The sequence below is a fragment of the Oryctolagus cuniculus genome, chromosome 13 (genome assembly GCF_051225735.1).
Source record: "Oryctolagus cuniculus isolate XC-2025 breed Fujian yellow rabbit chromosome 13, ASM5122573v1, whole genome shotgun sequence".
Lineage (NCBI taxonomy): Eukaryota > Metazoa > Chordata > Mammalia > Lagomorpha > Leporidae > Oryctolagus > Oryctolagus cuniculus.
Window position 1 is genome coordinate 9,666,790 of NC_142879.1, and position 121,896 is coordinate 9,788,685.

The 121,896-nt window shown below is 43.0% G+C and overlaps 3 protein-coding genes and 1 non-coding gene across 18 annotated transcripts; 1 reads left to right on the top strand and 3 right to left on the bottom strand.

Annotated features, from left to right (window-relative positions):
- Positions 1–40,564: 40,564 nt before the first annotated feature.
- Positions 40,565–79,771, bottom strand: UCHL5 (ubiquitin C-terminal hydrolase L5). Of its 13 annotated transcripts, none has more exons than XR_016219478.1 (12): positions 79,625–79,771; positions 70,623–70,686; positions 67,945–68,050; positions 60,484–60,609; positions 60,339–60,400; positions 60,129–60,259; positions 58,394–58,457; positions 51,615–51,717; positions 50,423–50,533; positions 47,708–47,806; positions 46,967–47,116; positions 40,565–42,724 (listed from the first exon to the last, which is right to left on the bottom strand). XR_016219478.1 is itself a non-coding variant. In XM_089312019.1 (11 exons), exons 5-11 carry the CDS (start codon positions 60,398–60,400, stop codon positions 42,680–42,682), a joined length of 615 nt encoding a protein of 204 aa, XP_089168145.1. In that variant the 5' UTR covers positions 60,484–60,609; positions 67,945–68,050; positions 70,623–70,686; positions 79,625–79,768; the 3' UTR covers positions 40,565–42,679. The 13 variants fall into 13 exon arrangements, 6 of the variants coding, with proteins under 6 accessions (XP_089168145.1, XP_089168143.1, XP_008266951.1 ...); XR_016219477.1 differs by having other exon boundaries at positions 50,423–50,536; positions 79,625–79,770; XR_011381239.2 differs by lacking the exon at positions 79,625–79,771 and adding an exon at positions 78,444–78,610.
- Positions 76,589–76,722, bottom strand: LOC127483633 (small nucleolar RNA U109). The gene has a single exon (XR_007910071.2). It is a non-coding gene; the product is annotated as a small nucleolar RNA U109 (small nucleolar RNA).
- RO60 (Ro60, Y RNA binding protein) lies at positions 78,687–104,456 on the top strand. 3 transcript variants are annotated; one of them, XM_070054910.2, is made up of 10 exons: positions 78,836–78,977; positions 85,559–86,155; positions 86,534–86,630; positions 90,766–90,986; positions 91,409–91,555; positions 91,818–91,955; positions 94,692–94,808; positions 96,129–96,242; positions 96,491–96,637; positions 97,925–104,456. In XM_070054910.2, the coding sequence occupies exons 3-10, from the start codon at positions 86,594–86,596 to the stop codon at positions 98,075–98,077; spliced, it is 1,074 nt and encodes a 357-aa protein (XP_069911011.1). In that variant the 5' UTR covers positions 78,836–78,977; positions 85,559–86,155; positions 86,534–86,593; the 3' UTR covers positions 98,078–104,456. The 3 variants fall into 3 exon arrangements, with proteins under 3 accessions (XP_002717736.2, XP_069911011.1, XP_089168142.1); XM_002717690.6 differs by lacking the exon at positions 86,534–86,630 and having other exon boundaries at positions 78,687–78,977; XM_089312016.1 differs by lacking the exons at positions 78,836–78,977; positions 86,534–86,630 and adding an exon at positions 82,847–82,950.
- A 5,765-nt stretch (positions 104,457–110,221) lies between these two features.
- Positions 110,222–117,360, bottom strand: GLRX2 (glutaredoxin 2). The gene is made up of 4 exons (XM_008268724.5): positions 117,218–117,360; positions 114,481–114,544; positions 111,202–111,378; positions 110,222–110,503 (listed from the first exon to the last, which is right to left on the bottom strand). The coding sequence occupies exons 1-4, from the start codon at positions 117,307–117,309 to the stop codon at positions 110,387–110,389; spliced, it is 450 nt and encodes a 149-aa protein (XP_008266946.1). The 5' UTR covers positions 117,310–117,360; the 3' UTR covers positions 110,222–110,386.
- Between the last annotated feature and the right edge of the window lie 4,536 nt (positions 117,361–121,896).

Consider the following 121,896-nt stretch of genomic DNA (forward strand, 5'->3'; position numbering starts at 1 on the left):
TTTCCCTAGTTGGCTTGCCGTCGCAGTGTTAGGGTGAACAGCCAGGTTGGAAAAGAGCAAGGTATAAATAATAAGGGTACATTTAATGGAGAAAATGAATTTCCAAGATTCCAGAAAGAAGAATAACAGTGACTTGGAAGAGCAAAGAAAACAATTATCTGAGAGAGAAAAGAAATGACACCAGATGGAACTTAGGATAACACAGATAATGTGGCTGAAACATTAGGAAGGTAAAGCAAAAAAAAAAAAAAAAAAAAAAAGTGGAGGCAGTGTGAAGGAATGAAACTGCTAGGCTGGTAGGAAAGAACAACTGGAGAACGAAAGACATTGACAATCAAAGCACTGGTAAGTAAACTGCACCAGAAACACACGTGAGAGCCAGATTAGCTCCGTGGGCTGCCAGTCTGCGACTGTAACAGAGGAGTGGAGGAAGATCATGCGAAGACGCCTCGTTTCTGATATCCAAATGTAGCACCAACTGCAGAAACCCAAAGTTAAATCGTTATCCTGAAACACTTCCGCCCTGGATTTTAAAAAAAGAAAATTAAATTTTCTCTACATTCAAAACAAATTCTATCTGGTTGTATTTCAATTGCATGGATTATTTCATAAAATATCATACAGAAGAAGGGGCATGGTTGTGGCATAGTTGGTAAAGCTCCCGCCTATGGTGCTGACATCCCATACGGGCACCTGTTCGAGTCGCAGCTGCTCCAATTCTGATCCAGCTCCCTGTTAATCACCTGGGAAAAGCAAAGGAAGTGGCCCAAGCACTCAGGATCCTGCCACCCACATGAGAGACGTGCATGAAGCTCCTGGCCCCTGGCTTTGGCCTGAGTAAGCTCTGGCCATTGAGGCCACTTGGGGAGTGAACCAGCGGATGGATGATGTCTCTCTCTCTCTCTCTCTCTCTCTGTAACTCTGATTTTCAAATAAATAAATAAATTTTTAAAAAATATATCAAACAGAAGAAGCTCTCTAAATTATTATCCACAAAAGCTTTATGTTTTCAAGACTGATTTTCAACAGAAATGAAACAGCTCATGTTCCCGAGTGCTGAGTTTCAAGCTCCCAGGATATTCCACCACATTTTTTATTTCTACTCAAGTGGCATTGACTCTAACAGGAATTTAACAATTTTTTTTTTTCAGCCAAGTGTCAAAGATGGCTATTCCGCATCTGAAGCACTTTGAACTGCATGTGCCCTCCACATTCAAACAGAGGTATGAGTTATTTCCTGCACTGCTTTAAAGAGATTTTGTTTTGTAGCCCTGTTGTTAACGGTCATCCTGCCATTCAGCTATATAATTACCTGTTTTCTACCCATTCTTACCCTAACTTGAATGACTAAAAATGACAAGTGAAGTCACTTTCTCAACCATGCCAGTAGACCAGAGAGACGATTGCATAACTGTCAAAGTAACTAAGCATCCACAAATGTATTAGGACACAGGTACCTGGATCTATTTTTGGCTGATGAAAACTCTTACCATTTTTGGTGGTGTGAACAGTTCTCTTGTGTGCAATCTCAGCTCAAAGCAAACATGGGCAGTAGCTCTGATGTGTTTCTATGGTTTCAGATCACTGCAGTTGGCACCCACAATGCAGCTTAGCATAATGCTAGCCTTGCTAGCAACATCCTTCTAGTTCAGCATGCTTTAAGGGATGCTACCACAAAACCAGCAATTCTGGAATTGGAGGGTTTTTTTTTTTAATCAGTACTTTAAGAAGATAATCCCATTAAGTGCTTGATATATCTTTGATAATGACCTATAGAGAAAGTTTGGGTTGGGATGATGAAATATCTAAATACCAAAGAGGAGAATTATGAATTGTAAGAATGAAGCACTAGGCCTTCTCTTATATTATGTGGCTAATTTTCCTTTTTAAACATTGTTTTATTCATCTGAAGGACAGAGAGAGAGAGAGTGCTCCTAACCACTCATTTATTTCCCAAATGACTGCAATGGCTGGGGATGGGGCACATGGAAACTAGGAGTCAGGAACTTAATCCAGGTCTCCCACATGGGTAGCAGGGACCCAAATACTTGGTCCATCTTCTGCTGCCCCCCAGGGTGCACATTAGCAGGAATCTGGAATCCACAGCAGTGCTGGGATTCAAATCCAGGCACTCCTAGGTGACATGAGGGCATCCCAACTGGTATCTTAACCTCTACCAAATGCTCATCCCAGGCTAATTCTCTTGACTCAATACATTATAACCACTGATATTTGGTGAATTCTTGGTGGAGCTTGCTACAGGCTATTGTTAGGATGGTATTCCACTATGTAAACATTCATTCTGGTCAGCTGAGAAAATAAATGGACTAGAAATAGGGTAAATAAAATTAGTCTTCCTATCAACTTTAAGGAGCCACAACCAAGGTTAAATGTAAAATTATAGTGATGATAGCTAGAAAAAAAGTGGACGTCTGAATTCTAAGCTCACTACTTCCTGCCTTAGTAGGCTTGTGAGAGACATCTACAGAATTAATACTCTGCAAAAAATATATACTTTATTCTATAGGGCTTTGGCTACAACTCTTTTATGAGACATCCACTCATGTGTAGTGGGTTGAATAGTATCTCACCAAAATACAAGTGTACCCAGAACCTCAGAATACGACCTTATTCAGATATAAGGTCTTTGCAGAGGTAAATAGTTAAGATGAACTGAATGAGGCCAGGGTTGTGACGTGTGTAAAACAACCACCTGCAGCACTGGCATTCTATATCAGAGTACTAGTTTGAGTCTCAGCTGTTCTCCCTATCCAGTTTCCTGCTAATGTGCCTGGGAAAGCAGCAGATGATGGCCAAGGGAGGCCCAGATGGAGTTCTGGGCTCCTGGCTTCATCCTCGTCCAGCCCCATCCAATGGTGGCCATTTGGGGAGTAAACCAGTGGATGGAAGAACTCTCTCTGTCTCTCTGTGTCACTCTGCCTTTCAAATAAATTTTAAAATCTTTTAAAAAGATGGTTTAGATAACTAATTATATCTGCAAAGATCTTACTTCCAAATAAAGACTTTATTTCCAAATATATGGAAGAATGTCATATATTCAAATAAGCCTTCATTTGAAAAATAAAATGGAATAGGGTATTAGGGCCCTAAATCCAATCACTGATATCCTTATAAGAGGACTTGTCACACACAGAGAGACACACAGGGAAGCAGGCCATGTGATAGCAAAGGCAGAGATGGGAATGAAGCAGATACAAACCAAAGAGCACCAATAATGAACAGCAGCCCACCCGAAACTCGTAGAGACATGAAACAGAAGGAACTAACCCTGCTTACACCTTGGTTTCAGACTTTGCACGCCTCATGCCTATAAGAAAATAAGTTCTTAATGTTTCAAATCACCCACTTTGTGGTCCTTTGTTACAACAGCCCTAGAAAACTGTAAGATCCCATAGGGGGCTGGCTAGGTACATGCCTTAAAGGCTCCTTTGCTCATCTTGCTAAGGCCTGCAATAAAAATTAGCACTTATGGCTTTCTTAGTCCTCCGTTCCACTCTCACAGAAAAATGATCAACCAATCAAAGAAGTAACTTCGTAAAGACCAGACTAACAGCCCTTCCATGCCACCCTTCCCACTGAAGTCCACCTTAACCCCGATAGAGAGAGAGAAGATACATCCCAAGTCAGATGCTCCACCTATCCCAAGGCACAAGAATTCAAAGAAAGGAGCAATGAAAAGAGGAATCCAAACAGAAGAGAGTTTTCATTTTGCTCTCTCTCTCCACACTAAAATATCTGAATCCCAGTAGTTGTCCAGAAGCCTGTTCCTCTCAAGTGGTGTGGGAGATCTGAGCTCTCTTACAGGTTAGAGCTGGCCAAAGCGGTCTTTCTTCTTGTGTGCAACTCTGCTAGAGACCATTTTGAGATCATGGAGAATGAAAATCAGACTGTAAAGGCAGCAGAAATGCTAACAGAACTGGGTCCCTGATGGTGTGGTGTAGACAAAGAATCTAACCTGGATTGTCTACTCTCAGGTTTTTGTTGTGTGAGTGAATAAGGATTAGTCACTGCATGACATTATCTTGACTCATTTGGATGCAATTCTGACTGCTACATTCTGCATATCTGTGGCCTTATCTCTTCCGGTCTTTCCCTTCTCACTTTTTCCTGTCGGTGAGTGGCACTACCATTAATGCAGGATCCCAAATGATAATTACAAAATGAAACTCAAGTCTGCCATCTCTCCCATGACCCTGTCCTGAATAACGTCTCTGTCTTTCACATTGTACCAGCCCAGCTCTTCAGCCCCACTGCCAATTGGAATTTGCATGGGCTATTGTAGCAGACATTAGAACTGGTCTCTTGGGGCGGCTGTGTAGCACAGTGGTTAAACTCGCACTTGGCATCCTCTACCAGAGTGCCTGTTCAAATCCAGCTACTCTGCTTCTGACCCACTCCCTGCTATCACACATCCTGGGAGGCAGCAGGTGATGGCTCAGGCACTGGGGTTCTCAGCCGCACGTGAGATCCGGGTTGAATTCCAGGCTCCTGGCTTCACCTGAAGTGACTTCTGACCACTTCAGCCATCTGGGGGTGGGGAACCAGAGGATGGGAGATTCTCTCTCTCTCTCTCTCTCTGTCACTCTGCCTTTCAAATAAATAAAAATAAACTGGTCTGTCTATATTTAATCTTGTTACACTTCAGGATATTCTTAGTCCTGGCAGTAAACGTTATTCTGTAATGAAAATCTCATTTTATCTCCTTCTTAAAAAATAAGGGACTGCTTTTTCCCTACGTCCCAAGAAGAGTGCTCAGATTCCCCACGGACAGCACTTAGCGTCTAACTGTTCTGACTGTCCTAAGCCACACTGAACTATCTATAGCTTTCCAAAGCACCTGCTTGCTGCTTCTCACCTCAGGAGCCCCGCTGCTGCCTTTACAGTCTGATTTCATTCTCCAGGATCCCAAAATGGCCTCTGTAGCTCCAGAGTTGCACAGAGGAAAAAAGTCAAAAAAGAGGTGGCAACCACAGACTCCCAGACACATCACATTTGTAGAATGTTTAACATAGCCACCCTTAACTCTAAAGGTGAGATGGGTAATTTTCTGTATCAACTCAGCTGGGCTAAGGATGCCAAGGCAGCTGGGAAAACATTACTTCTGAGCGGGTTATACACTGAATATGGAAGATCTGTCCTCACCAAAGTGACTGGGCCTCACTTTGTTCACAGCACACAGAGGCAGAGGAAGAGCACACTACTTGTGAGCCTACAGCTTCAGGCCGAGAACCACAGTGCCGGCTTCCCCAGCGCTCAGGCCACTAGAGATGCCATCAGCTTTCTGGTTCTGTCCAGCTTGTGAATGACACACTGTGGGACTGCTTGGCTTCTGCAATTGTGTAAGCCAATTCCTGAAGCAAATCTCCTCTTGTACATCTATATCTACGTGCACAAATACACACACATGGACTTCCAAAAGTTCATGGAAAATGAAATTAAAAGATGAAATTTATTTGAGTGCAAATAAATTCTGAAATCCACTCATACATATTATCTTCCATTATTATATAATCATACAACTGCATATTCCTGGGGTAGCAAAGCCAAACCAAAGGTTGAAAACGTTATCTTAACAAGTCAGGAGAAACCTGAACATGGCCTGTGTTTGTTCTGCTCAACTAAAGTGACCTAAATATCATAAGGTTTATTTATGTTGATTGACATTACTTAAACATTGGAGAAAAAAGTCAAGATAGACTGCTTGGCCTTAGTCCAAAAACAAAGCTATCTATCCAATTTACAGAAAAGTAAAGTTTCCCTTCTAAATATTATAAAGCAAATGTCAACTTGAGATAATGCATTATGCTCAAGACTTCTCTAAATGCACGCTTCATAATTAACCCTCCACTGGAAATGATCCCAGTTACTGCATGTTGGAGGAGATACAGCTCTGTTGAAGCAATAGATTAAATGTGAGGCTTAAAATCGCTCCTGAAATTTGTAAAACAACTTCAAGTGCTTCCTAATCACTTTTAGCTAATTGGGTTCGTTCCATTCAATTCAATTTAATGAAAGCTCTTGGTAAATCCAGTGGACACTATACATGGCAAAACCTAAAGAGTCACAAAGATGAGTAATACACTGACTCTGTCCTCATCTTATAATCAGGAAGCTAAATGTGGTTTTTTAAAGATTTATTTATTTTTACTTGAAAGTCAGAGTTACACAGAGAGAGAAGAAGAGGCAGAGAGAGTAAGAGAGGCAGGGGGTCTTCCATTCACTGGTTCACTCCCCAAATGGCTACATTGGCTGGAGCTGTGCTAATCCAAAACCAGGAGCCAGGAGCTTCTTCCAGGTCTCCCACATGGGTACAGGGGCCCAAGGACTTGGGCCATCTTCTATTGTTTCCCAGGCCATAGCGGAGAGCTGGATTGGAAGTGGAGCAGCCAGGACTCAAACCAGTGCCCATATGGGATGCCAGCACTGCAGGCAGCAGCTTTACCCGCTACGCCACAGTGCTGGCTCCAAATGTGGTTTTAAATGAAAGAACATTTATTGAGTGCCTTCTGTGTATCTTTCATGCACCTCAATGAAACTCCATCATATTCCTGTGACAGACAAATTTGAAGGAAGGAAACGAAACCCAGGGAGCCGAAATAGCCACCCAGGGGCACAGGAGATAGGGATGGGCCTGACAAGTGAAGCCAATTCTTCTCTTCCTAGGCCTGGCCACTCTTCATCACATCGCATGAGTCAGCACTAGAGACCAAGAAGAAGCAGAACTATGGATTTGGCCCAGAGGTGAAAAGTGTTAACTGGAACTTCTTTCCGGCAAAGCTCTCGTGGGAAACAGGCAGAAAGAACAGCACCTGAAACATAACCACAGCCAGGGACCCAGGAGGGAGGGGGAGGGTGTGCAGGGTGTGGAGGAGAACCAGCCCAGGCCTCCATGTGAGGACTGGCAGGAGAGGGGAATGGAGAAAGATCAACTTCAGCAGGTGAAGAAGGAAGAGAGAGCTGTAGATGGATCGCAGGAATCTGCGTTTTTAACACTCTCCCCAGTACTTCTGGCGTATATAAAACGTGAGAACCATTGGAGCCAATATTTAGCAAACATGCCAGTGTAATAAATTACTACCTCCAACTTGATGAGGAAAGCACATCCGATTTGACAGCAAGAGCTTAGATTCTCACTCAGGCCAAGCATTAAACATTTCAGAGGTCTGCCTCCTATGTGCAAAGCATGTGCACATTAAGTGGGACTGGGATTTTGCTAAAAGTACTTTTAACTGGGATTAATGGGTCAGTGAGACGGCAAAACAGGGGTTTCCAGCATTCTCACCACAGAAACATCAAGTTCAACAGCCATCCACACACAAATATGCTTGCACAGAAGCTGAGGAATTCAGGTGAGAAATCACGGCGTGTGGGAGGACCACAGAAGTGAGACCAGATGCACAAGAAGGCAGAAAGGACAGTGTCACATCACCTGAGCCTCCCCTCCCCAACCCACACAGCAGGGCTGCAGAGAGCCAGCCTTCCGCAAGGGGAAAGAGTGGGAAGTAAGCACCTGACTCACCACAGGCCCCAGCACTAGACCCACCTCAGGGGTGGATCTCAAATAATCAACTACGGTTCCACTTCCAGGAACTAGCAACAACAACAGGTAAACACAAGTACAGCAGATGGAACGAAATAAAAAGGCTTAGGGAAGAAATAAATAAATTACAGACTAGAAAAGCAATAGAAAAGATAGGTGAAATCAAGAGGCATATTTTTGTAAAGATAAATTGACAAACCTTTAGCTATACTAAGAAAAAAAAGAACTCAATACAATTACAAATGAAAAGGAGATGTTACAAATGATACTACAGAAATATAAAGGATCGCAAAAGATTGCTATGAAGTTACACACCAAACAAATAAGATAACCTAGAAATGGATAAATTCCTATAAACATACCAACTGTCAAAACTGAATCATGAGGCTAGCACTGTGGCGCAGTGGGCTAAGCCTCCACCTGCAGCATTGGCATCCCATATGGGCACCGGTTCAAGTCCCAACTACTCCACTTCCAATCCAGCTCTCTGCTGTGGCCTGGGAAAGCAGTAGAAGATGAACCAAGTGCTTGGGCCCCTACACCAGTGTGGGAGACCTGGAAGAGGCTCCTGGCTCCTGGCTTCGGACAGGCTCAGCTCCAGCCATTGTGGCCATATGGGGAGTGAACTAGCAGATGGAAGACTTCTCTCTGCCTCTGCCTCTCTGCAATTCTGCCTTTCAAATACATACATATGTACATACATACATAAATCTTTTTTAAAAAAAAAAACAAAAGGCTATGCTACAAAAAAATAAAAAAATCTGAACATACCACTAAGGAGACTGAATAATACAAAAATTCCCAAAAAATAAAAGTTCAGGACCTGATGACATCACTAGTGAATTCTACCAAACATTTACAGAAAAATAACACCAATTCTTCTCACTCTATTCCAAACAAACAAAAAATTAAAGAAGAGGGAACATATCCAAATTCACTTTACAAGGCCAACGGCAGCTTTTTGATGAGGGGTTTAGGGCTTACTACACACAAAATGATGTCCTAAAGGAAAAACTTGGGACTAAATAAAATTTAGTAGACTTTATTTGAGCAAAAAGCATTTCATGAATCAGGAAGCATCCAACCAAAGGAGTTTATGGGCTTCACTCATGGAGAAAAACCTTCTTGTCATTCTTCAGGGCAATGATTTTTGGGCTAGGATCCAAAAGCCAAAGCAGACAAGTGGGATCGTATCAAAGTAAGAAGATTATGCACCACAAAGCACACAATCAACAGGCTGAAGATACAACCTGTAGAACAGGAGAAGATATTTGCGAACCATGCATCTAAGATGGAGTTAATATCCAAAATATTTAAGGAATGCAAACAACTCAATACAAGAAAATAGAAGGCCCAATTAAAAATGGGCAGAGAAACTGAAGACATTTCTTAAAAAAATACAACTAACAAGCATAAGAAAAAAATGTTTAACATGACTAACCAGGGAATTACAAATTAAAACCACAAGGAAATATTACCTTTCCTGTGGGGAGCAACTCGGACTAGACTAAGTTACTGGAATTAAGACTTATTCTATGCATCTGCTCTCCCACAATATGGCGCTGGGAGAGGAGAAAACAGCTTCTACACAGCTGCCTCCAGTTCAACCAATAACCTGCAGGAGCTGATCCTGCTCCTGATTGGAGGAGAGCAGTGTACTCGCGTGTGGGTAGCAGAGATGGGATTGGTGGAAGAGGACTATAAAGGAGGAGAGAGATAACATGCACCAGGAACATCTAAAGGGAACATCCAGATAACATCTGAGCAGCCCCCGAGAGAGCCGGCCGGCGGTGTGCCGCTCCCCCATGGAAGTGGGGAAAGTGGCAGGGGGAACCGCCCCTCCACGGAGATGGAGGGGTTGGCAGCCAACCCGGGAAGGACCAGCAGCAAACCGGGGAAGGGCCAAGCAGATGAAAGAACAGCGCAGGGTCTAGTGTCGTTCCTCCGTGAAGAGGGGGAGCGACACTTTCCCCTGTTAGAATGGCTACTAGAGGTCTTCCACCTGATGATTCACTTCCCAGTTGGCTGCACTGGCTGGAGCTGAGCTTATCTGAAGCCAAGAGCCAGGAACTTCTTCCATGTCTCCCATGCAGGTGCAGGGGCCCAAGGACTTGGGCCATCTCATACTGCTTTCCCAGGCCATAGCAGAGAGCTGGATTGGAAGTGGAGCAGCCAGGACTCAAACTGGCACCCATATGGGATGCCAGCACCGTAGGTGGAGGCTTTACCTGCTACACCACAGTGCCAGCCCCAGTCTACTTCTGACATATGAAGGTGTGGGGAGCAACCCAGACTGGACTGAGTTACTGGAATTAAGACTTATTCTATGCATCTGCTCTCCCACAATATGGCGCTGGGAGAGGAGAAAACAGCTTCTACGCAGCTGCCTCTTGCCAACTTGAGTGATGACCTCCAGGAGCTGATCCTGCTCCTGATTGGAGGAGAGCAGCGTACTCGGCGTGTGGGCAGCCGAGTTAGGATTGGCGGAGGAGGACTATAAAGGAGGAGAGAGACGGCATGCACCAGGAACATCTAAGGGGAACATCTATCTGAAGGAACACCTGTGCAGCCCCCGAGAGAGCCGGCAGGCGGTGTGCCGCTCCCCTGCGGAAGTGGGGAATGCGGCCAGGGGGAACTGCCCTTCCACGGAGGTGGAAGGGATAGTAGCCAACCCGGGAAGAACCAGCAGCAAACCCGGGGAGGGCCGAGCAGACAAAAGAACAGCGCAGGGTCCTGTGTCATTCCTCCACGAAGACGGGGAGCGACATAATGGTGCCGTGACTCGGATATGAAGCCTAGGCAGGGTTCAGTGTCGTTCCTCCACGAAGAGGGGGAGCGACAGAAGGTACTTCAAAAAGTTCTCGAAAAAGGTACATTATGAAAAAACTGTGCATGGATTGCAAAAGTTTTTGTACCAAAATAAGCTTATACTTTAATTTTACCTTTTCAGGAATGTTTTTAAGTACTCTTGTATATTCAAAGTAAATAAGTATCTTGAAGTGATAACTGCACTCCTATATTCATTGAAATGTTATTCACATAAACTAACATATGATCCCAGCATATAGGATCTAACCTATTTATTATTAATCAAATTATTCAACCTAATTATTAATGAACTCAAATATTGATTATAGAATTAACCTAATCATTCATCATGGATAGACGGATGAAGAAAATGAAGACCTCACGACCTTGTCACCTCCCAAAGATACTCCTCCCCCACTGTCCTCGTCAGGATTCTGACATAAGAACTTTAGGAGGACACTAACATTCAGACCATGGCACTTCCTTAAGCCAAACGGTGGCAAGAAAATAAAGACAAAGATGTAACAAACAGAAAAATCAAACTAAAATGGTAGATTTAGAATCAAACATATCAGAAAATCACATTAAATGTAAACATAAAAATGTTCCAAGTGGGGCTGGTGCTGTGGCGCAGCAGGTTAACACCCTGGCCTGAAGCACTGACATTCCATATGGGCCAGTTCTAGTCCCGGAGGCTCCACTTCCGATCCAGCTCTCTGCTATGGCCTGGGAAACCAGTGGAAGATGGCCCAAGTACTTGGGCCCCTGTACCCATGTGGGAGACCCAGAGGAAGCTCCTGGCTCCTGGCTTCGGATCAGCACAGCTCCGGCCGTTGCAGCCAATTGGGGAGTGAACCAGCGAATGGAAGACCTCTCTCTCTGCCCCTCCTCTCTCTGTGTAACTCTGACTTTCAAATAAATAAATAAATCTTAAAAAAATATTCCAGGTAAGTCAAATATTGAGAGTGTAGTTGTAAATCCTGTCATGGGTTGTTTATAAGAAACATCCAAAACTTCGGAAGAGATGATTGAAAATAAAAGGGTACATAAAAAAAATTTTTTTTTGACAGGCAGAATGGATAGTGAGAGAGAGAGAGAAAGGTCTTCCTTTTTGCCATTGGTTCACCCTCCAATGGCCGCCACGGCCAGCGCGCTGTGGCCAGCGCATCACGCTGATCCGAAGGCAGGAGCCAGGTGCTTCTCCTGGTCTCCCATAGGGTGCAGGGCCCAAGCACTTGCGCCATCCTCCACTGGCTTCCTGGGCCACAGCAGAGAGCTGGCCTGGAAGAGGGGCACTGGATTCTGTCTAGAACTAGAACCCAGTGTGCCGGCGCTGCTAGGTGGAGGATTACCCTATTGAGCCACGGCGCCGGCCAGAAAATATTTCTAATAACTAAAATAATGTTGTCATGACTGTTAAAAACAAGATAAATACATCTCTAAATTCAAATGTTCTTATTAGTAATATGTATTCAAAAGAATACGGTATAATTCCATCTACATGGAGTTTTTTTTTTTTAAGATTTATTTATTTATTTGCAAGTCAGAGTTACACAGAGAGAGGAGAGGCGAGAGAGAGAGAGAGAGAGAGAGAGAGGTCTGCCATCCGATGGTTCACTCCCCTTTTGGCTGCAACGGCTGGAGCTGCGCCGATCTGAAGCCAGGAGCCAGGAGCTTCTTCCAGGTCTCCCACGTGGGTGCAGGGGCCCAAGCACTTGGGCCATCTTCTACTGGTTTCCCAGGCCATAGCAGAGAGCTGGATCGGGAGTGGAGCAGCCGAGACTAGAACCGCCACCCATATGGAATGCCGGCGCTTCAGGCCAGGGCACTAACCCACTGCGCCACAGCGTCAGCCCCTACCTGGAGTTTTTAAAAAATACTTATTTATTTGAAATGCAGAGAGACAGAGATCTTCCACCTGTTGGTTCATACCTCAAATGCCAGCAATAGCCAGGGCTGGGCCAGGGCTGAAACCAGCAGCCTGGAACCCCATCCAAGTCTTCATGTGGGCAGCAGGAACTCATACTTGAGCTCCTACCTGCTGCTGCCTCGGATGCTCACCAGCAGGAAGCTGGGGCTGAACTAGCATAGCTAGACTCAAACCAGGCAGTCTGATAGGAGATGCAGGCATCCCATACAGCATCTCAACCCACTGTGTCTCACCACTAACCCTACGTGGAATTTTAAAACAGGAAAAAATTGGGGCCAGCATTGTGGTACAGAACGTTAAAGCACCACCTGCCACCCTAGCGCCTGGTAAGAGCACCAGGTCAAGTTCTGGCTGCTCCACTTCTGATCCAAGTCCTGCTAAAGTGCCTGGAAAGGCAGTGGAAGATGGCCTGAGTTCTTGGGTCCCTGCCACCAGTATGGGAGACCCAGTTCCAGGCTCCTGGCTTTGGCGTGGCCCATTGCAGCCATTTGGGGAGTGAACCAGCAGATGGAAGGTCTCTCTCTCTCCCCCTGCCCCAACTATGCTTTTCAAATAAATAAATAAATATTTTTTAAAAATAAGAAAAATTATATCATTTAGAGAAGTATGCATAGGTGGTAAACCCCCCCCCCTTTTTTTTGGACAGGCAGAGTGGACAGTGAGAGAGAGAGAGAGAGAAAGGTCTTCCTTTGCTGTTAGTTCACCCTCCAATGGCCGCCGCAGCTGGTGCACTGCGGCCGGTGCACCGCGCTGATCCGATGGCAGGAGCCAGGTACTTATCCTGGTCTCCCATGGGGTGCAGGGCCCAAGCACTTGGGCCATCCTCCACTGCACTCCCTGGCCACAGCAGAGAGCTGGCCTGGAAGAGGGGCAACCGGGACAGAATCAGGCGCCCTGACCAGGACTAGAACCCGGTGTGCCGGCGCTGCAGGCGGAGGATTAGCCTAGTGAGCCGCGGCACCAGCCAATAAACCCCATTTTTAAAAAGCAAGAAAGGCATCACCCCAAATACCACAATAATGGTTACTTGTAGGGGACACCAGGGGGGTGTAGTCAGGAAGGGACAGACTGGAGTCTTCCAGGGGGCTGTGACACTACCTTTGATGGGGTGCATTTCCTTAGGTGTTTGCTCTTTGAGCATTTGGACTGTACATTTAGGCTTGTGCACTTTTCCAGCAAGTCATACTTCATAATTTTCTAAATTAAAAAAATAATAAAGGCAAAAAACTGTCCCATAGGTATTTGCTCATATAGAAAAGAGCTTCAGGAGGAGGAGTAGATCTAGGAGCTGTCCTGGGCAGTAAGTGAGACTGTGGGGGGAATCCATGGCGTCCAAGTGTGTTCTCCTGACAGACGCCTCGGCAACACAAACACTGAAAGAACAGAAACAGAAGAGAAGCAGTGCTGGCGAGGAGCAATCTCAGAAGCTGTAAAAGAGCCAAGCGAGAGCTAATGTTTCAGGAACCAAAGGAATAGAACGTTTACGGGGAGGAAATCCAAATTCACTAACAAGCTGAGGCAAAACAATAAACGATAAGTCATCATGGATGCAGCAACTGAAAAGTCAATTAATTCAGTAAGAATAGCTCTAGTTTCTACCAAAACCATAACATAGAAATCGATTGAGTTTCGGGTATTATTGACAGACTTTCCAAGTTATAGAGTCACAGGTTTTACTCTGTCATGTGAGTTATTTTACCTTGAATATAAACAGTTGACAATAGTGATTCATAGCTTCAAAAACCCAGCCCTTAATTATTTGAGATATAGTTAAATAAAGTGTTTAGTATTAGTAACCCAGCAATTTAATCACAGGATGTGATAGAGACTAACAACTTCCTCTCAATATTTACTTTCCCTTTCTTTCTTAATAAAAGCATTCTATCTTATTATTTTATTTTATTTGAAAGGCAGAGAGACAGAAAGACACAGAGATCTCCATCTTCTGGTTCCAGTCCCCAATGCTCACAATAGCTGTGACCGGGTCAGGCTAAAATGAGAAGCTCAGAATTCAGTCCGGGTCTCCCACACAGGTAGCAGTGACTCAAGTACTGGAATCAGCACCTGCTGTCTTCCAGGGTGTTCATTATGTGGAAGCTGGAATCAGGAGTGGGGAGGGCACTCAAACCTAGACACTGCGTTCTGTACGGGAAGCAGGTGTGCAAACACTCACCCTAAATGTACTCCAATTCTTTAAGTCTTCCATGGCCATGGGACTAAAAATGGCTTGATACATCACCTCCTAAAGGCGAGTGCTCTGGTCCCACTCCTTTTTGTTTTTGGTGACTGCAGATGACAACTGACAACAACGACAACCTTGCAGCCCTAATGCTGAAGGCTGCAGAACCACCCTGCTAGCCTGGAGTACTTCATGGACCAGAATGCTGCCTTCTTGATGCTGTATTTTGAGTTGTCTTTATTAAGCAGATTAATTAGTTTCCTATATAATATGGCATCTAAGTAAACGTGCGTGACATTTCTGGAAAATACTTTTAAAGAGAGGGGCACCTCCTAACACTTCCTTCTTTTTCCTTCCTGGAATATAGCTGTTCTAAGTGGCGCTCCAAGTGCCCATCAGGAATGTTCAAGGAAGAGATCTTGAGAATTAAAGCTATGCTTGTAGAACAAGAAGATGGGATGGGGCCAGCGCTGTGGTGCAGTGGGTTAATGCCCTAGCCTGAAGCACCGGCATCTCATATGGGCGCTGGTTCGAGACCCGGCTGCTACACTTCCTATCCAGCTCTCTGCTATGGCCTGGGAAAGCAGTAGAAGATGGCCCAAGTGCTTGGGCCCCTGCACCCACGTGGGAGACCTGGAAGAAGCTCCTGGCTCCTGGCTTCAGATCAGTGCAGCTCCAGTCGTTGCGGCCAACTGGGGAGTGAACCATCAGATGGAAGACCTCTCTCTCTTTCTCGCCTCTCCTCTCTCTGTGTAACTCTGACTTTCAAATAAATCTTAAAAAAAAAAAAAAAAAAAAAAAAAGAAGAAGAAGAAGAAGAAGAAGAACAAGGAGATGGGAACGACCTCAGATCCTGGTTCCATGGAAACACCATGCCTGCCTGGCCTGCCAGCCTCTGGAGCTGTTCTTCCTAAGACACCACCCTTCGTGTCTTGTCATTTCCAGCGTGACCTAATCATGACTGGCATACGTAGTGATAGCATCATCCCTAGCATAGAAACGATGGACCAAATGGCCTAGCACTGCTTCCCATGGCCAAGACACACAGCAAAGCAGGCAACATTGAGTCCATTTGGCATGGAAATGAGACACAGAAACATTTTTAAACACATTCGTTTATCACATGAACAGAGAGTATAATCCTCACAGACCCTACAAGATAAGCAACCTCATCACTGCCTTACAGATATTGAGATCTAGAGAGAAAGAGCAAGTGGCCTGGCATTTGCCAGTGGTAAACAGCAGAATACTGTCTTCACGAACAACACCCATGTTCCATCTGGTTTTTTTATTTTCAGAAAGAAAACAATAGAAACAAAAGACAAACTAGAGCAAAAACTGCTTCTGCACAAATACACTCCAATGTGATCAGAATAAGATTTTCTGACTTACTCCAGATTTATTGAACCTGTGGTCTCTGTTTTAGGGTTTTCTTAAACTTCAAGTTACCAAGCTTTCAAGAAACAAGTTATTTTGCAAGTGTGTAAGATGGAATCACGTTTTCCCAGAACTTGCTATTTCCCTGATCCAAGGTGAAAAAAAACAAACACCAGATTACATATTTTCACCTTGGAACAGAAGTGCTTTATCAAATCTTGAAGGTGGGAATGGGAACAACCACTTGGCCCACCCAAGTGTCATTGTTTCTGTTCTTTCAGTTCCCGTTTAGAATTTCTCATTTTTCAGAATTCTTAGAACTCAAATGCTATGTGCTTTTTGGTACTTAAATAAGAAAAGGCTTAAGAGTGTTCTCTGTAAGTTCTATACCTTGTCTGAATATCAAAACAGAGCAATAAAATTATTAATGGTAATAAAGTACATCCTAATCTCTGCAGTGAAGTCATCAACTGAGCATATGGTTATTAACTGATGTAATACGTCCTGGCCTTAAGTGAGCTCCTGAACATTAAAGACCTCTAAAATCCATGACTCTTCCATTGTCACTGAAACACTTCCCCTTTCACTCTTTCATTCCTTCAACAAATACTCATCGAGAACTTAGAGGAAGACCTGGCTCCTTTTCCTCCTGGCTACTTGACCATTCTAACCCTCCACTTTCTCCTTTGTGAAACTGGAATAATGATAGTACTACACCTCTGGGGCCAGTGTGTGGTGCAGCAGGTAAGCTGCTGCTTGCAAAGCCAGTGTCAGCAGCCCGTATCAGAACACCAGTTCATGTCCCAGCTGCTCTGCTTCCGATCCAGCTCCCTGCTAATGCACCTGGGAAAGCAGTGAAAGATGGCCCAAGTACTTGGATCCCTGCACCCATGTAGGAGATATGGGTGGGGAACTAGGTTCCTGGTTGTGGTCTGACCCAACCCCTGCCGTGGCAGCCATTTTAGGGAGTGAACCAGCAGTCAGAGGATCTCTCCTCTCTCTCAGCCACTCTGCCCGCCAATAAAATAAATAAATCTCTTTAAAAAATAAAACAAATAATAGCACTATAATTCAAAGGCCTATTGTGGCATTTAATGAATTGATATGAGGATTAAATATATGTATAATATCTAATAAATATTTATGAAAAATATATACCTGCATACATATATACATACACTATACCAGAAATTTTGTGAGGGGGCGGGTGGTTCGATAATGACCTAGTCATTTTTGTTCCCTTGCAGCTTATATTCTAATGACAGAGAGAGATGGATAATCCTATGTCATACGTGATACATTTTCTACAAAAGAACAAAGCAGACAGGTGGACAGACAATGATGATGGGGTGTTGTTTTCTACAGAATGGTTTGGGGAGGCTGCTCTAGGACAAGGTATATTGTAAGTCATGATCTATTTAAGAAGTAAGGATGCCAGCCACGCTGACAGATACAAGACCAGGCTTCCAGGCAGAAGAAGCGAGTGCAGAGGCTCTCAGAAGGCAGAGGCAAGCTTGTCGCATTTGAGAGGATAAGGAGGCCAATGTGTCTGGGGCAAAGTGAGCAAAATGGAGACTTGAAGGAGAGAAAAGGGACAGGAATAGCAGAGTATCAAGGCCATAAAGGACTTCACAGCCTGTGATACACATTTTGGCTTTTGGGGCTGGCACTGTGCCGTAGAAGGTTAAGCTTCCACCTGCAGCACCGGCATCCCACATGGGCACCAGTTTGAGTCCTGGCTGCTCCACTTCTGGTCCAGCTTCCTGCTAATGGCCTGGGAAATCAGTGGGGGATGGCCCAAGTGCTTGGTCCCCTGCACCCACATGGGAGACCCAGAGGAAGCTCCTGGATCCTGGCTTCAGAACGGCCCAGGTCTGGCCATTGTGGCCATCTGGGGAGAGAACCAGGGGATGGAAGACTCTCTGTCTGTTACTCTGCCTCTCAAATAATCTTAAAAAGAAAAAAAAAAGACTTTGGCCTTTACCAAAATTTGAGAGAAAGATCTAGTAGAGGGTTAAGCAGAGGAAGGATATTATTAATGTAGGTGTTTAAAGGTTCCCCCCAGCTGTTCTGGGAGGAACATAAGTGGGGGAGGAAGGAGCAAGAGTAGCTCAAAGAAGACAATCCAGACAGTTAGTGAAATATCCAGGGTGCTGGACCCTAGACAAACGCTGGCCTATTATGTGCACAAAAAGGTATGAACTTGGATGTTCACTGTAGTACTGTAATAAGGAAAATTTAGAAACAAGTATCTGTCAATAAGGAAGTAGCTAAATACTTCACATTATATAGTAATAGCACAGAAATACAATTAAGTACCATGGCTTAGCTAAGAACATGGAGTAAGGTAATTAAAATTGACTTGATTCTAGATAATATGTTTAAAACGTAGACAACAAAATTTGCTGATGGGTTGATCATGAAGGCCGAGCCAAACAAGGGGTGAGGATGGTGAGGATGGTGAGGATGACGCAGTGATTTCCTGTTCCGAGTCGATGCAAGACTGCACCTGCTCTACTGAGTGCTCTGCGTGGTGAGCACCCAGGGAGGAGCAAAGGGTTGCTCCGAATGGAAGGACACGCGGTGCAAGGCTCAGGTTCGGACATACTCAATCTCACAAGAGAGAAACTTCTTATTTTATTCACTTGAAAGGCAGAGTCACAGAGAGAGGGAGAGATAGATCTTCCAGCTACTGATTCACTCCCCAGAAGTGACCATCATCTACTGCTTTCCCAGGTGCATTAGCAGGGACTGGAAGTGTTGCAGCCAGGACTTGAATTGGTGCCCATCTGGGATGCTGACGTCACAGGTGGCAGCTTAACTGGGTGCACCTCAACACCCGCACCGAAGGAAATCCTGAGTAGACAAATGGATGTAGGAGTCTGGAATTCAACAGAGTGGTCTTGGCAAGACATAAACATTTGGGAGCCATCGTGTATTCATGACACTGAAGGCCATAGTTCTGCCTAAGATAAACCTGTGCAGAGGTCCTCAAATCCATCAGCATACTAGATTTTTTTTGACCAATTAAGTTAGCATCAAGGAGTGGCACCCATGCATTAATATATGCATTAAAAACACCCTGTAGGTTGAGTACCAACCAATGTCTTAGGGAAATAACATAAAAAGAAAAAAGATGAAAAAATGACAGAGAAAACATTCAAATTACAAAATATTCTGGGCCACCAAATTTGAACAGCAAGTTGACAACAATAAAGACACACCTCTCCTTTACCCAGAAATTCATTTCAGGCTTATCACTGTAGAGAAATGTTGGCATGATACATGAACAAAAAGATATGGATCAGATGCTCACTGTAGTATTCTAACAAGGAAAATTCATTTATTTTTGAAAATGTATTTATTTCTTTGAAAGTAAGAGCTACACACACACACAGAGAGAAAGAGAGACATCTCGCACCTGTTGGTTCACTCTTCAGACAGACACAACAGGCAGAGCTGGGCCGGGCTGAACCCAGGAGCTTCATCCAGCCAGGTCTCCCACGTGGGTGCAGGGGCCCAAGCACTAGGGCCATATTCTACTGCTTTCCCAGGCAATTAGCAGGGAGCTGGATCAGAAGGCGAACAGCAGGCACACTAACTGGTCCCCATATGGGATGCCAGCGTCACCAGTGGTGGCTTTACCAGCTAAGCCACAACGCCGATCCACTAACAAGAAAAATTTAGAAACCCATCCATCTGTTTGTAGGAAGGAACTTAATATCTCACATTATATATTAATACAATCGAATGCTATGTATCAAAACTGATTAAATTTCATCTACATAAATCAAAACAGATTAAATATTAAAATTAGAGTGAAGACATCAAAATTTCAAAAAAGCAAGACTATCTGGAAACATTAATAACTTATGGTTTATGAACTCCAAGAGGAATATTAACATGCAGTAATTTCCACACTTTCCAAGTTTATTTCACAATGGCAGCTCTATTTTTTAATACAGAGGATCTATCATATTCCACAGAATTCTTTAGGAATGAGTTAGTGTCCTAACTCCTGACTGGTAATCACATAGCCCAGAAGGGACCTCTCAATAAATTAAAATGGATTTTGAATACCAAATAGGTATTATCCATAAACTAAATATACAACATGTTTGAACTAAATATACATCTTTGAATTAAATATGTGTATGTTACATAAACTTATTACTATTTCAAATATATGCAGAATCTTCAAAAAATTCATGGAAAATACATAGAATGAAAAAACTATGCATGGATTTCAAAAATTTTTGCACGAAGATAAGCTTAAATTTTAACTCCATTCTCACAAAACTTTTAAAAATTTTGTTATTTTATTTACTTGAAAGTCAAAAAGACAAGTGCCAGCACTGTGGCATTATGGATGAAGCTGCTGCCTTTAGTGCCAGCATCCCATATGAGTGCCGGTTCGAGTCCTGCCTGCTCCACTTCTGATCCAGCTCTCTGCTAATGGCCTGGGAAAGCAGTGGAGGAGGGCCCAAGTCCTTGCATCTGTGTGGGAGACCCGGAGGAGGCTCCTGGCTCCAGATTGGCGCAGCTCTGGCTGTTGCTGCTGTCTGGGGAGTGAACCAGCGGATGGAAGACCTCTCTCTCTCTCTTTTCTCTCTCTTTTCTCTCTCTCTCTCTCGCTCTCTCTGCCTCTGCCTCTGCCTCTCTGTAACTCTGCCTTTCAAATAGAGGTGAATCTTAAAAAAAAAAAAAAGAAGAAAGAAAAAGGAAAGGAAAGAAAAGAAAGTCAGACAGAGACAGACCCAGCGAAATCTCCTGTCCCCTGGTTCACCCCTCAAATACCTGCAGCAGCCAGGCCTTGACCAGGCTGAAGCTGGGAGCCCAGAATACAATTCAGGTCTCTCACATGGATGACAAGGGCCCAAGCACTTGAGCCATTACATGCTATCTCCCAGGGTGCACACTAATTGGAAGCTGGAATCAGAAAAACAGCTGGGACCTAAACCTAGGTACTCTTTAATTTCCTTGAACTTTCTGAAGTCCCATTTGAACATTACGTTGAACTAAAATGTGTATTTCAAAGCATTAATAATTTCAGGGAAATGTTGTCATTAAGCATTTACTTAATCAGTAGATATTATCTGAGGCCAGGAACTTTTTGTTTACTTTATTAATATACAAACAAGACAGAACACTGTCTAGAGCAGGCCCTGGTTGCTTCCGAATCACCCTAGGCAATAGCTCTCAGTCTCTCCCCTCAATCTCCTGAATCAGAATCTAATGTCAAGCAATTGTACTAATACCTCCCTTCTCTTGGACACTTAAATATATCCAGCATTGTACTAATTACTTTATATAATACGCCTCAATAACATGGTGAGTCAGGTCTGTCATTACTCTGTTGTTTCAGATAAGGACATTGACTCCTCTGGACTCAAGGTTAAGTCATTTACTCATGGTTGCACAGTTTATAATATATGCCTGCTTTTAGTTGTTAATCTATGCTTTTCAAATTATTAGGAGTACAATCCTTACAATGATACAGAATTGTGCATAGAGCTAAGCAAATAGCAATATATCCTTCCAATCACTGTTTCCAAAATAAACTCAAAAGTGAAACTAGAAAGACGCAGCGGATATTGAGTCCCAGGGCGAAAAGAAGCTACACAACTGTATCCAGCAGGGGAGGCTACCCATCAACGGGGAACAGGCACCAACCCTACAGCACGGCGGTGGCTGTTCTCATCCCCACGGAAGACACCACTGGGAGCCTGGAGTGAAAAAGGAAGGAAGACAGAGCAGTGGGTCAGGAAAGGGAAGCAAGAGATGAGTGACTCTCAGGCACCATTTCTCAGATTCCGCTGTATGGCCCAGAAGATCCGCGTGGGTGATCTACTGTAGCACCATGTTACCAGCGGCACCAAGGCACCCACTCTCCACTCCTTCATAAGCTCCCCCACCCCAAACTGGACTTATCAGCAAACCCACTTACTCTGATCACTAGAGAAAAGGGACCCTTTTGGTCACACAAGCAGAGAAGAAGCACATTAGGTTTTGCTTAAGGTGGTTCTATTTTTGTAAGTTATGTCACCAGTCAAGCCTTACCTAATAATTTTTTTTTTTTTTTTTTTTTTTTATTCAGGCAGAGTGAACAGTGAGAGAGAGAGAGAGAGAGAGAGAAAGGTCTTCCTTTGCCGTTGGTTCACCCTCCAATGGCTGGCGCACCGCACTGATCCGAAGCCAGGAGCCAGGTGCTTCTCCTGGTCTCCCATGGGGTGCAGGGCCCAAGCACTTGGGCCATCCTCCACTGCACTCCCGGGCCACAGCAGAGAGCTGGCCTGGAAGAGGGGCAACCGGGACAGAATCCGGCGCCCCGACTGGGACTAGAACCCGGTGTGCCGACGCCGCTAGGCAGAGGATTAGCCTATTGAGCCGCGGCGCCGGCAATTACCTAATAAATTTTAAAATATGAATTCATGTACCATAAAATAAGCTATTCCAAGTGTTATTCACAAGGATAACTAACAATTTACATGTGAACACTACAGATGAAACAAACAACTTGAGATGTTTAGATGGGAGTAATTGAAACAAAAGTGCCTCATCTTGACTAAAGTGAATACCAGTTTTCAGTCATTAGTACCCCTTGGTAAGACACATAAAATTTCTCAACCCTTAGTTCTCTGACCTTAGAAATTAGTATAGCTAATCTCTTTAAAATTCTTTAATTTTTAAATGTATGAAGTAACCAAAATATTAACAATGGTCTATAAGAGCTGGCACAGGGGTTGGTGTTGTATAGTACTGGGTTGTTGCCACCTGCCATGCTGGCCTCCCATATAGGTGCTGGTTCAAGTCTCAGCTGCTCCACTTCTGATCCAACTCCCTGCTAATGTGCTTGGGAAAGGAGTAGCAGATGACTCAAGTCCTTGGACCCCTACACCAACATGGGAGACCTACAAGAAGCTGCTGGCCCCTGGTTTTGGCCTGGTCCAGCCCTGGTCATTATGGCCATTTGGAGAGTGACCCAGTAGATGGAAGACCAACTGATATCTCTCTTTCTCCCTCTCTTCTTCTTTCTCTGCTTCTAAAATAAATAATTTTTTTTAAAAGCGCTGGGACAATAGGAAACATTTTTTGTGTCTTCTAGATTCTTAAACTTTTTCTAAAGGGTAAATATTATTTTTTGGAAGAGGGAGAGATTTATTTTTATCTGAATCCATGGTAGAAATTCCATGGTCAGAAAAATTTCTCCCCAAAGATGAAACTTGATATCACCAATTATTTTCCTAAACACTCCAAATTACTTATACTTCTTAAAAAGCTGTAAAATAACTAAATCTTTGGTGCTTGTCTGGACCTTTCATTTCTTAGTTCATTTCATTGAGGTTTATTTGGTCAATAGCATCCTTTGTCAGATTTCAAAGCCTCTCCCTTGGAACAAAGTCATGGTCAGTGTGGACCACCTGTCACACCCACTATCCCACTATTCTCATCCTTATGCACATGTCTGTGGAGTTTCTTTTTTTTTTAAGATTTATTTATTTTAAAGTCATAATTACACAGAGAGAGAAGGAGAGGCAGAGAGGGAGGGAGGTCTTCCATCCACTGGTTCACTCCCCAAATGGCTGCAATGCCCAGAGCTGCGCCAATCCGAAGCCAGGAGCCAGGAGCCAGGAGCCAGGAGCTTCATCCGGGTCTCCCACATGGGTGCAGGGGCCCAAGGACTTGGGTCATTTTCTACTGCTTTTCCAGGCCATGCAGAGAACTGGATCAGAAGTGGAGCAGCCAGGGTTCGAACCAGCACCCATATGGGATGCTGGCACTGCAGGCAGCAGCTTTATCCACTACACCACAGCACTGGCCCCAGCTGTGGAATTTCTGAAACTCACATACTACATCCAGACAACTTGGTCTTCCATGAGTACCAAAAATGGTAGACGTTTTGGAGTTAGATTGGCCTGGGTAAAATTCTGGTTCTGTCCCTTTCTAACTGCATGACTTAGGTAATCTGCTAAACAAGCTTAGCTTCATTTCCTCCTGCTTTAAAATGAGAATTGCAGTAGTGACCTTATATGCTGCTGTAAGGAATAAAACAAGATAAATTACATAAAACATCTACACTGTGTCTGGGACGTAAGCCTTTACTACATAAATGGGAGTTCCTCCCGCACGGTTCTTACCATGAAATCTTTCACCTTCCTGTTAGAAAACAGCGAGAAGAGCTGGTTGGGCTACACCTAGATAGTGTCAAAGACAGATGAAAACCGATAAACTCGTACAATTCTTCAAGCTTTCTGAACATTTTTGCTATACACAAAGTGTCAAAATACTTGATTTGGATGAGTTGGGAGAGTTAAGGGTTCAGTGCTTTGTTTTCTGCAGTAGCAAGTAGGAGTTACTGACTCCACTGAAATCATCTAAGAACAAAAATTATTTGAGAAGTAATAGAATGCACTCTGCCAAAATCTTCTCTGCAAACCTCAGGAGCCAGTTTGCTTTTCTGTTTTCCCCATTCATAATGTATGTTTAAAAACTATTATTCTGCCTCTCAAAAAAACAAAAAAGAATAAACTTTAAAAAAACTATTATTCTCCTATCTCACAAGTGAAATAGAGACTTAAATATTTTAAATAACAAAAATGAGATAATTATGGAGAACTGATTTATTCCTCACTGATAGATACACTATGCCTGCAAACACTGATGCTACAGGCCACCTGATGACCACCAGGAGACTCGGGAAGTACTTAATGGCTGGTCTGCTGCAGAAACACCTCCACTCTCCAAAAAATGTCTTTTCCCTCTCCAGCAGGGAAGGAAATAAGCTTTAGGAAGACTGTCTAGCAGAGGAAGGCTAGAGACTGTCTTTACATAAACAGCATTGCAAGTGGGAAAATACTGTATGTATCCATTGTTATCACAACATAAAATGAGTTGAGAATCTGGCCCATGCCTTTTTTTTAGTCATATACGAATACTAATATGATGCAAAATAAATCAAGTGTTACAGGAGACACTGAAAGTACACTATGGGACCTGAGGAGGGCATTAGCTCTTCTAATTCTCTTTGTTCACTTGTCTTTGAGGTGGAAGGAAATATTGATAAAGAAGAAAATGTGCTAAGTGGACCCTGGAAAGTAAATAGAACTTTGTTAAGAAAAACTGAGAAAAACTAGAGAAGAGATTTTAATCAGAGACAAGTAGGCATAAACAATCCTAGAGGAAGAATAAAAAAGGGGTGCAGTGGGGAACCCAAATAATTCAACTTACTGGAATGGGAGGCACAAGAAGTAGAGGGAGAAACGGCTGAGAAGGTAGTACGCATGCAGACTGCTGCGAGGTGTGGCCTCAGGAACAGTGTGTGCAGTGTACTTGGTAGGTCAGAGAACTTCAAACAGCCAGGAAGGACAGAGTTATGACTGGGAAAGATTAATTTACAGAAGACAACAAAGCAGATCAAAGCAAAGAGACACAGTAATGGAATGGAAAATCAAAATATTTTGGTTTTTTTTTTTGGCTAAGGCCAAAGTTGCTGACCTATTTTTACAAACAATGGATTTAGGGTCACAGGAAAGGTGAAGCACAAAGAAAATGGGAAAAAGTCCGTTTTGGAGGCTGTGTACAGTATCGTTCTAACTTTTAATAATGTGCAGGTGCAGCAAGGCCCTGTCAGTGGTCAGGGTGGTGGTCATGGGAAGGGGAAGGTGAGGATGAGTCATCACAAAGGTGAAGAAACTCCTAATGACAGCCACAGCACGCGGGAGGAGCAGGCACAGGACGGCTCGGAGATGACTACCACACTCAACTTTTGGTGACGAGTCACCAGTAAGGGAACAGGTTAAGTCGGGAGGAAAACGTGAGTGTGTTTTGGTCTATGACAGATTTGAGATTACAGAAGAACATCTAGATACAGAAGTTCAGTATGTTGTTGGACAGGAAGCTAGGAGAGAAATCAGACCTTGGGAGTCATCTAAACACATGTGAGCTAAACCCAACAGCATGGAAGAGTCTAACAAAGAAAACAGAACATTAGATGAGAAGCAATGTTTCTAAAAGGTGAAAATTTTTTCCATATCTCACCCTAACAGAATTAAAGCCATGCTACCTGCTTATTATGTGTGTGGGAGAGAACTGAATGCAGATGATAATTCAGTAGGGCTGTGTGAATAGAAGCTTGGGAAGACAGTGTGCAAGTGGGCCAAACATTTCAATCTTCATTTGCTCAATGGCTTCTATGAGAACCTGAACGCTTCCTGCATGTGATTATGGGCAGCCTGTCACTGACAGGGCAGCTGGCTTCCAGACTCCATGGGAAATAGGCTAACCTGTTTCTGAAGATGTCTCATCCTTGTGTGGGGGATAACTTGGTGGTCAGAAGGACACTGTGGGAAGAACAGGTAGGCTGAGAGTCATGAGTCAGGAGCCAACTGAGTCACCACTCAACTACAATAGGAAGCTGTCACCAAAAAGTCACTGATGGAGACATACGTGGACCAGAGTTGCTTCCAGTTGAGGGAAGAACTCAGAAGGGAAGAAAAGAATGCAGAAAATGGTATGGGAGTATGTAAATAGTCACGCTACCTGTTTCACAACCCCACTGTGTGGCATTACATGAGAACCTTTCAAAAACAAGTTTGGAGAGGCTGCATTTGGAGCTGTTAGTCTCATGATCAAACGCAGTCTCTTCCAGTTTCTCTTACGATATTCAGAAGGTGCAGCATAAGTGAAACCTGTTCTATAAGAATTAAGAGTAAACTAATGCTGGCCTCTTGGAAGATTTGATTCCAATCATAAGTCTGATGAAGCTGGGTTGAATGACAACTATTCCAGTCATAGCTCTGAACACACCCTGGTCACTTTCGGGAAATGGAGATAACTCAAAAAAAGAAATATTTATATTCTTCAATGTGTTGTCCATGATCCTGACACCCAGGGTTAATCTCAACAGAAGAGGCTAAAGCGATAGATCTGGACCCCACCAGGCCAAACACTAATTGCTCCATTCAGCTCCTTCTACTACCTCAGCCCACTAACCAACAACTGTATTTCCTCATCGCCCCATCTTTCTACAACCAGACAATTCAGAAAGTTAATCCAGAAATTAAATTGGCAGGGAGTTATCTCTCTGCTGACTTTTTAAGACACTTACATTACAGATTATCCTTGTGTTTCCCACATCTTCAATATCATCCTGTGTGCTGAATCCTTAGTATCAGCATTTAAACATGCCATGATCTTGCTCCCTGCTCACTTAAACACGAGAGAGGGAGAGGAGACAGAAGATGAGCGGAAGTGGGAAAAGAGAGAACAGAAAGAGAAGGAGAGGAGGAGGATGAGCAGAAGTGGGAAGAGAGAGAGAGAATGAAGAGAAGCGGAGAGATCCAGTAAGGTTTCATTGCCTCCTCCAGCAAATCCCACAACCTCCATCACAACTCTTCTCTTGAAACAGTTGCGTTCATTCACTTCTACCCTTCCCACTCCTCATCACATTTATTCAAATCTCTCCTTTAATTTCAGACCTCATGAAATGGTTAGCTTATAAGTAAAGAATAAGTGGAAATATAACTCTAATTTCCCCCTCCCAAAGGATAATCAGGCACTATTTATTAAACAGTCCCATTCCCTAGTGACCGAGATACTTCCTTTATTACCTGGTCAGGTCCCAGGTTCTTAACTGTTTTTACTCCCTTCAACAAACATTTAATGACTTACTAGTATGTGCCAAACTGTTTCAAAATCCCTGTCCTCATTCAAGGTTAAACTCTAGCAAGAAAGACAGAGAACAACATAATAAATTCATTACTTTATAACTTAGAAAGTGGTTACGTATCATTTAGAAAGGAAAAGATAATGACAGCAAAGGAAAACTAAAAGTGATGGGGGAAAGGAGATTTGTAATTTAAAATAGAATGATTGGCAGGCTGGCATTGTGGCATAGTGGGCTAAGCCTCCACCTGAGGCGCCGGAATCACATATGGGCGCTAGTTCAAGGCCTGGCTGTTCCTCTTCTGATCCAACTCTCTGCTATGGCCTGGAAAGCAGCAGAAGATGGCTCAAGTGCTTGGGCCCCTGCACCCACGTAGGAGACCCAGAAGAGACTCCTGGCTCCTGGCTTCAGATTATCCCAGCTCTGGCCATTGAGGCCATCTGGGGAGTGAACCAGCAGATGTAAGATCTTTCTCTTTCCCTCTCTTTCTGTAACTCTGCTTCTCAAATAAATAGAGATTTTTTTTATTCTTTTCTTTTTCTTTCTTTTTTTTTTTTTATTTGACAGGTAGAGGTATAGACAGTGAGAGAGAGAGAGGTTTTCCTTCTGTTGGTTCACCCTCCAATGGCCGGCGCACCGCACTGATCCGAATTCAGGAGCCAGGTGCTTCTCCTGGTCTCCCATGGGGTGCAGGGGCCCAACTTGGGCCATCCTCCACTGCCCCCCCGGGCCACAGCAGAGAGCTGACCTGGAAGAGGAGCAACCGGGACTAGAACCTGGTGCCCATATGGGATACCAGCGCCGCGGGCAGAGGATTAACCAAGTGAGCCATGGTGCCGGCCCCATTTTTTTAATTTAATAAATTTTTAAAAATAGAATGGTTGGGCTGGCAGTGTAGTGTAGTGGGTAAGCCGCCACCTGCAACACCACAATCCCATATGGGTGCCAGTTCAAGTCCTGACAGCTCCATTTCTGATCCACCTCCCTGTTAATGTGCCTGGGAAAGCGGTGGAAGATAGCACAAGTCCTTGGGGCCCTGTACTTATGTGGGAAATCACTGAACAGAGGATCTCTTTCTCTCTCTCTCATTTTCTCTCTCTCTCTCTCTTTTTCTCTCTCTCTCTTATTCTCTCTCTCTCTCTCTCTCTGTGTGTGTGTATCTCCCTCTGTAACTGTGCCTTTCAAATAAAATAAATCTTTTATTAAAACAATAGCATGGTTGGGGTAGTCATTGTGGTGCAGCAGTTTAAGATGCTACTCTAGATGCCTGCACACTGTATTAGAGTGCCTAGTTCAAGTCCCAGCCACTCTGTGCTTCTGATCCAAGCATTCCTGCTAATGTATCTGGGAGTCAGTAGATGATGGCCCAGGTAGTTGTGTCCCTGTCCTCCACATGGGAGATGTGGAGTTCCTGGTTCCTGGTTCTGGCCTCGTGCAGCCCTGGCTGTTGAGGATCTTTGGGGGATGAACCAGTATCTCCTCCTCTCTCTCTCTGCCTTTCAGATGCAGAAATTTTTTTGAAATAATAAAATAGGATGGTAAAGGCAGGCATTTAATACGGTGATGAAGATCCTGCTTGGGACATCTAGAGATTTCAGAGTGCCTGGGTTCAAGTCCACCTCCACTTCCAACCCAGTATCCGGCTAATGTGAATCCTGGGAAGCAGCAGGTGATAGCTCAAGTGCTTGAACCCCTGCTACTCTTGTGGGAAACCCAGAGTGAGTTCTGGTCTCCTGGCTTTGGCCTGGCCCAGTTCTGGCTGTTGTGGGCCTTTGGGGAGTGAACCAGCAGGTAGAAGATTCCTGCCTGTCTCTTTGCCTTTCAAATAAATGAAAATAATAAAAGTAAATAAATAAAAACTAATGTAGGGTGAAAACAGGATTTAAAAATAGGATGAAATGAATATAAATTTTAATAATTTAAAAATAGGCCTTGTTACCAAAGACTTGAAGAAGGTAAGAATATTAGTGAAGTAAGTAGTTGGGAAAGGATTGTCCAGGAATCAGACACATAAAGCACACATGCCTAAAGACTAGGCTATGCCTAGTGAGTTTGAGGCGCAACAGACCTGTGTAAGTGCGAGGGTAAAGAAGAGCAAGAGATAACGATGGAGAAAGCACATTAGGTGGGGTCTTACAGGCCATCAGAACTCTGGCTGTATTTGAACGCAAATAGTAGTCACTACAGCGTTCTAACCCGTAGGATCTATCACCATCAGACTTGCTTTATAGAAAGACCACTTTGGCTACTTTTGTAAAAATAATTTTGCATGAGTATCACAATAGAAGCAGGAAGACCTATTAGTATAAAACTGAACTAAGCAGGACAGAGAGAATGGTGGAGCAGGTCAGGACAGTTGACAATGAGAAGAGTTCAGACCCTGGATATATTCGGGTCCGAGGACATCCTGATGGTTGAGAGTGGAGTGTGAATAACAAGGACCATGAAATGGCTATATTTTTCCCTCAGAGCAACTGAGATGAGCTGATCACCTTTAATTGCTCTCAACTGAAATGGGAAAGGCTGCTGGTGGATCAGCTCTTGTGTGTGTATCCACACTCACGTGCAGGGGTAGAGGGGAGAGATGCGGAGTTTCTTTAGGATGTGTTAGAGGTGATTTGTTGACAGCTGGACACGCAAGTTAACAGTTGGGGAAAGGGATCTGAGCCAGAAAGACAAATTTGGGAGTTATTGGCAAATAACTGTCAATTTTTAAAAAATTAAGAACTAGTAAATCTTACAAGTTTTTACACTGTAAAAATGAACAGAGAAGGGATTACAGTGCCTAGCAATGCTGACCTGGTAGTAGATAAATTTCCTCCTTATAATGATTTAAAAAAAAAAAATCAAACAAATGAACAACAAAGCACCAGGAAAAAGGACAAGAGGAAAAAATACCCAGAGAGTCAAGAGAATATGAAACATGTTTTTGTCCTATGAACACATGCCAAACTCTGAAATTTTGAATTTTAAATTGTATGGTCTCTCAGGTCAATAGGAATAGAAATTGAAGCCCTGTCCCCCTAAATAAAAGTCTAGTTGGAGACACTCCCCACAAGAAACACTGAGGCCCCAAGGACCACACACTTAGCACAGGGAGAACAACGCTTAGATCGGCTTTTGCAAAGTCCTGGAGTCCAGGTTTGCATGACCACTGGGCAGCCAGGAAGCTCAGGTCCTCAGCATAGGATAAGGGCCCCCAACCTTGCTGAGACTTTCAGTACGTGGCACAAGCAATGTAAATCTCCTCTGGAGGAATAAACTTCACGCAAGGCCTCAAAACATTCCTACAAATAACTGTTCAAGAATATATAAAAGGCATATGTGCAGACACACAAAGGCAGCTTGAGCTAACAGAACCCACAGAACAAAAAAAGAGATTCATCAGGACTCTACATATTGGAGCCATCAGACTCCTAATGTGGCAGCATAACTTTAGTATCACCCCCCAAAGCAATATAAAAAGGGCAAAAAAGAAGGTCAGTATCACTCACAGACATAGAAACAAAAATCCTAAACAAAATGAGTGCAAACAGAATCTAGCAGTACAGAAAATCGTATTCCATAGTAGGAGCAAATCAGGTTTATCCAAAGAATGCAAGGTGTGTTTAACACTGGAGTTGTCTTTAGTGTTGAAATCAGAAATGTCCAAGCATTTAATGATCAGGATTTTTCCTCTAGACATATTTCAATAGATACTAAGACTACTGCACTTATATATTGACCATTCCCTCTTGAATAACTCTCGCTTGCTTTCAATATGCTCATAAAATACTATTCAATTACGTTAGAGCACAGGTTGCCAAGTACAGACTTCGGGTTAAACTCAGCCCATAGACTGTTCAGCCTTCAGTGTCTTAGAATAAACTGGAGCCAAAATTTACAATTTGGGAAACTTCAAAAAGTGTAGACTTTTTGCTTCTTTAAAAAACAACAACAAAAAAACCTCTATCTGAAAACACCAAACCTGCATTTTCACTTGGTGACTATCAGTTACAGCTGAGGAACGGCTGCCCCCTTCAGACAGGGGTGTGCTAGCTTGTTTGCCCTTGTCTCTACTACCTGGGCCAAGTGTCACTGCTGCTAACCTAAATGAGTTCCTTGTGTGCGCACCCCTCTTCCCTTCCTTGGTAAGCTTAAAGGGAAAAAATGAATACATCATGTTCTCTCAGCTGAGAGATAACAGAACTTTGGCCAAAGATGTGCCCACTTCTCAAAAAAACAAGCAGAAGTGCATGTATCTGTGGGCAGAGGAGCGTCTCTTCATATCCAGTTAGCTACCAGCTCATCAGCTGCAACCCTCGATGCTCCCAGCCTGGCCCTGCTGGCATTGTATTTGGCACCTCTGGGTTACAGTCACATCCAAATTGTCTGAGAGCCATCTGCCTCTGTCTGGTGACGTTCTGTCCTATGCTCTACTATGTGTGGATCTTGCAATTTAACTGTCAGAATGCAATCTTATGTTTTTAATTCTTAAGTTCCTGGGAATCACTTCAGTAGCCACCAAATGCTGTTAACACTTAAATGTTGAACTTGCTACGTAATGTCTATACTGAACCTAAACAAAAACCAACTGGCCTCCTGTCCCCAAAACAAACTATCCCTACATCTGAAGAAAAAAGTTGACAGAAATTTTTATACTGTGACCACAAAATATAGTGGTAAATTTGTGTCTCAAGTGGAAGTTGATTCTCATAAACATTTGCTCAAGCACATAAACATTATATTGCAGGTAGAGGCAAACTGATTCCATTTTGGACTGTTCTGTCTAACTTCTAACAGTTATTTATCATGATGTCGTCCCTGCTGTCTGGGGGGGACAGCATTATCTACCAGCGAACATTACAATCCCACAAGATGAAAAGCCCAGCCCATACCTGCACAACAGTTCAGGAAATGCACAGCAACACAGATCTTCTCATCCATGTATCTATTTCATATCTTGTGATATTAGATTAGAGGCAAACACACAGCCTCGACCCTGACTCCAAGTCATAAATACCTTTTCAGTGAATCAATGAACAAATGAATGAACAAGTTTATGTTTGAGCATATCTTCAGTCTTGTGTGTTATGCTATAATAAAGGGATTCCTGGGGTATATAGAATAGGGCATCTGGGGCCGCCGCTGTGGCTTAGCGGGTAAAGCCTTCACCTGCCGACATCCCACACGGGTGTCGGTTCGAGTCCTGGCTGCTCCACTTCCAATCCAGCTCTCTGCTATGGCCTGGGAAAGCAGTAGAAGATGGCCCAAGTGCTTGGGCTCCTGCACCCACGTGGGAGACCCGGAAGAAGCTCTAGGCTCTTGGCTTTGGTTTGGTGCAGCTCCAACCATTGTGGCCAACTGGGGAGTGGCCCAGGAGATGGAAGACCTCTCTTTTTCTGCCTCTCCTTCTCTCTCCGTGTAACTCTGACTTTCAAATTAAACAAATAAAATCACTAAAAAAAAAAAAAAAAAGAATAGGGCATCTGTTCTGACATTTACTGCCACTAAAATAATGTCATTCAAAGTTTTTAAATAATTTTATCACTAGGTCTCAAAACTGTCTATAATTATTTGGAGATACGCAGAAGGGAGTTTTTGTGGATACATCTGTAAGGAAGCTATAAAGATCGTGTGTGCAAACGACTGGATACAAATGGGAGGGACTCTGACAGAATGTATATTGTTTACACTAGCTTGCCCCTTCACACCATCTTAGAAGTTAAAAATAGCAAAAAGGACCACTTTACAACAACATAAATCATATTTATAACCTTGCTGGTTAATGGGGCAAAACAGATTCCCAAAATACAGCTTTGGAATAACAACTTTAGAAATGAGACCAAACCTTTTCTAAATTTCAAATGTGTGTGTTTAAGTTTTATAAGCCTGATTTCTTATGTTTAGATCCGACCATGAGAGAACAAGACAGCACAGTGTGTGAATGTCATACAATAAAGCTTCAATACAGTGAAACTTATTTTAAGGTTTCTCAAAAGAGAAGCCATCTGTTTGCTGTCTAAATGCTACTTGAAATTTATAACAAAGGACAAAGTACATTTAATCAGATACTAAAATGAGGCCAAGATCATACAGTGGCTAACGACATAGCAGGATTACACGTCCAGGTCTCCTAAATCCAAGTCCAATCATCTGCCTCTCCAACAAACTGCAATATGGAGGTACAATTTGAGGACAGGATGAAATGCACATGGTATGCAAAAAAACAATATGCACAAAGGGCAGCTTCTTAACCATGGAGTTCAAGAATTCTGGCCAGAAAGCAGAGTTTATAGCATGGTGAAGACTAGAGTGACCTAGTTACCCATGAAGATATAATGAGGATACTTAGGCTCTCACACCACTGTTTTATTGCAAACATAATTCAAGCAAACTTCTGCCTGATATGTCAAAGAGCAACCCAACCTCCAGAAGCATACGCTGTAATCACCAGGGCTACTCCAATAGCAATCTTAAGTGCACTAAGAGAAACTTTTCACGCTGTAATAACCATGCAGAGCACTGCGACTGGCAAATCAGATATACAATTTAAGGAAACATATATTAAGAAATGCCATATTGGCAGCCGGCGCCGCGGCTCACTAGGCTAATCCTCCACCTTGCGGCGCCAGCACACCGGGTTCTAGTCCCAATCGAGGCACCAGATTCTGTCCCGGTCGCCCCTCTTCCAGGCCAGCTCTCTGCTGTGGCCCAGGAAGGCAGTGGAGGATGGCCCAAGTGCTTGGGCCCTGCACCCCATGGGAGACCAAGAGAAGTACCTGGCTCCTGCCATTGGATCAGCGTGGTGTGCTGGCCGCAGCGCGCCAGCTGCGGCGGCCATTGGAGGGTGAACCAACGGCAAAGGAAGACCTTTCTCTCTGTCTCTCTCACTGTCCACTCTGCCTGTCAAAAAATAAAAAAGAAAAAAAATGCCATATTGGCAATGTTAGAGCAGAAACATTAACCGCTTATTCATAGGGGTTATACAGGCTATAAGAAATCGTCCCCTGAGCTGGAGTCAGTTTAAAACATTAAGGAGTTATTTCCAGATGTCACTAAAAATGCCAGATTCAAATAAAATTTAAGTCAAATAAAATTACATTACAACACACTTGCAAACATTTGTTGACATGAGAAAGCAGGAAAATGTCAACTGGGAAAATGATCATTGAGGAGTTGAAAATGTTTGCCATTGTATCTTTAGCATGGTGTGGAAAGTCGCAGCAACATTTTAACCAAGGAGGCTGCAGTATACCCAGCCGCCTGGGAGGTGTCTAGTGCTGCGGAGCAGGTGCAGGCTATCACAGGCAGTATCTCCACAAGGCATAATTTCCTTCGGATCAGCTCGATGGTGAACTAACCTTCTGGTCTTCACTCTGTTTCCATGGTTAGTTCATCTATCAGGAAGAGAGCATACTGATAGGCTGACAGCAATGACTAGTCCGCTCTAACTTATAACCACAAAGTAAATTAATAAATTGTCTTTCAGGTTTAGATTAATCTTCTGCAAGTTTTATTAGGTTGACTTATTTATCCCAAATTCATCAGTTCCAATGAGTATACTCAAATCACAGGATCTCAGACCTTGGTAACCTCCCTAGGAGACACAACCTGGGAGGCCCAACCTGGACAGATTGTTAGCTTCTAATCAAAATCGTAACCAGTGCTCAGGAGCCACTGGACCCCAAGGTACACAGCTGCCACCTATTCTATGCAAAGGTCAGCAATGTCTCCTCCACGTTTCTCGTAAATCTAGAGATAGTTTTCACATGCAATGCTTCCACGAAGCAATTCTGTCCATAACGCAACTTTCACCTCTAAGAATCATTGTTATGGGAAGAATGATAGATGTGTGTAAAGGAGTGTAGTAGATTAAACCTCCACTTGCAGTGCCAGCATCCCCTATGGGCACGAGTTCATGTCCAGGCTGCTCCTCTTCTGATCCAGCTCTCTGCTTATAGCCTGGGAAGGCAGTGGAAGATGGCCCAGGAGCTTGGGCCCCTGCACCCACATGGAGACCTGGAAGAAGCTCCTGGCTCCCGGCTTTTGATCAGCCAAGCTCTGGCCATTGTGGCCATTTGGGGAGTGAACCAGAGGATGGAAGATCTCTGTCCCTCCCCTTCTCTGTAACTCTGCCTCTCAAATAATAATTTTTTTTAAGAGATTTTTCAAAAGAGGACTGGAATGAAGACAGGGAGTAAAGAAATAGGGAATAGAGAGAGCATGAGGGAGATGAGAGGAAGGAAAAGTATGAATTCAGGTTTGATTCCTAGGTCTACTACTTACTAGTTATATGAACTTGGGCAAGTTATTTACTCTCTCAGTGTTTTAGTATCCCTTTGAAAACTGAGATAACAGGATCTATTTCATATCTTGTGATATTAGAGTTAACATGCAAAAGTACTTAAGATAGGGTCTGGCATGTTGTGAATGGTTTTTCATTTTATTCCTAATAAAACTCCTATTTAATTATATTTTTGCATTTTGCTGTTCAAACTACAAAAATCCTAAAATCAATTTTTAAATGCAGAAAACATCTACTAATGATGACAATATGCCCACAAATATAAAAATAACAATGAAATTGGGCTTGTTAAACTAACATGCTGAGCAATCAACTGGAAGTCTTATGAAAATATGGATTTTGGCCGGCGCCGCAGCTCCCTAGGCTAATCCTCCACCTGCGGCACCAGCACCCTGGGTTCTAGTCCCGGTCAGGGCGCCAGTTCTGTCCTGGTTGCTCCTCTTCCAGTCCAGCTCTCTGCTGTGGCCCGGGAAGGCAGTGGAGGATGGCCCAAGTGCTTGGGCCCTGCACCCGCATGGGAGACCAGAAGCACCTGGCTCCTGGCCGGCGCAGCAGGCCGGCCGTAGTGGCCATTTTGGGGGTGAACCAACGTAAGGAAGACCTTTCTCTCTGTCTCTCTCACTGTCTAACTCTGCCTGGGAAGGAAGGAAGAAAGGAAGGGAGGCAGGGAGGGAGGGAGGGGAGAAGAGAAAAGAAAGAAAAAAGGAAAAAGAAAATATAGATTTTGATTCCCTTGGTCTGGGACAGGATCTGGCATCTGCATGTCCAACAAGGGCCTAAGAGACACCTGTTGCTACTGGTCTGCAGACCACTCTTGGAGTCTCCAGGCCACAAACTGTTTGATTCAGAGGTAGAAAAATAACTGGAAGGGCTGGCGCTGTGGTGCAGCAGATTGACACCCTGGCCTAAAACGCCAGCATCCCATATGGGTGCCAGTTCAAGACCCAGCTGCTCCTCTTCCGATCCAGCTCTCTGTTCTGGCCTAGGAAAGCAGTGGAAGATGGCCCAAGTCCTTGGGCCCTGCACCCACGTGGGAGACACGAAGAAACTCCTGGCTCCTGGCTTCAGATCGGCGTAGCTCCAGCCGTTGTGGCCAATTGGGGAATGAACTATCAGATGGAAGATCTCTCTCTCTTTCTCTCTCTCTCTGCCTCTCCTCTGTGTAACTCTTTCAAATAAATAAATCTTAAAAAAAAAAAAAAAAAAGAACTGGAATAAATGTATTAGTCAGTTCTTGTAACTTTAACTGAAGACCTGGGATAAGCTACTTATAAAGGAAGGATGTTTATGTTGGCTCACGGTTTTGCAGGTTTGCAGATCCAGATTGGGCAGGTCCCACTGGTGTGGCCAACTGGTGAGGCTGGAGGGTAGCATGGAAGGAAGTGCCACAAGATGAGCAGAGAGCAGGGGGAGAACGGTCACCCTGACTCAGGCTTATCTAACAAGCAGCTGTCTCATGAGATGACCTGCAGGCCTGCCTCCCATGACCTGAAGACCTCCCTCCCGTCGTGACTGGATCAAGCCTCCACCTTCCTCGTACCCCCAACCCATGACTTAGGTATGTAAACACCTGCAAGCCAAATCCTGTCCAAACCACAGCAAGGAAGAAAACACAGTATTCTTTGTAAAAGGAAGATAAAACATCATAGGATTGCTGTAAGGTAAAATTTAAAATGTTAGAATTGCTACCAATAGGGAGCACTCATAATCAGTAATATTACTGCTATACACAAGAAACATATTACTCAAGAGATGCATAAACGGCACCTGCTTATATTTGTTTCATATTTTAACTGCATTTAGGGAGCAGTTACAACAATTGACTAATTTATTACCATCATTCACTTACTGTTAGGACACAAGGAATAAGTTGTCATCTCAGAAACCTATAAATTTAAAAGAAAAGTTCCTCCTTCAATTTTCTACTCATAAGCCTAGGTTAATAACTTAAGAATTTAGTGTGAAACTTTCTAATATTTTTCTTTATACACACACACACACGATGTTTTTCTTCAGCTAATGGGTCATACTATATCACTATAATGCAGCTTTCATTTCCTTAAAAATATTCATGGTCATCGTCCATAGAGAATATTTCATTCTTTTTAGTGACTGAATAACATTCCCCAACACCAGACCTTCGCTCCAGACACTGGAAGACTAAAAACCCATTTTCTAGAAGCCCTAGCACAAAAGCTCACACTGAAGTTGAAAGGTTTTAAAAGCAAGGCAAAGGCCGGCGCTGCAGCTCACTAGGCTAATCCTCCGCCTTGCGGCGCCAGCACACCAGGTTCTAGTCCCGGTCGGGGCACCGGATTCTGTCCCGGTTGCTCCTCTTCCAGGCCAGCTCTCTGCTGTGGCCCGGGAAGGCAGTGGAGGATGGCCCAAGTGCTTGGGCCCTGCACCCCATGGGAGACCAGGATAAGTACCTGGCTCCTGCCATTGGATCAGCGCGGTGCGCCGGCCGCAGCGGCCATTGGAGGGTGAACCAACGGCAAAAAGAAAGACCTTTCTCGGACTAAGAGTCAAAGGGAGCACATAAACAAGTCTAGTACCTGCTAATACTAACCGATAGAATAAATAAAGGGGAGAGTGATCCAACATGGGAAGCAAGATACTCAGCAGACTCATAGAATAGTGGGATGTCCTAAACAGCACTCTGGCCTCAGAATCTGCCCTAAAGGCATTCCGATCTGGCTGAAAAGCCCATGAGAGTATTTCAGGCATGGAAAGCCAAGACACTCTGGCAAAAAAAAAAAAAAAAAAAAACAAAACCTAAATGAAAGATCTCTGTGAGATCCCAGTGGAAAGAATAGGTCTTCAAAGGAGGAGGTACCTTTCTCTGAAGGGAGGAGAGAACCTCCACTTTGACTATGACCTTGTCTAAACAAGATAAGAGTCGGAGAACTCAAGGGGCTTCCATAGCCTTGGAAACTCATGACTGGAGCATAGGGAGATTACTGAGACCATAAACAAGAGTGTCAATTTGTTAAGTCAACAACAGGAGTCACTGTGCACTTACTCCTCATGTAGGATCTCTGTCCTTAGCGTGCTGTACATTGAGACTTAATGCTATAACGAGTACTCAAACAGTATATTTCACTTTGTGTTTCTATGGGGGTGCAAACTGTTGAAAGCTTTACTTAATGTATACTAAACTGATCTTCTGTAAAAAAAAAAAAAAAAAAAAAAAAGAAGAAGAAATTATCAATTCCCAACTTGACTCTCACTGGGATTAAACATGACAATAGGTCTGATCTGATTTCATCATTTAAAAAATCATTATTTTTCACTTTATGTTTCTGTGTGGGAGCAAACTGTTGAAATCTTTACTTAATGTATGCTAAACTGATCTTCTGTATATAAAGAGAATCAAAAATGAATCTTGATGTGAATGGAAGGGGAGAGGGAGTGGGAGAGGGGAGGGTTGCGGGTGGGAGGGACGTTATGGGGGGAAGCCATTGTAATCCATAAGCTGTACTTTGGAAATTTATATTCATTAAATAAAAGTTAAAAAAAAAAAAAAAAAGACCTTTCTCTCTGTCTCTCTCACTGTTCACCCTGCCTGTCAAAAAAAAAAAAAAAGGCAAGGCAAAGCCATCTGACGGCGGCTTCCTTAGCCAGACTGAAGGTGGCTTTCTACACAATAGTGTTCAGGCACTGTCAAGAGACAGTTGTGCCTGGTTCCTCACTCCTCGAACACAGCTCTGGCAACTGGCCTAACTCAGTTGTTCCATTGCTGGACTTATGGACTGTCCTCCTGGCCAGCCAGTATGACAGGCCTTGCTGGAAGTCATTTCTGGAGTTCCAAACTTGCGATCACTCCTCCCAACTGGCTGACTGCAAGGAACTAGTAGGCAGTTTCAAAATTCCTGATATTAATCTCCATTCTTCTTCACATAGCTAGCACAGTTTGCTGTGAGTTATCACTGAGAAAAGTAAAAACTGAGTATTATCAAGTTTAAAATAAAAATAATGCTATACCACATTAATCTAATTCATAGTGTGCAAGAGGCATACAAGACTAACACATAGAAATGTGCACACACAAAGGGAAAAAGGAAACTGAATACACTGAACATGGCCATGGCCAGCCCTTTGGGAGAAGTATGTAGAATGGAAATTTTACTTCTGCTTATCTGTTTTATCTAAACTTTTCTTTGGGGGGGGTGGTGGTGGTAAATATCCTTTTTCTTTTTTCCAAACAGAACAAAATCTTCCCACAGGAAAAAAAGAATATCTAGTGTATCTTAAAATGCTATAGGCAAGTAGGAGGATTAACTAAAGGTATCAATCTGCATGGAACACCAAAACACACATAGAAGTATGTATCTTGGTCCTAAATAGGGGAGCAAATCCCCATGGTCATGATCCCAGAACAAATATTTGTCTTTTCTAGTGGCACAGTCCAGCTGACTGCTCTCTGCTAGGAAAAGGGCAGCTATCTTGGGAACTAAACATATGAGGTGAGACTAGCCAGTGCCGCAGCTGTCCTGTTTGTAACAGCACAAGGACATCCCTTAGAACCAGCCATTGTAAAAGGCATAAAGCAGAACGGCAGGGCCTCCACCCACCCAATCACGGAGATTTCAGAAAATAAAGGGCCAAAGTAAATGAGCAAAAGAAACTTTCTTTAAAATATCCCTTTAAAATGGTCTGCCTATGTATTTCTGGACTGTTCTTTATTCCTATATTTTCTCTATCCCTCAGCTTCCCATCTTAGTCTCAAACCAGCAATATATAGGACCCAGACAAGATCAAGTCATATTTCTTTATTCACAGGCAGAAATAATCATTAAGTGTAACAATGCATTTGCAATCATCAAAGCAGCAGCAAATAAACCATTCTAAAGCTATGGAAATTCCTATCAGGAAATTTTAGTAGAATTAGATTAATAACCAAAAATGTCTGTATCTATAAATACAGTAGTTTTATAAAGTTATTTTTTAAACGCTATTTGATACTAGTTACTCTTATTAACAGTGTCTTTCAGTGACAAACCCTAATCTTGGATCTTTTATGAGTATTGCTTTCTGTGACCTAAGAAACCTTGGGCTATCTCCAGTCACAAATATACCCACCTATGCATTCTGCTGAAAAGCAATATACTTTTTAGCGGTATCCTTAGGTCTATGAAGCACCTAAAATTAACTTTTGTGAGGTAGGGGGTCATAGTTCATTGTTTTCCATGTGGATATTCAGCTCTTCTATTCTGGCTACATTTTTCAAAAGAGTTTCCTTCCCTGTTGGATTCCTTTGCTACCTTTGTTGAAATTCAAGTGATCACATAAATGTGAATCTGTTTTAGGCTCTCTTTTGTACTTCGCTCATTTGTTGATCCTTACGTCAGCATCATGCCATATTGATTACTGGGTACTACTTACTATAATAACCCTTACATTGTTTTACAAAATTTAAGCCTCAATAAAAGAGATTATACAAATTAAACTGAAATAAATTAATGGGATCAACATGAGCCTAAAATAGGCCTTAGGAAATTGTTTTTAAAAATTGTATCACAGCTTTGAAACACTCCATAATTACTACTGTATCAAGACCAAAATATATTTACCCACAAATAACTGAAAACCTACACATTACTCTTTAGTATCAATTTAAATTCTGTGTGAAAAAATATTTTGCTTATTTTTCTATTCAGTTTACCACCAATTTTCCTTCATTAGTTTAAGTCATTTAATACACAATTAGTAAGCTTAAAAATAATCTTCAAAAACTCATGTGTTGAAGCTAAAAGATGGGCACACAGTTTTCCCTAATAAAATAAATTATGTCAAATTTATTTTACAATAAATAATAAAATGTTTTAAAAGTCATGAATCAGCTTCAAATACGTGCTTGGTAAAGAAAAAGGTAGATTTCCTTATAAAAACTTTTATAAAATTTCCTTTAAAGTTTACCTTGGAAAAGATCAGGAACAAGAATATAGTACAGCATTACTTTGTAAGAAAAAAAAGCAACTCTTAAAAGCAATTAAAAAAATCCACTGTGAAGCAAATTGTACATGGCTCTAGAAAAGTGTCGGGTATACTAATTTTGTTCAAATTGGCACAGAAGGATTCCCCCACTGCCGTCACTTCTTCAAAGCAGGTAGCCTGAATTGTCAACCATTTTCAATAGACACAGCTTAACAACTTAAAAAAAAAGGTTGACAAACTGCAAGTAACACCAAAACATTTTAAGATTTACAATTTATTCTTAACCTGAAGCATAGTACTCAGACATTCCCAGGACAACTCTACAATACGTAAATGATTAACCCCAAACACCTGAAGTGTCTGCAAAAATTGTGATGAAAATTGTACTTTTGCTCACTTCAAATTATCAGCCTTAAAAATCATACTTTTTCAAATAATTGATATAGGAGATACAATTTGTTTTAACATCCTCAAAACACTCATATATCAAAGATAAAAATGCTGATTTTTTTTTCCCACTAATGATAACAGGACATTCAGTTTAGTTGGGATCTGCAATTTATAAATTGTAACTATGCAACTGAATACAAAGATCAGAAAATTGTAAGTACAACAGTTGCAGATAAAGAATACCATTTGTGCACTTTGTAAGTTACTTATGGTATGATACATATCTAGCAGTTCTCAGTTCCAATGTCAAATAATGGAATTTGGGCAAGCACTCTTATTACCACTTTATTTAATATGCATTACATGCACATGATGCAGCTAGGGAAGAAGTTTATGAGTCCATGCACTAAAGACAAGACAGACTGGCACTACTGCCAAACGTGCACTGAATCAATGAGGATGTTGCTCAAAGTTCGGTATACTTAATGGTTTCCATGAACATCAGTGGAAGAAGCAGAAACGTGAACACAGTCAAACAATCTTCTTCATTTGGTTTCCTGAGCTTTCTTTGCATTCTGTTTTTCTTTTGCCTAAAAATGAAAGATAGTGTGTTACAAAATCTTAAAAGTCTGTTTTAGACTATATTAAAATAAAGAGTGCCTAAGAGGGCATTCTTAAGTTAAAAGGCCTATGTGGGGAGCAACCCGGACTAGACTGAGTTACTGGAATTAAGACTTATTCTATGCATCTGCTCTCCCACAATATGGCGCTGGGAGAGGAGAAAACAGCTTCTACGCAGCTGCTTCCAGTTCAACCAATAAGCAGCAGGACCTGCTCCTGATTGGAGGAGAGCAGCGTACTCGGCGTGTGGGTAGCAGAGTTGGGATTGGTGGAAGAGGACTATAAGGGAGGAGAGAGACAGCATGCACCAGGAACATCTAACGGGAACATCTGAGGAACACCTGAGCAGCCCCTGAGAGAGCCGGCCGGCAGTGTGCCACTCCCCCGCGGAAGTGGGGAAAGTGGCAGGGGGAACCGCCCTTCCACGGAGGTGGAAGGGACGGTAGCCAACCCGGGAAGGACCAGCAGCAAACCCGGGGAGGGCCGAGCAGAAAAGAACAGCGCAGGGTCCTGTGTCGTTCCTCCAGGAAGAGGGGGAGCGACAGCCTAAAACCCAATGTTTACAAGATTTCTAGAGCATTATATTTTCACTTGAGACTCACCACAAACTATTCCTGGACAGTTACACAGTTACTGTGCCCCTAATCAGAAATCATTAAAGTTGATTTGTAGTTCTTATTTTTAATTGAAATACAGTATTATAATAGCAATAATTTTAAAGCTCATTCCATAAGGTCAAATTCATTTATGGGTATTCCAAAACAAAACACATACACATTTGCCCATTTCTTATTCCAATTGAGTGTAAGTTTCTACATGTATCAATACCAGAGTTTAACATAACAATGTGTGAGTTTAACATGTCACTAAAGGACTATGTAACTGTGGGATCAGTAAACCTTACTTAAATGACCTAAAAATGTTTTCCCACATTTCATTTGGTCCTCATGACAATTATTCAGCTTGAGCACAGTAATTCTAGTTTATTCTTCTGTCAGTGAAGAAGCCAAAGCTCAAGGCTAACATACAGAGAAACCTCCACAAAGGTTAAATTACATGCGCTACAGCACTGCTTCTCAGTATGCATACCAATGACCTGGGCAATCTGCTAAAACAAAGAATCATTTAGGTCTCAGGTTCAGCTTTTTTTTTTTTTTTTTTTTTAAGGTATTCAAGAGGCAGAAAAGAGAGAGAGATGCAGAAAGAGACAAAGACAGAACTCGAATTCACTGGTTCATTCCCCAAATGCCTGCAATGATGAGCCCCAGCTGGAGCTGGGCTGCTTAAACCAGAACTCAATCCAGGTGATCTCACGTGGACTGCATGACCTCAGTTACTTGAGCCATCATCACTACCTCCCAGGGTCTGCATTTAGCAGGAAGCTGAAGTCAGGAGCCAGAGCCTGGAGTGGAACCCAGGCAGGCTCCTATTACAGGTGTTTTTGTTACATAAGGGTTATATATATGTATCACTTAAGAACTGCTTAGGAAGTAACCTAAAAATACAGTTACAAAGGTTCTTGTACCATACACCAAATGTGTTTCTTAAATTACAAAACAAAGCTAGCCGGGTTAAGATTCCATTTATGAAACTTCTACATACTTTGACATAATTATTTTAAGATTTTTAATCTTTTTTGAAATCATTGTCTCTCCTTGCCATAAAAAAATGACAGACTAAGTTGCTTATGCAGCATCCAAAGCAACTTCAAACACTGCATCGAGGTTCCACTTTTTTTATTAGCCTCTGAAATGGAAAGATGTTAGCTCAAGTACTGTTATGTAATTACAGTTTGTGGCGATTCTGTTACTCCAAACCCAAATCCCGGACACAGGTTTGGTTAACATCTCTGCTCGGAGCAGCCACATCTTCCTCGTTTGCTTCCTTCTACTGCTTTCACACGCTGTTCTCTTATCTAACCTTGACACCCCCCCCCAGTCCTTTGCAAAAGCATTCCAATTTAATGATCCATTTCTGAATTCTACAGGTAATTATTTAATAGTGATATGAGAAAAATTATCATTATTCAAGCCTTTATACTATATGGAATTATAAAATTTAATCTTAATCTGTTCTGTCAGTTTTTTAGCTGCTTTATTTTTTAACATTTGTATTTATCAGTAAAAATGATACTTCAATATGGCATAATGATTTTTTTTTCCAAAGGAAGGAAACTAAAAACATATTTGTACTAAGGCAGCTGGTATTAGTACAAATTAGCATTTAATTTCAATCACAGATGTAAAATGCTGTGGATATGAAATTTTAAGTGTCCATCAAGCTGCTTAAGAGCTGTCCTGTACTCTCAGACTTCACTCTGGCACTTACCAGAATGACAATACTCAGCACAGTAACCAAACTGCATATCTATTCCTTTGCCAAATTTCACCATAAGTTGCTTAGAAGAATGTGTATTAGCCGTGTATGTATCCCCAAGCCTTAACAGCTGGAATGTACTTGCAGCTAAGACATTTCAAGAACTGCAATCAAGTGAAGAGTCTGAACTCCCCTCAGAACCCAGGAGAGTAACAGATACTCATACAGACAAGGAACAAGTGCATCTCAATTTTACCTATTTAATATTATTAATAAAAGAACAACTTAGAGAAAGAGGTAAACGTATAAGGTCATAAGTACCCTCCTCAAACCCAAGTGCAAATTCAAGGACAGACTAAGGCAGCGTTCCACCATTATGTATTCACATACTGCCACCTTGTGTCCAAAATAATATGAACCAATGAATCAGCGTCTTGACACACAGCTGAAAAGCTGCTGCTCTCCAATGTTCTCAGAAAAGCTATAGAGATGCACTGTAACCAAAAATCAAACCAATGCAGGCATTGTGGTATAGCAGGTAAGGCTGCTGCCTGCAGTGCTGGCATTCCATGTGGGTGCCAGTTCATGTCTCAGCTGCTAAACTTCCCGTCCAGCTCCCTGCTAAAGGCCTGGGAGAACCAGGAGCGGATGGCCCAAATGCTTGGGCCCCTGCCACCCACATGGGAGAACTAGGAGGAGTTTCCTGGCTCCTTGCGTTGACCTGGCCCAGCCATGGCCATTGCAGTCATCTGGTAGTGGGCCAGCAGATGGAAAATACCTCTCTTTCTCCCTCTCTCTTTCAAATAAATAAATCCCTCTTTCAAATAAATAAATATTAAACAAACAAACAAAAAACTAGGAAGGCATAAGAACAATTATAAAGGAAAATTTATACATTTTAAATCTGCCAAGCTGGCACTGTGGTACAGAGGCTGTCACTGTCTCAACACTGACTTCCCATGTGGTCGCCAGTTCAAGTCCTGGCTGCTCCACTTCTGATCCCGCTCCCTACTAATGTGTCTGGGAAAGCAGCAGACAGCCCAGTCTTTCGTCCCCTGCACCCATGTGGGAGACCTTGAAGAAGCTCCTGGCTCCTGGCTTTGGTCTGGCCCTACCCTGGCCATTGTGGCCATTTGGTGAGAAAATCAGCATATGGAAGATTTCTCTCTGTCTCTTCTGTCTCTCCCTCTTTATAGCTCTGCCTTTCAAGTAAATAAATCTTTTTTAAAAAATCTGTGGATCCATAACAACATTCATCAATAAATAAAATTTAGTATGTCATATGACTTAGCACATTACATACAAGGGTACATCTAAAACTTCAAGGAAAATGGAAAGTTTATTTTGGTGAAAATTTTATTTAAATCCATGTGTACAGGGGTCTTCAAAAAGTTCATGGCAAATGCATACTATGAAAAAAATTATGCCTGGATTCAAAAAATATTTTTGCACCAAAATAAACTTATCTGTTAGTTCTATTTTTTTCATAATCTTTCAGAACTCCCCTCATATTGCTATTTTGTTTAACATTTTTAAAATAGAAGAATTTCATAAGGTTTCATACAGAGAACACCATATCTGAGCACTCTACTAACCAAGACATTTTGGGAAACAGTGTCTCTAACTGTAACTAAAATTTTAAGAAAATCAGTTTCCCATTTTGAAATTCCCTAAGATGCATAAATAGAAAACCTCTGTGGAAAAGAGATTTAGCAGTCTTCTGTGATAATTTTTGCATTTAACACTAGAAGTTGGGTCACATTTTTCAGGTAATAAGACACAAAAATTTTATTAGCTCATATCTCATATTATTTTAAATTTATAATATGAAACAGCTGGGTTGAAATGTATCTTTGCTTTGTAAATTTTAAAATTAGGAAGAAAAATATACCTACCATGTAGTCTGGTCTTTAAATTAATGGTCCAAAATTTTATTTGCCTAGTAGTGTCTTCTCAAAGTGTTTCTCAAAATGTGGTACACAGACCAGTTGCATTAGAATCACTTGGGGGACTTATTAAAGATTCCTTCCCCTATATCAGAATATCTAGGGAAGGGCCAGGTAACATGTATTTTAAAGAGTATTCAGCATTGGTTACTTTCAGAAACACTGATTTACAGAATAAACTTAGAAATACTTTTAAGTCATTTCATTTATTCAACAGATATTTTACTGTCTGACACTGAAAAAAAAAATAAAAAATTTTCACTAACTTAAGCTAGTTTACCCTCAGCAGAAATGATACTTAGGAATAAGAAAAGTTATCTTAGTCCAGCCTACTTTTCTTCTCTTTCATCAATGTCCATTCCAGTTCTAACTTTCATGGTACCAATTCAAATTTTGCTAAGTGGATAAAAACATTTCAAATACTAACATAAAAATTAGTTTTGCCTAAAGAAAGGGTAGTGTTTTAAAATTTAATACAGCACAATCTAAATTCTTGCCTCTAAGAATTCTGAAAAGTAAAAAAAATTTCCAAAAAGTCAGGCAATCATTTTTATTTTACAGTAATTATGTAATTAATTCTCATATAATATAAAAGGGCAAAAATTTTTAAAAAAGTATGTTATCTCTACTCATGCCAAAAAATGTATTTTATATTTTTGGAAAATTTAAATCGTATTAAGATATACTTACCTTTTCTACTAGTGGTATTAATTGTTGGTGTTCTGCTAAGGTCTTTAACAATTCCATAATAAAAGGCAGATAATTATGCTTTCTTCTGATATTTTCAATCTGAAAATAGAGCAATATTAAATATCGACTATTTTTTGGTACTTAACGTTTTGCGTCCAACTTAAAATCCTCCACTCTCATAGAAAAAATATTATAAGTAATGAAATTTTGTTCTCAGTGAGAATAAAAATCAATACCATGAACATGTGTAAAGCTTCTTGAGTACGGCTTCTTAGCCTTGGCTTAACAAGTAATAGAGGCTTTGCAAAGTCCAACCACAGATTACTTACAAAAACACCATAAAAGCAAACTTAAGAAGGACTAGGTGATGAACATAGGAAGGTCTATGTGATTAATGCTCTTGCTATTATACCTACACAAATAATCAGACCAAGTCTAATGAGACGAGCTTTATGTTGTGATCAAGAGCTATCTTTCTTCAGGATTACTTGTTATCAAGAAGGGACAGACTGAATGGAAAAGTCTGTGCTTCAGTGGAAAACTATGTGCTATCGAGAGAACACCCCTCCAAGTTAATGTGCTTTCTAGCCCTTCATTGCCATTGAGCAGGTATATAAGGGGTCTTTTAAAAACTCAGGGAAAGTGCATATTATGAAAAACTGCATGGCCGGCGCCGCGGCTCAACAGCCTAATCCTCCACCTGCGGCGCTGGCACCCCGGGTTCTAGTCTCGGTCGCTCCTCTTCCAGTCCTGCTCTCTGCTGTGGTCCGGGAATACAGTGGAGGATGGCCAAGTGCTTGGGCCCTGCACCCACATGGGAGACCAGGAGAAGCACCTGGCTCCTGCCATCGGATCAGTGCGGTATGCCGGCCACAGCGGCCATTGTGGGGTGAACCAATGGCAAAGGAAGACCTTTCTCTCTGTCTCTCTCTCTCACTGTCCACTCTGCCTGTCAAAAAAAAAAAAAAAAAAAAAAAAAAAAGAAAGAAAGAAAAGAAAAACTGCATATGGACTTCAAAATTTCTTTACACAATAATCTTTTAATTTCATTTTCTATGAATTTTTTGAAGTACCCTAATATAAATGACATAATTTGGTTCTTTTCTTAGTATGTGCAGTGGAAACTGTTAAAGCTGTCATCTCTTACTTTCCTGTTCACCTTGAAACTGGCCCTTTCCTTTTCCTGCCTGGAATACTCTGAAACCTGCCACCCCTGCCAATTCCACCTGAAAAAAATCCTCCTAGTTCAAGGCCATCTCCTTATTTAACAAAAATTCGCTGGCTGTTCAGCATGATGCAGAGCACTATGCTGACACTGGGGAGCCACCAAAAATGGCAGGCCTGCCTTCAGCTGAGCTTCACCAAAGACCTAGAACCCTGTTAGGCCACACCAAAATCAAAGTCCCTCCCCTCCACTCCCGTCTGTAAAAATAATACAGGTCAGATTGCAGGTGTAGGAGAATGACACTGTTAAAATTAACTCTGCTTTCTGTATTTGGATCCAAGTTATATAAACGTTTGACATAATTATACAAAATTAAGTAAGAATTTACCAAAAAGTCACCCTAAAAAACTTGAAATCAAAACAAAAAGAAATAAAATTTCAAGTGAACTAAAGGATAGTAAGTTAACTTAATGTCCAAAATGGGATATATCCTAAGGAATAAAAAAGACTAAGGAAAAAACTTTTCTATTGTTATTAACAGTATTATTCTGAATGTTTTATATATGTACATATACATACACATTATGGGGCATTGAACAACTCTTGGAAAACGTGCATTACCTCCTAATGCCATTTTGTCACAAACATTTTGAAGCCTTCACACACATAGCCATCATATATTTATATGATGTATATCATACACACATAAAATGAATAAGTAATTAATGTTAGCTTATGAGAAAAGAAGCAAATTCTTAACTTTTCAAGCATAAAGTCCTTTGACTCCCAAATAAGTGGTTGTGCATGGCTTAACATTAAGTACACATTCTGAGAAATTTGTCTTTGGGCATTACGTCAATGTTCACATACCACGGTGCACTTCTATAAACCCAGATGGTGTAGCCTACTGCACACCCATGCTACATGCAGTCTACTGCTGACTGAAATGTCATTATGTAGTAAATAACTATTAATAGGAATTCACATGGTATTTTCTCTTTAAAATTAAAACAAGAAACAAACAAAAATTATTTTCAGCTCTGAAAAGACTTAGTACCAATGACCACAAGAAAGCACTGAGCTTTTAGAACCAGACTATGAATTCCATTCTCCCTTTTCCACCACAAGACCCTAGGGATTTTTGAAAACATTATTGATCTCAAGTCCGAAGCAGAAAATGCATAAGGGGAGCCTGAAACATTTTGTTAGAAAACAAGGAATCTGTCAAAGACTAGGGTTGTTAGGTCACAAGGACTTAGGTGATAGGCTAAAGTAGCTCCCGATGGCTAATGAGGATAATTTGAGCATAAATAAGAAAATAACTCCAGTGAACTGAAGCAGCAAGTAGGTTAAAAATCTGTTCATAATTTTTTTTAAAAAGTAAAAAAGGTAGAAATCTCATTATTTAACTTTACAGAGTACCAGTGACTCAATGCATGATTCAACACTGGTTAATGAGGGGAGAGAAAGCAAACACTGAACATACCTTCACCTCAAAGTACCCTGCTCTGTGACTGCAATGTTAAAACAAAGTAGTTTTAAAAACATACCTTGTATCTTTTTAATTTCTGTACTTCTTCTTCAATAAGCATCTGGTTTTTGGCAACTTCTGATTGAATAGCACTTAACATATTACTACCCTGATCTGTATCCATGGGTTCCTCCTTAGGGGAAAGAAAAAGAAATGGCATACCCTAACGATCGAGGCTAGAGTACAGAATATCTTGAAATGATAAACAGAATATGATTATTTTGAATTTCTACTCTTAATACTAGTAACAGAACATCAGCCTAAAAACAGTAATATTAAAGGATAAAAGCCTGTAACAGTACCTTCCATATTTCCAAGTTCTATATGATATATAATACATACTATATTGCCATACTCTCATACTAATGGCTATAAATTTGCTTAAATACACTCAAAAATGTGATCAAACATTATAAAAATGACTGTCTATTACTAATTCTCTTCTCCAATCGTATTTATTATAGTCGAGCATAAAGACCAATGAAGACTACATGTGACTCTAAATGTACCTAATTAACTCTGAGAACTATAATCTAATTTGCTTAATTATACATATAATGAAATAATATTGGCTGGCGCTGCAGCTCAATAGGCTAATCCTCTGTCTTGCGGCGCAGGCACACTGGGTTCTAGTCCCGGTCGGGGCGCCGGATTCTACCCTGGTTGCTCCTCTTCCAGGCCAGCTCTCTGCTGTGGCCAGGGAGTGCAGTGGAGGATGGCCCAAGTCCTTGGGCCCTGCACCTGCATGGGAGACCAGGAGGAAGCACCTGGCTCCTGGCTTCAGATCGGTGCAGCGCACCAGCCGTAGCAGCCACCTGGGGGGTGAACCAACGGAAAAAGGAAGACCTTTCTGTCTCTCTCTCTAACTCTGCCTGTCAAAAATAATAATAATAATTCTGAATACTTAATGTGGTCAATTGCTAACATTTATAGCATTTTTCATGTTAGTCATTTTCAGTGGTTTTTATATATTATTTCATTTAATCCTCATGACAACCTTATAAGGGAAACACTATTCTCCTCATGCTATATAAAGTAATTGAGAAATTCATATACCCATTAAATGACGAAGTCAGAAATTGAATCCAGGCCTCCTGATTCCAGAATTTATTCTAATCTCCACTCAGGATATAGATTAAATCTGTATGTACATATTTTCCCTCAGAAGATAATAAAGCAATAATTTTATACTTAAAAATATGGCCACAAACCTCTGCAAGTTGTCTTTGTAACTCTGCTATCTTCTGTTCATATATCATTTTTCTGTCAGACACAATGGCCATTAAGTTAAATCGAATTTCACCTTCACTGTACCTAGTAAAAAAAAGTTATTTTAAGGTTTATAATGAAACAAAAATTGTAAAAGCATTGTTATTAAACTAATTCATTATCTCTTTATTCTATGGGCAAAGAAAATTTATCAATTGACTAAGAGTACAATCGCAGCAAAAAAGAGCTAGATTTCACCAATCACAAATTTTTACAACTCTTTTAAAATTATGTTAGTGCCACCTGAAACGTTTGAAATAACAAATATTCTAAACAATTTACCTACCTTTATAAGAATTATGGCATTCATACATTTAATATATCACAATTAAACTAAGAGTTCATAAACAGAAAACTTTTACATGAGTGTTCTGAATGAAAAATCTGTGACTTGCTCCCTCCCTACCCAGGTAGTAATGAGGCACCTAGGCTGATGCCAAGAAAGGCCAGGTGGGACTAACAACATCTATTTGCATATCAAAGGACAGCAAGCCTAAACTGTCACCATCATCCAGTAACAAAGACTGCAGCTTCAGTTTTAGAGCAGCCCCAAGGCACTCCTACCCAGCCAGCCACAGCTGTATCAGTGGAAGCCCTGTGGGGAGCTGGAATCCCCACCTCAGTCCAGCAATAACAAGGAATTTAACCTCAGGTAGCAATGGAGGCCACCTATAGAATTTTGACTTCCACTCCCACCTGCCAGTAATGAGACAGTTGCCCCAATGTACTCTACCAGAGCAGTGCACATAAAAACCAGCTAAAACAAGTTTCAAATAAGATCCAAAGTCTTAGTATAAAATCCTCAAGATACTCAGGTTTTAACCAATAATCATTAGTCATACTAAAAACCCAAAAACCTCAACTTGATAGTCACATGACAAATATTATAATTATGACAACAATTTTAAAAGAGCCACTGTAAAAATCATTTGGCAAGCAACTGGAAACATGAAAAACTTAAAGTATCAGCAGGTAAACAAAGATATAAAGAACAAAATGAAATTTTCACAACTGATAAATACAACTTAAATAAACTCATTTGATGGTTCAAGAGCAGAGGGGACAAAGAATCAGTAAACTAGAATAGAGAATAATACAAATTATTCAATCTGAACAGAGGGAACAAGACATCAGACCAAAATAAAATTAATAGAGCCTCAGGGCCGGTGCTGTGGCATAGTGGGTAAAGCATCCCATGTGGGCACCAGCTGGCGTCCCAGCTAATCCACTTCTGATCCAGCTCTCTGCTATGGCCTGGGAAAGCAGAAGATGGCCCAAATCCTTGGGCGCCTGCAACTGCATGGCAGACCCAGAAGAAGCTCCTGGCTCCTGATCAGTGCAACTCCAGCTATTGTGGCCAATTGGGGAGTGAACCAGGGATGGAAGACCTCTGTCTCCGCCTCCCCTTCTCTGTTAGTGAAATGGTACAGTCTTATCTATGGCATGATCTACACCCTGACACCATCCTAGGCTCTAGCCCCCCCTGCCATTGCTGGAAGCCAAGTGGCCACATGGCCCAACCACTGGTGTCAGCCTCACCCCCATCCTAATGGGATTCACCGATCGTATTTCTCCGCCCACCCCCAGCTAAGTTTTAAAAGGACCTGTTCCAGAACACGTGGCCCTCTCTCTCTCTCTCTCTCCTGACCTCTCTTACACTCTCCTTCTCCCTCTTTTCCTTCTTCGCCCCTTCCCTCTGGTCTGTCGGGTTTCCCCCAATAAGCTCTTTCCCTTACTCCAGTGTTTAGTGTGTTTTGTGGCAGCCTTACACTCTCTCTCTGTGTAACTCTTTCGAAATAAATAAATAAATCTTTAATAAACCAACCAACCAACCAACCAACCCTGGGAAGAGAAAGCGAACAGGACATACAAAAATCCCTGCCTTTATTATAAAAAAATTAATAGAGACTCAAAGGCCTGTAAAATTAAACAAAAGAGCCAATATTCAAGTCCTTGGAGTCCAGGAAGGGTAGGAGAAATGACGAGGCTGACAAAGTATGGAGTTGGCACCATGAGACACTTCTGCTTACAAATGCCAGCCTCTCATACTGGAGTGCTTATTGGAATCCTAGCTGCTCCACTTGAGATCCAGCCTCCTGCTAATGTGCCTCAGAAGGAAGCGGGAGATGGCCCAAGTGCTTCAGTCCCTGTCACCCACATCGCAGAGCAGGATGGAGTTCCAGGCTCCTGGCTTCAACCTGGCCCAGTCTCAGATGTTGCAGCCATTTTGGGAGTGAATCATCGATGGAAAACTTCTGTCTCTCTCTGCCTTTCAATTAAATAAATCGTAAATCTTAAATAAAGAAAATAGTATTACAGGATATAATGACTGAAAACTTCCCAAGTTTGAGAATAAAAACCCATAAATTTAGGAAGCTGAGCAAACTTTGAACAGAAGAAACCTAAAGAAATTCACGCCAAGACAAATCACAATCAAACTTCTGAAAACTAAACAGGAGAGAAATATAAAGCTAGAGATCAATACCACACCTGTGGGAAAATACCCTGGATTTATTATCAAAAGTCAAGGAGTTGCACGTTTTTCAAGTGCTAAAAGACTGTCAAGCCAGAATTCTGTATCAAGTGATAACATCCTTCAGAAATGAAAGGGAAATCAAGATATTCTCAAATACAGAAAAGGAATCTGTTGACAGAAGACCTGCCCCCAAGGAATGGCTACCATAAATTTTCTAAACAGAAAGAACTTGATAAAAGGAGTTCTGGAGACATCACAAAAAAGGAACAATGGAAAGAGTAAAAATGTGGGTAAATACAACATGTTTTCTGCCTTTAGACTTTCTAAACTACATTTCATGGTTAAAGCAAAAATAATTATACTATGTGGCATCATCCTAACATGTATTAAGAGGTATTAGAACAATCACGTTAACACAGGACAGTAAAAGTATGTAAAGGGAAGGGAAGGTTTCTACATCTCACTTGAACTAGTAGATTCTTGACATCAGTGCCCTGATAAATTAGAGAACCACTAAGACAGCCATACAAAAAATACTCAAAAAATATCACAGGTAAACCAAGGTGAGATTCTGAACAATGTTTGAAGGGGCCAGCACTACGGCGTAATGAGCTAAGCCTCCGCCTGTGGTGCTGGCATCCTATATGGGCGCTGGCTCACATCCCGATCAAGCTCTCTGCTATGACCTGGGAAAGCAGTGTGGAATGGCTCAAGTTCTGGGCCCCCTATACCCACATAGGAGGCTCAGAGGAAGCTCCTGGTTCATGGCTTTGGATCGGCCCAGCTCCGCCACTGCAGCCATCTGGGGAGCAAACCAGCAGATGGAAGACCTTTCTGTCTCTTCCTCTATGACTTTACCTCTCAAATAAATAAAATCTTAAAAAAAGTCTGGCTCACTAGGCTAATCCTCCACCTTGCGGCGCCGGCACACCGGGTTCTGGTCCCGGTCGAGCGCCGGATTCTGTCCTGGTTGCCCCTCTTCCAGGCCAGCTCTCTGCTGTGGCCAGGGAGTGCAGTGGAGGATGGCCCAAGTGCTTGGGCCCTGCACCCCATGGGAGACCAGACTAAGTACCTGGCTCCTGCCATCGGATCAGCGCAGTGCGCCGGACGCAGTGCGCCGGCCGCTGTGGCCATTGGAGGGTGAACCAACGGCAAAGGAAGACCTTTCTGTCTCTCTCACTGTCCACTCTGCCTGTCAAAATAAAATAAAATAAAATAAAAATAAATAAATGATCTAAACACACCAAATAAAAGAAAAAGATCAGGTTAAAAATAAACATGACCCAAACTACACTGACTACAAGAAACTTGCTTCAAATACAATGATATAGGTTAGTTGAATATAAAAGGATGGAAAAACATATCATGCATACATAAAAGGGGGAAAAAGTGAAAGTGTTTATACTATTATTAAACAAACATATCAGAAAATGACTAGAGACAAAAAGGGGCACTATATAATGAAAAAAGATAAACCCAAAGAACTAGCAATCATAAAAACACATGCACCAAACTACAGAGATAGAAAAAATATAAAGCAAAAATTGGTAAAACTGAAAGTAGAAAAAACTCAAAACCACCACCTCTTTTTGCAAATGACAAAATTGTGTATATAGAAAATGCTGTAGAATTTTTTACCTCAACAAGGTGAAAGGATGCAAGACAAGGGGGAGAAATTAGTTGCATTTCTTAAAAAACTGATTTATTTGAAAGGCAGAGTTAGAGGGATCAATCAATCTTCCATCCACTGGTTCACGCCTCAGAGGGACACAATGGCCACAGCTGGGCAATCTTCCCAGCTGGCAATCCAGCACATTAGCTGGATCAGAAATGGTGCAGTGGCCAGCAGTGTGGAGTAGCAGGGAAAGCCACCTCCTGCAGTGCCGGCATCCCATACAGGTGCTGGTTAGAGTCCTGGCTGCTCCACTTCTGATCCAGCTCTCTGCTATGGCCTGGGAAAGCGGTAGAAGATGGCCCAAGTCCTTGGGCCCCTGTACCCACGTGGGAGACTTGGAGGGAGCTCCTGGCTCCTAGCTTCGAACTGGCACAGATCTGGTCATTGCAGCCAACTGGGGAGTGAACCAGTGGATAGAAGGCTTCTCTCTCTCTCTCTCTCTGCCTCTCCTTCTCTGTGTAACTCTGACTTTCAAATAAATAAGTCTTAAAAAAAAAAAAAAAAGAAAAGAAAAGAAAAAAGTGGAGCAGCCAGAACTCAAACTGGTGAACACATAGGATGCCGGCATCACAGGTCACAGCTTAACTCGTTGTACTGAGACGCTAGTCCCAAACTTTATTTCTGTGCATTAGTCATAATCACAAGTAAATTTTAAAAAAATACAGTATCATTTATAGAATCAATCAAAAGAATATGAAGTGCTTGGATATAAATCAGACAAAACATGCATACGATTTATATGCTAAAATTACATAATACTGACAAATAAAATAGAGGAGAGCTAAGTAAATGGAAAGATATCCCATAGTCTAATGAAGGCTAGAAGACTCAAATAGTAAAGATACCAATTCTCAAATTGGTATAATTGTTTGACACAAATTCCTATCAAAATCCCAGTAAGAAGTTTCATAGATATAAGAAATATTGTATCAAAGTTTATATGGGAAAGACGCCTAATAGCTCAAAAATTTTAAAGAAAGGAATAAAGTGGGAGGCAGCAGTCCACCTACTGCTTCAGTAATTGAGACTGTATAGGGCTGGCAGAGGAACAAATCGCTGAATGGCTAGAACAGTGAATCCAGACACAGTGTGTCTAATTGGTTTCTTACAAAGTTGTAGAGGCAATTCAGTGGAAGGACAGCCTTTAAAAATGAACCTTGACCTAAACATCACATCATATAAAAAATTAACTCAAGCTAGATCATATACTTAAATGTAAAACATTAAACTATAAACCATTTAGGGAGGAAAAATAGGGGAAATCTTTGGGATCTAGATTCAACAAAGGATTCTTAGACTTGACAGCAAACATACAATTCATAGTGAGAAATGCCAACAACTTAGACTTCAACAGCTTAAGACCTGCTGCTCTATGAAACCATGTTAGGATGAGGAGGAGATGGGCTACAGAATGAGAGAGAATATTTGCAGGCAACACATCAGATGAAGAACTAGAGTCTAGAATAGGTGAAGAACTTTAGAGCTCAACAGTTAAAAATCAAACAATCCAATTAAATAATGAGGCACAAAAAGAATTTCAACATTAGTCATTAAGGGAAATGCAGTCTAAAACCACAGTGAAACATGAGAGTGAATAAATTTTTTTTATATGTGACCAACTAAATGCTAACAAAGCTGCAAAGAAATGAGATCTCTCAGATATTGCTGGTCAAAATGTAAAATGTTACAGTCCCTCTGGGAAAGCATTTGATAGTTTCTTTTTATAAAACAAAGCATGCATTTACCATATGACCCAGCAATGATACTCCTGGGCAGTTATCCCAGAAAAATGAAAACTTAAGTATACAAAAAAAATACATAAAAATGTTTATTGGTTTATCCTATTTAGAAAAAAAGGAAAACAATGCAGATGTCTGTGAATGGGTAAAAAGGCAAAAAATCCACGCCATAGAACACTTTTGAACAATTAAAAAACTACTGATACACTCAACAAGTAAGGCCAATTTCCAGAGAGACATGCTGAGTGGAAAAAAAGCTAATGCATAAAAGGGTTACACATTGTGTAACACATTCATATTCCTTACAAATTAACAATTTTTAAATGCCAAAATTATAAACCTAGGGATTAAGGGGGGAGGGAAGGCAACCTAAAGGATCCTTGTGATAAAGATCCTTCTGTTGTATCTTGACTATGGAATTGTCCGTATCCTGGCAGTGATACTGTCTGTACTACAGTTTTCAAGATTTTTATCACTGCAAGGTACAATGTACATGACCTCTCAGTATTTCTTACAAATGAACGTGACTGTACAATTAGCCAAAATGAAAGTTTAACTTATAATTGACAAACCTGAAAAGCAAAACTCTATCAAATATTTGTACAAATATCAAATAATACAAACTATCTAATTGATAGATCAACTTCTCTAAAGATATGTTATCATATTATTCTGTAGAATGTAGAGATTTTCTGAAATAGATTTTCTGAATGCATTAATCCAATCAGAAGTAGATGTTCAATATACATTGCTAAGATATAAGAAAACAAAAGCTTAAAAAATGCTTTAAAATCAGAATGTTATGCTGATGAGATTAACTGAGACATTTACTTTTGTATCCTTTTTTCTATGACTGGTCTCACTGCACTGATCCAGTCATCTTGATTGCATGCACCTAGAAAGAAATTTAAAAATGGTTAAATACAAATTAGAAAAATCAATGTTCATTACTATTTCAAAAGTTTGACCCCAAATTTTTTTCCAAATATTTTAGCAAGTTTAGGACAGTAAAAATTTTTCTGACATAACTGTGTTAAACTTTAATTCTTATTTTCTTGGTAATTGTGAGGAAAAAGTATCATCATAATGTGCACTGTCATGTTATTGTATCACTTAGTAGTGGTTAAACAAGTGTGAGGGAGTAATGAGTTAAAGAGCTATTTCACATAACTCACTCTTCATTTTAGAGATGATGAAAGTGAAGGCTAAGGAAAAACCAACCCACATGGTAGTGGGCCAAAGGATTCTGTGATTTATCTGTCTATAACAATAAAACAAAAACCAAAATCCACTATAACACAAAACCAATTTTGCCCAGTTATTTTAATGCTTGTTTTTTCACCTGAAAGTACAGCATAGCCACCAGTTGTATGATAAAACTGATGGTTCTGTTCAATCATTTAACTTCTTTTATATTTGATGGCTCTAATAAACAAAGAATGAGCAGACAGAAGCCAACAGAGAAAATGCAGCAATCAGATAATTTATCAAATTAGAGAAAATGAGCTTCTACTGAATTGGAAAACAAATACTTTACAATATAATGATAGCATGTAAATTTGGCCTGAAACTATTAAAATGGTCCATACATGAGATATGATCAAAAAGTAAAAACAAAATCAATGTATGCTTTTTTAAATTCTAAAAGTATATAGTTTTACAAGCAGCATGTAACATTAGATTCAACTAAAACAAGTTTTAATAAGAAAAAGGAGAATTCTTCTGCTGACCTATTGTTTCAGAATTACAGATTACACTCTAACTTTAATAATCATGCATCAATTTTGCTCAAAGTTACAGAGTGGGTTCAGGACAAATCTATCCTTTGACACATAGAATAGCATATTAGTGCACTATCTATAGGTTGTTAAACAATTAATTAATTTAATTCCAAATGAAAATATTTTAATACAAGATAAAAAATGCTTGTTATCCCTTATCAATAGGTTACAATGACAAGAATAATTTATTTTTCATTTTTATTTATTTTTATTTGAAAGGCAGACAGAAACTGATCCACAGGTGCTGATCCACTTCCCACATGCCTGCAATAGCTGAAGCTGGGCCACACTAAAGCCAGGAGCCGGGACCTCAATCCAGATCTTGCATGTGGGTGGCAGGATGAAACTAGTTGAGCCATCACCTGCTGTCTCCCAGCATACACATTAGCAGGAAGCTATAATCAGGAGTAGAGCCAGGAACTGAATCCAGGCAGTCCAAAACAGGACACGCTCATCCCATTCTGGCATCTTACCTACTATATCAAACATTTACCCAAGAATAACTTCTTAAAGGTCACAAGGAATAGTTTTTAGAAGTTAACTGAAAAAAATATAAATTTGTAATCTGTGGTTTTAAAGTATTTTCTCTTAGTAAAGAAAGGCCTCTACTAAAATATAGGAATCAATATATTCTTCCTATATGTTAATTTCATAAAGTACTGAAGACCTTAAGACCTTCATATTATACCTTCAAAATTTAAGCAGCACTGTGGCTTAAATCAAGGTGAATATTCATCTTTTTTCCCTTGTCAAAAGTGAAATAGCAGAAACAGGATCCAGATTACCTAAATCAATCGGTCCTTCTCTTAATCCATCTAATTCATATAGTCGTCCATTAACAGGAACATAACTGACAAAGTGAAAAGCATCTTCTTCTTTGGCCGATGTCTTCGCATCAAATTCAAACATTTGCTGCCTACAGCAGAGAAAACAAGTAGTGAGAGACAAGGCAGCAAGGAGACAAACAGTGCACCTTTAACATGAAGTGTGCTTACCTGGCAAAACTGTTGTGTACTTGTCGAATCACATCTGAATTGCTCAGTGCCAAGCCTTTCATCTAAAACAATTTTTAAAAATAGTCTTAAAGTAAGAACCATCAAAAACAGGACATTTTAGGATTAGGGAAAGGATTGTACTCACAGCTGCATCAAAACTTTGTGAAAATTCTTTAAACTCTGATAACGTCTCTCCTAAATGGACATCTTGATGGGTACAGTTCAACAACACACTTACTATGGCTTGAGTGGCACAAGCATTATTAATTACCTATAAAATACAAGAGCAAAGATAGTACCAATTTTTATTTTAAAAAGTTTTTAATGGTAATGACCTCCAAAATATTAATTAAGAGTTTTAAAATTTTTATTTCATATAATCTTGGCATAACTATAATAAACATGTTTAATTTCTACTTTAATCTATTTTCAGGAATTTGCTGAAATTCTGGAATTGAATACCCAGGAAACTAAATAGGTTAAATGAACTCATTATGCTAGTGAAAATGCAACTAGTTAAGAGTAACAAGACCAGTCTTCCTCATCTAAAACACATCTTTTCACACACGATTCAAGTACCCAAATTTTATCTGGGTCTGTAACCATCTGGAATGATGAAAACTCTCTTAGCTGCTGAGTTTTGACCAAAGGGAAGTAAGCATGTGACACGAGCAAATTCAAGAAAGTGTAAAGGTAAGGGAGTGTGTTGCCTTCTTCCTGTTACTTGGAATGTGGAATTGAGATAGAATGGTTAAAGCTCCAGCAATCACCTTGGACCATGAAGTAAATTTTGGAACAGTGGACTTAGATAAAAGTACGATCTACAACCTTGAGAGCTCATGGATGTGGAAGACAAAAAAAAAAATGCCTCATACACCATTTTTCTCTAAACCGAACCGTACCTAACCCTAACAAGCCCTGGTTACAATGGCATTCTAGTATCTTGCTTTTGCTATAAAGCTGTTATTAATCTAGAGTGATCCTCAGTCTCTCTCCCCTAGTTAATACCTGCTTAACCTTTAGATTTCAGCTAATCTGTCACTTAGAGATGCCTTCTAAGATTTGCCTGACAAGGTCGAGTTTTACTTTTCCATGTGTAGTTAAGAACTTAGTCTTGCTGAAAGTCTGGCCTTTGCCCTTGGCTCCCAGGAGGTGATCTCCAAGACGTTTAAAAGTCTTGCCTGAGAGAAGCATCAATATCAGTATCTTGATCTTGGTGACTTCCAATGCTAACTGTAGTAACTGTCTTAGGAATAGGTCAGCCTGCACCTACTGGATACCATTATGCACCAGCAATAGACATAAAACAAAAGTGTTGACTGTCAGGTTTGAAGTTTAATGTGTAAGAAACACTTGAGCCACCGCTTGCTGCAACCCACAGTATGCATCATCAGAAGCTACACCAGAAGCAGAGAGGAAACTCAAATCCAGGCACTCCAAGATGGTATTTTTATTTTTATTTTTATTTTTTGACAGGCAGAGTGGACAGTGAGAGAGAGGAACAGAGAGAAAGGTCTTCCTTTGCCGTTGGTTCACCCTCCAATGGCCACCACGGCCAACGCACTGCGGCTGGCGCATCGCGCTGATCCGAAGGCAGGAGCCTGGTGTTTCTCCTGGTCTCCCATGGGGTGCAGGGCCCAAGCACCTGGGCCATCCTCCACTGCACTCCCGGGCCACAGCAGAGAGCTGGCCTGGAAGAGGGGCAACCGGGACAGAATCCAGCGCCCCGACCGGGACTAGAACCCGGTGTGCTGGCGCCGCAAGGTGGAGGATTAGCCTAGTGAGCTGCGGTGCCGGCCCCAAGATGGTCTTAATCACTGTGCCAAATGCTACCCCATCCAAATTTTAAAATTATAATTATTGGTTTTAAAGTTTTAATTATTGGAAATACAATGATATTCACATAGATATTTGAATTCATAATCATATTAAGTAGGTTATTTGTATTAGAGAAATAAGCTCAAAATGTTGAACTTTTAAGTGATTATTTTAACAAATTATAGACATTTATACCAAAAATACTTTTAAAGGCAGCAGTGCATGATAAAGCTAAGAGGGCAGACTTCAATGCCATGGAGCCTGGGTTTGTACCCTAGACTGCCACTGACCAGCTGCTTAACCTCCAAGACTGTCTCCACCTCGTCTGTAAAACCACGTACCTGTTTATGGAAAACACTACAAATGAATTAATGATTTAAAAATGCAGGTACGGCACCGCGGCTCAATAGGCTAATCCTCCGCCTAGAGGTGCTGGCACACTGGGTTCTAGTCCCGGTCGGGGCACCGGATTCTGTCCCGGTTGCCCCTCTTCCAATCCAGCTCTCTGCTGTGGCCAGGGAGTGCAGTGGAGGATGGCCCAAGTCCTTGGGCCCTGCACCCCATGGGAGACCAGGATAAGCACCTGGCTCCTGGTTTCGGATCATCACGGTGCGCCAGTCGTGGCGGCCATTGGAGGGTAAATCAATGGCAAAGGAAGACCTTTCTCTCTATCTCTCACTATCCACTCTGCCTGTCAAAAAAAAAAAATGCAGGTAAAAGCATTTAATAAGCCTTCAATTTATAATGCTAACTTTAATTATTAAATTTACGAAATGGAACTAAGTAAAATTTTTTCACTGAGTGTAAAAGACACAAACCATTTTACATAATCTTAGTAACAAAATTACAAGAATGTATTAGATATGGACAGAACATATAGGAGGTAATCTGACATGTGGAACCACAAACCTGAGTTTTAGTTTTGAATTTAAGCTCTGAATCCATCACACAGGTATATTATTTACCTTGGGCAAATAATTCAATTTTTCTAGGCCTTAATTTCTTTATCTGTGAAATGAAAATAACAATCTCATGGAGTTGCTGAACGATTAAACATCAGGGTCTAAGGCACTGTGGTGTAGCAGGTAAAGCCATCACCTGCAGTGCCGGCATTCCATATGGGCACTGGTTCGAGTCCCAGCTGTTCCACTTCTGATCCAGCTGTCTGCTACGGCCTGGGAAAGCAGTACAAGTCCTTGTGTCCCTGTATCCATGTGGGAGACCCAGAAGAAGCTCCTGACTCCTGGCTTCAGATTGGTGCAGCTCTGGCCATTGCGGCCAATTGGGGAGTGAACCAGCAGATGGAAGACCTCTCTCTGTCTCTCTGCCTCCCCTTCTCTCTCTGTGTAACTCTGATTTTCAAATAGATAAATAAATAAATGCTTAAAAAAAACAACAGGGTTCAAGGGTTAAACAATAATAGTAGTTAAGACACTGGGAAATATGCCTACATCCCATATCAGAGTGCCTGTTCAACTTTCAGCTCTGCTCTTCACTCCAGCCTCCTGCTAAAACTCAGAAATAGCAACAATTCAAAGGAGCAACCACGTAGGAGGTAAGAACACAGTTCCTGGCTCCCAAGTTTGGCACTGGACTGCCCTGTTGTGAGCACTAGGGAGTGAATCAGTGATGGGATATTGGATGTCCCTCCCTCTCTCTCTCTCTCTCTCTCTCTCTCTGCCTCTCCTCTCTCTGTGTAACTCTTTCAAATAAGTAAAATAAATCTTTTAAAAAAACATTAGTTATTACTAATAAGCAATATAACATCTTGTTCATCATACACACTTAGAACCTAAAACAATGGCTTACAAAGTAAGTGCTCAGTAACTATTTGTTAATTAAATAAATGTCTAACTGTTAAAAGTAGTTAATAAAGCTGGGTGTGGGATTTACAAGGATATTTATTTCTATAACTGTGTAATATAAATTCTGCTATCAGAAAGAAAATGATAATTTAAAAGATTTATTCATTTGAAAGGCAGAGTTACAGAGAGGTAGAGAGAGAGGTCTTCCATCTGCTGGTTCACTCCCCAAATGTCTGTAGTGGCTGGAGCTGTGCCAATCCAAAACCAGGAGCCTGGAGCTTCTTCCGGGTCTCCCACAAGGATGCATGGGCCCAAGGACTTAGTCACCCTCCACTGCTTTCCCAGGCCACAGCGGAGAGCTGGACTGGAAGTGGAGCAGCTGGGACTCGAATCTGTGCCCATATGGGATGCCAGCACTGCAGGTGGTGGTTTTACCTGCTACACCACAGTGCCACCCCCAGAAAACGATAATTTTTAAATATATAATGATGAAACCCTATTTCCTTAAAGTAAGAAAAAGCTCTGGGGTGGCATGTGACTTAGAGGTAAAGATGTTGGTTTAGATGCCTGTGTCCCACATGACAGTGCCTGGGATTGGCTTCCAGTTCCAAATCCCAGGCATAGCTTTCTCTGGTGTCTCACATCAGAGTGCCTGGGTTCCTATATTCAGCTTCAGATACTGGAAAGCAGCAATGATGATCCAAGTGATTGGGTTGCTGACACTCATGAGGGAGACCTGGATTGGGTTCCCAAGCTCCTGGCTTTGGTCCCAGTCCAGCCCATTGCGGGCATGTGAAGAGTGTACCAGTGATGGCTGCTCTCTCCCTTTGTCAAATAAACTAAGAGAGAAGAGAAAGCTCTAATTTCTTTAAAAACACTGAGAAGAAAATGGAAAGCAGCAATAAAATTAGAGGAAAGGGAAAACAAGTTACTAAGTAGAAAAGGCTTGACCAAAAAAGTAAACAATTTTATTTTTCTACCATTCTAAAGGTTAATTAGATTATTCTAAGCAATATTTTGGGTCTCAAAAACAATTGCAATTTTTAAACAAATGCAATCATACAGTTCAGATTACCAACATTAATCAAGGGGTCAGCACTGTAGTGCAGTGGGTTGAGCTGCTGCCTTCAATGCTAGTATCCCATACAGGTGCTGGTTTGAGTCTTCACTTTTTTCTTTTTCTTTAAAGATTGATTTATTTAGGCCGGTGCCGTGGCTCAATAGGCTAATCCTCCGCCTTGCGGTGCCGGCACACCGGGTTCTAGTCCCGGTCAGGGAGCCGGATTCTGTCCCGGTTGCCCCTCTTCTTGGCCAGCTCTCTGCTATGGCCCGGGAGTGCAGTGGAGGATGGCCCAAGTGCTTGGGCCCTGCACCCCATGGGAGACCAGGAGAAGCACCTGTCTCCTGCCTTTGGATCAGCCCGATGCACCGGCTGCAGCATGCCGGCCGCGGCAGCCATTGGACGGTGAACCAACGGCAAAAGGAAAACCTTTCTCTCTGTCTCTCTTTCTCACTGTCCACTCTGCCTATCAAATATAAAAAAAGAAAAAAAAAAAAGATTGATTTTATTTGAAAGTCAGAGTTAGAGAGAGAGAGAGAGAGTTACATTCAATCAGCTGGTTCACTCCCCAGGGGCTGCAATGGCTAGAGCAGAGCCCACCTGAAGCCAGGAGTATCCTCTGCAACTCCTTCGTGAATGCATGGACCCAGGGACTTGGGCCATCCTCTGCTGCCTTCCCAGGCATACTAGCAGGGAGCTGGATTGGAAGGGAGCAGCCAGGAATCAAACCAGGACCCACATGGGATGTTGGCCCTGCAGGTGGCAGCTTTACCTGCTATGCCACAGCAATGGCCCTATGCTCCACTTCTGATCCAGCTGCATGCTAATACACCTCAGAAAGCAGAGGAAGATGGCCCACGTTCTTGGACCCCCTGCCATCTATATGGAGACTCAGATGGAGTTCCAGGCTCCTGGCTTCAGCCTGGCCCAGCCCTAGCTCTTGAGGTCATTTGGGGAAAGTGAACCAACAGATGAAGATCTCCCTCCTTCCCCTTGCCTCTGTCTCTCTCCCCCTCACTCTGTAGATATGCCTTTGAAATAAATAAATGAAACATTAATCCAAAGAACTTATCAAACACACAATTTTTCAGCTTTTCCAATCAATTGGCCAGATATAGAGAGGTATCTACTAATTTGAGTTAAAACTGTATTTTTCTGATCATAGTATAAATTAGAATAGTTCTCCAAGTGTGGTCCACAGATCTCTAGGAATCCCTAATACTCTATCCTAGGGGTTTGCAAGCTCAATTATGTCCATCACAATTTTAAGGCAGTTTTTGTCTTTTTCTCTGCGTTCCCATTTGTGCTAAGACAAAAAAGGAACAGCTGATATTTTAGCAAGAATCTAAGCAGTGGCATTAAACTACTTCACTGACACATATAGTTAAAAAAAAGAAAAAAAGAAACAGGGGCCAGTGCTATGGCCCAGTGGATTAAAGCCCTGGCCTACAGTGCCGGCATTCCATGTGGGTACCCATTCTAGTCCCAGCTGCTCCTCTTCCAATCCAGCTCCCTGCTAATGTGCTTGCAAAAGCAGTAGAGGATGGCCAAATCTTTGGACCTCTGCACTCAGCTGGGAAACCTGGAAGAAGCTCCTGGCTTTGGACTGGCTCAGCTCCAGTACTTGGGGACACTTGGGGAGTGAACCAAGGTATGGAAGACCTCTCTCTCCCTCTCTGCCTCTCCCTCTCACTATAACTCTTTCAAATAAATAAAATAAATCTTAAAAAAAAAAAAAAGAAACCCACACATACACACACAAAACAAAACATTTTACTGACAAATGTCTTTGATATGCACTAACAGCTGTTTTTATTAAATTCTGACCTTAGGTTAAGTCTTCAATATTCTGCAAAATGAAACAGGAAGTACAGATAAAGAACTGCTATTGCATACCATGATTATCTTGAGGAAGGCACTTGTGAGGTTGTTTGAATTGTGGGCTGAGCCTTTTAACAATGTTTTTACTTGAAAGAAAAACTGACACAGGGTTTTCAGAGAAGGATATTTCACAGATATTTTCTTGAAAATGAGTGAAATGAGTCTATGGCTTTAAGGAAGATACCTGATGCTACTGTTAATGAACACTGAACTTTGAGCAAGAATCAGAATTTCATAAAATTTAAATCTACCATTGTGAGCTAAACATTTCTGACAGATAATTACTTTTCTGATGTTATAAAGATCTTAATATTAGCAGATACGACTTGTTATTGTCAAATCACAGCAAATGTGTCAACAAATGGAAAAAAATGCATAAACCAGTGAATTTTTAAATGAGCAATGCACAATGTTACAAATAATGGACAAAAATACAAAACGCATTTGAAGAGTAAGATAAAGAATTTTAAATTTCATATTGCAATGAAGCTTTACTAAAGTAACACTTTGAGAGTTATGAAATAGTATCAGAGAACACCACAATTATCTGAAAAGGATAATACTCATCTGTCTGCAACTACACATAGGTTAAGAGACTTGATTTTCTCTATATGTTCCAATCAAAAGCAAAGCAAAGCAAAACATAATGCAACAAACCGAATGAAGAAACACATAGGAAAAGCAAGCTAGGAGTTATTAAGCAGGCATGAAGGAGATTGGCAAAAATGTTAAATAATGTACTTTCTCAATATTTTTTAGTAAATACACTAATTTTTATTTAAAATAGTATTTATATTAATATGTAATGAGTTTATTGTTATTTTAAGTCAACTGACAAAGATTTGAAAAATTTTCAGTTTTAAGGTCTAATATGGTATAATACTGACAGGTAATTCCATGAACAAAAGTTCTTTGAAGATCACAATTTTTAAGAGTGTAAATGGGTTCCAAGACAAAAATGTTCAGGAACGCTGCACTAGAGGCACAGACTGACTAGAGCCATGTTGCTCTCGAGCCTTTTCCGTGTATATGAGCACCATACCTGCTTGGCAAAAAATATTGTATCAAGTCTGGAGTCCTGAACCACAGAGCCTGCCGGTTCTTCTCCTGGCTGCCACTTGAAAAGAAAAATCAATCCATGAACTGGCCTGCAAAATAAAACACAAACAAGTGACACTAAATCCTGCTTTTTTTTTTATAACATATTGTTAGTACATTATAGTTGGCTATTCAACGAGTAAAATGCAAATGAAATATTAATGTAAATTTCACTAAAATATTGTTCTAGAGGATGTTAATAAAACTAAAAAATCACCTGGTTAAAACAATTATAATGAAAGGCTTATTCTCAAATCTGTGAACTATTTATTTCTACCTCTGTCACCTCAAATAAAATACAAACATAGCAAAACTAGATGCTAAGCAAGCTGTTAATGCTAGGTTGAGTTCCAAGATATATGAATATGGTGTGTGAAAAATATTTATGAGTGGAGGCCGGTGCTCTGGTGCAGCGGGTTAAAGCCTCAGCATGCAGCACCAGCATCCCATAAGGGCGCCAGTTCAAGTCCCGGCTGCTCCACTTCCAATCCAGCTCCCTGCTAATGCGCCTGGGAAAGCAGCAGCAGATGGCCAAGCCCTTGGGCCCCTGCACCCACATGGAAGACCCGGAAGAAGCTCCTGGCTCCTGGCTTCAGATTGGCCCAGCTCTTGTCACTGCAGCCATCTGGGGGAGTGAACCAGTGGATGGAAGACTTTTCTGTCTCTCCCTTTATCTGTAGCTCTACCTCTCAAATAAATAAAATCTTTTAAAAAATTGTTCTTTTTGAGGGGAAGAGGAAGGCAGGTGGAAGCAAACCATTTCCTTCGGACCATTAAAGACAGCAGCCATCTCCCCAGCTCTCCATTTTCCCTTTAGAAGCCATTCCTTGAGGCCTGCATTCTGGCGTAACGCCACTTGCAACATCAACATCCCAGCTGCTCCACCCCCAATCCAGCTCCCTAGTAATGCCCCTGGGAAAGCAGCAGCAGGTGGCCCAAGTGCTTGGGCCCCTGCACCCAGGTGGGAGACCTGGAAGAAGCTCCTGGCTTCAGCCTGGCTCAGCCAATCACTGCTACCATTTGGGGAGTGAACCAGGGGATGGAAACTCTCTGTGACTTTGGCTTTCAAATAAATAAAAAATAAATCTTTAAAAAAATAAGTAACGCTCCCATCAATGAACATTCCTCTAAGCCTCATTTGCAGATTTAATGTCAGTTATTGAGAGCATGGATGGAGGCTGAGAAGAGGCTCAGAGAGGTGACACGGCTGGTGCTGTGGCATGGCAGGTTAAGGTGCCACCTGCACCACTGGCAGCTCGTAAAGGTGCGGTTCAAGTCCCAGCAGCTCCACTTTGATCCAGCTGCCTGCTAATGTGCCTGGGAAAAGAGCAAAGGATGGTACAAGTGTTTGGGCCCTACCACCCATGCGGGAGACAAGGATGGAGTTCCTGATGGCTGGCTTCAGCGTGGACCAGCCCTGGCTATTCTGGCCATTTGGGGAGTGAACTAGTAGATGCAAGATTTCTTGCTCTAATTCTGCTTGTCAAACAAGTTAATCTTTAAAACAGAGAGAGAGAGATTCTCGTCAAAATGACAGCAGAGAGAGAAGGTTCTTCTTTGGGACTAGAACTGTAGCCTTCCCAGGTAGAAATATAATGATGTGCAGACAAGCTCTGAATTACTATCAATATATAGCTATGAAACATGTTTTTGTAGACTTTCTAATGTCAAAATGTTCCTTTTAAAAATATATTATTTGAAAAGCAGAGAGCTACAGAGTGATGGGGCTAGGAGGTGCTGGGGCCAGGGGAGAGGGAAGAGACTGAGAAAGAGATCTCCCATCTGATAGTTTACTACCCCAATGGCCACAATGCCCAGGGCTGGTCTAAATAAGCCAGGAGACAGGAACTCAATCCAGGTCTCCCACATGAGTGGCAGGGACCCAAGAACTTAGGCTTTCTGCTGGCTTCCCAGGTACACTAGCAGGGAGCTGGATCAGAAGTGGAGCAGCCAGGATGCAAACCAATTCTCATATGGGCTGCTGGTGCCACATCATTGGCTCCTGTTCCATGTTCTAAAACTACTAATGTGTAAGTGAATTTTGTGAAAAATGAACCAATCAATACACTGTAAATAAGGAAGCAGACTCAGGTTTGAATCCCTTGCAAATTACTTATTTATGAGCCTCAGGTCTTAGTTATAAAATGGGAATAATAATAACTATCTCAAAGGATTGAAAAAAAAAAACTTAAAGGATATAATGTATTCAGTATTCAGCCTAGGACAATCCAGCTAAAATAAACAGATTAATCTAAACATCCTTTAAAAGTTTGTCACAGACTTTTTTTTTAATGATTTATTTATTTATTTTGAAAGAGTTACAGAGAGCGAGAGACAGAAAGAAAGATTTTCCATCCGCTGGTTCACTCCCCAGATGGTCCCAACAGCTGGCCCTAAGCCAGGGCAAAGCCAGGAGCTTCATCAGGTCTTCACGTGAGTGGCAGGGGCCCAAATACTTGGGCCACCTTCTGCTACTTTTCCCAGGTAATTAGCAAGGAGCTGGTTTGGAAGTGGGCAGCCCCTCTATGGGATGCCAGTATTCCAGGCAGCAGCTTTACCTGCTATGCCTGCAACACTGGTCCCCAGAAAAAAAATGTTTAACATAACTAAAATTATACTTACTTTAATTTTTCAAAATTCTCAGGCTCTAAACTCCATATTTCTTCTACTTGGGCTCCTCGGCAACCTGAAATACGGAATTATTTTCTTCAGAAAATGATTCATATTTTCCTTTACCATTAAATAAAACTAACTAAAAGAAAAGTACATCAAGGGGCAATAAGACATTTTTGTGAAGTATATAAGGTTATCAAACAGTAAATGCAGAATCACTTAATAATAAATGAGAAGAGGGGAAGCTTTTTAAAAAGTTAATGAAGCACTGGTATTTATCAAATACCTTTTGTGTGCTTAGTGTGGGCCCTAGCATAACAAACAATTGTCAAAATACTTGAAAACCTCACAACCTAGTAGCAGACAACACATGCAACTCAAAAATACTACCGCATGCATAAATTAAATATGAAGAGTACAAAGGACCTATTCTAAGAAGTTTGGAGGGGGAGAAATTTATTACTATCTGTGCTAATCACAAAAACTTCCACAGATAATTGAATCGGGTCCTAAACAAGATGATCATATTATCTGTCATCCAAACCAGAACACTATTCCTAAGAGAAAAGGGGTACTAAAATTAACAAGATAGGTATTTTTTTAAAATATTTGCGCATTGACTAACACATTTGCGTAATTATACTGGTGAGCCTATAAAACAGTTCTATTCTAACTCCAAAAGTAACTTTCTTAAAGTGTATTTGGAACATTCTTCCCCAAGATGAGGCTCTGATGCTCTCTCAAACTGTTGACAGTGCCTTAATTAATCACTAAGTACAGGCCGGTGCCACGGCTCAATAGGCTAAATCTCCACCTAGCGGCGCCGGCACACCAGGTTCTAGTCCTGGTTGGGGCACCGGATTCTGTCCCAGTTGCCCCTCTTCCATGCCAGCTCTCTGCTGTGGCCCGGGAAGGCAGTGGAGGATGGCCCAAGTGCTTGGGCCCTGCACCCCATGGGAGACCAGGAGAAGCACCTGGCTCCTGCCTTCAGATCGCTGCAGTGCACCGACCGCAGCGCGCCGGCCGCGGCGGCCATTGGAGGGTGAACCAACAGCAAAGGAAGACCTTTCTCTCTGTCTCTGTCTCTCTCTCTCACTATCCACTCTGCCTGTCAAAAATAAATAAATAAATAAATAAATCACTAAGTATGCTATCTCCCACGAGTTTTGACAACTGGATTAACATTCTCCTAACCTCACCAATTGGTCTACCAAAGCTGTAGAGAGGCCCTTAGCTTTCACACTCCCACAAAAAACACTTACAGATTTCTTCAGCAATCCTATTCCCAGTTACCCCTGGTACAAATGCCATTTGCCTGGGGATGTGAATATGAAAAACTGGACTGACACGACTCAGCCTCTGTAAAAACCAGGACTAGACAATTAGTTGAACTGAATTGGGAGCCCTAAACTGAAGACTCTGTTAACTGAATCCCTCAACTGAGATAATTGCATTTAGGAGTCCCAACAGTTGTAAGCAACATTTACTTCCTGGGACAAAATATGCATTCCCAAAGCTGTACTTCTACTTCTCGTGTAAAGTCAGGCATGAACTTGACTCCGTCTTCAAAATAAGGTGAAACATACCTTAGAAGCAATTATAATAGACCTCCATATTAAGAAATCACCTTGGTTCCAGAAGTCATGCAGTTCTGCCTTAACACATGGGTCAGAGTTATCACAGATGGAGTTACTCCAGACTTGCTCCTTCATGCCAAGTCATGCAAAATCCCTAATACACCCTACTGTACCTGGATTAATGCCTTCAGCCAAGAGGACAGGTCAACACAAACATGAAAAGAGAAAGCCACCTGGCATTCTAATGTGAAGGCAACAGAAACCATTACCAGCCCTGTCACTCGTATCAGACTGTTTAATCACAGGAATAGCCTACATGGTGCACAAAGGGTAGATACTGCTGAGGTCTCTCCTGTCTCTGCATGTCTTCTGAGAAAAACCACTCTTCCCTCTGGGCCACCTTTTCAAGAATGTTCAAACTGTAAAGCACTGGAAGATAGAGATAGGGTATCCAGAGCAGAAAGAAGTCCTCTTTTCTGTCTGGGATAACAAAGATATCTCTGCAGAAGCAGAAGTTGAGGAGGCTTGTTAGCCAGCCCCTTTATAACTGCAAGTTCTCTAAACTCAGAATTCCTTAGAACAGACTTGTTGTGTGTGCAGCATCCTTCTGGGCCCACCTCCATCACCGCGGACTTGTAGCAAAAGGGAATCCCTGCAAACGTGACTCTCTTGCTGCCTAGTGGGAGTCGTACACTCCCTTAGCTCTAGATCAAAGCTGCCTGGCAGCATCTATGACACTGACAAGTCCAACTGCAACTTGGCAAGCAGGACAAAATCTAACAGCCCATAATTCTCAATGGCTGTTAGACTTTCTCAACTGCTTTTTGCATCTAATAACAGAATGACCTGGTTTTTAATTTATTATAATGATGACTTTCAATGATTTTCAAATGTTAAACTAACCCTGAATTCTCCACTTAGGCATGATATATTGTTCTTTTAACATAATATATGCTAAAACTTTGTTCAGATTTTTTACATTTATGTTGATGTTAGAGTTAGGTCTAGGGCTGGTGTTTTGGCTAAGTGGGTTAGGCTGCTGCCTGCAATGCCAGCATCCCATATGGGCAGAGGTTCAAGACCCAGCTGCCCCACTTTTTTTCCCCCTCAAAGAAACACTTTATTTAAAAGAATACAAACTTCATGCATTTCATTAAGTACAACTTTAGGAATACAGAGATTCTTCCCACCGTACGCGCCCTCCTACCACACTCCCATCCCTTCTCCACTCCTCCCTCTCCCACTGCCACTCCCATTCTCCACTAAGATCCATTTTCAATTAACTTAATACACAGAAGACCAACTCTTAACTAAGAGAATTCAACAATTTGCACCAAAAAAAGGAAAAAAAAAAAAAAAAACTGTTCCTCAATAGTCGAGACAAGGGCTGTTCAAAGTCATTGCATCTCAAAGTTAATTTCACTTTTTATTAGAAACTTAGTTAACTTTAAAGAAGCACCCAAGAATGATAGACCTTTTACAAGCATTTAGACATAACTATAACATGAGACATAATATCCTCCACTTAATACATTAAAAGAAAGGAAGTCCTTGAGAACAAGTTTTATCATTAGCTAAGGAAGCACCTAAGAAAAGCAGCAATGGAGTTGAACACTGAAGCATAACTAAAACTTAGATACATAAGAATATCCTCCACTTATTAATACACTAAAACGAAAATAAATCTTTGAGGACAAGTTTTACTGTTAACTCTCATAACACAACTCTTTGAAAACAGAGGTCCTGCGTGGGAAGTTAGTGCACAATGACTCCTGTTGTTAAATTTAACAAGTTGCTCCACTTCTGATCCAACTCCCTGTCAATGTGCCTGAGAAAGCAGCAGCAGATGCCCCAAGTGCCTGGGCCCTGGCACCTAATTTGGACACCTGGCTCCTGGCTTTGGCCTGGCCCAGTCCTGGCCATTGCAGCCATTCAGGCAGACTTCAAATAATTAAATTAAATCTTTAAAAAACAAAATTTGGGTCTACAGCTTTCTCGTAGTCTTTGGTTTTGGCATCAGGGTAATGCTGGCCCTCAAGAACTGGGTAGTATTTCTTCCTCTTTAATTTTTTTGGGATGTATCTGTATAGAACTGTTACGATTTATTCCTTAAATACTTGGCAGAATTACCAGTGAAACTATCTTGGCTAGTTTCTTTATGGGAAGATTTTAAACTACAAGTTCAATTTCTTTAACAAATATAGGTTATTATGTTTGAGACAGTTTTGAGTCCTTCAGGAATCTAAACATTCCATATATTTATTGGCATAGAGTTGTTCATAATATTCCTTTATTATCTTTTTAGTATCTGTAGAATCTACAGTGATGTTCTCTCTCTCATTCCTATATTGGTAATTTGTCTCCTCTCTTTTTTCTAATCAGTCGGCCCAGAGGTTTACCAAATTCTATTCATCTCAAAAAGCTTTTGCATTGGTTTCGCCAATGTTTTTTAACCTTCTGCTTCACTAATTTCAATTCTGATCTCCATTATTGGTTTTCAACTGATTACTTTAGTTTACAATGCGCTTTCCATTTTCTAGTTCCTTAAAATGAAAGCTGGGGGCCAGCACTGTGGCATAGCAGGTAAAGCCGCCACCTGCAGTGCCAGCATCCCATACAGGTGCCCGTTTCAGTCTTGGCTGCTCCACTTCTGATCCAGCAGTAGAGGATGGCCCAGGTCCTTGGGCCCCTGCACCCACATGGGAGACCTGGAAGAAGCTCCTGACTTTGGATGGGTGCAGCTCCAGTAGTTGCAGGCAACTTGGGAGTGAACCAGCGGATGGACGACTTCTCTCTCTGCCTCTCCTTCTCTGTGTAACTCTTTCAAATAAATATATGTTTAAAAGTAAAATAAAAAATAAAATGAAAGCTGGGGTCATTGGTTTGTTGTAGGAGAAGTAAATCTAGCCCCCATTATTCCATCTTGCCTAGAGGCAGAAATTAACTGCATCTATTTTTTTTTTCTTGACAGGCAGAGTGGACAGTGAGAGAGAGAGACAGAGAGAGAAAGGTCTTCCTTTTCCATTGGTTCACCCTCCAATGCCCACTGCGGCCGGCACACCGCGCTGATCTGAAGCCAGGAGCCAGGTGCTTCTCCTGATCTCCCAGGCGGGTGCAGGGCCCAAGGACCTGGGCCATCCTCCACTGCCTTCCTGGGCCACAGCAGAGAGCTGGATTGGAAGAGGAGCAACCGGGACAGAATCTGGCGCCTCGACCGAGACTAGAACCTCGTGTGCCGGTGCCGCTGGTGGAGGATTAGCCTAGTGAGCCACGGCGCCGGCCTGCATCTATTTTTTTAAAAAATATACTTATGTATTTTCTTCAGAGACACACATAAACAGAGAAGGCTTCCATCTGTTGGTCTCCTCTTCAAATGCCTGCAAAGGCCAGTGCTCCCAACCTCGGAGCCTCTAGTCTCCAAATGGTGGCAGGACTCAACCACTTGGGCCATCATTGCTGGCTCCCTGGGTCTTCGTTATCAGGAAACTGGAAACAGGCACCAAGTTCAGGTACTCCGGGGTGGGACAGACATTCAAATCAGCCTCTTAACTGCCAGGTCAAAGAACTGCCCCCAAAACTTTTATTCTATTAGCAGACCATCACTGTTTGTTGTGTTATGTTTATATATTACGTATGCAAAAAATTCATTAAAAGTACAGTTCAACAAAAATTTCTCCATTAGTTTCTCAACAAAAATTCTGTTTTGATATTCCACCAAAATTTCTATTTATATAGTCTCTACATCACAATTTCCCATCCAATGTCAGAACTTTTAATATGAATTTACAATAGCATTCACAAAACAATCCAATGTTTTAGCTTTGAAAGAATCAACTTCCAAAAGTTTTCTAAATCCATAAATTAAATGAAAAAAATTGAAATTACTGAAATAAAATTTTTCCTTTGACACATCTGATGATGGTATATTACCATCATTTGATTCTTTGCAAAATTCTTCTTTGAACAAAACCAATCCATTAAAAGCTATTGCTTTATTTTTCATATAAACATGTGCAAGTGTAGGGTGTGCATTTAGAACATGCATCACTCTCTTTAAACCATTTTCAATTCCATGTTTTCTGTACATGGCAAATTAAAGCAATAGCTATTAATGAACTGAATTGAAATTACACAGTACAGTATTTTTGATAGCTAACTTTAACATGTCATAAGTTTTTTTTTTGTTTAACAGTTAAGGTTTTTGAAGATAAAATGTACAGCTAAGCCTGGAAACACCTCAAACTCAGTGTATATTCAAAACTGAACCAATTTTCTTGCATGTCAAGCCCATACTGTTATAATTTTACTTCATCAGTCACCCAAGCTAGAAACCACGGAGTTATTGTCACTTCTCTTTCTCCACATCCAGTCAGTCAGAGTCCTGCTGACCTTTTTCTCTTGTGTAGGAGAAATATACTACCACTCAACCTCTACTGTAAGGTTGGCAGCCCTGAGAACTCCTTTGTTAATATAGCATGTTATGGATGTAGTCCTGCTCCAAAGGAATGAGGAGAAGGCATTTCCACATGCAACTGATGATTTAAACACAGCACAATTACTGATTCTGTCTCCTCCACTAACTCACGACCTTATGTCAAGACAGCCAGTGACCTCAGACTCTGACCGTTTTGGGAGACCACTTCTTCCCAATCCACCCTGCACATTACAGGCAGAGAAAACTGTAATCAAACAATAATATTGGGGCCGGCGCTGTGGCATAGCACGTACAGACACCACCATTCTATATGGGTGCCAGTTCGAATTTTGGCTGCTCCATTTCCGATCCAGCTCTCTAATATGCCCTGGAAAAGCAGAAGATGGCCCAAGTGCTTGAGCGTCGGCACCCACATGGGCGATCCGGAAGAAGCTCTGGCTTCACACTGGCTCAGCTCTGGCCCTAGTGGCCATCTGGGGAGTGAACCAGTAGATCGAAGACCTTCTCTCTCTGCCTCTCTGTACCTCTGCCTTTCAAATAAATAAATCTTAAAAAAAAATTGTCAGTTTATCATTCAAATATCTTTGACAATCAAGTCCACAATGACGACAGAGCAATCAAAACTACACAGGATGGCATACAACCTGGCCCGTTCATCTTTCAACTTAAATCTAAATACTCTCCTAAGGCATTCCGGTCCGTCGTCAGTTTGCCAGCTGTTCCTTATGTCGTAAACATAAAACAGCACTACCGTTTCCTTCTGCCTATGTTCTGCCATGACTTGTGTTCTTCTAACATTTTGTACATGTGCTTAACAGTGTTAACACACTAATCTGTCAGCACTCATTCATGGTTTACTCGCGTTAAAGATTTTCAATTTTTCAGTACGTCCCAGATAAAGTGAACAACACATACTTGATAAGTGATATTCCAAATATTCAGCTTTGTAGACAATATTCTTAACAGCATTTAATTGCTAACTCAAGCTTTCAGAGGTAGAGAGACAGCCAGCCAGGCGGCCAGCGCTGCCATGCACTGACTGCCCACATGTCTGCACTGGCCGGGCACTCAATCGGGGTGCCCCACGTGGATGGCCGGCACCCAGGAACCTGAGTCACCACCCGCTGCCTCCAGGGTGTGCGCGGACAGGGAGCCGGGGCCCAGAATCCTCTCGGGGCGGCGCAGAGGGGGCCCGGGCGTCTTTAACAGCTAGGCCAAGGCCCGGCCCCAGGTGCAAGTTTGAACAGCGCAGCTAGCACTAACGCCACCTGAGGCGTCACAACAGAGAAAAATAAACCCCCCGCCCAAAGCCAAGGCTCGGAACAAGAGGAGCAGGCCCTTCAGAGGACGGACCGAGTCATCCGTGTTGATCGGGCGGCAGGCCACCAGCAAAGCTACAGAACAGGACAGCCATGTGGGTCTCAGCTCAAGACAACGCGCTGCACCGGAAGCCAGCAACCACCAGGGAGCAGGGGCTCGGGGCTCGGGCCGCGGGGCCCCCCGGCGCTCGGGAGACGCTGCCTTGCAAGAGGGGAAACCTCGACCCCCCGGGCCGCTCTGGCCAGGCCGGGTCGGCCCCGGGCCGCGCACCTGCCCGCACCGGCCCGGCGGCAAGACAGGTGAGCTCTGGGCGCCCAGCACGCCGGAGCCGGGCGCGATCCCGGCCCTCGTGGGGCGGGAGAGCCGGCTGCCCCCGAAGCCCCCCACTTCCCCGTCCCCGACTCCAGGCTCCCGGCTGACGCGGGGCGGCGGGGGCCGTGCCCAGCACGGGCCTCCTCCCGAGCCCGCCGGCCCAGGACGGCCCCCCTGGGTTCTCACCGAATCCTTTAATGAGCTCGGTGAAGACCCCGGGGTCGCTTTCCATGAGGCACCACTCCCCGGCATTGCCCGTCATGTCCCCGGCCACACACCGCCCCGCTCCGCCGCTCGCTCTCGGCAGCCGCCAGCCAGCACCAGCTGCCGCCAGCCCCAGATCTCGCAAACCCGCCGCGGAGCGCGTCAGACCCACGTCACCCCGCCTACTTCCCGACAGCCTCCGGGCGCCGTCACCGGAGCGCGACGGGGCGCGGGATGACGCTCTAGCCGCCCAGGAGACGACGAAACTCCGCGCCTCGCGGGACCCGGAGGAAGGGGCGGAGCCTCGGCAGAAAGGGCGGGGACTCGGAGCGCAGGAGGCGGTAACATCCGGGGTCCTCGCCGCGCGGGGGCGGGGCGCATTCCGGGGACCTGAACCTGGACGCCGCCGCGGCCGTGGGCCTGGACAGTGGCCGCCAGTCCGGCCGCCGCCGCTGCTTGTTTCCTGGCGCTGAGCGGGGCTTCTGCCGGCGGCGCTGCGGCTGCGGAGAGTCACAGGTGAGGCCACGGCGCGGTCTGTCCCGCGATGTCCCGAGGCCGCCCGCCGCGCGCTGACCCCGCGCGCGGTCCGGCCCCGGCGTCGCCGCAGGGCCGCGTCGCTCGGCGCAGCTACCCGGGCCCGCGTTCGCCCTCCTCCTGCTCCTCCCGCGGCCGCCGCGCGCACGGGCGTTGCCCGGGATTCGGAGGCAGGGTCTGTGGGGCGACGCCCGGCGAGGCGAAGCCGCGGGGAAGGGCCGTCGTCCCGCGCGGCTCCGAGGGAGTGCGCCCCTAACAGAGCTGTCCCCGCGGGGCCGGCCCCCGGGCGGCGCGGCCCTGTGCAGAAAGCCTGCCTCCAAGACCCTTCCAGCAAAAAATTCTCCGCGGCTCTCAGGATGTGCATGTGAGCAGTCTTGAGAAATGTGGCGCAAGCCCCTCATACCACTCTGGATGCCCCACATTAGAAAAGGGAAATCTCTCTTTAGCCCGGTCTATCCAAATGTTACACAACCTGTGATAACCAATAAAAAAATTTAAGGAAAAAAAAAAATAAAAGACCTGCGGAGGTAAACTCCCCGGTGTTCGCGTCTCGAACAGGTGCCCTGCGCCGGAGGCTGGGAGCTAGGAACGCGCCAGGCAGCGAGTGAGCTGGCTGAGGGTTAGAGTACCTGCAGCAGAAGCCGTTAGGGGCCGGCTCACTCTACTCTGGGGCCTTCGTGGTGGCCGCCACCTGGGACCCCGGCATCCCGCCCGGGCGCCGGTGGGAGCCCCATCCGGCTCCCTGCTAATGCGCCCCGGAAGGCAGTGCAGGACGGATGACAGTGCAAGACGGCACAGGTGCGTGGGGCCTGCCCCCGCCCACCTGGGGAGCCCGAGGACGCTCCCGGACGACCAGGTGCGAGACGGCGCAGGTGCGTGGGCCCTGCCGCCCGCCCACCCCAGGGAGACGGAGGACGCTCCCGGACAACCAGGTGGGAGATGGCACAGGTGCGTGGGGCCTCCCGCCCACCCACCTGGGGAGCCGGAGAACGCTCCCGGACGACCAGGTGCGAGACGGCACAGGTGCGTGGGCCCCTGCTGCCTGTCCACCCCACGAGCCCGAGGACCCTCCCGGACGACCAGGTGCAAGATGGCACAGGTGTGTGGGGCCTGCCGCCCACCCACCCCGGGGAGACGGAGGATGCCCTGGACGACCAGGTGCGAGACGGCACAGGTGCGTGGGCCCTGCCGCCCGCCCACCCCGGGGAGCCGGAGGACGCTCCCGGACGACCAGGTGGGAGGCTGCGCAGGTGCGTGGGCCCCTGCTGCCTGCCCACCCCGCGAGCCCGAGGACCCTCCCGGACGACCAGGTGCGAGACGGCGCAGGTGCGTGGGCCCTGCCGCCCGCCCTCCCCGGGAACCAGAGGAGGCTCCTCTGGAAAAAGTCAATTCAGTTTGCAGCTTATTATTCCTTTTAAAATAAAGTCAAAGCTCTTTTACATCTATGAAAGAGTACAAGATAATAAAATAAAAGCAATCTTAGAAAAACTGGGGCCCAAAATGTAAATGCCTGCCCAGTAGACTGGTGATGGCAGTCTGTGGAGTGAGTGAAGTATGACAGGATAAAACCTGGTGAGGAACTGGCTGACCAGGATGGGCACGGCTGTCGGAGAGGAGCAGCCGACTGGTTGTCCAGCAGTGAACCTACCACTGCTGGATCCTCTCATTTTTCTCAATGATCCATAAATCTGGCTTTTTATGCGAGCCCTCTGGATTAAATGTGAAACAAAAATGTTAACACCACTTCCTGGCTAATTTTTCATATAACAGATTATGAAGAAACATGCAAAAAATACTCAGATGTGTGATTTCAAGAAAAATGTAGGACTGCTTTAGAATAACATTGTTAGTACTGGTAAGAAATCCTAACTGTGTTCTAATGAACGTGAAGCGGAAGGAAATGCCTTCACGTGTTCTACTCAAATTTGTTGACTTGGATTTCTGAAGTCAATCAAGAAAGCAATGAGAGATACCTAAAATATGCACAACTAATTTAAAATGTGGCCATGCTTTAAGATTTATTTATTTGAAAGGCAGAGTTACGCAGAGAGAGAGAGAGGTCTTCCATCCTCTGGTTCATTCCCCAATTGCTGCCACGGCCGGAGCTGCGCTGAATCCAAAGCCAGGAGCCTCTTCCGGGTCTCCCAAACAGGTGCAGGGACCCAAGGACTTGGGCCATCCCCTCCTGCTTTCCTAGGACATAGCGGAGAGCAGGATCGGAAGTGGAGCAGTCGCGACTTGAACTGGCGTCCACATGGGATGCCAGCACTGCAAGTGGTTGCTTTACCCGCTATGCTACAGTGCCAGCCCCGTGACCATGCTTTTAATGGCACTGTGATCTTTTAATTTCTCTCCAAATTTTTAATTCATAGAGACCTGGTACAATTTCAGTTATATTAAATTCTTTGGAGTGATGTGTTTTCCGAGCACTAGCCAGGATAGGCAAAAACGAAGAGGTGGAGTATATATATTGTGTGTGTATGTGTATGAGTTTGGATTGCTCTGAGCCACTCCCTGCCCAATTGCCCTCTAAACCAAAGATAGTGGACCTTAAGCTTTGAGGGAAACCGTGGCAGTTGGGGATAGAAGAAATTAAATGCTATGGATGTCTGTGCATCTCAAATTGATCTCTGAAGTCAAATATTAAAAATGTAGGAGTAAATATCCTGTTTGCCTCATCAGTATTACTGCTATACCCTTGGTGTAGATAGCAGAGTTACATAAGTATGCTTATTTTAAATAACTTTTCAAATGCCTAGCCAGCTTTTTTTCCATTTTAAAATACATTTTTAGGATATAATTTACATATGAAATTTTGCAGTTTTACAGTAACCAATGCAGGTTGTGCTACCATCACTACTATCTAATTTCAGAATATTTTCATCACCTCTCAAAAATCCCTTCCATTAGTCACGTCCCAGATTTCACTTCTAACCCCAGCCTCAGGCAACCACTAATATACTTTATTTTTTTAATTTATTTTATTTATTTGAAAGAGTTAGAGAGGGCTTCCATCCAATGGTTCACTCCCCATTTGGCCACAACAGCCAGAGCTGCGCCGATCCTAAGCCAGGAGCTTCTTCTGGGTCTCCCACGCTGGTGCAGGGGCCCAAGGACTTGGGCCGTCTTCTGCTATCCCAGGCCACAGCAGAGAGCTGGAATGCAAGAGGGGCCTCAGCTCCCACATGGGATGCCGGCACTGCAGGCCAGGGCATTGACTGAGCCACAGCGCCGGCCCTGTGTTTTTTTATTTCTATAGCTCCATCTACCCTGGAATGTTCACATAAATGGAATCATACAATTTGTGGCCTGTTGTGACTGGCTTCTTTTACTTGGCATAATATTTTAAAGATTTGTTCATATCGTAGCATGTTTCAGTACTTCATGACTTTCTATTGCTAAGTACAAGGTATGTCGCTCCCCCTCTTCGTGGAGGAACGACACTAAGCCCTGCCTAGGCTTCATATCCGAGTCACGGCACCATTATGTCGCTCCCCTTCTTTGTGGAGGAACGACACAGGACCCTGCGCTGTTCTTTTGTCTGCTCGGCCCTCCCCGGGTTTGCTGCTGGTTCTTCCCGGGTTGGCTACCATCCCTTCCACCTCCGTGGAAGGGCGGTTCCCCCTGCCACCTTCCCCACTTCAGCGGGGGAGCGGCACACCGCCGGCCGGCTCTCTCGGGGGCTGCTCAGGTGTTCCTTCAGATAGATGTTCCTGGTGCATGTTGTCTCTCTCCTCCTTTATAGTCCTCTTCCACCAATCCCAACTCTGCTACCCACACGCCGAGTACACTGCTCTCCTCCAATCAGGAGCAGGTCCTGCTGTTTATTGGTTGAACTGGAAGCAGCTGTGTAGAAGCTGTTTCCTCCTCTCCCAGCGCCATATTGTGGGAGAGCAGATGCATAGAATAAGTCTTAATTCCAGTAACAGTCTAGTCCGAGTTGCTCCCCACAAAGGTACGTCAAAAAGTTCATGGAAAAATGGGTTTAAAAGATGAGTCAATTTTAATGCAAAGAAATTTTTGAAATCCTGTGTACAATTTTTGTTAGCATTTTTCCACAAAATTTTTGAAAATCTCTCCTAATAGTCTTGTATGAATAGATCACATTTTTTAAATCCAATTTTCAGTTGATGGAGATTTGGGCTGGTTCCAATTTTGGACAGTTTACAGTAGTATCAATAATAACATTGAGTTTTTGTACAGACATGTTTTCATTTCTCTTGGGTACGCAGTGGAATTCCTGGGTCTTTGGTAACTGTAACCTTTTCAGGAAGCAGCCCCACTGTTTTCCAAAGTGGCTGCATCATTTTGTAGTTCCACCAGTGGTGTATGAGCGTTAGTTTCCCCAGATCTTCATGAGCACTCTGAGTGTAGCCAGTGTAGTAGTTATGTAAAGTTTATGGCGTTGATTTGCATTTCCCTGATGACTAGTGCTCTAACGTCATTTTTGGTCACTTGAAATCTCCTGTAGAGAGGTGCCTGATCAAAGTCTTGGCCGGTTTCAGTGTCTTCTTTGGAGTAATGCCTGCTTCAGTCTTTAGCTTATTTTCTTGATTGAATTTTTTGGTTTCATTATTGACACATAAGTGTTGTTCATATATCATAAATTTTTTGGGGAGGGGGACAGGCAGAGTGGACAGTGAGAGAGAGAGAGAGAGAGAGAAAGGTCTTTCTTTGCCGTTGGTTCACCCTCCAATGGCCTCCGCGGCCGGCGCACCACGCTGATCTGAAGGCAGGAACCAGGTGCTTCTCCTGGTCTCCCATGGGGTGCAGGGCCCAAGCACTTGGGCCATCCTCCACTGCACTCCCTGGCCACAGCAGAGAGCTGGCGTGGAAGAGGAGCAACCGGGACAGAATCTGGCACCCCGACCGGGACTAGAACCCGGTGTGCCGGCGCCGCTAGGTGGAGGATTAGCCTATTGAGCCACGGCGCCGGCCCATAGATATGTTTCTTACCATGTATATGATTTGCAGATATTTTCTGTAGTCAATGAGTTACCATTTTATTTTCTAGGTGGTATCCTTTGAAACCCAAATTTGATAAAGTCCAGTTTATTTTTTTAATTTGTCAATAGCAGCTTTGGTGTCTTTTCTAATACCAGTTCTCTGACTTGAGCATCCTTCCTAGATTTAGAAAACTGATTGAACTAGTTGCTCTTCAATAGATATCTGAATAGGTAATACTAAACTTAACCGATACCGTTTCTTGACATGACAGTTTTACATGGTACTCATTACTTCTTCTAACTTTTTCATTTCTCCTGCTTGTGTTTCCATCATTTGCATATAATTTGTTTATTCTGATTACGGAATTTGACTTAAATGCAAAGTAAATGTGTTTCAGGAAAGGGCACCAGTTGTACCTAATTTGTAAGCAAATGGTTCAGAAAATCGCCTTTAATGCTCTTTAGCTATCCTTGAATATTACTAATTACTTAATAGTAAGAGCTGTTTTCTTGCTCTCAAAGGCAGCAGTGATATAACTAAGCATGGTCACAGGAAACAGTAGAAGGGAAATAATTGACTGGGATTTTGAGATTTGCATTGGGACCTTGAGATCCACCTGTGGCTTTGGTGCAAGGTAAGCAGGTCTGGTCAAATAATCTAATATTAAGTGTGATTTCAGTGTTCTAACAGCGTAACAATACGCTGGAGTAAACTCATGAAGGATAGGCAGAGAGAGTTTTTCTGGAAACTAAGGGAGAGGCTAGAAATTTAAAACATAGTGTAAAGCTTGAGCTAAGATAAGCGTTTTGCTGGAATTGTCAGTTAAGGAGCCGTCGCTTGTGGAACTGGTAGTCTTCTCAAAGGTTTTTTGTTTGAAAACAAAACTGAAAAATGGTTAATACTAAGTTAGGATAGGGACATCCAGGAATCTCCTTCTGATGCCCCTGGGAAAAGCAGCAGAAGATGGCCTAAATACTTGGGATCCTGCCGCCTGTGTGGGAGACCCAGATGGAGTTCAGGGCTCCTGATTTTAGCCTGGCCCAGTCCCTGGCCTTGTGGCCATTTGGGGAGTGAACCAGGAGACGGAAGATCTCTCTGTTTCTCTAACTCTGACTTTTGGTTCTGCTCTTGCTCTCACTCTCTTAACTCTGCCCTTCAAGTAAAATCTTAAGATTCCATAACAGGCCGGCGCCGCGGCTCACTAGGCTAATCCTCCACCTTGCGGCGCCGGCACACCGGGTTCTAGTCCCGGTCGGGGCACCGGATTCTGTCCTGGTTGTCCCTCTTCCAGGCCAGCTCTCTGTTGTGGCCTGGGAGTGCAGTGGAAGATGGCCCAAGTGCTTGGGCCCTGCACCCCATGGGAGACCAGGAGAAGCACCTGGTTCCTGGCTTTGGATCAGCGTGGTGCACTGGCCGCAGCGCGCCGGCCGCGGTGGCCATTGGAGGGTGAACCAACAGCAAAGGAAGACCTTTCTCTGTCTCTCTCTCTCCATTCTGCCTGTAAAAAAAAAAAAAAAAGATTCCATAACAGATTTCAATAAGTATACAATTAATAAACATTGTTTTCCTTTGTATAATTGTATTCTGTCATAATAACATTTTGCTTTTTTGGGCAGGTTTCCTACAAGCAGAAATGGAGGCATCTGCACACCAAATGCACCCTCTGAATGAGAAGCAGATAGCCAGTTCTGAAGACGGATGTGTATGGCAAGTCACTGACATGAACAGACTACACCGGTTCCTCTGCTTTGGTTCTGAAGGTGGGACTTACTATATCAAAGAACAGAAGTTGGGCCTTGAAAATGCCGAAGCTTTAATCAGATTGATTGAAGATGGCAGAGGCTGTGAAGTGATACAGGAAATCAAGCTGTTTAGTCAAGAAGGCAGAACCACAAAGCAGGAGCCCGTGCTCTTTGCACTTGCCATCTGTTCGCAGTGTTCCGACATAGGCACCAAGCAAGCGGCGTTCAAAGCTGTCTCCGAAGTTTGTCGCGTTCCTACACATCTCTTTACTTTTATTCAGTTTAAGAAGGATCTAAAGGAAAGCATGAAGTGTGGCATGTGGGGGCGTGCTCTGCGGAAGGCAGTTGCAGACTGGTACAATGAGAAAGGCAGCATGGCCCTTGCTCTGGCAGTTACGAAATATAAACAGAGAAATGGCTGGTCTCACAAAGATCTCTTACGATTGTCGCATCTTAAACCTTCTAGTGAAGGTAAGTTCAAGGTGTTCGGGGGAGAGGGGAGCAGCGAGTACCCAATAACAGATAATTGTGTAATATGTTTTAGAAATGGCTTTCATTCTTAAATTGTGCACTGATTAATTCAAACATGATTAAAGCCAAGCTGAATCATGAACAACAGCCAGTCTAGACATTAATAATCAAGAATCAAATGATAGATTTGTGGGTTAATATTCTAAATCTGGAAATGTCACCATGCTTACTAGAATGCTCACTCAAGTGATTCTGGGCTGTGAATGCAACATGGACAAGATTAAAGTTGTAGCGGAACAGTTCTTTGCCCAAAGGTGGCAGGTAGCCAGGCTGTACTGCTCTATCCTCTTACCATTTTTTCCCTCCCTGTCTTCCTAGGACATATGTTCCATGGAACCTAAAGGCTACCTGAAATAGTGCTGAACTTAACAATTCAGGATGTTAATTGTCTCCAAGCAGTCAGCCAGGGGACATGGTAACTGGGGGCAGTTTTTCTATTCCTATTTTTGAGAACTTAATTGGATCTATATTGATTGGTCCTTCTTAGGAGGGAGATAAAAACTGTGGGACTGGAATAATATGAAGAATGAACTAAAGACAGCCACTCAAATTTTAGATATGACTATTACTTTGTGTCCTAAAGCCAAATAACAACCTTTTTGAGTCATTGTGCCTTCATCTTTTATAAAGGGGAAAGGGAACAAACCCTTAAAGTTCCTGTGACTGAAATATGGTATTGTATATTCAAATGCTGGCTTAGCATATCCAAGTCCTAGGGTGCAGTAGATGTGTACTCTTGTTTTACTCCCTCTGCATACATTGTATCATGATATCTTTATGCACAGAATCTCTTAATTTATTATTTTTTGACTCTGGGCCTTTTCCAAATGAAATTTATAGATATTTATATATGCAAAAGCTTTATTTTGATTTTATGTTAGAGATCACATATTTTAAAATGGTTGGATAACAGAAAAAATGTGCAGAAAGTATGACGTATATTATTCCAGATTTTTTGCTAAGTTTTTTTTAATAAACCTTCTTGTTTCAGTTAAGTGTATTACTGATATTTTTTCAGGTCAGTAGAAACAGTTATATATTGTGTGAATATACCATAACTTACTTAGCTAGTCTCTTATTAATGAGTTAAGCTTCTAGTTGTTTATACTGTCAAAAACACTGCAGTGAACAAACTTGCATGGGGTAAGTATTTTTATACCGGTTAAACCAGCATTGTGGTGTAGCAGGTTAGCCCTCTGGCTGCAACACCGGCTTCCCGCACAGGTGCCGGTTTGAGTCCTGGCTGCCCTGCTTCCTATCCAGCTCTCTTCTAAGGTGCCCGGGAAAGCAGCAGACTTGGGCCTTTGCACTGACAGGGAAGACCCCGAGGAGGCTCTAGGATGCTGGCTTTGGCCTGGCCCAGCCCCTGCCAAAGTGGCCATATGGGGAGTGAACCAGAGGATGGACGGTCTCTCTGTCTTTCCTCCTTTCTCTGTAACTCTGCTTTTCAAATAATAAAAATAAATCTTTTAAAGATTTTATTTACTTATTTGAGAAATCGAGTTATAGAGAACAGGAGACAAAAGAAAAGGTGTTCATCTACTGATTGACTCCCCAAATGGCTGCAGTGACCAGAGCTGAGGCAATCTGGAGCCAGGCGCTTCCTCCAGTTCTCCGACGAGGGTGCAGGGGTCCAGGGACTTCAGCCATCTTTCACTGCTTTCCCAGGCCATAAGCAGAGAGCTGGATTAGAAGAGGAGCAGCTGGGACATGAACCGTGCCCAAATGGGATGGCAGCACCACAGGCAGAGACTTAGCCCGCTAAGCCACAGTGCTAGCCCCAAGAATAAATCTTTTTTTTTTTTTTTAAAGTAAGGTCAGAGTGGCCAGTTTGTCCACATTTAAACTTTCTGTTTGTTTGTTTTTTTAATATTTGCCAGTAGGCTAGATGAAAAACCCTGTCTTGTTCTTTGAATTTACATTTTTGGGCCACAGCACATCTCCTTATGTGCTTACTAAGAGTATTTTATATTTTTGTGTGTATGGATTATGTTATTCTATCATGGTCCTTTTGTGTGTTTAGTTACTATTTTTAATACTGATAATAGTAACCATCTATTAAATACTTTATACATTTATTAAATATAGAGCTTAATCATTTTTTATGTACATGATGTGCATTTCCCCCCACTTTTTGGTCATGTACTTTTTTTCGAATGCCTGGAGGTGTTTACAGTAGGTTGAAGTTGAGAATTTTTTTTTTAAGATTTATTTATTTATTTGAAAGGCAGAGTTAACAGAGAGAGGGGGAGAAACAGAGATATTCCATCGACTAGTTCACTCCCATATGACCACAATGGCTAGAGCTGGGCCAGGCCCGACCCAAGAGCCACAGGCTTCATTCAGGTCTCCCCCATGGGTGGCAGGGGCCCCAAGTACTTAGGCCATCTCCAGCTGCTTTCCTGGGCCATTCGCAGGGAGCTGTCAGAGTGGAGCATTCAGGATTGAAGCAGCACTCACGAGATGCTGCTGTTACAGGAGGCTGTAACTGACTGCACCACTCTGGTTGCCCCAACGTTTGGGACTTTAATGTGATTGAGCTCACCTGTGTCTTCATAAACTTCTTAGTTTTATGTTAGATTTAATGGCCTTTTTCTCTTTTTTTATTTTATTTTATTTATTGGAAAGGCAGAGAGAGAGAAAGAGACAGAGAGAGAGATCTTAAATCCCCCGATTCACTCCCCCAGTGGCCACCATAGCCAGGGCTGGGCCAGGCCTAAACCAGGAGCCTGGAACTCTCTCCAGGTCTTCCACATGTGTGGCAGGGGCCCACTACTTGAGCCATCACTGCTGCCTTCTCAGGTGCATTAGCGGGAAGCTTGATCAGAAATAGCGCAGCCAGGATACACACTGGCCCTCCTCTGGGCTACCTACATAGTAGCCACGGCGCTGGCTCCTAGAAAGGGCCTTTTTCAACCTAATGGCGTAACAATTTGAATTCTTGAATTATTGAGAACAAAACTCTTACTTGAAATGTTGTTAATAATTGTATCCTGTTGGACCTAGAAGGATGCCTCCGCTTCTCAGAAAACAATTTTGAAATAAACTAAACTATGGAAGTAGTGTTTTAATGCTATAACTTAAATATGTATTTATAACATCAAAGTATGATTCAATTAATCGGGTATCTGTTGTGCACCTACTGTGTGGTAGCACAGCTGTAGAGCTGGGTAGCATAAGACTGCTTTAAGGAATTTGTATCTTCAGTAGATATAAAACACTGAACCTTTAGTACCAAACTCTGGAAAATAACAAAAGTCACAATATGTTAGAAGTTCCTCCATATTATTATTAACTTTAGAACAAGCTATTAGTGTTCAAAATTAGTAGATAGGCTCAGAAATGTGTTTCATTTTGACCTACACAATATTGGGAATGGAATAAGGGATGGATTCTTTGATATTTTTAAAAATTAGAAGATGTCATAGAAATATCTGTTCCCACTTCGCTTGACTCAAATACTTGTCAGTAAATACTGCGTTTAGTTTACCACAGACCTCAGGCTGTGACATCACAGGCCGTTTGATTTCTTTATTTTACTTGCTCTGCCGTGATGCATGTTTGGACTTGATAATGTAATTCCTCTCTTTTTCAAAAGTGAAAACTAAGACATGGAAAAACTGCCATTTATTGGCAGAGTTAGAGTAGAACCCAAATATTCCTATCCCCAACCCAGAGCTGTTCTGTTAAAAGAAATAATAGAGTGAATGAACAAATTATTTTCCCTTTTTAAAAACACTTGCCCATGTGACCAGCTTTGTGGCATAGTGGGTAAAGCTGTAGCTCTGAGCGCTGGCATCCCATATGGGTACTGATTCCTGCCCCAGCTGCTCAGCTCCCTGCTAAATGGCCTGGGAAAAGCATCAAAAGGTGGCCTCTGCCATTCATGTGGAAGATACAGATGGAGCTCATGGCTTCAGCCCCTTGGGGAGTGGCCACCTGAGGAGGGAATCTGCAGATGGAAGATCAATTTCTTTAATTCTCTCTTCTCCCTCCCTCCTCCTCCTCCTCCCTCTCTAATTCTAGTTTTAAAATAAATGAATAAATAAATCTCTAAAAAAAAATTGGCCTGTAGTACTTTTTCAGCTATTAAAAAACAATTTTAAAAGACCTACCAACTTGTCCAATTCCACTTATCTCTGTTATTCATAAATGCATATTTGTTCAACAGCAAAGATGGCCAAGTCAATACAAGATTTATTGAGACAGATCTGTACGCTTTTCAGTTGTTCTGAGATTGTGGACCTGAGAGATAGGCACTGTCAGCCACAGTTTCTAATGTTGGCATTTCAAGAAGTCTTTTAAATAATATTACTTAAAATATTAGGAGCTTTAGTTTCCCCTAAAGATGACCAAAATTAATTCACTCTGTTTGCTTAAGTGTGTTCATTGTATCACAGAAAACAGAATCCCAGTTTAAGGGATTTAGCTCCTGTATATAACTCCTGTCTGTCTACTTAAGCCTATCATATAATGTATTCTCAGAAAATACATTCTATTTTTTTACTTGGTAATCCTACTTGCCTTTTCAATTCTTTATCTTGTTAAAGGACTTGCCATTGTGACCAAATACATTACAAAAGGCTGGAAAGAGGTCCATGAATTATACAAAGAAAAAGCACTTTCTGTGGAGTCTGAAAAATTATTAAAGTATCTGGAGGCTGTAGAGAAAGTGAAGCGCACAAAAGATGAACTGGAAGTCATTCATCTGATAGAAGAACACAGGTTAGTTAGGGAGCATCTTCTGACCAATCACTTGAAGTCTAAAGAGGTGAGTAAATTACAGTCTGCTATGGTACATGTTAAAAGGACGAACTTTGGATAACTATTCCTGAAAAAAAGAAATTAGAATAGACCCTAAAATTCATGTTTATTTTGAACACCTAACATGACACCGAAATTTAGTTGGCATTTGATAAGTATTAGGTCGACTCCAGAAAATGTATTGCCTTGCTGATTTAAAAAAAAATCCATGCAGTTCTATTATAAAATGTACTTCACCTCCTTATTCTAGTAGACAGTAAATTAGCTTATTTGATAAACTTTTTTCAATTAAGAAAAACTTTCATTTTGAAAATACTGTGAATCCCAAATGAAAGACTTCAGCAAAATATTCTGAATATTATTGATGTAGCTGTGTTAAAAACACTGATTCATCTCCCCCTAATTTGTCATTTCTGTCTGTTATAAAAGGTATGGAAGGCTTTGTTACAAGAAATGCCTCTTACTGCATTACTAAGAAATCTAGGAAAGATGACTGCTAACTCAGTGCTTGAGCCAGGAAATTCAGAAGTATCTTTAGTTTGTGAAAAACTGTGTAATGAAAAACTTTTAAAAAAGGTAAGCATTGTCACTGGCCTTTTTTAGCTACTACTCACTAAAACAGGTGGCTCCTAAATTTTAGAAATGCGGTCAATGTATGTTTTAATATGTCCTGAGATTTGTCATACCACACAGCATTTGACTTAAATCTAAGGATATATCCTCCTTTTTCTTTTCTTTATGAAATGTATTAGCTGCAGTAGCATAAAAATCTAAGACACATAATTACTATTTTTTTCTTGAAATTGGCACATACTTTCTGTCTGTGTCTTGTTTCTAGGCTCGTATACATCCACTTCATATTTTAATTGCTTTAGAAACTTACAAAACAGGTCATGGCCTCAGAGGAAAACTGAAGTGGCAACCTGATGAAGAAATTTTGAAAGCATTGGATGCTGCTTTTTATAAAACATTTAAGGTAATGGTATGATTTTTGCTTTAAACCAAATGACTTGGGGCTTAGCATCTTTTGTGAAAACATACCTAAAAGGTAGTTTTAATAGCTTAACTTATTTTTATTAGATAGTCATTTCTTTTTCCTTAGTTCGTGTGAGGGTAGTTGTATAATTCACACTGAAAGTTTATGAGTAATAATAACAGGTTTTCCTAAGATTATTTTGATCAGTCATTTTTAAAAATTTAAGTTTGAAAATTTGTGTTCCTATGGGGTATTTGATATTGGTCCTTTGTCCTCTTTTTTTTATTTCCTCCTTAATTGATAAATGTATCTCAAAGTCCTAATAGGAAGTAATTTTTTTAAAAATGAAAATTCAAAGTCAGAGCTATAAGTTAAAATTATTAGTTTAAAAATTTTTTGAAATATAACAAAATATTAACAACCAAATTCAGCAGCAAATTAAAAAGATTATACAGCAAGACCAAATAATACTTACCTCTAGCCTACAAGGTTGGTCCAATATAAGAAAATGTCAAGACTCTTCTGGTTTAAATAAAAGCACTTGGTAAACTAGGAGTAAAAGTGACGTTCTCTATATGATAAAGGCCATAAAGTTAAAAACAGATCTGTCACCAGTATCATATTCCACAATGATGGAAAATTGAAAGCTTTTCCCCTAACATCAGGATCGGGACCAGTTGTCCATTCTTGCCACTCGATTCCATGTGGAAATGGAAGTTCTAGTAATTAGACAAGAAAAAGAATGAATAAAAGACATCCCGGTTGGAAAGGAAGACAAATTTACTGCCATCCACTGATAGCATGATTTTATTTGGAGAAAACCCCAAAGAATCCACTATGAAAACTATTAGAGTTAACAAATTCAACAAAGTTGAAGGGTATCAGATCAACACATGAAAACCAGTTGTATTTCTGTGTACCAGCAATGAAGATCCCAAGAAAGAAATTAAGAAAACTTCAACTTATAGTAGCATCAAAAACAATAACAAATAGTCGTAAGGAGATGCAAGGATTATATATTAAATAGTAAAGAAGACAAGTAAGTAGAAAGACATCCATGTTCCTTGTTTGGAAGACTTAACGATGTTAAAATTACAACACTTCATTCAGTGTACACAGATTCAACATAATCGCTTTTTAAAGTCTCAATGGCATATTTTAGAAGAAATAGGAAAACCCATTCTACAATTCACAAGAAATTTCTCTGGTGACCTCGAATGGCCAAAATCTTGGAGAAAAAGTTGGAGAACTCAATGCTTTTGGATTTCAAAACTTATTACAGTGCTGTATTAATGAAAACTGTGTGGTACTGACTCAGGGGTAGACATACAGACAAATAAAATAAAACAAAAGCATCCAAAAATAAACTCTTAATGTATGGGCCGTTGATTTTAACAGGAGTACCAAGACAATTAAATGGACAAAGTAGATAGTCTTCAACAAGTAGTGCTGGGAAAACTGCATATCCACTCATAGAAAATCGAAGTTAGACCATTACATTTTGCTTTATACAAAAACTAGTTCATAATGGGTCAGTGACTTAAATTTAAAAGCTAAAACTGTGAATCCCAAAAGCACATGTAGTAACAACAAAAATAGAGAAGTTGAACATCAAAATTAAAAACTTGTACACCAAAGGATACTATCAAGAGTGAAAACATAACCAAGATGGAAGAAAACATTTGCAGATTATGTCTGATAAACATTTAGCATCCAGAAGATATACAAACAGCTGTTAGAATTCAGTAGCAAAAATATGATCAGTGCAGTTTAAAAATGAGCCAAGTACTTTGACAGAAATTTTTCCAATGACAAATGACCAATAAGCACATGAAAAGATGTTCAGCAGTATTACTTATCAGGGAAATGCAAATCAAAACCACAGGGAGATACCACTTTACAACTAACTGGATGCCTACTACCAAAAAGAAAAGAAAATAGCAAATGTTGGGAAGAAGGTGGAAAAATTAGGACCTAGTTGCTAGAAGGAATGTAAAATTGTGCTCAGAAAGTACAGTGTAGCAGTTCTGTGAATATACCCAAAGGAATTGAAAATCAGTACTCGGATACTTGTACACCAATGTTTATAGCATCAGTCACAATAATCCACAGGTACAAGCAACCAATTATCCATCAACAGATGAATAAACTACATGATATATACACACACATATAGTGGAATCATTATTCAGCCTTACAAATGAACGGAGTGTGATAAACCTTGAAAACACTAAACGAAATGTACAGAAAAGGACAAGAATTTTCTGAATCCATAGACGAAATATCCAGGATAAGCAAATAAATGAAGACAGAAGTAGACTAGAAGGTGCCAGAAGCTAGGGGAAAGTGGAAATCAGAAGTTACATTTTAGCTCAAAATGTTTGGGATAGAAATTCCCATTTAGGGGCTGGCTTTATGGCATAGACAATTAAACTACCTCTTGCAATGATGTTATCCACATTGGGATATGGGTTTGAGTCCTGGCTGCTCAGCTTCTGACGCAGCTCCCTGCTGGTGTGCCTGAGAAAGCAGCAGAGGATGGCTCAAGTTCTTGGGCCCCTGCCATCCACAGAGGATACCCTGATGTAATTCCTCGCTCCTGGCTTTGGTTTTGCCCAGGCCTGGCTGTTGCTAGTGTTTAGGCAATGTTTGTGTATATTTGAGATAAATAATTATTTATTTGTAAGAAATTTACTTATAATTTCTGATTGCTTTTGATGATTTTTCTTTCCTTAGACAGTTGAGCCAACTGGAAAGCGTTTCTTGCTGGCTGTTGATGTTAGTGCGTCTATGAACCAAAGAGTATTGGGTGGTATACTCAATGCAAGTACAGTTGCTGCGGCAATGTGCATGGTGAGAACACCTAAGACAATCTGGCATTTTGCCCTTCTGAAATACCTTTACTTCGGAGTGAAACTATAAAGTTAGATATGATCAAGAATTATGCTTTTATTTGTTTGTCTTTTCAAATTATTTGTCGCTTTATTTTATATCTAAAGATAATTTTTGTAAACCAAACTTAAGTATATTGCAATTGCATACTTAAGGAACAGTCACAATAGAAATGTTAATGTTTATAAGATAAGATTAAATATTAAGAGGCAGGCATTTGGTGCATGCAGTGGTTAAGAACCACTTGAGATACCTACATCCCACATCAGCGTGCTGGATTCCAGTCCCAACTTGACTCTGGATTCCAAATTCCAATTTCCTGCTGATGTGCACCCTGGGAGGCAGCAGGTGATGGCCCAGTACTCTGGTCTCTGCCACCCACATGGGAAACCCAGGTTGAGTTCTGGGCTCCTAGCTTTTTCCTGGCCCAGCCAGCCCCATCTGTTCAGGCTTTTGGGAAGAAAATCAGTGGATGGAAGATCTCTGCTTCTTTCAAGTCAACATAAAGAGAAAATTTTAACCTCTTCCAGGCCAGCTCTCTGCTGTGGCCAGGGAGTGCAGTGGAGGATGGCCCAGGTCCTTGGGCCCTGCATCCCATGGGAGACCAGGATAAGCACCTGGCTCCTGCCTTCGGATCGGCGCGGTGCGCCGGCCACGGCGGCCATTGGAGGGTGAACCAAAGGCAAAAGGAAGACTTTTCTCTCTGTCTCTCTCTCTCACTGTCCACTCTGCCTGTCTATATATATATATATATATTTTTAAAAGATTAATCCTTTTTTCAGTAAATTGATAATGTTTAGAATATTTTAAAATAATGTTAAAAGATCAGGGAAATACTAAGAGTCTTAAAACTTCAGTTCTAGCCTGTCACTGAATAGTGATCACATGAACCATAGACGAGCGCACCTTTCCTGTAGTTTGTCTAACGTAACAAAAGAATAAGCAAAGGTACTGTAAAAACTTTGTGGAAAAGATGAGTTTATTTTGGTGCAAAAAATTTTGAAGTCCATTTACTTTTTCATGATAGGCATTTTTCTATGAACTTTGAAAACCCTTGTATAATTCGCTTCAGAGGATTATTGTAAAGCCAGTTTCTTTTAATAATTAGTGGAAAGTACTTTGAAAACTATGTTACTATTATGGTATAGTTCTACAACAGTAATAAAAGTTTGGAAGTAAAGTAAGCATCAGAGTTTGTCTTTTAAAGATGAAGTTGTATAAACTTCAAGGTATATATTTTCTCCAAAATTTGCTAATCATTACTACCATTGAATTTTTCAGGTTGTCACACACACAGAAAAAGATTCCTATGTAGTTGCTTTTTCAGATGAAATGGTACCATGTCCGTTGACTACAGATATGACTTTACAACAGGTTTTAATGTCTATGAATCAGGTAAGAAACTTTTGTTAAGTTTACTTAGCATGCATTGTGTAATAGCTTTATATTGATGTCATGTGTGATAATTTATAAGAACAGATTGTATCTGGATTTTTCCCATGAGAAAGACAAAATCAAAAATATATACAGGCTTTGGGAAGGCCATATAGTGATTCTAAACTAGTGTTTAAAATATTTAGTTAGTGCAGACATGTCATTGTGGGCACTAGAGCAGCTTTATTCTTATCAGTGTTCTGAATTAGATCCCAGCAGGTGGGACTAACTGCTCCTCTCCAATGATCTGGGCTCAGAGGACAAACACGGCTGCAGATGTCTTCCTGGTGCTCACTGGGAATGAGACCTATGCTGGGGGTGTCCGTCCTGCTGTTGCTCTGAGGGAATATCGAAAGGTAGAACAAATTCTATTACTGTTTCTCCCTAAATGATACCCCATTTCCTTTCACTATGTTTTTCAAAATATGTTACTAAAGGTCATCCAGCACCTCGATGATAGGAATCCGATGTCAGATATGGATTCAGCAGTACTTGAAATAAGAAAAAAATGGACTACACATATTTTAATTTTAATAAGTTCCAATATTAAACATTACCGAGAACATTTTTTGCAAACAATATTTTTGGGATAACTAAAATACTTTACCTTAGCTATAAAATTTTTAAAAATAAATCATTGTGCTCCCAGAAAAATTAAGTAGCATTTGTGAATTTTGCTAAAGGATTACATAAATTTAAAGCAAAAGTATGTCTTAAGTTTTCTGCACGTATCTGTGTTGGAGTCAGGGCCTTCCAATTGCTCTTTATAAATGACATAATGTTCTGTAACTTTTCGCTCCCCTATGTTAGCCACTAGTAACATGGGGCTATTGAGCACTCAAAATGTGGCTGAAGTGACTAGAAGTAGAAATAGAATTTGTCAATGAAGAACAGTGGTCTTCAGAGTTTGGTTTCCCTGCTAGCAGCCTTAGCATCACATGGACCTATTCGAATTGTAACTTACTGAGCCCTGTTAGACACCTGCTGAACCGAATGCTGGCCGGCACCAGTCCTCACAAGCTCCTCCTGCTGACTGTGATGCATGTGTAATTCTCAGAACCTCAGGTGACAGAGGATCCTTAGATAGAAGTCACAGTAGGTAGCAGCACTTAGTTTTGGGGTTGTTAAAACAATTAACACCAATTATTTAAAGAGTTCACTAAGTGTGTACATTCAGTGGTGGTTTTGTCTCAAAGATTCAGTTACTTGAATCTTAGCTGTAGAGAACAAGTTGATGGTACACACCAAAGTTGTAAACCAAACATTGATAATCTCAGAAATGCTTCCTTACATGTATTTGTACTCAAACATTTCCCCAGCAATTGATAAGCTGATTAAAAGATGTCTGGCACTCTTGAATGTCCTGACATGCTTCATAATTACAAAGTCCCTAGACTGCTCAGAAATCTACTCTGAAGCCCATACAAGTTAAAATAAAGAACAAGTAGCAATTTCAGGCAGGTTCTTTGCATAATCTTATTTTCTACTCTTCTGAAGTTCACAGTCTGACCCTAAAATATAGATTAAAAAAGAAACTGACTTCATAATAACAGGGTGTAGTGAAGAGATTTTAAAATGTTTTTGTTGTGGTTTTCGCTTTTCCTTATAATCTCTTAATTATGCATTTTGACCTTTTCCTCCAGAAAATGGATATTCCAGCTAAACTGATAGTTTGTGGAATGACATCAAATGGCTTTACCGTTGCAGACCCAGATGACAGAGGCATGTTGGACATGTGTGGCTTTGATACTGGTGCTCTGGATGTAATCCGAAATTTCACGTTAGATGTGATTTAATCACAAGTAGCAGCATGATCTGAGAGGTCCACTGGCATCCGTGATCTCACTACAGACACAGTGACTTCCCACCTGATGTCAATGCAGTGAAGGATGATGCTGCAGTATGTGCACAATGGAAACATACCTTACCCAGAAGAAGGAAATGAGAGATGAGCCCCATGTTCATCACTAGCCTAGCTCTTGGGAAGCAGCTTCAGGATACTGTAGCTTCCTCTAACAGAGAACTTCTTGTTAATAGGCCATGTGAAACAGTCCGTCAGTTCTGCTTCCATGAATAATATGTGCAGAAGTTTAAGTAGTTCTACATCATGTCACTCGTTTGAGAAGTACTTAACGTTTTCTAAAATATTTCCCTTGGGAAAGGATAGCTTTGATAATGTCCAGATACTCTGAAATGCACTAGACCACGTAACTGTGATGGAATATGAGATTCTTCTGTAAACTTTTATACTGGGGGGGGGGGATGTATTTGATTCGATTATAAATGAGTTTTGCAAATTCCTTTCCGTTTTCTAAGATCACAACAAGTATCAGCTTTCTTATTCAATTTACAAGATATTTTATTTCTGATATTCTGTTTGTACTTGAGAGTCTGTTACCATTAACCAGAAACATACGGAAACCCCTTAGAAGTTTGTATTGGCTGAGGAATTCTATTTGGCTTGTTTGTTGTTTTGTTTTGCTGTATTTTATTTTCTGTGAGGATTTTGACTTCAGAGTGATTTCCTGATTTATAGCAACATAATAACATGTAACTTTTGTATATGAATGAAAATAACATTTTTTAAGTTTCTCTATTAATCTTGAAAGTATAAGTTCAAATCTTAAACCAGATTAGTTTTTTCCTTCCTCTTAAAATAATAATTGTTTTACTGTTAACTATATTTTTATTCAATTGAAAATGGGTTTTGATTTTTTTTAAAAAAGATTTATTTATTTGAAAGTCAGAGACAGAGCTCTTCCCTCCACTACATCACTCCCCAGATGTCTGCAACAGCCAGGCCTGGGTCAGGCCAAAGTCGGGAGCCAGAAGCTTCATCCAGATCTTGCACATGGGTGCAGGGGTCCTTGGGCCACCTGCTGCTGCTTTCCCAGGCGCATTAGCAGGGAGCTGGATCAGAAGCAGAGCAGCCAGGGCCCAAACTGTGCCCATATGGGATGCCTACATCGCAGGCAGCGACTTAACTTGTTATTACCACAGTGCCGACCCTGGTTGTGATAGTTTCTAATTGTAAACATGTCAACAGCTGCCTGTGTCTTTGTCCATTATTCATTTTGTGGAAAAACATTCTTTTTTTGATGTTTGAAAGGCCATTTTTGAGTGGCCTATTACCAACTAGTCTTTAGGATTTGTGTGTGTGTGTGTGTGTGAAACATGCATTTCTTTACACTAAATGCATTATTTTCCTGAATAAGTATCCTTTCACTGGGAGAGACAACATTAAAGCTGTCTGTTGAAATGTTAATATCTTTCCTCATAATTTTATCATGTATATGAAATAGTTCATAACATAAATATTAAGATTTAAGTCAAACTCTGGTAAATGACAGCCTTTTATGTGCTTGAGGGTTAAGGTTTTATGTTTTGGGAAAGGGACACAAGAGTGAGAATTTATGTACATATTTTCTTCTGTTTCATGGGTAATTTGGGCTCAGGAAAAAAGAAAATTGTCCTTTCAATGTGTTTGACACATTAATGATGGCCTTGATATGTAGCCATTCCTTTAAGGCAACTGCTGGCAACAGTTTGAGTTTGTGAGTAACCTCGAGGTATTTTTGGTCAGCAGAGCCAGTGACACAGACACTCACACACAAACATGCATTGCTTTTGGTTTTCTTCTGGTTGTAACCTTGTGTCAGTCATGGAGTTTCATGTTAGCTACTTTTGCTAAGTGAAAATATTGTGTTCAGACTAAATATGAAAAACCCAATAGAATTATCTAATAGCTCTCAAATTCTTGAAAACCAAGATTTTTCTGAATTAAAAAATTTTGTCCTAACTTTTTATTACTAATAGAAATATTGAAGAGAAAATTTATAAGTCTGTTTGCTTCAGTTATAGACTATTTTCATAGTGCTTGTAGACAAATACAGTGTATCTAGGCACTAATATTAAATCCATCAGGGATTAGCTATTACCTTTTAGAAGTATTTACGTAGGTCTGATTAAATAAATTAGGATAAGATTGAAGAACAAAAGGAAAATTACAAGAGACTATCATAGAAAGTAACTTTATGTACAAATCATGGAACTAGAGTTGAAAGAAATCTTTGAAAGCTAACTTTCTGATTTTAGTTACAGGTCTGAGGTCCAAAGCGGTATGATTTTGGAGCCCTGTGACTCAGAAATCTTGGTCTTTTCATTCCCATTCCAGTATTCATTCCAACAAAATGAGAACACACTGACTTAGAAGCACAGGAATTATTCGAGGCTTTTATCTTATTTAGACATTAGGAATTGCTTTGGGAATAGAAAAACAGATTGTGAACATATATAATTTTGTAATCCATTATAATCCTCAAGTACAATTAGTATTGTTTTAATATAACCTGTGTTGCTATATAACATAGTCTTTATAGAAGAAAAAAACAAAAACATTACCTCATTATGAATAGACTGTACTTGAGTGATAAATGTCTTACTTTCTAAATTACTTTTATAATTACTGGTAAATTGATACTTGGAGAAATATTGCTTTTAAAAACAATCCCAAGAAAAACTTTATTTCCTAGGTAGTATGTAAATATGCCCACCATATAGTTGTAATCCCACCCTTTCTTAATAGTTGAAATTTGTTGTAAATTCCATTTACTAGGACTGTTAGATTATTTAGTTCAGGAACGGTTTCACGAGAATGTTACTGAGGCAGTATGCTAGTGGATGAAATTTAGTATTACTCCTTTGGAACTGCTTTTGCTTTCTCTTACTGTGTGGTTGTGGATGACCAGTTTAACCTACGTGACTGTTTACTATCTTCAAAAACTAACATACCTGACATTTGGATCATAGAAGTAGCGATTTAATATTTGTATAAAAACTAAAATTAAGAAGGCTTACAAGTTAGAACTTTTTAAATTAAAAGCATTCTTAAAGGCTATGTTTTGAAAGATCAAATATAATAGAAAAATAGTTTAATAGGCCTAATAATTCTTTCAGACATTTCTGTTCAGAACGGAAGAATGTAGAAGAGAAAAATTTTCAGAGTTAAGGTACTGAATGAAAAGTGACTATTCTCCAATAAAGAGAAGAAATATATCCTAGGTCTAACTTCTTGGACAGACCTAGAAAATCTCATTACAAAGTAAATCTTAAACCATTTCTCAGGTTTTTTTCTCATTTCCAAGGTTTTGCAAAAACATAATTTGGAAAGACAGAATTCCTGAATAAATCCAAAAGTCTGACAGATAAGTGAGAAGCAACTTTAGAAATACAGTAAAACTACATCTAAGCAGTAATTAAAGGCTGTATCATTGTAATCTCTTGTTGGACTTAATGTAAAGTTACCATTTCTTCATAAGTGATGCCCTTGTAAGTAAGTGGTTAAAAATGAAAAATTTTTTAGTCTTTTATACTCCAGATTGTAGATATCTTGTTAATATACCCTCTGAAAAACTGTCATGTGCCTAAACATGTACAAGGAAGAATTAGGGCAAATGAAAAGTGAAGCTAGGAAATTAGTATTCTCTGTACAGATTCTAGTAGTCCCCTGGTATCTGTTCCTTGATCTCTTCTTTTGTGAAAGAATCATACCTCTTGTTCTCCTAAGATTCCTTCTGACATTTTTGTCCTTTTTCTAGTCTTGATCTATCTGCATAATAAAATGAATGACAAAGTCACCCACACTTAGGTTTGGAATGAAACTTTCCTAGTTTTTGTTTGACACAGATTTAAGGTCATTTTTCAAATTAGTGATAGGCTGGCATCTTACAGCAATAAAGGGATGGATGAATTCTCCCTGAAGAATACATTACATTTCATCCTTTTTATATGAGATGTTTGCAGAAATTTTGAGGCCTTACAATAAGATCAGTTGTTCAGCTTTTAAATGTACCTAGTCTCATTGAAGAGAAAATTGATAACTTTTTCAGAAAGTAACTTATAGTGTTCATATTTTGATAATTTAAGCCACACAAAATTTGATTTAGTATTTCACTGAGCATATATATACACACACAGCTTATAGCATAATTAATTTGTATTCACATTCCATATTTTTATTTGCTAAATTTGTTTTTGAAAAATAATTGTGAAATTTAAAAGGGAATTCTAAGGTAATATTTTTCATGTAGAAAACTAATATAGTTAAAGCATACTGTTTGAATAAAATTATAATAAATGGCACATATTCCTAAACCCTGAAAATGCCAAGATTAAGAACATAAGCTAGAGATAATGTATTGGGAAATGCTATTACTGAAATTAAGGTGGTTAATTTCAATGAGAATGGATTTGTAAATATAAGAAAAATAAAAATGGTAGTTTGATCTTAGAGATTTCCCTTTGCTTCTATTTTACTTATCCCTGCAAAGTATCAAATTTTATGAACAGTGATTTTTAGTTTTAAAATGTTTGTTTCTGTACTTCTAGAAATTGTTAGAATTTGTATGAACTAAGGAGATAGTAATGACATACATTTCTGCTGGTTTCTCTTAATGAACACTTGGATTAAGGGTAGTGAATGAGATTAAAAGCATACACAATTTATAGAATACTGTATCAGTACAAAATTTTAGGCTTTATTTGCAATGTAAACTGTTTAGAATTCATACACAGCTAAATTAGAAATATTAATACACTTAATGGATAGTGATAAAATGTTTACAATGCTAAATATAGACTATGTATTTGATATCATGTGTCAAGACAGAACTTTTATAAGATTTCTGAGTTGTATTTTATTGGCAGCTTCTGATAATGAAGAAATTCCCCCAAAAAGATATGTGAAGTCATCTTTAAAAAAAAAATAGGGATAGCATTGTTAGTTCTAAACTATATAAAAGCTTTGATTTCCATAATTGACTATTTGGTGAATGTATAAATTATATAAAATGATGTCTGCATGGAATAAATTTAAGTGTGCAGGAGCCTTAAGTGGGGGGATAAATGAACTTTTTGACTGCCTTAAAGTACGACCAGCTCTGCCACAGAGGCATACCAGTGACCTTGCTTGGATTCTGTTAATACAGTAATGCCTTAATAGTGAAGTAGGGAACGCAAAGGGTCTTTTAGACTCTTCATCTATGTAGTGAGTTAAAATTTAAGTTTCAAAAAGTGATTGTACATTAGTAATCTAAACTTACCCAACACAGGGTACCCTGGATACACTGATGTTTTACACATCCATGACTGTTAACATCAGTAATATTTTGTGGTCATTCAAGGTTTTGTATTGTTTTGTATAACCAATTACCGAAAAGCTGGACTTTGAATATAATATGGCCTCCAAGGACCAAGTTGCATATTTAACACTGAATGAAATATAGAATTGTACAATTCCAAAGACTAATTTTTTAAGGTAATTTTTTTAAGACAGCAAATACTTTGTTCTGAGCCTAAAAGCAAATTCATTCACGGAAGTGGATATAGTAGTAAAACATTGAGACTTCTGCAATAAAAAGTATCCAGGCCAGTGGTTTATTTACATTGACATTTTTACATTCACTTTGCCTTTCAAAGCAGAAATATTTTATAAAACTGAAAGAATTGTTAAGCTGGTGCTTAAAGGTACATAGTAAGCTTGATTTACAACAAGTTATTTCCAAGAAAGACCTTGAAAGGGCAAGGTGGGATGGGATGTGGGTTTCCTAGGTCTGTTAGTAATTGATGCTTTGTCCAGTCTTCCAAGGTTTCACTGTAAATAGTACACCTAGCAATGCAACTGGCTGTTCTCTGATGGGAAATGGATGAATATACTAACATGTTAGGTTTATTTCATGGTAAAAGTTTTCACCGATACTGTGAAATCTTCACTTTGTCTCCTTCCCAGCTTTGCACAATATGCTACTGTCCCTCATCCGAACAAATCTTGGAACCAAAAGTGTTTCAGATTTCAGAATGCGTACACACAGTGAAGTACCTTGAGGATATTTCCCATGTTCCTTATACACACAGCCTAAAGGTGATCTTGTACAGTATTTTTACTGTGCTGTGTTTTCGCTGTAACCTGTCATAGGAGTTGAATTTTCCACTTGTGGCATCACATCAGAACCTAAAAAGTTTTGGACTTTGGAGCATATCAGATTTTTGGATTAGGGACACTCAACTTGTACATCATTTTTGACCTGGAACACAGGTGGACACTACATGAACTGTTTCTGGTTGGTTCATTATTGTAGAGTTTAATAGGTGTACCAAATAAACTCTATGCACATCGAACAACTGTCTCATTTCTTTCAAGAAATGTGGATTTTGGGTCTGGCATCGTGGCTTAGCAGGTAAAGGCTCCACCTAGAACAACAGCAGCCCTTGTGGGTGCCAGTTCGCATCCTGGCTGGTCTACTTCAATCCAACTCCCTGCTGATGCTCTGGGAAAAGCAGTAGAACAGCCCCAGTGCTTGGGCTCCTGCCACCCACATGGGGCTCCCAGAGAAGGCTCCTGGCTTCAGGCAGGCCATTGTGGCTCCTGGGGTGTGAGCCAGCAGATGGAAGACCTCTCTGTCCCTCTTGCAAATAAGTCTAAAGAATGAATTTTGAGGTTATATGCATCTTAAAATCCTTAATTGTATAATATTTGAGCAAGATAGTTAATTTTTTATAATACCCTTGTAATATCCCCAATTACATGTAAGTATTATTTAGTAAAACTATATGTGGTTGGGGATTCTTTTCCAATGGAGTTCTGTTACAGGATCAAACAATTTTTAATGACATTTCTAAGACATTTAAAATAACTTAGTGGAAAAAGCTCAGAATTTCCTTTGGGAAGCAAGCTAACACAAAAAATCTTTGCAAATAAAATATCTTGCTTCAGTGCCGATTTGCGGAAGTTTCTCCCAATTCCCATAGAATTTTCTGAAGTGTTAAGATTTGACTTGTGGGTAATGCAGAAGGGTGACAGAAGTGACATCAGAATATGTCCACCAAACCTTCAAACATTGTTGACTTGAGAGTTCTCTCTTCAGAATCAGTAGTTGTAAGGACAAAGGAAAATTACAAGTGATAGTTTTTCATAAAACTAGATTTAAAATATTTTAATGCTATTAAATATAAGAAAACCTGACTTAAAAAATATTGCTAAAATGGTAGGTTGGGGCCAGCGCTGTAACGCAGCTTCCTAAAAGCCACCGCGTGCAACCCAGCATTCCATATGAGCACTGGCCTGGTCCTGCCTGCTCCACTCGGATCTCGCCCTCTGCCATGTGGGAGACCCTGATTAAGGTCCTCGATCCTGGCTGAATTAGCCTGGCTCAGCCCTGACTGGCAGCCGTTAGGGGAGTGAACAAGCAGATGGAAAATCTGTTTGTTCCTCTCTGACTGTAACTCTGCCTTTCAAATAAGCATCCTTAAATAATTCAGATTTTATGGTTTTTAGTAAACATCAAATACAGATATAAAAGAACTCCCCCCCAAACTTTTTCATCTTTTTTACAGCTTCTTGCCTTCCTAATTAGATATTTTAGTAATTAAAGCATAAACATAGTAGTGATAAAGTGAAAACACGCGTGGCCTGGTCTTTAATCTGAATGGGCTAGAGACAGTCTGTTGCTGTGTTAAAAATAAAACAGGTCTGGAGGGAAAGATCTCGACCTTTTTGGGAAAAGCCTGAGACAAGCAGAGCTGATGAAAACAACAGGTAATGCTTTAGGTGTGTGTACGTGCTGAAGGGAGGGAGGCCCTGCAGATCAGCTTCCCAGACCACAGTGAAGCCCGCGGTTCCCCACCACTCGGTTCTTGGAGAGGCAGATACATTTGGTATCCACATTTTAGCAGGAACTTGAAGTCCCAAGAGGCTCAGAGAAGTGAAGTCACCTACCCTTCCGTGATCTGAGCACTTGTTTGGCTTAGTAACTACACTTGGTACCAGCTGTGACGTTCACCGCACATCCAGTGGTGGTGGTTTGGCTTAGTAACTGCTCAGTACCAGTTGTGGCATTCACCGCACAACCAGTGGTGGTCTGTCGGCTCCCCTGACTCAGGCCTCTCAGGCTTTGCACCCAGTCCCCTCTTCAACGGCTGAAACCGAAGCTCTTGGTCTTCTAGCAGCAGCAAGTTGGCAGGGCACCTGCTGTCTTTGCCTCCTTACATCTAGGATTCTGCTCTTTGTTTTGTAAAGGCCCTGTACTGTTTCAATACCAGCATGGCCATGCATTTAAAAATTATTTTACATTCTGTATCCAGTATGTTTGACAGGTGAGTTTCTTGTTAATGTGTGGGGAGCAGCCCGGACTGGACTGAGTTACTGGAATTAAGACTTATTCTATGCATCTGCTCTCCCACAATATGGCGCTGGGAGAGAAGTAAACAGCTTCCGCACAGCTGCCTCCAGTTCAACCAATAAACTGTAGGACTTGCTACTGATTGGAGGAGAGCAGCGTACTCGGCGTGTGGGCAGCCGAGTTGGGATTGGCGGAGGAGGACTATAAAGGAGGAGAGAGACGGCATGCACCAGGAACATCTAAGGGGAACATCTAGCTGAAGGAACACCCGTGCAGCCCCCGAGGAAGCCGGCCGGCGGTGTGCCGCTCCTCTGCGGAAGTGGGGAATGTGGCCAGGGGGAACCGCCCTTCCACGGAGGTGGAAGGGCTAGTAGCCAACCCGGGAAGGACCAGCAGCAAACCCGGGGAGGGCCGGGCAGACAGGGGAACAGCGCAGGGTCCTGTGTCGTTCCTCCACGAAGAGGGGGAGCGACATAATGGTGCCGTGACTCGGATATGAAGCCTAGGCAGGGTCCTGTGTCGTTCCTCCACGAAGAGGGGGAGCGACATTAATGGCTAGGAGTTTTTTCAAAGATAAATGTATAATCTGCCATATAGCCAGAAAGGCCAGATTTCTTTATGAATTTTACCCACCATCACTTCTACTGGAGCTTTTGAGCCTTTGGGCTCTTCTTAATGTTGAATTATTTCAGGATCTGTCACCAAGAACCAACCACCACACACCTGTGTCTTGCTGCAAGCCTAGGAAGAGTGAATGACAGGTGCTGCCAGTGTTGGCACCTGGAAGTAACCTGCTTCTAACCGTGATGCCTACCTAAGACAATTAAAATCTTGTTTCTCGTGTTTGACATAATTCCCAACAAGTGTCTGACAACACAGCAAGCACGTAAAATTTCTCAGACATGAGGCACAAGAAAACTAGAGGTCCTCCCTGTGGCCCATTCCAGGGTTGTATGAAGCAGGCTAACTTGCTGCCTTGTCGAGGTCTCCTAGTGACCATCTAAGGCCATGAAGGAGGCACTGCTGATGGCAGTGTCACAAAGGCGCCAGCTGACTTGCTCAGGGCTGTGCCAGACTCCCTGGCCTCTCCCGACCAGAACAAACAAGCACTCCCTCTGCTTGAAAGGTGCCCCCCACACACACCTGTGAGGAAGTTTTCTCAGCATCCAGCAATCTGTCCCAAGTGTCTCATAAACCAGGACAGTGTTTGGACAGTAGGCACTTAACATATTCTTCCCAGTAGGACTGGACTGATAAAATATGAAACACACAAGGGTACTTGAGAAAGTGTGTGGAAGGGGGGCAGACACTGTGCCCAGCAGGCTAGGTCACATCTGCGACACTGGCATCCCCTATCAGAGCACTAGTTCGAGTATCAGCTGTTCGGCTTCCCATCCAGCTCCCTGTTAATGAGCCTGGGAAAGCAGAAGATGGCTCAAGTGCCCGGACCCCTGTCTCCCATGTGGGAGACGTGGATGGAGTTCCTGGCTCCTGGCCTCAGCTTGGGCCAGCACCAGCTGTTGCAGCCAGTTAAATGAGTGATCAGCAGAGGAAGATCTCTCCCTGTCTCTGTCTCCGTCACTCAGCCTTTCAGATAAATCTTTTTTAAAACGTCTGTGGAAAGTGGAATTAGAAGTCAAGTTTTTTTTTTTAAGTGCACAAAATTTTTGAAATCTATGCATACTAAACATCTTCAGAAAGTTCACAGGAAATGTGCACTAAAAAAACTCTATGGACAGATTCCTAGTTTTCATTCCCTTACTTTCTTTGACAGATGGAGAGCTCGTATCTGCTGGTTCATCCCCCAGATGAACAGCAGCCAGGGTTAGGACAGGCTGAGCTGGGAGCCAGGAACTCAATCCAGGTGCCCCATTTGGGTGGCAAGGACTCAATGACTTCCGTCCAGCACCTGCTGCCTCCCAGGATGCAAATCAGCAGGAAGCTGAGCTGGGACAGAATCCCAAGCACTTGGGATGTGAGCATCCCAAGCAGCATCTTAACTGTTGGGCCAAATACCCTCCTCTACTTTCCAGAAACGTTTTTTATAAAAAGATTTATTTATTTGTGAGGTGGGAGAGGGGGTATCTGGCATCCACTGTTTCACTCCCCAAATGGTCGCAATGGCTGGGGCTGTGCTGATCCAAAGCTATGAGCCAGGAGTTTCCTCCGGGTCTCCCACACGGGTGCAGGCACCCAAGTATGTGGGCCATCTTCTACTGCTTTCCCAGGCCATAGCAGAGAGCTGGACTGGAAGTGGAGCAGCCAGGACTTGAACCAGCGCCCAGATGGGATGCCCGCACTGTAGGCAGCAGCTTTACTAGCTATGACACACCACCAGCCCCCAGAAACTTCTTGAAGTACCCTCATATTTTCAAATGTTCTAAAATATGACTTCCTATAGGAAAATCTTCTTACCTGAAATGATACCAGGTTGAATAGCACTCCCAGTCACAGAACTGCATAATGTCCATATCAGAAATGAATTTAGGGACTTAGTCTGTTTGGTGTTTCCATAAAAGAACACTCCAGGCTGGGTGGTTTATAGAGCACAGAGGTTTATGTCTTATACTCTCAGAGGCTGAACGCCAAGTTCAAGGAGCCTGTGTCTGGTGTGGGCCTCGTAGCAGCATCATGCCATTGCACAAATGGGAGGACAAGAGAGCACACGTGTGTAAGATGGGGGCTAAACTCACCCTTTTACCGGGAGCCCACCCCCTCGACACTGGTGTTAACCATCCCTGAGGGCACAGCCCTTGTGACCCAACCACTTTTACAGGTGCCCCTTCTCAACACTGTTGTGCTGGGGATACGGTTTCCAGCCTGGGAGCTTTGGCAGACACATTAAAGCACAGCTGGGACAGTGAGTCTAACCCTCCATCTCACACGCCTCGGGACATGTCCAGCGGCCACGCGGCACACTGTGGAAAGCAGAGCTCTCCACCTCATGACATAACTCAAGTCCTCACACGCTGCTGACGCCTCCCACCTTTTCGTCTCTGCTCGTGGGTACACTTCTGCCCCCTGGAACCACTAAATCATTCAGTGGGTATCTCAGTTTCTAGAAGATAAAGTTCAATCCATCCTACAGGAGTCTTATGCCTCTACCCTCAGAAACACAAAGCATGAAGGCCTGGCGTAATGTGGTACAAGATGTTCCCATCTAGTTCTCAATGGTACTGCTGAGAGCCTTGTATTTTAAAGAAAAATCACAGCCCAGTCCTTAGCACTAAAAGCAAGGAGTTCGGGGCCAGTGCCGTGGCACAGTGGGTTAAACCACTGCATCCCATGTGGGTGCTCGTTTGAGTGGCGGCTGCTCCACTTCCAAACCAGCTCCCTGTGAATGCACCTGGGAGAGCAGCAGCAGATGGCCCAGGTGCTTGAGCCCCTGCATCCATGTGGGAGACCTGGAAGAAGCTCCTGGCTCCTGGCTTCAGCCTGCCTAGCCCCAGTCGATGTGGCCATGTGAGGAATGAACCAGAGGATGGAAGATCTCTATCCCTCTAACTCTGCCTTTCAAATAAACTAAATCTTAAAAAAAAAAAAAAAAAAAAAAAAAAAACTTAAAAAAATGCAAGGAGTTCACCCCTTCTGAATACCACAGAACAAAGAATTTCAAATGCTTACTTCCCAGTGTTTGGTTTTACAATTCATATGTAAATTCCTAATTCAGTGTGTTCTCTCCTTATCTACTGATTCAACTCCACCCCTTGGGTTTTTTTTTTTTAAACACCATCCTTTTTGCTCAAGAATAAGCAAGTAGGAAGATGAGGCTTCCAGGGCAATTTATTGTTCATTATTTTTACTCTTCATGAAGATAATCCGCATATTTAAAACACCCTCAGACATTTAAAAAGCATGATTAGGTACAATCGCGTTAAATAACATATTTTACTAGCAAAAGTAAGAGTGTATCGCGGAAATTCTTCCCTCTTACTTTTTTTTTAAATAACACTGATGGACTAGCGGCAGCAATTTCCCTTCTTTGTGAAGTCTATGAGTGTCAGTTGCACCTCCAATAAAAGTTCCATTGACAAAGATTCTTGGAACCTGTTGGGATAAATAAAAGACCAATTAGGCATCACTCAAGTTTTAGAAGTACAAAACCATTTCACATAACAATAGTAAATGTTCACATTCTGGGTACTATTTTAAGACTATTTTAGAGGGAAAAAATGAGGAATTTGCTCAAAATCATAGCAGTAAATGGCGGAGTTGAGATTCAAATCCAGGACAGTCTGATTCTAAAGTCCTTCTTCCCACGGCATACAGAGAGGCACTCTCTAATGGTTAATAGTGTTTACGTGGTTCATTCTCACAAGTGTCTACTAAAGGCAAAGAGAAGAAGTGTAAATTTCCGTGCCCATACACACAAGGAACTGACCACTGCCGCTTCTGACTGTGCACAGGTGGGGAGAATCCACAAATTTCAGGAGTCTAAGAGCAAGGAGCATGAAGGACTCCTGTGAGCACAGGAACTAAAAAGTGAACCCCGGGCGGGACTGTCCAGAAAGGGAGGCAGGGAACTCTGCAGAGAGCTGCAAGGGGAGCTGAAAGACCCAGACAAGGGCTTGTGATGACACCATGACACACAGGAAAGATACAGGTAAAATGAACTCTGCTGTTCGCTACTCTAGGAATCTAGCTCCCCAACCTTCCACTTCGTGTTCAGGAGGAGGTCCCTAACGTGGAGGTTCTGGGCCACCCCACTTGTAAGGAGGGATCAGCACTCAAGAGGGTCTACTCACTGTCCTTTCACCGGTCATCCTGTAGAGGGCATCCTGAAACTGGCTTCCGTACTCCAGCGTGTCCAGCTCCACCACTTTACAGTTAACATTCATGTCTCGGAAAAGCTTCTTGGCCATGGTACAGTAAGAACAGGTTGTTTTGGAGAAAATCACCACGCAGTTGTCAGAAATTGTTTCCTGAAACCAGACCCCAAAAATCACTTTAATTCTAGCATCAGTTTTGGGAAGAAATCACAATAGAACAGAAAGGGTATGGGTGGCAGGGTCTTGTGAATGAGGGCTCAAACTACGTCTCTACCATCGATTTTATTTCCTCATCTATGGACTGAGGCTCACAGTCATCTCAAAGGGGTGTTACTGGACAAAAACATATAACAACTGGAAATTGCTTGACAAGATGTATTAACAGTAGTAATAAACAACAATTATGGCTGGGGCAGGCATTTGCCCAGAGTTAAGCAGTTGAGATGTCCACACCCACATTAAGGGTGCCTAGCGCTTGGAGCTGGTGTTGTGGCGCAGTACGTAAAGCTGCTGCCTGTGAAGCCAGCATCCCATGTGGGCACTGGTTCTGTCCCCACTGCTCCACTTTCAATCCAGCTCCTTGCTAATAGCCTGAGAAAAATAGCAGAGGATTGCCCAAGAACTTGGGCCCCTGCCCTCATGTGGGAGACCCGGATGAAGCTCCCGGCTTCTGGCTCCAGCCTGGCTCTGCCCTAGCTGTTGCAGTCATCTGCTGAGTGAACTCACAGATGGAAGACATCTCTCCTTCTAACTCTTTCAAATAAAAATCCTTCAAGAATGCCTGGGTCCCACACCCAGCTCCATTTCCTGACCCCACCTTCCTAACGCAGACCTGGGGAGGCAGTGCTAAGAGCACAAGTTCTGGGGCCCCTGCCACTTGTGTGGGAGACCTGGATTGGGTTCCTGCCTCCCGGCTGCACGCCTTAGCCCAGCCCTAGCAGTTGTGGGCATTTTAACAGTGAACAATAGACTGGGGCTCTGTGTGAATCTCTCTCCTCCTCTCTCCCTCTCCCCGTCTGCTACTCAGGTTGTGTTTTTTGTTATTATTAATAAATAATAATAATAATATAAATAATACTAATCATACTCAATTCACAAACAGCAAACACTTCTGCACGCCAGGCACCATGCTCAACACCTGGCTTTTCCAGTCATTTAAGCCTCACCAGTCCGCGAGGTCCTACTGTTACAGTCGGCACTGCCCAGCCGAGCACAGCGAGGCACTTCATTTTTTTTTTGGAAACAAGAAGAGTGGACAGTGAGAGAGAGAGAGAGAGAGAGAAAGGTCTTCCTTTTGCCATTGGTTCACCCTCCAATGGCCACCGCGGCCGGTGCGCTGCGGCCGGTGCACTGCACTGATCTGAAGCCAGGAGCCAGGTGCTTCTCCTGGTCTCCCATGGGGTGCAGGGCCCAAGGACTTGGGCCATCCTCCACTGCACTCCCTGGCCACAGCAGAGAGCTGGCCTGGAAGAGGGGCAACCGGGACAGAATCCGGCGCCCTGACCGGGACTAGAACCCGGTGTGCCGGCGCCGCAAGGCAGAGGATTAGCCTAGCGAGCCACGGCGCCGGCCACAGCAAGGCACTTCAGAGATCGATCGTCCTCCAGTGAGACGCAGCAGCGCGAGACAGTGACGCTGGGCACAGGTGGCTGTGCAGTCTGGACGCTGAACCTCTGTGCTTGCTCACCCAGCAGGCGTTCAGCATTGGCTCCTCACCCTGCCACTGCCCATGGTGAGGAAGGATGTGAGATTTCTCCTGGAGGTAAGGCTTTCAGGCTCGGCTGGCCCCCCACTCCCAGGCCCTCCTCTCTGGCCTGACAGTGCAAACGCTGTCACACTACACGGATGAGTCCTTATATTGCTGGTCCCGGAGCGGTCCCTTCCAGATGGGTCTGAGGCAGAGCCTGGAAGGAGCAGAGCTCCGAGATGACCCCTCCCCCTTCAGCCTGGTTGAGAACCTCCGACCAGGCCCTCACCACGGTAACCATGAGACTTCTCTATGCAGCTGGGCAGCCACCAAAGCTTGCTTGTTTGTTTGTTTTTATTTTTGTCTCTAAATACACAGAGGTCCAGGTCCTTGGGACAGTTTCAGTGGATACAGTGTAGCACCGGGTAGCTGTCTCTAGTGCTGTTATATGTTGGCTGAAAGCTCCCTCAAGGTCAAGGCCACAAAACAAAGGACAGTAACCAGGCAAAAACGCTTCGGAGGCTGTACCCACCCTGGTGTGTCAGAGGGCCCTGAATGACAGCCTAGCTGTCTGCAAGCTTATCTGTTATGCTTTCTTTTCTGTTAGTCCATCATGTTCAGTAAACAGGTAGCTTAGGGAGGGCCAGCTATACCAGGGAAGTATTCACGAATCCATTTTACAGATAACTAAACTGAGGCTGTGAGCTTCACAATATCTGGTGTGTGTGTTTAACTTTCATTCATGTTCTAAAATTTTTATTTATTCGTTTTCATTCTATTTAAAAGGCAGACAGACAGGGATCTTCCATCCTCTGGTTCACTTCCAAAACAGCTGTAAGAGCCAGGACTGGGCAGATCAAAGCCAGGAGCCCAGAACTTTGGGACTCCCAGGTGGGTGCAAAGACCAAAGCATTTGAGCCATCGCCTGCTGCCTCCCAGGGTGCACATTAGGAGAGAGCTGGAGTCGAGGTGGAGGCGGGACTTCCTCCCAGGCACTCTTAAATGGATGGGGGTATGTCTTAACCACTGCACTCAGATCTGCCCCATCTCCTAAATTTTTAAAAAATTAATTTATTTGAAAGGCAGAATGACAGGAAGAGAGGGAAAGAGAAGAAGGCAGAGGGAGGAAGAGAGGGAGGGGGATGGAGACTGACTTCATCTGCTGGTTCGCTTCCCAAGTGCTTCCAACAGCCAGGGCTAGGACAGCACCATGCTAGGAGCAAGGAATTCAGTCCAGGTCTCCCGTAGGGGCGGCAGGAACCGAGCACTGGGAGATCACCCAGGGCCACCAGCGCACATTAGCAGAAGGTGGGGCTCAGTCCCAGGCACCCCTCCACGGGATGCAGGCGTCCCAAGCAGTCATTTAACCAGCTACAGCATAACACCGTCTCTCCCGTCTCATGAGTTTTGATTACCAAAATGATCTCGGGCTTCTCTGTCACCGGGATTGTATTACCTTAGTAATTCGTTCCCTGAACCAAGCCACGTGGACACTGAATGAGCACGTTACCGAAGACGGCACTTCCTCCAGGGGACAGTTCCACCCCTGTGTCTCCCACACCACTCACCTGGATCAGGTTCACAGGAGCAGCTGATGACTTCTCCAAGGACGGCGATATGCTGCCTTCCATCCTGAGGGGAATTACAAAGCACAGCCCAGCTTAGCAAGTGGGAACCTAAACCTAGCCCACGGGTTATTCAAAGAAAACCTTAGGTAAAAGTGCATCCAAGCTGGAAGGGGCCAGAGTCGTAGCACAGTGTGTGAGGCTGCTGCTAGCAACATCAGCAGCCCCTATTAGAGTGCAGGTTCCCATCTGGCTGCTCCACTTCCAATCCAGCTTCCTGCTAATGCGCCCGAGATGCCCCAAATAGTTGACCCCAGGCCACCCTGGCTCCTGGCTCTCCCTCTCCATCACTTTGCTTTTCCTTTTTTTCCCCTAAGATTTACTTATTTATTTGAAAGTCAGAGTTGAGAGAGAGAATCTTCCACAGACTGGTTCACTCCCTAGATGGCCTTGATATCCAGGGCTGGGCCAGGCACAAGCCAGGAGACACATCTGGGTCTCCCATGTGGGTGGCAGGGTCCCAAGTATTTGGGCCATCCTCTGCTGCTTTTCCCAGGCCATTAGCAGGGAGCTGGAGCAGAGATGGAACAGCTGGGCCTCAAACCAGCATCCATATGGGATGCTGGCATCACAGACAGCGGCTTTACCCACTACTCTGTTTCACAGCCAGGCGCTCTGATAAGAAATACAGACATCCAGGGGTGGGTGCTGTGGCGCAGCAGGTTAAGCCACAGCCTGCAGCACTGGCATCCCACAAAGGCGCTGGTTTGAGTCCCAGCTGCTGAGGATGGGCCCAAGTCCTGAGGGCCCCTGCATCCACGAGGGAGACCTGAGGTGGCTCCTGGCTCCCGGCTCCAGCCTGGCACCGCCCAGTCACTGCAGACATCTGGGGAGTGAACCAGCAGATGGAGGATCTATCTCTCTGTACCTCCTTCTCTCTTTGTAAATCCGCCATTGAAATAAATAATAAACCAAATCTTTTTTTTTTTTTTTAATTTTTGACAGGCAGAGTGGATAGTGAGAGAGAAGAGAGACAGAAAGGTCTTCCTTTGCTGTTGGTTCACCCTCCAATGGCCGCCGCGGCCAGCGCATCGCACTGATCCAATGGCAGGAGCCAGGTGCTTCCCCTGGTCTCCCATGGGGTGAAGGGCCCAAGCACTTGGGCCATCCTCCACTGCACTCCCTGGCCACAGCAGAGAGCTGGCCTGGAAGAGGGGCAACCGGGACAGAATCCGGCGCCCCGACCAGGACTAGAACCCGGTGTGCCGGCGCCTCAAGGCGGAGGATTAGTCTAGTGAGCCGCCGCGCCGGCCTTAAACCAAATCTTAAAACAAAAAAAAGAAAGAAATAGCCATCCCAAGCAGCACCTTCACCTGCTATGCCACAATGCCTGCCCCGAAAGAAAGCTATTGTTAACAATAGGTCTTTTTTTATAAGGTCCCAATTGAGAAATAGTTACTCAGCATGAAATCTTAGCCCTGTGTTAAGTGAATGCATTTTAAATGGCTGTTCCAGTGGGTTATCTTTGGATGATGAACACCCAGTGCCACCTCACTTAGAATAAGGAAGCTGTAACAAACATATCTTCCCTTAGACAGTACAGCAGCTAAACACTGTAACCACCCGATGCTTACAGTGTTACTCCTTGCTTCCCAACAGATCAGAAAGGCAACCTAGAGGTTAAGACACCCACGTGGCACCCTGGCGTGCCTGGGTTCCACTCTCAGCTCCCACCTCCTGTCCACACGGGAGACCCGCCCTGCGTTCCTCCCTCCTGCCTCAACTGTTGCAGGCATTTAAGGAGTGAACCAGCAGATGGGGACTCCTGCAACTCTCTCTGCCTCTCAAACGAATTATAAACAAGGAGGGGTAGGGTGCCTATGTCAGGAAGGATAAAATAATAATAGTAATAATAATATTAATATTAATAAAGCAGGCTGGATTTGTTAAACCTACGCCAGGAAAAGGAAAGATCGGGCGGCTGACACTGACTTGAGGATCTTCGACGGAATCAATCAGCCAACTAAGAAAACACACCCAGGTCATCCCCAAGCCACCACTACCGCACTTGCTGCTGGAACACGACCTCCGGCACACTCCTAACAGGCCGGGGCGAGGCGGGGGGTCGGCGAGAGGGGTTCTGGCTATTGCTGCCTTCCCCTGGTCGAGCCCAGGAACACGCATCCGCAGGTGCGGAGGGAACAGGTGCACCGCAGACGCCACCGACGGCGCCCCGCTGCGCAGGCCACGGAAGCCCGGGGGTCCACAGCGGCCCAGGCCGAGGGCACAGCCTCACCCCGAGTCCCGGGGGTCTCACGGAAGCGGCGCCAGTCCCCAGGCCGAGGGGCACAGCCTCCACCCCGAGTCCCGGGGGTCTCACGTTAGCGGCGCCAGTCCCCAGGCCGAGGGGCACAGCCTCACCCCGAGTCCCGGGGGTCTCACGGAAGCGGCTCCAGTCCCCAGGCCGAGGGGCACAGCCTCACCCCGAGTCCCGGGGGTCTCACGGAAGCGGCGCCAGTCCCCAGGCCGAGGGCACAGCCTCACCCCGAGTCCCGGGGGTCTCACGGAAGCGGCGCCAGTTCCCCCATCGGTGGCGCCCGCTGCCCCCCCCCACACCGCACAGCCCCGCAGCCGAGTCCAGGAAACGCCCGTTCCAAGCAGGCCGGGCCGCGCGAGCCCCACCGTCCGGCGTGTGCAGCCCGAGACCCGCGCGTCCACCCTAGGCCGCCGCGCCCCGTACCCGGCTCCCGCCTCCCCGGCGAAGTGCCGCGTCGCGCCGCGCCCGCTCCGGAACAGCTGCGTCGCCGCCAGCGCCGTGCGCCGCCAGGACATGGTCAGAGCTCGCGGCCGCGACGAGCACAGAGGCCCCGGTCTGCGGCGCCCGGCGGCTCGCCGGCTCCTGCCAGCCCCGCCTCCGGCCAGCCCCGCCCCCGGCCACCGGCCCCGCCCCGCCCCGCCCCGGGCTGCCCGCGCCGCCGCCGGGCGCATGCGAGCCGCCCGCCCGCCCGCCAGGGGGCGCTCCTAGAGGCCTGCGGTCTCGCGAAGCTGAGGGGCGGAGCCGTGGCGGCCTGGTGGCCGCCTGCTTCTGGGGTGTCTGAGCCGGGATGGAATTGGGCCGTCGGGGTGCAGGACCCTCGCATTTCAGTCATAATTTACGGTGTTCCAGCGTCGAACGTCGGTTTCCAGGAAAACGACTGAGTTTTCAAAGTGCACGTGAAATTAGGGCCCCAGGGGAAAAGGCCCAGAGGTGGCTGCGCCCTGGCCCTGCCCTTCACGGGGTCAGCCTTGATCTTTATTTAAAGGACGCCGAACCGTGTGAGAACCGGGGGCCTGTAGCATGCCTGAAACCCTGGGCGATTTGTAGGACAACGCAGACTTTTTGATCATATTCAGCAGTTAGAATGCCAACCCTTGGGGGCCAGCCATTCTTACACCTGGAAACTGCCCGGCAAACCGTGTTCTTCCAGACGAGCAGAAAGGCAGCACGAAGCAAGGTCCCGGGCCTTTGGCCAGGAGTCCTGAACCCGAGGATTACACTGGAACACCCACGTTGCTCGTCAAGGCCGCTCCCTGTGGCCTCACTGCCCTGGGAGGACCCACACTGTTGGCTGCTGTCATTCACATGCAGGCTTGTTGCACCTGATTTCTCAACAATGTTGCAGTGGATTCTTTCTGCCAGGAGCAGCGTGGTGGGGACAAGAGGCGCGGAGTCACCACACAGACCCCGGGGGTTGGTTGAAAGCAGGCCAGAGGGGAGCAGCCCGCAGACTCCTTTATTTGTTAGTACAACAGCTTATATAGCCAAGACCAGCCAATCCGGTCAAGGGGCGGTCTATGTCCCAACCAATCACAGCCTGTTGCCAGGCAGTTTCCAAAGCCATCCAATCACAGCCTGTTGCCAGGCAGGCTCCATTGCCAGGTGAGTTTCAAAGCCATTCCTGAGTGTCGCTCCCCGTCTTCGTGGAGGAACGACACAGGACCCTGCGCTGTTCTTTCATCTGCTCAGCCCTCCCCGGGTTTGCTGCTGGTTCTTCCGGGTTGGCTACTGTCCCTTCCACGGAGGTTCCCCCTGGCCACTTTCCCCACTTCCACAGGGGAGCAGCACACCACCGGCCGGCTCTCTCGGGGGCTGCATAGGTGTTCCCCTTAGATGTTCCCCTTAGATGTTCCCCTTAGATGTTCCTGGTGCATGCCATCTCTCTCCTCCTTTATAGTCCTCCTCTGCCAATCCCAACTCTGCTGCCCACACGCCGAGTACGCTGCTCTCCTCCAATCAGGAGCAAGTCCTACAGTTTATTGGCTGAACTGGAGGCAGCTGTGTAGAAGCTGTTTTCTTCTCTCCCAGCGCCATATTGTGGGAGAGCAGATGCATAGAATAAGTCTTAATTCCAGTAACTTAGTCTAGTCCGAGTTGCTCCCCACAGATCCCCCTTTCTTTTTATTTTTTGGCGTTGATACGTGCCTGTCTTCGGTGTCCCGCGGCACACACTCTGCTCTGCTTGCTAGAGTTGCCACAGGTTCTTACAAGTCCTATCAATCAGGAAAACCGAATCCGGGTCCTCTCTCCGCCATGTTGTGAGGAGGTTTTCAGTCGCCGATGCGTGCCTGTGTTCGGTGCCCTGCAGCGCATGCTCTGCTCTGCCTGCAGGTGCTTAAAGCCCTATCAGGCAAACCGAATCCAAGCCTTCTCAGCGCCATATTGTGGGGAGGCTTATTGGTGTTGATTCGTGCCTATCTTCAGTAACCTGCAGCTCATACTCTGGTCGAGCTGCCTGCTGGTGCTTACCGCCTTACTAATCAGGCAGACCGAATCCAAGCCTTCTCATTGCCATATTGTGGGGAGGCCTATTGGTATTGATCCGTGCCTATCTTCGGTGACCTGCAGCTCATACTCTAGTCGAGCTGCCTGCTGGTGCTTACCACCTTACTAATCAGGCAGACCGAATCCAAGCCTTCTCATTGCGGTATTGTGGGGAGACTATTGATGTTAATAACATGCCTGTCTTCGGTGACCTGCGGCGCATAAGCTGCTAGCCGCCCACAGGTGCTCACCACCTCCCTAATCAGGCAGACCGAATCCAAGCTCTCTCATTGCCATGTTGAGGGGAGGCTTTATTTTTCTCAATATCTCCGGGCATTCCTATCTCTCCCATTTTACGTCTATCTACCAGCATTCCTATTTCTCTCATTTTACTTCTAAACTTCTGTTTCTCTTATCCCTGTGGCTTCCCGGCGCCCGCCCCGAGGCTGCTTCTCGGCGGCTTCCCGGCTGAGCCGCTTCAGCCCGCTTCTCTTATCTGCGCGGCTTCGCGGCTCTGCGCGGCTCGGCTTCGCGCGCACACTCCGCGGTCTCGCACTAGCCCCGCGTTCCCTATCTACTTGTGCCCCGCACGCTCTCTCTGCGCGCGGCAGCCTCCGCGAGTCACACAGCCCCAGCTCACGTCTCCGCCACTAGTATTCAATCTAAGTTCCCCGGGCTAACCTGGCGAATTCAACCCAGCTCACGTTTCTGCTTCTGGTTTCAACTCTTCGCCCCCCATTCCCGGGCTAACTTGAGAATCCCAAAGTGGCTTTCGTCTCCGCCTCGGCCTGCCCCCACAGCTTCAATTTCCCTAACATTTTTCTCTACCCGGTATGTTTCCCCAAGCTTTCCTCCAACAATACTCCTCCCTCATTTCTCCTGGCCTCTCCCCACAGTCCGCATCCGAGTCTGTTTGTTCTAGCTTTCACTTTCGCTTTCGACCTTAGAGATTTCTCCCAGCTTCCCCCTGTAGTCCGTATCTGAGTCTATGCCTAGGCTTTCAATAGCTTCTTCCGGCACCTTTTTCGTCCGGCTTTTCTCTAGGCTGTTTGCTAGTCTCTCTCTCTGATATTTTCCACTTCTTCCCGTTTCTTCCCTCCTAAGTTTCCTATCCGAGTCACGGCACCATTATGTCGCTCCCCGTCTTCGTGGAGGAACGACACAGGACCCTGCGCTGTTCCCCTGTCTGCCCGGCCCTCCCCGGGTTTGCTGCTGGTTCTTCCGGGTTGGCTACTGTCCCTTCCACGGAGGTTCCCCCTGGCCACTTTCCCCACTTCCACAGGGGAGCAGCACACCACCGGCCGGCTCTCTCGGGGGCTGCATAGGTGTTCCCCTTAGATGTTCCCCTTAGATGTTCCCCTTAGATGTTCCTGGTGCATGCCATCTCTCTCCTCCTTTATAGTCCTCCTCTGCCAATCCCAACTCTGCTGCCCACACGCCGAGTACGCTGCTCTCCTCCAATCAGGAGCAAGTCCTACAGTTTATTGGCTGAACTGGAGGCAGCTGTGTAGAAGCTGTTTTCTTCTCTCCCAGCGCCATATTGTGGGAGAGCAGATGCATAGAATAAGTCTTAATTCCAGTAACTTAGTCTAGTCCGAGTTGCTCCCCACACTGAGTAACTGACCCTCGCTTGCCAGCGGCCATCTTGGCATGCCCTTCTCATTCCACCACACAGGCTCTGGTGGCTTTGTTGTTCCTGAGCAAGTGCAAAGAGAAGCACCAGGCACTCACGAAATTTGACAGTTCTTTATTGCCTGTGGCAGAGAGCAGGCTCTTGCCCTAAGGAACTCTCAACCCTGAAGCTCAAAGCAACATGGTTTATAAAGGCAAAAACCACAAGGAACAGAGCCGGGCAAATACATGGTTGCTAGGATTGGGGGAATACATGGTTATTAGGGTCAAGCTGACCTAAGGCCTATGCGAAACTAATGTCAATTACAGTCTCAACAGTAGCAATTATAATCTTGACCTTAGTCCAGGCAATGACCTAAATCATATGTGGGACATAGACAAATTACAATTTTAACATTAATCCAGGTGCAGCCTATCTGTTTTTTGTTGTTGTTGGGTTTTTTTTTTTTTTTTTTGGACAGGCAGAGTGGACAGTGAGAGAGATAGACAGAGAGAAAGGTCCTCCTTTGCCGTTGGTTCACCCTCCAATGGCCGCCACAGCCAGCGCGCTGTGGCCGGCGCACCGCGCTGATCCAAAGACAGGAGCCAGGTACTTATCCTGGTCTCCCTTGGGGTGCAGGGCCCAAGCACTTGGGTCATCCTCCACTGCACTCCCGGGCCATAGCAGAGAGCTGGCCTGAAGAGGGGCAACCGGGACAGAATCCGGCGCCTCGACTGGGACTAGAACCCGGTGTGCTGGCGCCACAAGGCAGAGGATTCACCTGTTGAGCCACGGCGCCAGCTCAGCCTATCTGTTTTAAGCTTGAGCTGTCATGCTAAGGAGTTTCCATGCTCTGCCAAGCGGGATGCAGTGCACTGTTACTGACCTAAGTCTTAGAGCATAGTTTCAGACCATAGTCTCACCGTGGGCATGCTTTATCAAGATGGCATCTCAGGTACTCTAAAATGGAGTCCCTGCTATCAAGGTGTCACTTCATTCCCCCCTT

What these genes read in the sequence shown, in the direction of transcription:
- UCHL5 (XM_002717691.6), bottom strand. Translation starts at nt 78,519, where the DNA reads ATGACGGGCAATGCCGGGGAGTGGTGCCTCATGGAAAGCGACCCCGGG. An exon ending in AGAAATTAAAAAGATACAAG is followed by an intron (nt 47,807 to 50,422) that starts GTATGTTTTTAA and finishes CTCTATTTTCAG; the next exon opens with ATTGAAAATATCAGAAGAAA. An exon ending in TAATACCACTAGTAGAAAAG is followed by an intron (nt 42,725 to 47,707) that starts GTAAGTATATCT and finishes TTTCATTTTTAG; the next exon opens with GCAAAAGAAAAACAGAATGC.
- RO60 (XM_089312016.1), top strand. Translation starts at nt 82,893, where the DNA reads ATGCATAGAATAAGTCTTAATTCCAGTAACAGTCTAGTCCGAGTTGCT. An exon ending in ATCACTTGAAGTCTAAAGAG is followed by an intron (nt 90,987 to 91,408) that starts GTGAGTAAATTA and finishes CTGTTATAAAAG; the next exon opens with GTATGGAAGGCTTTGTTACA. An exon ending in ATGAAAAACTTTTAAAAAAG is followed by an intron (nt 91,556 to 91,817) that starts GTAAGCATTGTC and finishes TCTTGTTTCTAG; the next exon opens with GCTCGTATACATCCACTTCA.
- GLRX2 (XM_008268724.5), bottom strand. Translation starts at nt 117,309, where the DNA reads ATGTCCTGGCGGCGCACGGCGCTGGCGGCGACGCAGCTGTTCCGGAGC. An exon ending in CTCCTGTGAACCTGATCCAG is followed by an intron (nt 111,379 to 114,480) that starts GTGAGTGGTGTG and finishes GTCTGGTTTCAG; the next exon opens with GAAACAATTTCTGACAACTG. An exon ending in GGATGACCGGTGAAAGGACA is followed by an intron (nt 110,504 to 111,201) that starts GTGAGTAGACCC and finishes TTATCCCAACAG; the next exon opens with GTTCCAAGAATCTTTGTCAA.